Source organism: Gorilla gorilla, chromosome 1, assembly GCF_029281585.2.
Source record: "Gorilla gorilla gorilla isolate KB3781 chromosome 1, NHGRI_mGorGor1-v2.1_pri, whole genome shotgun sequence".
In the NCBI taxonomy this organism is placed as follows: domain Eukaryota; kingdom Metazoa; phylum Chordata; class Mammalia; order Primates; family Hominidae; genus Gorilla; species Gorilla gorilla.
The window spans coordinates 214,836,632-214,978,807 of record NC_073224.2 but is presented as its reverse complement, the minus strand read 5'-3'; the positions used below and the strand labels follow the sequence as shown (position 1 = coordinate 214,978,807).

Below are 142,176 nucleotides of genomic sequence, written 5' to 3'. Positions count from 1 at the left end.
TGAGGCACCTGCTCTGAGCCCCTTCTCCCTGGGCAGGAATGGGGCATGTGGGCAGAGCAGAGGGAAGCAGCGGTGCAGGAATGGCCCTGACCTGCACAGATGTGGGAGGAGGTCCACACGCCCAGAGAGGGGCTGAGATCATACCACCAGCGACCTGGTGTTGGTTCCAGAAGAGGCTCAGGGACACACTTCCAGAATTTTGAGAGCACCCCTAGCAGAGGCAGGGACTTGGACTGGTTGACCTGGCTTTCCACACCCTCAAAACCTCAAAATGTCCAACGTCCATCCACTGATCATGATGGGTCTTTCTAGAATGTCATTTTCTCCCCAGTGCAGTTGGTGAGAGGCATTCTCACCTCCTCCCTAGAGTGGGGTTCCTCCTTACCATTGCCTGGTGGTTGAGCTCTAGTCCTTCTGTCTGGCTGGCCGTGTAGCCTTGGGCAAGCCGCTCCATCTCTCTGTGTCTCTGTTGCCTGGGCTGTAAACAGAAGTGAGCTAAAGGCAGGCAGACCGAGGTCTGTGACCACGTAATAACTCATACTCAGTTCCAGAAATATTCACCCACAGAGGTGTCTGGGACAAGCCTGGAAGGCTGATCACACCAGCCCTCCAGGTGCTGCTCATGGCTGAGAGAACAGAAGGGAGCCCTGTCCACCATGGGAAGCTGCTGTTTCCATCACCAGCCTGGGCTGTGGTGCAGAAAGAAGGAAGGGGAGTCTGGGTGGGGCGAGGGAGGCAGCAAAGGGCCTGGACCTTCGTGGGAGCACGGACATGCAGGACAGCCATTGTCGAGCTTGGACTGACCCTACTTGGTGACGTTAAGTTCTCAAGCTCCAAGAAACAGCATCTGAGTTCTTGAGATCAATCTTCCCACCAAAGAAAATCATACACAAGTCCCGGCGCAGGGGCTTCACAGCTCAAAGCATGGTCTGTGTCCACATTTCCTGTGGTGGGTCAGGCCCCACTGCAGTCCTGAGCCAGCTCTGCATTCCCACCAGAGCCCCAGGAGATCAGATGCGGGGTGAACTCTGAGAAGCGCTGCTCTAGGGCACAGGTAGGCTCATTGCAGCCTTGTCCCCAGCGGGAAAACGCGGTGGACCTGCAGCAGTCAGAGGCAAGGCACACTGCGAGCTCCAGGAACAGGCAGGACCCGAGAAACGTAGGTGGGTGGAAGCAGGAAGAAGGAGAACCCAGCGCAAAACTGATGATGCATATTAAAAACATGCACATGGTGGCTGGGCGTGGTGGCTCACGCCTGTAATCCCAGGACTTTGGGAGGCCAAGATGGGTGGATCATGAGGTCAGGAGTTCGAGACCAGCCTGGCCAAGATGGTGAAACCCCATCTCTACTAAAAATTCAAACAAATTAGCCGGGCGCGGTGGTGGGCATAGGGAGACTGAGGCAGGAGAATCGCTTGAACCCAGGAGGCGGAGGTTGCAGTGAGCTGAGATTGCACCATTGTACTCCAGCCTGGGCGACAGAACAAGACTCAGTCTCAAACAAAACAAAACAAAACAAAACAAAACAAAACAAAACAAAAAAACATGCGCATGGCAAAATGACATAAAGGAGAGTGTTGGGATGGTGGGAGCCGTATTGTGTCAATGTGAACTCTCCTGAACGTGATTATTGTTCCTGGTTATGTAAGAGCAGCTCCTTGTTCTCAGGAGGCCCACGGGGAATGGTCCTGACATGTGTAGGTACTTCTATATGGCTCAGCAAACAAAATTTATGCAGATACTCAGAGAGAACCCCTGGAGCAAAATGTTGACAATCTGTGAGCCTAGGTAAAGGGGATATGGGAGGTTTGTTGTTGTTGTTGTTGTTGTTGTTTGTTTTTTGAGACGGAGTCTCGCTCTGTCACTGAGGCTGGAGTGCAGTGGTACAATCTCTGCTCGCTGCAACCTCTGCGTCTCAGGTTCAAGTAATTCTCGTGCCTCAACCTCCTGAGCATCTGGGACTACAGGTGCACGCCACTACACTTGGCTAATTTTTGTATTTTTAGTAGAGACGGGGTTTTGCTGTGTTGGCTAGGTTGGTCTTAAACTCCTGACCTCAAGTGATCCTCCTGCTTCGGCCTCCCAAAGTGCTGGGATTACAGGTGTGAGCCACTGTGCCTGGCTAATTTTTATATTTTTAGTAGAGATGGGGTTTTGCCATGTTGGCCAGAACTCCTGGCCTCAAGTGATCTGCCTGCCTCGGCCTCCCAAAATGCTGGGATTACAGGCATGAGCCACTGCACCCAGCCGGATATGGGAGTTTATTGCACTGTCCACAGAGTGAAGGTGTGGCTCCTGGACTTCCTCCCTCGTCCAGAGGAGAGTCAGGCTGAACCAGCCGTGTCCCAGGAGACCAAAGGAGACCCACCCCCCCACCACCAACAAACCACAGAGATTTTTACTGAAAATAAGTTTTCTTCCTCTCTTCTTGTAATTACAAAGATAAACCAAGTTTATTGTAAAAATGTGAAATGACTAAGAAGTGTATAAAGCAAAAAGCAAAGCCTTTTTTCACCTTTGCCCCACCCCAAATCTTAACCTCTGTGGACAGCTTGGCAGCCCCTTCTAGGCATTTTTCTTTCCAGGTGAAAGTTCTGTCAATCTTTTTTCCTCCCAGAGGGAGTCCTGCACAATTTATTGTTCATATATTGGGGACAGGTTTCCATGGCAAGACATACAAAACTCAATCTGATTCTTTTTTACTTTTTTTTTTTTTTTTTTTTTTGAGACAGAGTCTCGCTCTGTCACCCAGGTTGGAATGCAGTGGCATGATCTCGGCTCACTGCAACCTCCGCCTCCCAGGTTCAAGCAATTCTCCGGCCTCAGCCTCCTGAGTGGTTGGGATTACAGGCACCTGCCACCACGCCTGGCTATTTTTGTATTTTTAGTAGAGATGAGGTTTCACCATGTTGGTCAGGCTGGTCTAGAACTCCTGATCTCAAGCAATCCACTCACCTCGGTCTCCCAAAGTGTTGGGATTAAAGGCGTGAGCCACCGCCCCTGACCCTTTCTTACTTTTTAAATCAAGAACTGAAAACGACTTTATTTACTCTTCTTAGAACATGGCCACGCCCATGGAAGTCCCCAAAGTAGGCTGGACAGGCCACAGCAGCACCCGGAGCAGTGGTGGCAGCTCCTGTTGAGCTGCCCTCCAGAAGCCAGTTCTGATGCGTGGCCTCGCCAGGGGCCTGAGAACCCCTGTTTCCTGTGAGGCTGGGCCAGGGACAGGATAACAAGGGAGGCAAAAAAGAGTGCTGGCTGGGAGCCAGGAGGCCTGGGTTCCAGCCCCAGCCCTGCCGCTTGCCTGCTAGGAGCCCTTGAGAAAGTCAGTTCCCCTGCCTGAACCTCAGTCTCCTCACCTTCAGATGGAGATGCCGGCCCAGAGGGTACCAGAGGCCTTTCCTGGCTTGCAAACAGGGTGCCAGTCCACAAAGCCACAGGGTGAGGGCGCTTCCCAGTTCTCTGTGCTTCGGAACAGCGTGCTGCTCTGGGGGACCTTGGAAAGGTGACTGGGCTCTTCTGGCGGTTTGGGGTGGGGGTTGTAGTTTCTGCTACCGGATGTTTGCCCACGTGGGTGGAGCCTGCCTGTCTGTTGCTCCTTAGAGGGAAGTTGGCAGTAGGATGGGTTGGGGGGCCGTGGATGTTGGGAGGCCCTAAAGCTGAGCCCAGACTCTCAGGCTTGGGAAGGACCTTCCTGATCAGCCTTCTGTCCATGGCTTGAATTCCTGTCTTGTGGCATCAGTAAAGACTTATGTCTTTTAGGGTCCAACCAAGAAAGCAGAAAAACACTCAGGTGTTGCAGACAGAGGGCCTTCATACAGGGAGTTAGTCACACAGGTTATGGGAGAGCTGAGAAGCCGAAGAGCGTGTGATGAGTTAACCCAGAGATTAGCAAATGCGAGAAACCACCACCGCCCCAGGATGGAGGAGCCAGGGAGGTGGTGGGGTTAGCAGATCCTGGGATCGGGGTCACCCAGTACCAGCCAGGGACTTGTGGCAGAGAGCTGGAGCACAGAGGAGACATGGCTGCTGCCACTGAGCTCACCAAGGAAGACAGGGAAGGGGAGGGATACCCAGCTTCTCTCGTCACATGTGCCCCATCTCCAATCTCCCACAGTGCCTCGCTTTGGCAGAACCCGCTGAAAAACGCAGCCTGCAGGTATCAGCCCCCACCCTGCCCTGAACACAGAGAGGAACATATTTGAGGTCAGAGGCCCAGGACTGGCCCAGTGACTGTGTTTAAATGCTTCGGGCACTGGGGAGCTCACTCTCTAACTCTTAACTGTAGAGGTGGTGGCAACAGCCTGTTTTGCTGGCGGCTGAGCATAAGCGTTTGGTTCAGAATAAGGAAGAAACATTGGTTTCCTGTGACTCCCTACAGAAAGACGAGGGTTTTGTCTTGGGAGCAGAAGCCCCGTGTGTGTTGCTTTGTGCTGTCATGTCTGCCAGGAAGGCCCTTCCCACCCTCCCATTGCCCGAGACCCAATTCTCCCAGAAAACCTTCCGGCACCTCCATGTTGAGGGATAGTACCGTCATGTCCGTCCACAGCACCTGCGCTTCCTTCTCTGTTTAGCAGAATGTAGTGAACATTATGTTCAACGTGGACTTCTCTGTTTGTTCTGCCTCATTCATAGGGGGCATGGAGCTTGGAGAACCTGACTTTGCCTACCCAGAGCTGGCTCTAGGTTAAAGAGATGCTTGCTAAGGCACTATAGTGTGCCAGGTCTGCCAAGTGCTTGGCATGCATTATCTAATTTAATGCTCCCAACAACTCCGGAGGTTGGTATGATTAGCCCATGCCTGCTCAGCTGGAGAATCTGAGGCTCAGAAAGGAGGGTGTCCAAGGCCACTTGGCTAGTAGGGGCAGAGCTAGGATTCGAACACAGCCTCTTAAAGGCCGTGTTCCTTAGCCACGGGGCCACGTGGTCTTGCCACAGTGCAGCTGGGCCCAGGGTGGGATTGTGTGAAGTCTCTCACTGGGAATGTTTCCAGCTCAGCTCCTGGTGCCTCCTCCCCTGTCCTCTGTCCAAGACCTCATGTCAGCCCCTTGAAGGCAAGGCAGCCATTCCCACAGCCACTTCTCTATTCTGACATGACCAAGAGGCCTGGCTGGGACAGCAGGTCTGACCACAGATTGACAGATGTTTCCACATGTGGAAGTGAGGTTTGAGCCTCGATGTGCTGTTTCTGTGGTTCCCTTTTCATGCTTTCCTTGGGAGATGTGTCCAGACATGGTCTCATTGCCCTAATAGGTTTCCATGTCTGTTGTGCACAATCTTTAGACTGTTTAACAACCCTGTTCACTGGTAGAGCACCGCCCAGTTTGCACACAGCACTTTCTTATGCATTGGCTCAGTGGCTGTTCCCAACAATCCTGGGACTTGGGTTCATTTACTGGACGCAGGCTCAGAGAGGCTAAGTAACAACAGTGACAACCATTAGTTGCCTTTTGCAGATCTGTCAGCATGCCTCGCTCAAAGAGAGACAGAAACTGCCCGGTACACAGTGTCTCACTTGATCTTCACAATAGCCCTGCAAGGTAGATATTATTACAACCCCTCATTGGAAGTAGGGAAACTGAGGCTCAGAGAGAATAATTGACTTGCCCAAGGTCACACAGCAGCAAATCCACACCTAGAACCCATCTCTTGGTCTTGACTCCTGGTTCAGTGTTCCAACCAACTGTTGAGAACATCCATCAAACTTAAAAATACATATGACTATATTTCAACAAATCTATGACATCATTGAATATAGATACACCACTCTTTTATATACCCCAGGAAATAGAAATGCTGTCAGCTACCGTAAGACACAATACTTCTCATCACATAGAATTTTTTTATTTTAGACCAATTAAAAGAGCTCTTTCATATCGTATGCATCATATATATAAGCATTATATATATGCATATATATAAGCATTATATATATGCATATATATAAGCATTATATATATGCATATATATAAAGCATTATATATATGCATATATATAAGCATTATATATATGCATATATATAATGCATTATATATATGCATATATATAATGCATCATATATATGCATCATATATGCATATATAAGCATATATATGCATATATATATGTATCTCTCTCAGTTGTCTGTACATAAAAGGAAAATTTATCTGAAAATAAATTTACATGACATGAAATGGATTTATGTGAAAATAAACTTCTTCATATTCAAAATCTAACTGAGTAGCTGGGCGTGGTGGCTCATGCCTGTGTCCAGCACTTTGGGAGGTCAAGGCAGGTGGATCACTTGAGGCCAGGAGTTTGAGACCAGCTTGGGCAACATGGCGAAACTCTGTCTCTACAAAAAATACAAAAATTAGCCAGGTGTGGTGGCACAGGCTGTAGCCCCAGCTACTTGGGAGGCTGGGGCAGGAGAGTTGCTTGAACCCGGGAGGCGGAGGTTGCAGTGAGCCAAGATTGTGCCGCTGCACTCCAGTCTGGGTGACAGAGTGAGACTCTGTCTTAAGAAAAAAAAAAAAAAGACAAAATCTGAGTGAGCAGTAGAAGCCCAGCTCTTTCCCATAAGATTGTTCTCCGCGCCAGCAAATGCTGGCGATGAAGATTTCTCCCTCTCTCTTCAAAAATATGTTAGAGAGGAAAAGCATGTTTACATATAACAAAGTACATAAATTATAAGTACACTTGATGAATTTTTATCCACGTTAATATTCATCTAGACTCACCAGTGCGTTGGAGCTGGCTCACATCAGGATTGTTAAACACTCAGGAATTTTGCAAACTGGTTTTTAAATTGTTGGTCACTTAAAATCAGCTGCGGGCCAGGCGCAGTGGCTCACACCTGTAATTCCAACACTTTGGGAGGCCAAGGCAGGAGGACTGCTTGAGCCCAGGAGCTTGAGACCAGCCTGGGCAACATAGGGAGACCCTTTCTCTACAAAAATATATATATTTTTAAATTAGCCAGATGTGGTGGTGTGTGCCTGTTACGTTCCAGTTACTTGGGAGGATTGCTTGAGCCCAGGAGATTGAGGCTGCAGTAGGCTATGATGGAGCTGCTGCATTCCAGCCTGTGTGACAGAGCGAGATGCTGTCTCAAAAAACAAAAACAAAAACCAAACCCCAGCTGCAATGGGAGTATTTTACATCATGGAAATTGGCAAATGCTACATAATCCAGGGCTGTTTTTTTCCCTTCAGAGGTCTGGTTTATTGGCCCACCACTGAGTGTAGCTACTACCCAGATGGGGAGAGCTTCCCAGCATCCTAGAAGCCTCCTTTGTGGCTGTCCCAGCCCCTTTCCACCAAGGGAACAACTACTGGATGCGGCATTTCCTAGAGGTGGCTGAGGGCCACTGGCGCTGGGCTCCTGCGAGGGGTTTGCCATTGTGCGGGGCTGGCCCACTTTCGACGCCCATGGGAGGAATGCTGCTAAACACGTTCGATTTACCACCTCCTCCACCCCGTACCCACAGCCATTTGGTTCCTAGAGGTTAAAAGAACACTCCTCTATTGTCTCCAGGATTTCCTTCCAAGCCGCAGAATCCCATTGTCGATGTGACGGTGTAAGTGGGCTGTGACCACTCCCTGGAGAGGGCCTCCTGCCAACAATTACTGTAAGACACACCCCGATTTCAGAGACACTAAAATGTGAAAAATCAAGCCTCTTAGAGTCACCAAAATACAGTATATTGCCTTTTGAAGATCTTTACTGAAGCAGTTTCCTCTGAGAAGCAGCTTGTCTCCATCATTAAGCCCCGGAAAGCAGAGGAGACTGCAGTTCCTCTGGGCTAGCTGTCCCAGTGGTCACTTCGCCCCCAGACAGGTAGCGTCTGCCCACTTCTCTCATGGGGCAGCCAAGTGTTACTACCTCTGGCCCCGGCCTGGAATAAGAGGACCAGCAGGCCGTGGGAAACCTCAGCTCTAATACCAGGCTGCTTCTGGACAGTCCCTTCTGGGTGTGGATAAAGACCAGGCTTGTGCCCTCTGGGGACCGTTCAAAGCAGTCTTCAGGGTTGGACCTCAGACTCATCCCTGTGACGATTGTTTCAGGTCCTAGTGAGTTACTTTCCCAACCTGTGAGCTTCTGCAACTGTGTTTTTTTGTTTTTTGTTATTGTTGTTTGTTTGTTTTAATATTTTTTTCTTTTTTTGAGACAGAGTCTTGCTCTGTTGCCCAGGCTGGAGTGCAGTGGTGCGATCTCGGCTCACTGCAACCTCCACCTCCTAGGTTCAAGCGATTCTTCTGCCTCAGCCTCGCGAGCAGCTGGGATTACAGACGTGTGCCACCACACCAGCTAATCTTTGTATTTTTAGTAGAGGCAGGGTTTCGCCATGTGGCCCAGACTAGTCTCAAACTCCTGACCTCAAGTGATCCACCCACCTCGACCTCCCAAAGTGTTGGGACTACAGGGGTGAGCCACCGTGCCTGGCCATGCAACTGTGTTTTAATCACCTTTGTGTTCCCAAGGCCCTGACATGGAACAAGCACCCAGTAAGTATTTGAATGAATGAGCAAATGAAAAGCCAGGAAGGGAGAGCCTTTATTTTGAAGCCTGCCTGCCGGGCTGCCCTCGGGAAAGCCACTTTCTGCAAAAGTCACAGGAGCAAATGAGACAAAGATGCAAAATTGCTCTGCCTGAGCTGTGAGGGCTTAACTGTGAATGTCTTTAGGTGACCTTCTTGGAGACCTCAAGACCACCCCTCTGTGACTTGGTTCAGGCTGCCCTGCTGTGATGCCTGCTGGGGCCAAGGTCTGGGTCCCCGGGTGGGGTGGGGTGGGGTGGGGTGGGGTAGGGCGGGAGTGGCAGCAGGAAGGATCTGGCTGAGACTTGCCCTGGGGGACCAGGGAAGGAGGGTGGCAGGAGGCAGAATCCACAAATGAAGTAGATCTGGAGCCAGGCAGATCAGCCCTTAGATATAATCTCAGAAGGGGCTGGGAGAATGGAAGGATTTTGCTGAGGATGGAGTGAGAGGGTTGGAGGGTTGGGTATGTTCCTGAGCATATTTCCCTGTCTATGGGGCATTCAGAGAGAAGCCCACGTGCTCCAGGCCAGTGGTGGAGCCTTCAATGTGGAGCTGGAAGACCTGGGCTCGAGTCTCACCTCTGCCATGTCCCATCCTCCCTTATGACTCCCAGTAGTTCCGCCTTCTCTGGGCCTCAGTTTCCCCAACTGGAAATTAAAGAAAATTACCCTGTTCCTGCATCAGATGGTTGGTTGTGGATATCACTGAAATCTCCTCACGTGGTATTGAGCCGCTGCTCTTGGCCAGACACAGAGCAATTTACATGAAATGATTTTCGAAGTCTGGTCCGGGGACCAGTGTCAGCATCACTTGGGAACTTTGTCAGAAATGCAAATTATTGGGCTCCACCCCAACTACTCTAGACCCAAAAACAATTTTTATTTTTATTTTTATTTATTTTATTTTTATTTTTATTTACTTTTTAGGATGGAGTCTTGCTCTGTCACCCAGGCTGGACTGCAGTGGTGCAATCTCAGCTCACTGCAACCTCTGCCTCCTGGGTTCAAGCGATTCTCCTGCCTCAGCCTCCCGAGTAGCTGGGATTACAGGCATGCGCCACGACGCCCAGCTAAATTTTTTTATTTTTAGAAGAGGGGGTTTCACCATGTTGGCCAGGTGGTCTCGCACTCCTAACCTCAGGTGATCCACCTGTCTCGGCCTCCAAAAGTGCTGGGATTACAGGCGTGAGCCACAGCGCCCTGTCCCAAGGACAATTTTTAAATGATATAATTCATATCCCATGAAATTAACCCTTTAAAGTGTGCAGTGTGGTGGCTTTTAGTATTATCCACCAGGTCATACAACCTATTATCACTAATTCCAGAATATTTTCATTGCTCTCGAAACCTTGTACCATTTAGCAGTGACTCCCCACTCCCCTGTCCCTCAGCCCCTGCAATCACAAACCTACTTTTCATCTCTATGGATTTGCCTATTCTGGACACTTCATATAAATGGAATCATAGAATATGTGGTCTTTTGTTTCACTTAGCATAATGTCTTCAAGGTTCGTCCATATTGTAATATGTATTAGTACATGTACTGATGGAACATGTATGTTGTAGCGTGTTTCACCCTTTTAAAAAATCTTTTTAAATTGAAAACATTTTTTAAATACATTCAAAGATTTTTTTAGAGTCGTTTTAGTTTCACAGCAAAATTGGGAGGCAGGTATGGAGATTTCCCTATGTTCCCTGCCCCCACAACATACGCAGCCTCCCATCATTAACATCCCCCACCAGAATGGAACAATTTTAACAACCGATGAACTGACATTGACACATCATTATCACTGCAAATGCATAGTTTACTTTGGGGTTCACTGTTAATGTAGTACATTCTATGGGTTTGGACAAGTGTATAATGACATGTATCTGTCATGATGGTATCATACAAAGTATTTTCACTGCCATAAAAATCCTCTGTGTGCCACCTATTTCTTCCTCCCATCCCCCCAATCCCTGGCAACCACTGATCTTTCTACCATCTCCACAGTTTTGCCTTTTCCAGAATGTCATTCTCTTAGTCCATTTTCTGCTGCTATAACAGAATACCACAGACTGGGTAATTTATAAAGAAAAGAGACTTACTAGGCTCGTGGTTGGGGAAATCCAAGATTGAGGGGCTGCATCTGGTGAGGGCCTTCTTGCTGTGTCATAACACGGCAGAGGGCAAGCGAGCTCATGGAACAGAGAGAGGAACTCAGACTGAACTCATCTGTTTATCAGGAGCCCACTCCTGCGATAACTAACCCCCTCCCCTAATAATGGTATTAATCCATTCAAGAGAGCAGAGCTCTCATGGCCTAATCACCTCTTTTTTGTTTGTTTGTTTTTGTTTTCAGACAGGGTCTCACTCTGTTGCTTAGGCTGGAGTGCAGTGGCATAACCATAGCTCATTGCAGCCTTGACCTCGCAGGCTCAAGTGATCCTCCTACCTCAGGCTCCCAAGTAGCTGAAACTATAGGCATGTACCACCATGCTTGGCTAATTTTGAAATTTTTTTAGAGATGAGGGCTTGCTATGTTTCCTAGGCTAGTCTTGAACTCCTGGACTCAAGTGATCCTTCTGCCTCAGCCTCCCAAAGTGCTGGGATTACAGGTGTGAGGCATTGCGCCTGGCCCTAATCACATCCTAAAGGTCTTGTCTCTCCACAATGTTACAATGGCAATGAAATTTCAACATAAGTTTTGGAAAAAACATTCAAGCCATAGCATTCCACCTCTGGCCCACCAAAACTCTTGTCTTCCTTGCATACAAAATAACATTCATCCCATTCCAATAGCCCCAAAGTTTTAACTCATTCCAGCACCGACTCAAAAGACTGAAGTCCAGAGTCTCATCTAAATCAGATATGGATGAGACTCAAAGCATGACTCATGCTGTGGCAAATTCCTTCCAGTTGTGAGTCTGCAAAATCAAAACAAGTTATCTACTTCCAAAATACAATAGTGGGACAGGCATAGGATAGATGTTCCCATTCCGAAAGGGAGCAACAGGAAAGGAGAAAGGAGTAACAGGCCCCAAAGAAGTGCAAAACCCAAAAGGGAAAACAAGATTAAGTCTTAAAGCTGGAGAACAATCTCCTTTGACTCCACGACCCGCAACCTGGGCACACTGGGCAGCCCTGCCTCTACGGCTTTGCTAGGCTCAGCCCACGCAATTTTCACAGGTTGGGATCTCATGCCTGCAGCTTTCCCAGGCTGCCATCACTCACTGGCAGCTCAACAGTTCTGTGGTCTGGAGAGTGGCCCCACTTCCACGGCTGCAGTAGGCATTGCCCTAGTGAGGACTCTGTGCAGTGCCTCTGATCCCACATTTCCACTCGACATTTACCTAATAGGGCTTTCTGTTGTGGCTCTGCCCCTGTGGCAGGTTTCTGCCTGGGCCCCCTTTTAAATCTAGTTGAAGGTAGTCGTGCCCCCACAGCTCTTGCATTCTGTGAGCTTGCAGACCTAACACCATGTGGATGCTGCTAAAGTTTAAAGCTTGTACCTCCTGGAGCAGCAGGCTGAGCTGCGCCTGGGACCACTTAAGCCACAGCCAGGGAAGTCAAGAGGTGCTGCACTGGAATGATGGGGGCAGAGTCCTGAGATGGCTCTGGGCAGTGAGCCTGTGGAGGATGTCCCAGGCATGTTCCCTGAAACCATTCTGCTCTCCTAGAGCTCTGGGCCGGTGATAAGAGAAACAGCCTGGAAGAGCTCTGAAATGTCTTTGGAGTCTTTCCTCCAAAGGAATAACACCTGGCTTTCTTCTATCTAGCCTGATCTTTTAAGTAAATGGTTGCTTGGCCACACCCTTAGTATTCTCTTCCGAATGTTATTGCTTTTCACTCTTTAGGAGGCCAGGCTGTGAGTTTTCCTTTGCTTCTCTTTTAATTATAAATTCTGTCTTTAAGTCATTCCTTTCCTTTTGCATCTCACTGTATGTGGTTAAAAGGAGCCATGCAGCAACCTAAATGCTCTGCTGCTTAGCTGTTTCTTCCATCAGATATCTCCGTTCATTGCTCTTCAGTCCTGCACTCTATAAAGCCCTTGGCCATAAACACAGTTCAGCCAAAGTCTTTGCTACTTTGTAACAAAGATGGCCTTTCCCCTTAGTTTCCAATACCTTGTTCCTCATTTCTGTCTGAGACCTCATTAGAATGGCCTTTACTGTTCATATTTCTACGGACATTCTGGTCATGACCACTTAAATAATCTCCAAGAAGATTTAGGCTGTCCTTAGTTCTAGGGCCTTCTTTTGAGCCCTCAGCAAAATTGCCCTTAATGCTCCATTCACAGAAATCTAGGCTTTTTCTAGCCTGCTCCTACAAACTCTTCCAGCTTCTATCCATTACCCAGTTCCAAAGCAGCTTCTACATGTTCAAGTATTTGTCATGGCAACAGCTCCTCTTCTCTGCACCAATTTTCTGTTGCTATAACACAGTACCACAGGCTGGGTAATTTTACATATTTATAGAATATATATATAGAATATATAGAAAAAATATATATATATGTATGTATTTTATATAATAATACTGAGCGTTGACTCATGGTTCTACAGGCTGGGAAGTCCAAGGTTGAGGAACTGCATCTGGTGAGGACCTTCTTGCTGTGCCATAACATGGCGGAAGGGCCAAGAGAAAGAGAACAGAAATCAGGCTGAACTCATTCTTTTTATCAGGAGCCTACTTCCTAGATAACTAACCCACTGTCACAATAACAGCATTAATCCATTCATGAGGGCAGAGCTCTCATAACCTAATCACCTTTTAAAGGTCTCGCCTCTCAACAGTTACTATGGCAACTAAACTTCAACATCAGTTTTTTTGAGGGGACTTTCAAACAATAGCAGTCATATATTGGAATCACACAGTATGTAGCCTTTTCTGATTGGCTTCTTTCACTTAGTAATATGGATTTAAGTTTCCTCCATTCTTTTCATGGCTTGATAGCTCATTTCTTTTTAGTGCTGAATAATAGTTCATTGTCTGGATGTACCACAGTTCATCCATTTACCTGCTGAAGGACATCCTGGTTTCTTCTTTTGGCAACATGAAAAAAGCTGCTATAAACATCTGTGTGCAGATTTTTGTGTGAACATAAGTTTTCAACTCTTTTCTGTAAATACCATGGAGTGTGATTGCTCAATCATATGGTAAAAGTATGTTTAGCTTTATAGAATGACAATTTATCTTTCAAAGTGACTGTACTATGTGCTAAGTGGGTGTACTATTTTACATTTACGTTTACAACAATGAAGGAAAGTTCCTGTTACTCCATATCCACCTCAGTGTTTGGTGCTGTTCGTATTCTGTATTTTGGCCATTCTAATAGATATGTAGTATCTCGTTGTTTTAGTTTACATTTCCTTGATAACATGTGATGTAGAGTATCTTTTCTTATGCTTATTTGACATCTGTATATCTTTTTTGGTGAGGTGTCTATTAAGGTACATGGCCCATTTTTTAATTGGGTTGTTTTTTTTCTTATTGAGAGCTTTAAGAATTCTTTGTATATTTTGGACAACTGTCTCTTATCAAACATGTCTTTTGCAAATATTTTCTCCCAGTTTGTGGCATGTCTTCTCATTCCCTTGACATTGGCTTTCACAAAACAGAAGTTTAAAAAAATGTTTTAATGAATTCCAGCTCATTCATTATTTATTTCAGCAATAATGCTTTTGGTGTTATGCCTGACAAGTCATCATCATACCTAAGGTCATCTAGACTTTTTCCTATGTTGTCTTCTCAGAGTTTTACAGTTTTGCATTTTTAATTTAGATTTATGAGGTACTTTGAGTTAACTTTTGTGGAATATATAATGTCTGTGTCTAAATTCAGTTTTTTTGGTATATGGATGTCTAGTTATTCGTATTTTTTAAAAGACTGATTTTTGCATGATATTTTGAAAAGACTGTCTTTGCTCTATTGTATTGTCTTTGCTTCTTTGTCAAAGATTAGTTGACTATATTTATGTGGGCCTATTTTGGGCTCTCTATTCTGTTTATTAATCTACTTGTTTATTCTTTTGCCAATACCACACTGTCTTGATTAGTATAGCTTTAAGTCTTGAAGATTACTATAGCTTTAAGTCTTGAAGACTACTATAGCTAGTAAGTCTTGAAGTCAGGTAGTGTCTGTCCTCCAACTTTGTTCTTCTTCAGTATTGTGTTGATTATTTTGATCTTTCCCTCTTCATATAAACGTTAGAATCATTTTTCAATATCCACAAAATAACATGCTGGGATTTTGATTGGGATTGCACTGAATCTATAGATCAGGTTGGGAAAAACTTATATAATGACAATTTTGAATCTTCCTATCCGTGAATATGGAATAGCTCTTTATTTAGTTCTTCTTTGATTTTGTTCATCAGAGTTTTGTAGCTTTCCTCATATAAATCTTATATATATTTACTTAGATTTATACCTAAATACTTTCTTTTATTGGGTGCTAATGTAAATGGCATTGTGTTTTAAATTTCAAATTTCACTTGCCCATTGCTGGTATATAGGAAAGTGACAGACTTGTACAACAACCTTATATCCTACAATCTTACTATAATCACCTATTAGTTCCAGAAATTTTCGTGTTGATTTATTTGGATTTTTCTACATAGATAATCATGTCATCTACAAAGGCAGTTTTATTTCTTCCTTCCCAATCAGTATAACTTTTATTTCATTTTCTTGCCTTATTGAGTTAGCTTGGACTTCCAGTATGATGTTGAAAAGGAGTGGTGAGAGGAAACATCCTTGACTTGTTCCTGATTTTAGTGGGAAAGCTTCTAGTTTCTCACCATTAAGTATGATGTTTGCTGTAAGTTTTTTGTAGATATTTTTCATCAAATAGAGGAAGTTCTCCCCAATTCCTAGTTTACTGAGAGTTGTTATATGAATGGGTGTTGAATTTTGCAAAATTATTTTTCTTCATCTATTGATATAATCATGGGGTTTTTCTTTTTTAGCTTGTTCATGTGATGGTTATATTAATTTATTTTCAAACCTTGAACCAGCCTTATATACCCAGGATAAATCTCACTTGATAACGAGATATAATTCTTTTTATACATGGTTGGATTTGATTTGCTAGTACTTTGTTGAAGATTTTTGCATCTGTGTTTATGAGATATATTGGGCTGTAGTTTTGTTTTTGGGTAATGTTTTTTATCTGGTTTTGGTAGTGCTGGACTCATAGGATGAGTTAGAAAGTATTTGCTCTGCTTCTATCCTCTGAAAGTGATTGTAGAGAATTGGTATAATTTCTTCCTTAAATGTTTGGTTGAACTTACCAGTGAACTCTTCTCTGCCTGGTGCCTTCTGTTTTGGAAGGTTATTAACTATTGATTCAATAGATATAGGCCTATTCAGATTGTCTATTTCTTCTTTTATGAGTTTTGGCAAATTGTGTCTTTCACAGAGTTGGTCCATTTCACCCAGATTATCAAATTTCTGGGCATAGAGTTCATAGTATTCCTTTCTTATCCTTTCAATGTCCATAGGATCTGTAGTGATGTCCCTTCTTTAATTTCTGATATTAGTAATTTGTGTTCCCTCTCTTTTTTTCTTAGTCTGGCTATAGACTTATTGATTTAATTGATCTTTTCAAAGAATCAGCTTTTGATTTCATTGATTATTTGTTAATTTTCTTTTTTCAATTTCATTGATTTCTGCCCTAATTTTTACTATTCTTTTTTTTCTTCTACTTACTTTGGCCTTCTTTTCCTAGTCTGTTAAGGTGGAAACTTAGATTATTGATTTTAGATTTTTCTTCTTTCCTAATATATGCATTTGATGCTATAATCTTCCCTCAAACCACTGCTTTGGCTTATCTTACACATTTTAATAAGTTGTGTTTTAATTTTCATCAGGTAAAAATATTAAAATTCTTTTTGAGATTTCTTCTTTGACCCATGTATTATTTAGAAGTGTTTTGTTTAATCTCCACATGTTTTGGAATTTTCTAGTTATCTTTCTGTTATTGATTTCTAATTTAATTCCATTGTTGTCTGCGAGCAGAAGTTGTATGATTTCTACTCCTTTTAATTTGTTAAGGTGGGTTTTATGGCCCAAAATGTGGTCAAATTCATTCTGTTTTATGGCCCAATAATATTCCATTGTATAGATATACAACATTTTGTTTATCTACTCATGAGTTGGTGGACATTGGGGTTGTTTTCATTTTTTGTTAATTCCATTGTACACTGAATATACAATTCAGTGGTATTTTGTATGCTCACAATGTTGTGCAGCCATCACTTCTATCTAACTCCAAAACATTTCATCAACTCAAAGGAGATCTTGAATCCATTAAGCAGCCACTCCTCATGTCCCTGCTCTCAACCCCTGGCAACCACTAATCTGCTTTCTGTCTCCATGAACATAGCTATTTTCGATACTTCATTTAAATGGAATCATACAGTATGTGATCTTTTGTATCTGACTTATTTTACTTTTCATAATGTTTTCAATGTTCATCCATGTTGATAGCATTCCTTTTTAGGGCTGAATACTGTTGTGTTGCATGGATATGCTATGTTGTGTTAATCCATTCATCTACTGATGGACGTTTGAGTTGTTTCCACTTTTGCTGTGTGAATAGTGCTGCTATGTATTTGTACTCATTGTACACATTGTGTACAAACATTTGTTCGAATACCTGTTTTCAATTCTTTTGGAGAATTATTTTCAATTCTAGGAGCAGAACTGCTGGGTTATATGGTATCATTGTGAGGAACAGCCAAGCTGTTTCCCAAAGTGGCTGAACCATTTTCCATCCCCACCAGCAACATATGAGAGTTCCAATTTCTCCACATTCTCACCAGTGCTTGTTTTCCTTTCCTTTCCTTTCCTTTCCTTTCCTTTCCTTTCCTTTCCTTTCCTTTCCTTTCCTTTCCTTTCCTTTCCTCTCTCTCTCTTTCTGTCTTTTAAATTATAGCCATTCTAGTGGATATGAAAGAGTATCTCATTGTGGTTTTGATTTGGATTTTTCAAATGACTAATGATGTTGAGCATCTTTTCATGTGCTTCTTGGCCATTGTATATCTTCTTTGAAAAAATGTCTGTTCAAGCATTTTGACCATTTTTAAATTGGGTTATTTTGTCTTTCTGTTGCTGAATTGCAAGAGTTTTTTTATATGTCCTGGATTCTAGATGCTTATCAGATATATGATTTACAAACATTTTCTCCCATTATTCATTATTCGCTGTCATTTCATTTTCCTTTTTTTTTTTTTTTTTTTTTTTTTAGACAGATCTTATTCTGTCACCCAGGCTGGAGTGCAGTGGTGCAGTCTTGGCTCACTGCCACCTCCACCTCCCCAGCTCAAGCAATCCTCCCACCTCAGCCTCCCCAGTAGCTGGGACTACAGGTGCACACCACCATGCTCTGCTAATTTTTATATTTCTTGTAGAGATGAAGTTTCACTATGCTTCCCAGGCTGGTCTTGAACTCCTGAGCTCAAGTGATCCTCCTGCCTCAGCCTCTAAAAGTGTTGGGATTACAGGCATGAGCCACTGTGCCCAGCCTCATTTTATTTTCTTGATAGTGTCTTTTTTTTTTTTTGAGACAAGGTCTCACTCTGTCACCCAGGCTGGAGTACAGTGACATGATTATAGCTCACTGTAACCTTGAACTCTTGGGCTCAAGCAATCCTCCTGACTCAGCCTCTCGAGCAGCTAGTACAACAGGTGTGTGCCACCACGTCTGGCTAACTTTTACATTTTTTTGTAGAGGTGGTGTCTTGCTGTGTGGCCCAGGCTGGATTTTGATAGTGTTTTTTTTGTTTTGTTTTGTTTTTTTAGATGGAGTTTCGCTTTTGTTGCCCAGGCTGGAGTGCAATGTGCAATTGCGCGATCTCGGCTCACAGCAACCTCCATCTCCCAGGTTCAAGTGATTCTTCTGCCTCAGCCTCCCAAGTAGCTGTGATTACATTTATGCACCACCACGCCTAGCTAATTTTGCATTTTTAGTAGAGACGGGGTTTCACCATGTTGGCCAGGCTAGTCAGGTGATCCGCCTGCCTCAGCCTCCCAAAGTGCTAGGATTACAGGCGTGAGCCACTGTGCCTGGGTGCCTGGCCTTGATAGTGTTTTTTGATTAACTATCTACTTTTATTTTGATGAAATCCAAGTTACCCATCTGTGTATATACTGAGCTGACCCGGAGACATGGCAAAATGTGTGAAGATGGTACTTGAGTGAGTGAAGTTTGGGCAATGTTGTTTCTAGTGAATTCTTTCTCCTTGGTGGTTTCCTCTGGCCTGTGGATATACTTTATTCAGCAAAAGATGCCAGGGCTGAGGGGATATGGCCTCTGGTCTGCCACCCAGAGGGTAAACTTGGCAAGACCCCAGCCAGGCTCCCCCTCCTCTGCTGTTCCTAAACATGCTTTCATGGACAAGGGGTCTCTGGAGCAAAGGAGAGTGACTCCTTCCCTCTCCCGCAACCTTGCCCACTTACCTTGTAGCCAGCCACTCCCTCCTTTTTCTGTAACTGGGCATTGGTCCAGCTGCCAGGCCCAGGACCTCTCCCATTTAGCCAGACGTAGTTCCAAAAACAACTGCAGCAGTATTTGGATACATTTTCCAGCCTGGACTAGTGGTGTTCCTGTCCATAGCTGAGATCCAGGTTTGTTGCCTCTGGGTGGGGCTACAGCTCCTTACCTCCTGGAAGGTTATGGAAGTGTGGTTTTCTTTTTCTCCTTTCTCTTGTGGAACATAAGCATCTTTCCAAGTCCTTCTGGCCAGATGATGATGGTGTGAGCCTGTCAGTCTCCCATCAGTGCTGAGGGGCCTCAGATGCTGCCTCTTACCTATAACCCAGATGCTCCCAGGTGTGTTTATTTCCTAGAGCTGCTGTGACACAGAGCCACAAACTGGGAGGCTCAGAACAACAGGCATTGTTCCTTGCACAGTTCTGGAGGCTGGAAGTCCAAAATCAAGGTGTTGGCAGGGCTGGTTCCTATGGGAGGCTCTGAGGAAGAATCTATTCCAGGCTCTTTCCTGGCTCCTGGTGGTTGCTGGCAATCCTTGGAGCCCCTTGACTTGTAGATGCATCACTCCAGTCTCTGCCTTCATCTTCACATGGCGTTCTCCCTGTCCCTCTGTCTCTGTGTCTTCTTCTCCTCATCTTATTGTCATATTGGATTAAGGGCCTACCCTGCATCAATATGGCTTCGTCTTAGCTAATTTCATCTGCAGTTACCCTATTTCCAAATAAGGTCACATTCTCAGGTTCTAAGAAGGACATGAATTTTGAGTGAGATAATGTCCGGCCCAGTGCACCAGGCAATGCCAAGGGCATCACTAGGTAGGAGGCTGGAGATGACTCCATTTCTGTGAGCTCCTCCTTGGCTCCTCTGTGTCTTTGCTTCTAACAGCCTGTGCCTGCCACTCTCTCTCGAGGGCTCCCCTTGAGCTATTAGAGGGGCTTTGTGTGCACAAAATTCAGACACACACACACACACACACACACACACACATGCACATGCACACACACACACATACACACACACACAGAGCCAGAGTGCCTGGGTATTTGTGACCCCTGGAGCTGTCTTACCATGGTGATGACTGACAGGTGGGCAGGGCACGGTGGCTCACACCTGTAATTCCAGCACTTTGGGAGGCCAAGGCAGGTGGACCACCTGAGGTTAGGAGTTCAAGACCAGCCTAACCAACATGGTGAAACCTTGTCTCTACTAAAAATAGAAAAAAATTAGTTGGGCGTGGTGGCGCATGACTGTAACCCAGCTACTTGGGAGGCTGAGGCAGGAGAATCACTTCAACCTGGGAGGCGGAGGTTGCAATGAACCGAGATCGCGCCATTGCACTCGAGCTTGGGCAACAAGAGTGAAACTCCATCTCAAAAAAAAAAAAAAAAAAAAAAAAAAGGAATGACTGACAGGTGCACCTGCAGAAGCATAGAAGCCCAGATCCCTGGCCTGCAGTTGGGCACAAACTCTGAGGAGTAACTTATACTCCAGAGCCCCCCACAGGTCAGTTTCAACTGGCCTCACCCTCCATGTCTAGCTCCCCCTACTCTGACACTGGCTTGTCCTGGGAGTACTTTCTTAAGAAATCACTTTCATGTGAATTCTCTTCTCAAAGTCTGCTTCTGGGCAGCCCAAGCTGAAACAGATCCCCATACCTGGAGCCTGCTGCAGCCAGGACTGATATGCAGGAACCCAGCCCAGGGAGCCACAAAGGGATCCATCTCCCCGGATCCAGGGGTTCATGATTCATGGGCGATGGTGCTCTGTAAATGGGAAGGCCCTCTGTGAACACTGGGGTGTTTGCCACGCATTGGGCTCAATTGTCCCCTCTATGGGCGGGCCTTCCCCAACCACACCGTCCAAGATATTCTAATCTTGTCCTTTCAGGCTGCTGATCAACTAGCTCAGGAGTCAGTGTGGACATGTCACACTTCTTCCTCCATGAGATGGAGATGACCAAATCTATTCATAGTTCTGTGTGCCAACCTATGAACCAGACCTGAGCCCCTTACCCCTCTGACAGTCGGCTTCAGGAAATCGCCATGAGGCTACAGGTGTGTGTTGAGGGGTGGGTAGAGACACAACATAAGTGGGTGGCGTCGGGTCTGGCACACTTCTTCATGTAACCCACTTGTACCTGCTGCACCTGCCAGTCTCAATCCCAAATATCACTGTAGCATTTCTCTTTTTTTATATTATGACAAATACTTATTTATTTATTTATTTATTTATTTTTTAATTTTATTTTAAGTTCCAGGGTACATGTGCAGAATGTGCAGGTTTGTTACGTAGGTAAATGTGTGCCATGGTGGCTTGCTGCACCTATCAACCCATCATCTAAGTATTAAGCCCAGCATGCATTAGCTATTTATCCTGATGCTCTCCCTCCCCACGCACCTCCTGAAAGGCCCCAGTGTGTGTTGTTCCCCCACCGTGTCCATGTGTTCTCATTGTTCAGCTCCCACTTATGAGTGAAAACACGCGGTGTTTGGTTTTCTGTTCCTGCATTAGTTTGCTGAGAATAATGGTTCCCAGTTCCATCCATGTCCCTGCAAAGGACATAATCTCGTTCCTTTTTATGGTTGTATAGTATTCCATGGTGTATGTGTACCACATTTTCTTTATCCAGTCTATCATTGATGGGTATTTGGATTGATTTCATGTCTTTGCTATTGTGAATAGTGCATTGTAGCATTTCCATTGTACAGTGGGTTACTGCTGTGCCTGCCTCACATTAGGATTTGGTGGATCTGGTCATAGCCAGCTCACAGAGGGAAACTCAGCCAGCATAGTTGCTTGATGTCTCATGGTCAGGCTCTGAGTCTCTGTAGGGTTCAGTAGCATGCCAGCAATTGTTTTTCAAAAGGAGAGTAGTTCTCCACTGCAGAAAATGTTAGAGGTCTGTACTGGGACTCTTCTCCTGGGGTTTGTTAAAGGCTCCACCCAAGTTCTTTATCTAGCACTATAAATCTTCTCAGTCTCGTGGCTAGCAGAGCAGCTCACACTGCAGCTTGGACCTATGCAGCATTCTCTTTTGCTTTGTCTCAGAACTGAAAGCTTTCTGAATTGCCTAATAAATAGGTCAGAGTAGCATTCCCAAGTGTGGTATATGCTGCTTTGAAATTCAAGGAGAACAAAGAAGGTGGGCATAAAACAACAGAAGGACAGTTTCTCGCAGCTGGGGAGATCAGAAGTCTGAAACCAAGATGTTGGCAGGGCTGACACGGGCAATACACGAGGCCCGTGTATTGCCTCTTCCTGCTTCTCTTGGCTCCAGACATTCCTTGGCTTGTGGCTGCATCACTCCAATCTGCGTCTGTGGTCGCATGGCCTCCTCCTCTTCCCTATGTGCCTCTGTTCTGTATGTCTCTTATAAGGACATTTGCCATTACATTTAGGACCTGCCTGCATCATCCAAGATTACCTCCCCATCTTGAGATCCTTAACTGAATTACATCTGCAAAGATCCGTTTTCCAAATAAGGTAATATCCCCATAGGTTCTGGAAATTAGGACATGGACATATCTTCGTGGTGGGGTGGGGGGGCGCTTTTTCATCCTACTGTGTGGTAGAGGTGCAAATGCAGCAACTTGTCTTTTTTTCTGAGAGGGGATGGCTTGGCATGCCTCAGATCACAGGTTCCTTAAGATCTTCATCAATATGGGGGACCCTGAATTTTCAGAGGCTTTATCTTCCACTCTCTGGTGTGCATACATTTTTGTTTTGTTTTGTTTTGAGATGGAGTCTCACTCTGTCACCCAGGCTGGAGTGCAGTGGCACGATCTTGGCTCACTGAAACCTCCAACTCCTGGGTTCAAACCATTCTCCTGCCTCAGCCTCCCAAGTAGCTGGGATGACAGGTGCCTGCCACCATGCATGGCTAATTTTTGTATTTTTAGCAGAGACAGGGTTTCACCATGTTGACCAGGCTGGCCTCGAACGCCTCACCTCAGGTGATCCACCCACCTCAGCCTCCCAAAGTGCTGGGATTACAAGTGTAAGCCACAGTGCCCAGCCATATATTTTATTAAAGCATCTTGGGTTCTTGCCATTTTTCCTCCTTAGGTTTAGAGCAGCAGGAGCATGGGGGCAACTGTCCAGTGAAGGGGGTCTGTTGAGAGGCTCACCCACAGCATCCACTGCAGTGTCCTTGATCATCTTGACACCCCACGCTACCACCCAGGTCCATCATGTTAACATTGTGTGAACATTGGCTGCAAACTGCTCACATCTGCCCCCTTCTCTGGAGAATTGCTCTCTGCCAAACAGTAGACATCTCACCATGGAGGTTATGCTCCTTCGGGGGTGTGGCAAGTCTTGCCAACTGACTTACCTGAGGACACAAAAAGTCTGCTATCTGGAGGGGACAAGTCAGTGCTGTAATTAATGCTCCAAAGGTCCTCATGAGACCAGAATGAGGCTGGCCTCCAGCCCAGGGATGTCATAGATTAACTTTCTTTCTCTGCTGTGTCCTGCTTCCCTCTTTCCACTTCCCCTGAAAGTCCTCCCCACAAAAATCCCCACCTCTTGATCTGCTTCTAGGGAAACCTGACCTAAGAGATTCCTTGGGTGTATTAGTCTATTCTCACGCTGCTAATAAAGGCATACTCGAGACTGGGTAATTTATAAAGGAAAGAGGTTTAGTTGACTCACAGTTCCCATGGCAGGGGAGGCCTCACAATCATGGTGGAAGAGCAAGGAATGTCTTACATGGTGGCAGGCAAGAGAGGATGAGAGCTAAGTTAAAGGGGAAACTCCTTATAAAATCTCGTGAGATTTATTCAATATCACAAGAACAGTATGAGGGAAACCACCTCCATGATTCAATTAGCTCCCACTGGGTCCCTCCCACAACATATGGGAATTATGGGAGCTACAATTCAAGATGAGATTTGGGTGAGGATACAGCCAAAACATATCATTCCCTCCCTAGCCCCTCCCAAATCTTATGTCATCACATTTCAAAATCAATCATGCCATTCCAACAGTCCCTCAAAGTCTTAACTCATTTCAGCATGAACTCAAAAGTTCACAGTCCAAAGTCTCGTCTGAAACAAGGTAAATCCCTTCTGCCTATGCACCTGTAAAATCAAAAGCAAGTTAGTTACTTCCTAGATAAAATGGGGGTACAGGGATTGGGTAAATACAGCTGTTCCAAATGGGAGAAATTGGCCAAAACAAAGGGACTACAGGCCCCATGCAAGTCCAAAATCCAGTGGGGCAGTCAAATATTAAAGCTCCAAAATGATCTCCTTTGACTCCGTGTCTCACATGCAGGTCACACTGATGCAAGAGGTGGGTTCCCATGGTCTTGGGCAGCTCTGCCCCTGTGGCTTCATGGGGTACAGCCTCCCTCCTGGCTAATTTCACAGGCTGGTGTTGAGTATCTATGGCTTTTCCAGATGCACAGTGCAACCTGTTGGTGGGTCTACCTTTCTGAGGTCTGGAGGATGATGGCCCTTTCTCACAGCTCCACTAGGCAGCACCCCAGTGGGGACTCTATGTGGGGGCTTCAACCCCACATTTCTTTTCTGCACTGCCCTAGCAGAGGTTCTCCATGAGGGCCTCACCCCTGCAGCAAACTTCTGCCTAGACATCCAGTTACATCCTCTGAAATCTAAGCAGAGGTTCCCAAACCTCAATTCTTGACTTCTGTGCACCCGCAGGTACAATACCACATGGAAGCTGCCAAGGCTTGGGGCTTCCACCCTCTGAAGCCACAGCCTGAGCTGTACCTTGGCCCCTTTTAGACATGACTAGAGCAACTGGGATGCAGGGCACCAAGTCCCTAGGCTGCACAGAGCAGTGGGCCTCTGGACCCCAGCCCATGAAGTCATTTTGTCCTCCTAAGCCTCTGGGCCTGTGATGGGAGGGGCTGCCACAAAGTCTCTGATATGCCATGGAGACATTTTCCCCATTGTCTTGGCGATTAACATTTGGCTCCTCATTACTTATGCAAATTTCTGCAGCAGGCTTGAATTTCTCCTCAGAATATGGATTTTTCTTATCTATTGCATCATCAGGTTGCAACTTTTCCAAACTTTTATGCTCTGCTTCCCCATTAAACATAAGTTCCAATTCCAAACCATATCTTTGTGAATGAATAAAACTGAATGCTTTTAACAGTACCCAAGTCACCTCTTGAACACTTTGCTGCCTAGAAATTTCTCCCACCAGATGCCCTAAATCATCTCTCTCAAGTTCAAAATGCCACCAGTCTCTTTGGTAAAACATAGCAACAGTCATCTTTGCTCTTCCTTTGTCTTCTGCCATGACTGTGAGGCCTCCCCAGCCATGTGGAACAGAGAGTCAATTAAATGATACCACGATGGAGGATGGAGTGAGGGAGTCCTGAAGCTGGACCATGAAGGTGCTCTGCTGTCCCTGCCATGTAAACTGCTCTAGTGCCTCTCTGCTGTTGGATATCAGGAAGAAAGGATTTACCAAACTGGTAGCTGCATACCAAATTCCAGAGACAGTGTTGATCTGCTGTAGTCAAGATGCCACATCTGGCACAGTGGGTGAAACTGGACTATGCCTGGCTATGTTTATGTAGTCCACAGTCAGCTCCTCTGAGAGACCTTCCCTGACCACCTTATCTAATGATGCCTTCCAACTCCCAGTCTTCCTCCATCATATTCTCCTGTTTTATTTTTTTATGTCACTGATTACTGTCTGTAGGCATGTGATCTATTTATTCGTTTATGGCCTTTCTCCCCAATTAGGGTGTAGGCTCCAGGGGAATAAGGACATTGTGTGACTTGTTTGCAGCTGCATCCCAAGCACCCACCACTGTAGTAGATGCCTAACCAATGTGTGTTGAATGAATAAAAGAGCAGGCCAATGTTCTTTTGCTCAAAGTAGAGGGGAAGAAATAGGGTTTTCTGTGGAGATTCCAAGGCAGAGGCCATTTCTGGGGGTCACTGGAGTGGGAGAAGGCAGGTCAAGGTGGGTTGTCTTCCAGGCAGTGCAAACCCCCTGGCCTCTGCCAGCTGCTCACTGGCCAGTCTGCTTGTTGGGTCTGGCACAGGCCTCAAGGAAACATAACATTTTTAATAAAACCTCAGAGTCAATAAAGGCAAATGGTCCCGGGTGCCTCTCCTGCCGGCCCCAGCTGTTGACTTTAGAAGTCAAGAGAGTGGGGCGTTGCCCAATTCTCGTGTAGTACAGGGAGATATAAGCTGGAAGGGCCTAGCCCATTTTATATGAAAACAAAACAAAACAAAACAAAACTCACCAGGCCCTGGAAAGAGTCCACCACCAGCCAGAATCAAAGGTCCATTCAGAGCGACAGAGCTCCTCACATTCGCCACTAATGAAAACCAAATTTCTCATCCCTCTGAGCATTTCCAGGGGCTACAAATGGAAGGGGCTGCAGAGTCTTTGGCCACTGCTCCCACCATCGAAGGGGCCCCACTGTGTTAAAATAGTTTTATGATAATATAGGACTTGTATTTTCCTAACTTCAGGCGTCAGTGATTTAGGATGGAGTTGTTTTCATGGAAAAAGAAATAGAACCTGTTTGTGGCGGGGCAAGACTGATGCCTGAGCAGGTATTCCCACTGTGTGCATATTTGGGTAGGGGGGTGAGCCTGCCATGAAGAGGCTCGGACCTAGCTCCGGGGAGGCCTCGTTCATGAAGTTCCCCGCCTTCGGCGGGGAAGAATGGGCTGGGGGTTTCCAGACAGATTCAGAGACAGTCACAGTGACTTCTGTTTTTTGATTTCGTGCTTTGTGAAATCTTAGAATCACAACTCAGAAAGGTAGAGCATCCCTCTCAGACGCAGAGAAAGGGCCTCTGTTTTTTTAAAAAGACATTTTCTCATTTCTTTTTCTTTTTTTCCTCCCCCTTGATCAATCTTTATAAGCAAGTATGTGTAGAAATGTCACATTTTTTTTTTCTTAAAGTCAACTTGATTCTTACTTTGAGCCTCCAATACTTTTAGTTGGTAGGAAACTTAATATTTTCAGTGACTGCTCTGCCTTCGTCAGGATCAGGTGGAATTCTGTCCTTGTTTCTCAGTTTTGTTTTGTTTTGTTTTCAGATGGAATCTCACTCTGTTGTCCAGGCTGGAGTGCAGTGGCACAAACTCAGCTCACTGCAACCTCTGCCTCGTGGACTCAAGTGATTCTCCTGCCTCAGCCTCTTGAGTAGCTGGGATTACAGGCATGTGCCACCATGCCTGGCTAATTTTTGTATTTTTAGTAGAGATGGGGTTTCACTATGTTGGCCAGGCTGGTCTCGAACTCCTGACCTCAGGTGATCCTCCTGCCTCAGCCTCCCAAAGTGCTGGGATTACAGGCAGGAGCTACCGCACCCAACCTGTTTCTCAGCTTTTTTTCATCTGTAAGATGGGGAGAATGATAATACATACCTCAATGGGCTGGGTTAAAAAATGGTGAAATATTTAGAATAGTGACTGGCATAGAGTAAGTATTAACTATTATTATTATTTTTTTATTATTCCAGAGATAAAGAGAAGGCATCAAACCTAGTATGAGGGTATCAGGGAAGGCTACCTGGAAGAGGTGGTGTTTCAGCTAATGACAGATGAGGTAGTCCTTGCATGATTTTGAACTCCTCTGCTTGGACATTTATGTCTAGAATTTGATATGCTATACCCTGAACAAGTGTGCTAATTTTAGAAAACTGTAAAGAAGAAAACAGAAAACAGCCATAATCCCATCTTTGCATTGATTTCATTCTGGATTAATTTTATCTCTATTTTTAACTATTTTAATTGATAACCTGTTTACGCAGTGTGTGTCTGGCTAGAAAAATGTTTATTTCTAAAAAGTATTTATATATTTATAGGAAATAAAGATCTGAATGGGGGAGAAAAGTCTAAAAATATTAACAGTGGTTATCTTTGGGGGGGGGATTATGGGTCATTTTTCTTGTGTGTTTGTTGGTAATCCGGACTGTTTACTTTCCCTCTCATGATTATATATTAGTTTGTGTCATTTAAAAATGTCATTTAGTCTGGGCATCGTGGCTCATCCTGTAATCCCGACACTTTGGGAGGCTAAGGTGGAAGGTTTGCTTGAGGCCAAGAGTTTGAGGCCAGCCTGGGAAACGTAACGAGGCCCTGCCTCTAAAAAAAAAATTAGCCAGGTGTGGTGGTGCACACCTGTAGTTCTAGCTCCTTGAGAGGCCAAGGCAGGAGGGAGGATCGCTTGAGCCCAGGAGTTGGAGGCTGCAATGCACTCCAGTCTGGGTGACAGAGTGAGACCCTGTCTAAAAATAAAAACTAAAAATATTATTTAAAATGTAATGTATAGAACTCAGGAACCGCAGATGGAGAGTCTCATAACCTTTATATTTTCAGACCATGAAGGAGAGTGGGGTAGCTTGGCTGGACTCTGAGTGTCCTGGACCCACAAGTCTGAGAGGAGAGGCTGCATGTGGCCTCTGGTATGGTCACATGGTTCTATAAGGAAACTGAGGCAGAACATAAGGCTTCACTTGTGAAGCGGTGGAGAGGGAGGGGGCAATTGCCAACTGGGTGATAATAAAGACTATTGTTAAGACCTTGCCCCCAGTGGCACATGAAATGCCACTAACCCTGAGAGATTGAGAGACATTCAAACCTGAGGTTTGGGGCATGGTGCCCTTCCTGTGACTTTGGTGCTAATGATGTCTAAGATACCTCTTAGCTCCTCCCTCTGTCATTCTGCACAGGCTTCTCCTTTGCCCGGACTATTTTAGTAGCCTGTGAACAGGTCTCTGCACCCTCATCCCCAGTCCGCACCATCATGGTGCTCCCCTCCAACACATACGTCTCCGCTTGGCTCCCCCGTGCCACTGACCCCTGACATGGGTCCTCTCCCACCTCCCATCACCATTGCTCCACTTGCCCCACCATCCTCCCAGCTCAGCGACACCTGGTTCTCCAGGCCTTTGCACATGGGATTCCCTCCTGCCACATCTCTGCTTGATCCACTCCTACTCATCTTTCCATCTGATCTCGGGGGAGAGACATTTTCTCTGAGGAGCTTGGCTTGTTTGCCCTGATCCACACTGGGCTGGCACAACCTGCTTTCCTGTCTGTCTGCCCTGTGAGATCCCTGAGGCCATGGCTGTGACTTGTTCACCTTGTTCTTGGTGTCTGGCACCTGAGGGTGGGGTGGGGCTCTGTCTGGTGAATGAGTGAATGAATTCTGGCCAAGGCCTCAAAGACACCCAGCCCAACGAGCTGAGTGGGGTGGTGTGGCCCAAATGGTGTTTAGACACCAGAGAGCCCACATTGCTGCCAGCTGTCAGGGTGGGCACAAAGGAGGGTAGTCCAGGCCGGCTCCAGGGCTGCCGCACTCCCCTTCCCATGATAGGTCCCCTGGGCCGGGCCCAGGGCAGGCCCTTTCTGTGGGTGAATATAAATATATAAAACACACAGCGTACTCTTAGCTGCAGAACTAAAAATAGGAAGTGCGGGATCCGGCTCCCCAGGCTTCCCCAGCCACTGGACCACACAGGTGTGGCTGCGGATGTCGGGGCGATGTGGCCCCTCACCCCTCCCAGCTCTGGAGCCCTCATGGGGAGGAATGAGGGGCATTTTGGATTTCTGCCAGGAACAGTTCATTCTTTCACTCTGGCCTCCCTCCTGCCCCCGTCCCATTTGACAGCTCATTTCATTTACGACCCCAAAATGAACTGACCCACTGAGGTGTATTCTCTACTCACGTGGCCAGGCTGGGGTGTTTGGTGCAGCTGAGAGCTGCCCTCTGGGCCATGCTGGGGGGCTGCATTTATGGCGGGGTGCAGTGTGGGGCAGGGGAGAGGCTGGGGCTGAGGAGGGAGGCAGGGCTGGGTCTGCATCCAGCCCTGCCCTCCCCTACACACGGCACTGGCCCCACCCCGCGCCATCTCCTCAAGCCCTCACCAGGCCCCAACGTGGGAATGTGTCATCTCTGGCCTGTAGCCTCACTGCCAGGACATCCAATTCTCAGCGTAAAAGCCAAAGCCATCCCCATGGCCACAGCCCAACAGTGGCAGGGCTGCTCCTAGGGGCCGGCAAGGCGGGTCCATCTGGGCCACTTCACCCCACAGGAGGCCACTTCTGGGAGCCCCCAGGCCACAGCCAGCTCTCTGGGTCCATCATTGGGCCCATCTGGGCCAACCTCAAGCTGTGGGGGCTGAAGAAACTGGAGGGACTCAAAGTCCAGCCCAAATCAACAGGACTCCTAGAGCCTCCAAAGCGGAATTCTGGAGTCCAGGGGCTCCCAGGCTGTGGAACTAAATGGCTTCCTCAGTCTGGACTGGCTGCTACATGACCTAAGCTCTTGCTGGTGGCTCAGGGGACACGGGTGGGGCTGGGCCCAGGGTCCAGGATGCCAGGTTTGTAGGACTATGAAAGCCAACCCTGCCTTCAAGCCAGGTACACCCTGTCCCAAAGCAGACGATTATGGGGTGTGGGGTCCTACTCCACACCTGGCACACGGCCGGTGCTCATTCAGCGTATGACCAAAAAGGGAGACTCAGAGAGGGACAGGGACCTCCCACCACCACACGGCTCAGGAAGGGAAAACCTTCCCCACATCAAGACCTTTAGCAGGCTCTTTCGGGAATGAGTCACCTGAGGTTGGAAAGTTCTTCTTAATACCTTACCTGAATTCTTGCCGTAACCAAGGCAGCCTCTCCTCACCCTTGTCCAAAGGGGATGATGTCCACTCTCTCCACCTGCTGCCCAGGGATGCCGCCCCCTATTGCCACCTGTAGGCTGCTGTGGCTACTGCAGCGCTTCCTCCCGCAGCCCTGGGACGCGCTTCCTCCCGCAGCCCTGGGACCTCAGGCAGGCTGAGACTTCTCGGGACCTTGAGTTTCCCCTTGGCAAGCTGGGTGTGCTGGTTCGTGCCTGCTAGGGTGCAGGTGATGGAGATTTGAGTCAGGAACTCTGGAGGGCACAGCTCCTCTCCCATCTGCTGTGGCACCAAAGTGTGCCTGGTGAGGAGTGCTACCATCCCCTACAAAGTGACCCCAAATAAACATAAATAGAAACAGTTTTGGCCGTGTAGATGCCGTTTCAGGACCAACCCTGGCAGAGGCTGCCCAGAGCAGACCCACAGAGAAGTTCTGTAGCCACGGCTGAGATCCTGTCCAGAGATGGACCTGCTGTCTTTTGGGTAAAAGGGGATGCCGGGCTAGGGAAATGGAAGCATCTTGTTGGGAGCTGAGTTTCAGGCAGACCAACCAAACTGAGCAGGGCAAAGCTTTGGGAGTGGTTTTTGAAGTCGGTGGGCATCACTCAAAAATAAGGTCTGTTTTGTAAAAATTTCCCTTCACAAATCCCAACTGGCCAGGCTCTGGGCTGTGTGTTGGTACAAATCCCAAGTGGACCAGGCCTCCTTGCTGGCAAGGTGGGAGGGGGGCTGTCAAGCCAGGTCCCCACACCATCACACCCATGCTGCCATTGTTGGGCTGTGGTCCCAGTTCCGCCATGGACAACCCCAGGGAGACATGGACCTTGATGACACTCCTTCTCTGCACCTCAGTTGTCTCATCTGCAAAATGGGGGTACTGAAGTTGCCGCTTACTCCCAATCCCCACTGCTGCTAGCTTGCCACAGATCTTGAAACACGAGCCTCGGAGGGCGGTTCTCACCAAGGCACTTGGACTCGCCCTCTGCCTCTGCCCCCTCCCCAAATCTGAATCTGAGGAACAGGCATAGGAATTCCTCCCAACACGGCTGGGAAGACTCACAGCCCGCTCATGATTGGTGGAAGGGTTGTGGCACTTTGAAGACCTATTTGATGTTCTCCTGGGGTCCCAGCCATACAGGAGCAGGCCTCACCGGCTGTCCTGTGGCCAGGGTGGTCTCTGCGGCCATTCCTGAAGAAGTTGGAAGCAAGGAGATGAAGGTGCTGGGTGTCTCTGTTCCTGCTCCTCCTGGGCAACAGCAGGAGGTCTCCATCCGCTCCCCCACCCCACCCCACCTCCATGCATAGCCCTAGAAACCGGGCACTGGACTCCTTCCACACATCTCAGAGTTATATTATTGGAACAAATCAGTCAAAATTCCATTTTACAGTTAAATAGTACAGAAGACAGTTTACTGTACAAGCAAGTTGTGCGTTAAAAACAAACACCAAGCAAACGATAGTGCAAAGCAGTTTCCACCCAGCTCCATCCTCTCGCCAGCTCTGGGATGGTTTTACATCAGATGAGTGCAGCAGGTGTCACACCTCAGCATGACAATATGTCACAAAAGATTGGTACCCACTACTGACAGGCTCACAGTAACACTGTATCAAAACATCTTCCTTTCCTCGTGCTTCCTACATCAGTGTGTTTGCCTAGTACAACTTTAAAGCAGCCTTGTAAATAAGGACCTACTTTTACCAGCCCAGGCTGTCTGTACCCACTTTGGGCCTTACAGACTCAGTACGGCTGCCATCACTTTTTGTCAGGGGATGGGGGATGGGGTAGGAAGAGCAATTTATTTACTATCCCTGCCTCTCCAGGATCAGGAAGGGTTAGTAATCTGGGATGAGACTACAAAGTGCTGGGCACTGGGAACCCAAAGGTGCCTCCCACGCTGACCTGGGACCAGCTATAACCAGAGAACAGGAGGGAAGAAACTACAAGGACAACGGATTCATAGCTGCTTCCTGAGAAGGCATGGAGAGGCCCCTTGGGTGCAGGGAGTCAGCAACTATTTTGAAGAGATGGAGACTGTTTTTCCAGTGAGGACAGGCCAAGAGAAACCGCAGCAGGAGGGAATGCAATAGGATCACCAGAAGGACTGCCTAACCTGCCAGTGTGTCTCTGGTGTATGGTTCTGGCCGTTGTGACAGGTTGGGTGGGGACAGTGCTCTCACAGAGACAACCACTGAAGAGCATTTTGTAGGGCAGATTTCTGCATCCACAGAGGCCGAGGCAGAAAGTTAAAATACCGCATGCTGCTAGCCTTTATGAGTTGAGTTCCCTTACGCCTTTTCTAAGCTTTTCTAGGGCCAGAGAACTCTGATGTGAGAATCCATGCAGCCTGGCCCTTGGGCAAGCGCCCACTTTCCCATTTTGCAAAATTCAGGGGCAAGACTTCACCTCAGAACGCAGTGCAGCTGAGCTGTGGCTGGAGAGCCCTTTACAGTGCTTCTGTCCTGCCACGCACAGCCAGTACTCCCCACCTCTCACTTCCCGCCCACCTCCGCACAGCCTCCTGGACAGATGTCCTAGAGCCACAGAGGAGAGATGCCCAGCGTCTCATCAGCGTTTCCCTCATCCTCCCAGGGGAGCCTGTGGTGCAGGCTGGTGGGATGCTGCCTGACGGGGAGTGTAGCCCCTTGAGAAAGTATTGAGACCCTAATAACCCCACACCCTCAGGAGGCAGCTGGGGGTCCGCGGAGGGGAGAGGGGGTGGGGATGTTGCTTATAATCACAGAGCTATCATAATCACGGAACTATACCTGTAAGAGACCTTGTGTTTGAAAATGTTAGATTAAGCTTCTTTTTCTAAAATCAGTTTTAAAAACTGGTTTTTTGTTTTTCTTTTTTGCTCAGGACTATTTGCTTTCAGAGCACAAAACAGGTTACAGACAGGTGTGTGCCAGGAGTCGCAAGATTTGGCTGGATCCTCCCAGGAGGCTTGGGGGATGGGGCACAGCTTGGCTGGACCCAGGGGAGACAGGGACATTGATGTCTGACCCAAAATGATCCCTCACCTCAATGCCTTCTGCTAGGACCTATCTGGCCCTCCTGTTCTCTCCACAAATGGAATTATGAGACCACCTAAGGGAAAGGGGACCTCCTACCCCCCCTCCCCCGCCCTGCCAAGAGAACAGAGAGTGGATGCGTTGAGCTGGTAAAGTGCATGGAGGAGCCGGTCTGTAGGTGCTTTCCTGGGTTTAAGAACCTGATGCCATAGACTCATCTTCTCTGGGGCCTGGGACCCATGCGGCTGGGGGAAAGCCAACAGTTAGGAACAGAGGGGAAGCTGGGCTGGGGGGACTGGCTTGGATGTGTTCTCAAACCATCTCACCAGCAGCGTGCTGGGTCCTGCCCCATCTGTACAATGAGGGGAACCCCGCTCGAGGGTGGCGGGGGCGGGGGACACTTTCCAGTTCTGATTCAAATCTGTGTAAATGCAGAGGGGGCTGGACCCAGGGGATGCAGGGGCTCCAACGAAGGTGCAGGGGTCAGGATGTTTCCCAGGGCCTGAGGCTTATCCTGTGGGCCAATGCTGCCTCTCTCTGGAAGAGAGATGGCCTCTGTCCCAGGAGACATGGGTCCCATGCAGCACTGGGCATAGCTGGAGACAGTGAGATCCTTCCGGGGGGCTGGCAGCAGGCTGATTCCCCACAGAAGTATGGGATGAGACGGCCAGGATCTGGGCTGGGGGCAGTGTCCCGGGCCGGGGTGGGGGTGGTTCCCTACGCCTCTGTACAAGGATGTGGCTGCACAGATGCAGCCAGAGGCTCCCACCAGCTGGGACCACCCTGGGACTGAGACCACCCTGGAGCGCAGGTCCCATTCCTGCCCGGAGCCTCGGAGCCGGCCCATCACTGGTCTTGAAGGTTGTTAGGGTCCCCGCCTCCAGCGGGAGGAGTCCACCAGGGCGGTCAGTAGGGCCGCCACACGGCCTCATCCATGCGGCCTGGCGTGCTCAGGGCCGTGGGTGAGTTGCTGTGGCTGCCGTCGGCCTCCACTCCATCACTCTGGCCGCCCAGGCTGGGGTTCATGAGGTTGCCGGCGGCGACAGAGGCAGCGCTGCTGGTGCAAGAGGCCAGCATGCGGGTGGGCGAGCGGTCGCCCCCACTGCTGCTGCCGGCCACCATGGAGAACTGGTAGGAGCCAGAGGATGTCCCGTAGTAGAGGTGGTAGGGGGACGGGTTGGCCTGGAAGGGCCCGCTCTGGTTCTGCGGGGCCCCCGGGTAGGGTGGCGGGAGGTAGGTATGGTGGAAGCGGCTAGTGGCCGGCATGCCCGCCACGCTGAGGCTGCTGATGCTCGTGCCCGAGGGCGTGGCGCTGTAGGGGAAGGCAGCTGACATGGCCCCGGGGTAATGCATCCTGGGGTCTGGGAAGCGGCTCTCCGTGAGGGTTGGCAGCGTGGGGAAGGAGCGGTCAAACTGGCGGGGGTCGGAGAATGGGTTCAGTTCCGAGGTGCCTGGAGGACAGCAGGGAAGAGGTCAGTTCCAGCTCGAGACAACCCCAGGAGGCCTTCCTGAAGAATGACCTTGGGCTCTGGTTCCCAAGGCCCATCTGGGGGACCCGTAGTTCTAGACCTGGCTCTCCTCTTCCTGCCCTAGGCTGCCCGGGGCCTCCCCCGCCAAGACTCCGAACTCAGACCTGCCGGGAAGCTGGTTGGAGCGTGCCCTGGGCCAAGAGGGGCCATGGGAGCCCCCCCGCAGCAGCAACAGACAGAGGGGGTCTATTCTTTTTAAATCCTCCTTCCCAGCCTCGCAGAGGAGAGGCCTAGGATGCAGTGGTGGGGCTGAGGGCAGGGTCAGCACAGGCCTCCCAGCAGCCCTGCCCAGGCAGGTTCCTCTCCCCACCGGCCCATGTTAACAGCTGGGAAGGCCATGGATGTGTAAAGGGCTCCAATGACCGTGTGAGACTGGGAGTTGAAAGCCGCTTTTGAAGACAAGAAAATGGAGGCAGAGAGAGAGCAAGACTGAGTCTCTGTGGCAGAGAAAGGACTGGTTCTCATCACAAGGCCTCTGCTGGGGATACACGTGCCTCTCCTGCCCAGATGCAGCACGCGGAGGTTCTCTGCGCTCACACCTGGGTTGTGGGCACTGAGTTCACAGGAGCTCTGGCCTCCACCTCACCCTGGGCCTGTGTCTCTGGAGCCGACTCGTGGCCACACAGTGACTGGATGCCACCCTAACCTGCCTCGGCAGCAAAGTGAGACAGCAGTCAGACAAACTTGGGGACCCAGACCCCGACCTGGTCACAGTGTCCAGCCCAGACTCTGCCCCTGCTCCCCCAGGAATGTGGCTTCTCAATGGGCTCCAAGGCAAGGGTGTTCCATCCTCTGTCCCCAACTTTTGTCATCACAGACCCCCAAAACCTCAGCATTCAAAGGGGCTCAGGGATTGAGTCTAACACCCTTGATGGGGAAACTGAGGCCCAGACAGGGTGAGGCACTTCCCTCAGGGTCACACAGCACATTGGACCTGGCACACAATCCTAGGGCCTCTGGTCCTGAGCCCCAACACGTACTTGAAGGGGAGCTGTCCCATCTTTGAGGCAGCACAGGATCAAGGCTTACTGTGTGGCTTCTGGAGCCAGACAGTTATCCTGGTTTGGACACTTACTAGCTTTGTGTCCTTGGGCAAGTCACTTAACCTCTCTGCGCATCAGTTTCCCCATATAAAACATGAGACGATAACAGTTCATCAGGAATCAGTTAATTCACATCGAGTACTTAGAATGGTACTGGGCACAGAGCAGGGGTCCATGAGGCTTTGCAAGGCCACTGTAGCTGTGGTGTCTCTTACTCTGGGTACCCAGGAGAACTGGCTCATTCAGGGCCCTGCCAAGTTGAGGCCCTGGTGCAGGGCCTCCCTTCTACTCTGGCAGTGGGGGGAGGTGGATGAGCCCCCAGCAGTGGTCCAGAGGTGCAGTCTGTCCAGCCCAGCAACCCCTCTGTGTCACCCACCAAAGGATAAGGGCCGGTGCTAGCCGGAGTGGGCTCTGCCTGCCATGCCGAGGCTTGGCTGAGGACGGAGAGCTATGAGCCTGAGGTGCGTGTGACTTCAGCTGGGACTTGGAACTTCTCGGGGCTTTGGGGTCTTCCCAAGTCAGCTGGGGTATGTTTCCCTCAGCAGTGTACTCTGGCCCTGGGCGTGGATCCAAACAGAGTGATGCTCCTGGCTTAAGGTAAGAAGATGTGGGGACAGCAGTCTGGGTGGCGGGGGCCTTCTGGGACATCTGGGATGCTCCCTAGTAGGTCACTTGGCTGTCCCGGCCCCTTGAGGCCGAGAGCCTCTGAGGCACCTGGCTGCCAGTTTTCATCTGGGGAGCCCCTTGGGGGGAAAGGTCCTGTTGCAGGTGCTGGGCACGTCAGCACAGCTGAGATGGGTGGGGTGGAAGTGGGTGCTGGCCGCCTGATGGGAACCCCATTCTCAAGACAAAGGAAACAAATGGGGACCGCAGGATACAACGGCAGGACTGTGCCCCTCAGAGCTCACGCAGGCTGCAGGGCGCTGGGCTGGGCCTCCCTGGACCTGCCACCGTCCCCTCCAGCCTCTCTCCTCAGGGCCACCACCCCTCCTCCGGGGTGGTGGGGGAAGTACCTGCCCTCAGCACTCCCTCAGACCCCCCAGCAGCTTCCTTGGAGCTCCTGTACCCCCACCCTGCGGCCTCGCAGCCCCAGGAAACCCGAGCTGCCCGGGGCACTGTCGAGCGGCCAATCCCAACAGTGGAAGGAAATGTTTATTTTCTTCTCCAGATTGTCCCGGCTGCTGCATGGTGGCTGAATGAGCCCTTTCAGCTGTGAGAAGCCCCCATTGTGGGCGGCTGCGGCTGGGGGCTGGGGCTGGGGTATGGGAGGTGCTGGGGTCTCTGCACTGCTTGCCAGTGACCAAGGTTGGAGGGTCAAAGCAGTTAACAGCACCGAGGGAAGTGGTGGTGGGGTGTCCCAAGGGGGATCCCCAGGAGGGAGTCCGAGGGCAGAGGGAGGAGGGCCTGTGAGAGTGACTTCCCAAGCCTGGGTCTGCCAGCAACCCCTCTTTGTCAGGGACCTCCTTCTCCCCACTTCACAGATGAGAAAACTGAGGCTGAGTTTAAGTGACTTGTCTAAGATCATACAGCCAATGCCTGGCAGAGTCTGAATTCCTAGCCTGGTCCAGCTGACTGCAGAGTTCATGCTCGCCCTGTCCTGGTCATCCGAGGCCCTTTTTCTCACCCAAAGCAGATGGGCCTGAGGATGGAGATGCCTGGCTGCCTGTGGCCCAGTGCTGTGCGGGGCTAGCGAGGGACTGGGCCAGGCCTCAGGAGGAAGCAGGCAGAGAAGCAGAAGTCAGCCACTGCCCCACACAGGCTGGGCTCCTTTCCTCCCAGCCCAGGATGGAAGCAGCAGCTGTGCCTGCCGTGGGGCCAGGCACTGATTCCCAAGCTGTGCCCACCCAGCAGCGAATGGGCAGATGTGGGCTCTCCTTCCATGGGGGCTGGTGGACAGGAAGCCACTGTTCACCCCACCTCCTGGATTCTGGCTCCCCCGCTGGGCCCCGATCCCCTGGCCTGGCTCTGTCCATGGCAGGGAAAGGCTGGCTCTCAGGCTACTGCACCTCGACAGATGCTGGCCCATGGGTAGCAGAAGCAGAGGCAGCTACGCGGCAGGGGTGGGCGTGAGCACAGCGTGCAGGGCTCCTTCCGCTACCTCTTGAGAGCAGACCTCCAACTCGTGGGCTTGAGAGCTGAGAGTCTCAAATGCACTAGCTCCTGGGCTCAGAGAGGCTGGGCCTGGGGTTTCTCCCAACCTCGGCGTCTCAGCAGGACCAAGGCCAAAAGTCCTGAGCCCAGGCCAGAAGGGGAGGGGTCCTCTCTTCACACTGAAGGCCTGCATCAAGCCCCTGGCCGCAGCACTATGCCTGGAACAATGTCAGCAGAGAGACCCAGTCGGCCCCCACCTCAGCGTGGCACCGGAGAAGAGGGTGGGGCAGGCAGACCGGTTGGCAGCCCTGTTCCAGGCCCCTTTATCTGTCCCCTCAGAAGTACAGAAAGTTCTTGGGAGCAGGTACTATGCAGACTGTGGTGCTGGTCACAGATGGGCTGTATGACCCGAGGGTGGCTCTGAACCTCTTAGGCCTCTCAATTCATTCATCTGCCAAGGGGTTCTAACCAGGCTCTGGGGAATTGAGAAAGAATGGGCACAGTCCATGACGGCAGCCAGCTGCCTGCCTCTGTCCACCCGGCCACCAAGCACCCTTGGCACCCCACTTAGCCCAAGGGCCGGCTGTGCACACAGCCTCCCATGTACCCAGCTCACTGACTGAGAGAACAGAGGAGAGATGCAGCCGGCAGCCGTTTAGTGAGCGGCTACTACGCGCCAGGCACCTCGATACTCCAGAAGACCTGCCTGAGGCCTGGCTGCAACTGTGCTTGCTGTATCCATCTAGGCAGTGGAGATGGAGACCCCAGCTCGGTCTTCCCTTCCACCTCAGCTCCTCCTGTTTGGGAGGATGCTCTGGGCAGGGTGGGAGACCTTTCCCAGGAATGCTATGTGCCTCTCTAGGGCTGGGATGTCACTTAACAGTGTGCAAAGTTCGTGTGAGTACAGTAATGTCATTTGAATGTCATCCCAGCCCTGGGTGGAGGCATCCGCCCCAATCCACTTTCAGATGAAAAACTGCAGGCTGTGGGGCAGGGGTGGGGAAACTGTACATGGCAGGGGCGAGTCTGTCACGGCTCCTTGGACAAGTCATGCCCCAATTTTAATAGGGGCACTATGGGGTAACCCCATTTCCCCAGGCACAGTGAACTCCTGGTATGCAGATCCCTGGGGCCAGGCACCGGGCATGTGTCAGCAATGTCAGTAAGTGTTGGCTGAGTGAACGAATGATGGCTAGCACACAGAAAGCCCACAGGAACCGTCTGCAGGTGCCAATGAGCACCAGCAGCTCCTCTACAAAACAAGGGGGTGCAGTGACTGATCTTCGGACAGGCTTTTGGTCTGGGGCAGATTGGACCACATCCAGGACCTCCACCCCCACCTCACCCCGCTGCAGCCCTTCCCTCCGTGCCGTACCTTGGATTGGGGTCTGGGGCTGACTGCTGAAGTGGCTTGCGGTGCTGAGTGAGCCTCGGGGGCTGGGTGTGCTCGGTGTCACCCGCATGCGCAGCCGTTCCAGGTCCCCAAAGCGGTCAGGGAACGGCTTGGTCTGGTCCTCCAGCTTCTGCCGGTGCCCTGCAGAGCACAGGAAGCCCATCAGCCGTTGCTTCCCCAGAGTCTCAGTGGAGACAGAAATGCCTCACTCTGCTGGGAAGTTCTTCCTGGGGTCTGACCTTAGGCCTCTGCTGGGAGAACCCTGAGGTCACCACCAGCCTCTTCACAGAGGTTTTCAAAAGACTTTCTGAACAGAGAATGGTCGTTATGTGCCACCCCACATATCTAAACCTCTACAACACACGGTGATCTAAACCTCTACAACAGGCAGTGATGTAAACCTCTACAACACGCGGTGATCTAAACCTCTACAACACACTGTGATCTGAACCTCTACAACACGTGGTGATCTGAACCTCTACAACACGCAGTGATCCGAACCTCTACAACACGTGGTGATCTGAACCTCTACAACACGTGGTGATCTGAACCTCTACAACACGCGGTGATCCGAACCTCTACGACACGCGGTGATCTAAACCTCTACGACACGCGGTGATCTAAACCTCTACGACACACGGTGATCCGAACCTCTACAACACGCAGTGATCCGAACCTCTACAACACGCGGTGATCCGAACCTCTACGACACGCGGTGATCTAAACCTCTACGACACACGGTGATCCGAACCTCTACAACACGCGGTGATCCGAACCTCTACGACACGCGGTGATGTAAACCTCTACGACACGCGGTGATGTAAACCTCTACGACACGCGGTGATCCAAACCTCTACGACACGCGGTGATCCAAACCTCTACGACACGCGGTGATCCGAACCTCTACGACACGCGGTGATCCGAACCTCTACGACACGCGGTGATCCGAACCTCTACGACACGCGGTGATCTAAATCTCTACAACACGCGGTGATCTAAACCTCAACCACACGTGGTGATCTACACCTCAACCACACGCGGTGATCTAAACCTCTACAACACGCGGTGATCCAAACCTCTACGACACACGGTGATCCAAACCTCTACGACACGTGGTGACGTAAACCTCTACAACACGCAGTGATCCGAACCTCTACGACACGTGGTGATCTGAACCTCTACGACACGCGGTGATCTAAACCTCTACAATACACTGTGATCTAAACCTCTACAACACACTGTTTGGCATAAGAGGAAACTGAGGGCCAGGTGCAGTGGCTCACGCCTATAATCTCAGCACTTTGGGAGACTGAGATGGGAGGATCAGTTGAACCCAGGAGTTTGAGATCAGCCTGGGCAACTATCGAGACCCCTGTCTGTACAAAAATTAAAAAAAAAGAAAAACTTAGCCAGGTGGGGTGGCACAAGCCTGTAGTCCCAGCTACTGGGATGACTGAGGCAGGAGGATCACTTGAGCCCAGGAGGTGGAGGCTGCAGTGAGCTGATTGTACCACTGCATCCCAGTCTGGGCAACGGAACAAGGACCCTAGATCTAAAAAAAGGAAACTGAGGCAACAGACATGAGAAAGTGGCTCATGCCCCCAAGGGAGGCAGGGAGATAACCCAGGAGCACTGCCACCCTCTGCCTCCCAGCATCCCAGCCTGCCTTGCACACTGTCTCCCATGTCTACAAGAACAATGGGAGGTGGCCCCAGGATGGGACTGCAGGCTTTTCCAGCCCTAAGTCACTCTGGGATCCCCAGAACATGCCTTCTTCTCTCTGGGCCTCAGGCAGAAAAATAACTCCACCAGGATGCTGGGCAGAGGTGTAGGGGGCTTGCGTGAGGGACTAGACAGCCATCTCTGCCTGGAAGCTAGGGTCAGGGGATGAGATGTCACACCTGGAGAAAACTGCCAGCATTTTCCACTCCCTATCTGCCAGAGCCCACACAGGAAGAATCCCAGCCTCACATCCAAGGACTCAGAGGTGCTGGGAGGGTCAAGGTGGCCAGGCCCCGCCCTCCTGCGGCCTGCTGAGGCCGAGGGACACTTCTGGAGTTATCAAGCTTGCAGGGACCTCCCCCGCCACACACACTTTTTAAATTACTGATTTTACATTTCACAAGCAACATGTGAATATTTACAAAAATAAAAGCATTACAGATAAGGCTCTTTCCACCGCTCTAAGCTCCTCTCCAGAGTCCCCACTGTGACCAGTTTCTTTCCAGACATTTTTCGTCTTCCATGAATGGAAAATGCAAAGTAAGCTTCTCATGGAACTCTCTTGAATAGTCTCAGTCCGGGTGTGTCATTCTGTAACTTGCTTTTTTAGTAGCACACCTTGGAGCTCAAACTCAGTTTCCTTATCTGCAAAATGGGGAGAGTAATCCAGCCCCACAGAAATGACGGAGTTCCCATAAAACCCTGGGAATCCTCCCTGCTACGGAAGGGATTCAACAAGCATGGCGAGAATGACACTGATATCCCTCTTTCCTGCTGGCCACTGGAGGCACAGTTCACTCCGCAGTCCTCTCCACCCACACTTCAGTCCTTCCCAAGCTTCCCCTTTAGTTCCCTTACATGCAACACTCCCGGGAACGTCCCTGTTCACACCCCCTAGTGGCTGCGGCTTCTCCAGGGCTGACCCGAGGAAAGGACGGCTCCCTTGGAGGACTGTGCACTCCAGGGTTCGGCTGATCAACCCTAACACGGTCACGGCCATTCTACCTCACGTGACTTGGTGGGAGGCTGCCAGGCAGGCAGGGTGGCCAGGCCCTCTTTTACAAGAAAGAGAACTGCAACTGCGGAGAGGCGAGGAAGCTTGTTGGAGGCCACACGCCCAACAAGGGGTGGGATTTCCTGGACCTGGGACCCTTTAGAAAAGATGGAGGCTAGGCGTGGTGGCTACGCCTGTAATCCCAGCGCTTGGGAAGCCGAGGCGGGCAGATCACTTGAGTGAGGTCAGGAGTTTGAAACCAGCCTGACCAATATGGTGAAACCCCGTCTCTACTAAAAGTACAAAAATTAGCCGGGCGTGGTGGCGGGCGCCTATGATCCCAACTACTCTGGAGGCTGAGGCAGGAGAATCGCTTGAACCCGGGAGACGGAGGTTGCAGTGAGCCCAGATCACACCACTGCACTCCAGCCTGGGTGACAGAGCAAGACTCCATCTCAAAAAAAAAAAAAGATGTGGAAGGGGCTAAGGGGGAGGAGAAGGCTTGCCTAAGGCCTTGGGTCTAGAATGACATGTGCATTTTCTAGTTTGGCAGAGGGAGAAGAGGCAAGATGTAGGTGGGAGGTAAAACAGAACTCACTGCGCTTTTTGGGGCCTGAACAAGTGATTGCTGGGGACTCGAAAAGTGGGAAAAGCCTGTCGACCACTGTAGGGCATGAGGGGACAGAGCCCAAGGCCTCGCATGGGCCTGATTTCTGATTTTCAGAATGGGAACACAACGGATTCTGGTACTTGTAGGCCCCCAAGCTCCCTACGCATCCCTGTTGGAAGCTCAAACAGGTATCTGGGAGCCTCAGAAAGAAAGCAGGGGGCCTGGGAGCCACAGGGGCTCAGCCAGTCACCAAGAACCAGGGAGCCCCACCTTCTCCTCCAATGAGGCCCCAGACCAGGAATCCATGGGACACTTGGTGGCAGGAATAAGACCATTTGGTCTCTGGCCAGGCCCCCACTGCTGCCTCCCAGGGCCCTTGGCAACAAAGGGGAAAACATGGGCTGGGGGCGAGTTTAGCTGGAGCTGGGGCTGCAAACTCAGATGCCCACGGGGATGGGGCAAGTCACGTGAACGAGGCAAGTGGGATGGGTGGGTCCTGGAGTGGATGGGGAGGAGATGCCTTGTGGAAAGCACCTGACTGCTACCCTGAGGAGGGCAGGCCCAGTACGGCCAGAGCTTCCAATTCCAGACCGAGTCCTCAGCCCTAACAGGCCTTGGAGGAAATGTTGTCCTTGCTCCTGAGGCCACTGGAAATGGCAGGGAGATGTGGATGAGCTGGGGGACAAGTGAGCAGAAGAATCTTAACAGGCATGAAGCCTGCCGGGTGGACGTGGGGACCACAGACTGATCCGACAACAGCCTGAGTGCAAAGGATCTGGGTGTTTTAGTCAGCCACAAGCTTGAAGGGAGCCAATAGGGCTGGTGCAAAACCTCAGGCCTTGTTACTTTCGTCACAGGAGAATAAAGTCCCCTGTTTCTGAGTCACACCATGTACAAAGAGTGTTTACAGTTACTCCTGCGGCCTGGCGGAAGAGGGCGGGGTTCACAGCCAGCCTGGGTTCGAGGACGGGTCCTGTCACTTGCAGTCTGGTGGCCTCACTCAAGTCACACTCCTTTCCCCCACCCCGAGCTGCGGTGTCCCCATCACACTGTCATCGTGGGTTGAGGTGCTGGCCTAAGGTGTGGACACTTTCCAGTCACGTGGGTCACCACCATCATGACCATCACTTTTATCTCTGCTCATGCCCAAAGGAAGCAGAACTATCATCCCCATGCTGGAGACCGGGGTGTGGAGGCCGGGATGCTGAAGTCATGTGAGGAACACAGAGCCTGAGCAGCAAGGCAGGATTCACACCCGGATCCCCCGACTCCAAGCCCGGGACTCTTTTCCTGACACTTTCCCTTTTGTTCCCATTGTTTAGACGGGGCCACTGAGGCTTCACCATGAGACCGACGCTGAGCGCCTGTTCCAGGACCCAGGCTGTGGGTCAGGTAATCTGACCCCCGAACCCATGCTCCCACCACATGCTCCCTTGCCCTCCGTAGGGCAGATTTCCCGGAGGAGGGGAGTCCAACAGCACTTCGGAAATAGCTTCCTTGTTACTGTGGAACGCTGGAGCCACTGCCAGGGAGGGGAGAGGGGAGCCAAGGCGGCCCCACGTGGCCAGGGCGCCAGAGAGTCTCAGAGCCACAGGGCCAGGGCTCTCACACTGGGAATAGGACAGAAGTTCCAGTGCCTGAGGAGAGAAGATGTCTTCAGAAAAAGCCTCTTTCATTCAGTTACCCAGAGCGAGAGCTGGGTGGGGAGCTCTGGCTCTAACCCACTCCGTCACCTTGGGCCCAGTCCTGCTACGCCTCAGTTTCCCCTCTGCACAGTCTGCTCACTGAGGCCCCTTCCTTTTGAAAGTCACTGATTTAAGGTAGCAAAGATCAGCTGCTGGTCAGCGGGGCCCCAGAAAGAAAAGAAGGCAGGGCTGCTGGCCCCAGGGCCCACCCACTACCACTTCTTCCTGCTGCTGCTGTTCCCAGTATTTCTTGAATGTTCTCTGCCCCCCAATCTTCAGAGCCTCAGCTCAGGACAGCCTCTGCCAGCAATGCTTTCTGTCCTGTGAAGCCCAGTCCAGGAGCCCCTCCTCCAGGAAGCCCCCCTTCTCCCACAGTAGATCCCCATCACACCTCTGCAGGCTAGGACTGTCCTTTAAAGCAGTCGCCAGCAGGAGTGGAAATCATCAAAACGGCAGCAGATGCTTGCTGGGCGCTTCCTCCACGGCAGCGTCTAAGCAGCTGACAAGCACCATCTTGTTTCGCCTGGCAGCATCCCCTTGAGTAATGTCTGCCACCATCCTATCATATGGGTGAAAAAACTGAGGCTCTGGACAGCCAGTGAGCTCAAGGTCAAGCAGAAGACACACAGCCACCTGCTCTCCCTAGAGCCTGTGTTTTCACAATCGGGACTCCACAATAGATGTTAGGGCCCCGTCCAGCCCCAGGGCCCAGAGCTGCTATCTGCAGGCCCAGGAGGATAGGACTTGGGAGAGGAAGATGAGAAGGTCTCAGTGGACCCCACCAGCGGCCCTTCCCTGCTCTGAAGCTCAGGGTTGAGAGTGCAATTTCCAGTCATGCCCTGCTCTAGCCCACCAAGTCACTCTCTGCCTCTGGGCCACAGTTTCCACATCTGTAAAGTGGTTATCATACTGTCTAACCCCTGAGGGTGCCGATGAGCTGGAGGACAGGCCACATGTTTTTAAAAGCAGAGGACTGAGATGGCTGGGGAAAGCCCCGCGTTGGCCCTCAGGGCCTGTCCTGGCTGCTGTCAGCCTCCAGCTGCTGGGCTCAGATCAGACAGCTCCTCCAGCATGGCCTGGATTAGTGTCTATGACTCTTACTTATGGGAGGGCAGATCCCAGCCTGCCCCTCCCAAGGGCCCAGTGGCCCCAAGCTCATACCAGGCAACTCTCACCCACCAGTGGTCACGGTCTTGGGCAAGCCACTCTTGCCCTCTGGGCCTCAGCTGTCTTATCTGCAAAATGGGGATCACACCTCTAACCCCCGAGGGTCAGGAAAGGTTTCAAGAATTACACAGCCCACCAGGCCTTGGCCTTTGAGGAAGGTGTTCTGGGTTCCCATTCTGACTTGGCCATCTGCTCCTAGGCAAACAGCTCCTCTCTGATGCGTCTGTGCAGTGGGGGTGACCCACCTCACAGGCATATGATAAAAGCCAAAGTGGGAGCAGGAATGCTGGGCCCCAGCCAGTCTGGGGACTCACCAGGGTCACGCAGTGTGGGAGCTAGAGGACCAGGGCTGGATTCTGGGTTGGCAGCTCCTTTACCACTGTCCCCAGGGAATCCTTCCCCACCACCAGCCTGGCCAGCCTGGGGTCCTACCCCCGCCAGGTACCTGATGCTTCTGGGGGAACCAAGAGACCATCAGGGTTACCCCCCTGCCTCCATGCAGGCCCAACACAAGCCCCTGTCATAGGAGTGGCAACCATTTTAGCAGGCATCCATGATGTGCCAGGCACTGTGCAAGGGGGGCCATGCATGTCGTCTCCAAGGGTCATATCCCCTGATAGGCTGTGACTATCACCCCCGTTTTACACATGGAAAAGTGGAGGCACACGGTCAAGGTCACACGGTGTGTGGCACCCCTGAGATTCAAACCTGGAAAGGTCACACACTCTACGGAGCTCAGCTGCTAAGGTCATTGCTTCCCAAGACCTCCATGAGAGAAGAGCTGGGTCACCTGGCCGTAAGGTCCAGCTGGCAAGAGGCCAGCTCAGTGTTCAGCCTCTTGGGAAAAGCAGAGTCGGGCAGGGCCACAGGAACAGCGTCGTCTGCTGGGGACAGTGTGGGCTCCAATGACCAGGCCCGTCACCCATCTGAAGCCACTCGGCAGCCTTCTTGGCCGCCTGGTGCGGCTGTGACCCAGACACAGCAGCCACTGTCTGCCCAGCAGCAGGGTGGGGCGCCGGGCCCGAGGCCGGCTCTGCGGCCTGTCAGGAGATTTACACCCGACTCTTAACAGCCTCGCGGAATCGCAGGCGGGTGCCGGGCCTGGGGTGGTCTGCTGTGAATCGGCCCCCTGTGAGCAGATGAAAGCCGGGTCGGTGGCTGGGCAGGGAAACGGGCTGGCCGGGGGCCAGCGGGCAGGGAGGCGAGCGGTTCCCTCCCAGGGCTGCAAGTGGGGCTTCCAGCGGCCTGGGGTTGATTAGGAGAACCCGGGAGGTCTGTGGTTAACCCCTTCCCTCCTGCTGGGCAGACTCCGCTAGCCCTGCCCCTAGCGCAGGGGACACTCCTGGGGGTTGTGGGGATCTTGGGAGCCAGGGACCTGGAGCAGCTGCCTCTCCTCAGCCCAGGAAGAAACTGCAGAAACTCTAAGGCCTTCAAAGGCCCAACTGCAGGCTCAGGGTCACTTCTCCTGCCCACGCCAAACCCTCGGCAGCCACACTCTGCTGGCCGCTCACTTCAGGCCCCTGCTCAAAGGTCACCTCTTCAGGAGGCCTCCCCGCCCCATCCCTTGTCCCATCCCTTGCAAGCTCCACTCCTTCTCCCGGCTTTGTTTTTCTTCATAGGAATTCCTACTACCTGAAATGACATTAATGAATCATTTGCTTATTCATCAACGATTTATGGAGCAGCTCTGAAGGGCTCCTGCCCACATTCTCAGGGTCTAGCTATACCAGGGCCTGGCAAACCAGAGCAAAGAACTCTGTCCTTGTAGAGCATAAACAATAGGGGGCCAGGTGCGGTGGCCCACGCCTGTAGTCCCAGCACTTTGGGAGGCTGAGGTGGGCGGATCACTTGAGGTCGGGAGTTCAAGACTAGCCTGGCCAACACGGTGAAATCCTGTCTCTATTAAAAATACAAAAATTAGCTGGGTGTGGTGGCGTGTGCCTGTAATCCCAGCTACTAGGGAGGCTGAGGCAAGAGAATCTCCTGAACCTGGGAGGCGGAGGTTGCTGTGAGCCAAGATCTTGCCACTGCACTCCAGCCTGGGCAACAGAGCAAGACTCCATCTCAAAAAACAAAACAAAACAAAATGGGAGAAATGAATAACAAATGAAACAAACTATCAGACTAGATAGCACCTTAGAAGGTGGTAGTGGTAAGTGCTCGGGGTAACCTTAAAGCCAGGAAGGAAAAGGGGGAGAGGTGAGGAAGGCTGTGTGTGTGCCACTTGAAACAGGCGGGCTGCTGAGAAGTGCAGAGGCTTTAGGGTGTGAAGGAGTGTGCCATGCATCTGCAGGTGTCCGGGGAGGAGTGTTCCAGGTAGAAAAAAGAGCAGTGCAAAGGCCCCCGAGGCAGGAGTGTCCCTGGCAAGTTCAAAGACCAGCCAGGATACCAGGGTGGCCAGAGCAGGATGTGGGAGGGAGGGCAGGGGGTAACGGGCACAGGCTAGGGGGGCGTGAGGGCCGTTCCCCCACCGTGGTCCATGCCAGACTTGCCAGGTGTCGCAGCCCCTCCTGCTGGGATCCTGGACCCGGCTCAGCAACCTGCTTCTTAACCAGCCCCCAGTGACTCTGAGGGACACCAGCACTGAGAACCTCAGAAACCGAGGCCACACAGGCAGGAAGCCACCAAGCCAGCCTTCAAACCCAGCTGGCCACCTGGCTGCAGGCCGGGCACGCTCTGCAGGGCACCAGAGGGGAACGACCCGGCCACAGAACCCACAGCCGGCCTCAGGGATCTACAGATTCCCAGTCCTTGGCTCCCAGGACCAGCCCCTACTCCCACTTCACCCCACAGCGGGCTCAGATTTCAGAGGGTCGGAGGTGGCAAAACAGGAAAAAAGCCGGGAAAGGAAGTCCAGGAGCACAAAAGGCCTGTAACAACCCGTGAAGGTTGTGGGGGCACTTCCTGGGGCCAGGCTACGGTAAACTCAGTCAACCTTCACAGCGACTCCCCTAGGCAGACACCGATACCATCCATTTGACAGCTGAGCACACTGAGGCGAAAAGGCCCTTCCAAGTGGCCCTCACTTCCCGCAGCCCCCGGGTCGGAGCCCCCAGGGTGTGCTGACAGTCACCTTGGGCAAAAGGTTTTGCGCCCTGGCCTCTATCCTCTCCTGGGGTTGCCCAAGAGATCAGTTACTGGGGACTTTGCACAGGGCCTGACACAAGGGAGGGGGTTGCTCAGTGACCAGGAGCCGCTGAGCTGGTCCCTTCACTCTTACAGATGGGGACACTGAGGACCCGAAAGGCCAAGGATTTGTCCAAGGCCAAAGACAAAGGAGTGGGGCTGCAACCCAGGGTATGGGGGGGACCTGATCTCAGGGCCAGGATATGCCAGGGACAGGAGCAGGCAGGTCCTAAGGATGGGGGACCTAGTAGACTGCCCCCCGACTCCATCTCTGCTCTGTTCTGTAAATAAAACCACTGATCCAGCCCCTGCTGGGGCCCAGAGAGGGAGGTCACCTGTCTCAGGTGGTGCAGCAAGCCTGGCTTCTGACGCCGTGGGTCTCCAGGCCCAGCCTCTGTCCCTCCCTCTTGTTGCCTCGTCCAGAGCCACGCCTTTACCTTCCAGCTCACCCCAGAAGGGGCCATCTCAGGTCTGGGAGACCCAGGCAGAGAAGAGCATGCAGGGGATTCTGCTGGAATCTCCCACAGGCAGGGCTGAGTCTCCATGCTCATCCAGGGGCCCCAGCAGGGCAGAGTGGGCGGCTCTGGGGTGGGCTGGGCTGAGCATGGAGGGCTCTCAGAGGTGCCAACCTTGCCCGGTCCCTTGGATCTTCCCACCAAGTGTCAAGACCCCGTCCCGTGCCTCCCTCTTTCTGGAGTGGCTCCCCTCTTTCAGGAGTGGCTTCTGAGTGCCGCATCCCCACCCAGAGCCCAACTGAGGCTCCTGTCCATGCTGACCCTGCCCCTGGAGACGTAGGGCAGGGCTGCCACCTCCTTCAATGGAGACTTGATGCCTGCATCTCTATTACCAAGGCAGCCACCCAGCTGCTGCCCATGAGAGAGCTCACTGTTGACTAATGGTGGTGGTGGGAGTGCAGGAAGGGGGCTGGGTACTGAGGACGACAAAACGCTGCAGACCCAGTGACTCATGGGTCCCCTCTGTGCTATGGCCACGTGCTGTCCACACGTCACCCCTGATCTCCAGGCCCGCAGGGTGGGTGGCATCATCACACTTCATGGAGGAGGGAGCTGAGGCCCAGAGAGGTCAGTGACTTGCCCTAGGTCACACTGCAGATAACAGCCCTGGCTAAAGTGACGGATCCCTTGCTAACCCCCACCGCTAAGTGCTTTCTATAGATTAAGCCATTGTTTCCTCGCGATAGCATCATGAGGTAGCTGCTTGTGCGAATATCATTTTTCAGTTCAGGAAACTGAGGCACGGAGATGACTAGCCCAAGGACCCACAGCCAGGAAAGCTGGCTTGGAAACTGCTCTCTACACCATGGTGGTCTATGGCTCATGAGGGCTTCCCAGCCATCACCACCTTGAGACTCCTGGAGTCACTGATCCAGTTCTCAGATGACAAAACTGAGGCCACAAAGAAGACACGACTTGCCTAGGGTCACGAAGCCCAAGGCCAAGGGCATGGGCTGGTCTATGTCTGATCTCAGCAGGAGGGAACCAGCAGGAGTGTGGCCAGAGCGAGTGCTGGCTGGGAGCTGACGGTGCAGGCCTGAGGATGCGTGCAGGGGCTCAGGGCTGGCAGAGGTGACCCTGAGAGCCCTGGAGGGAAACTCTTCCAGGGCTGCTGGACTCAGCTCCAAGCCTTTCCCAAGTGGCCAGATGCTGGGATGGGCCCAGGAATTGGATGATGGGGTGTCAGGCCCAGCTGACTCCCAAGAAGGGAGAGGCCAGCCCAGGGCTAGGCCTCCTGCCCCAGGCCTCCTGCCCCAGGCCTGCTCAGCCTAGAATCTTGCCTCTGGGAAGACTGAAGCCTGGGGAGCCTTCCTGCACCTTGCACAGCATTAGGTCCTATTCAGGTACCCAACTCCCTCAGGCCTGGATTCTCTCCTCACTGGAACTTCGGTGACCCCTCTGGTTCTGCTGTCATGAAGATCCCATTCAATAGCGACTGCAAAAAGGTCTTCTAAACTGCAAAGGGTCACATTTCTGAGAAAGAGAGGGGTGGGCCAACCCTCAGTGCACCAAGCTGAAAATGCCTTGGGGAGGTGGGATGGAGCTCAGGAAGCTGGCTGGCTCTATTTCATTCATTCATTCATTCATTCATTCATTCATTCATTCATTCATTCTGTGGACACAGAGCCTCAGCCTACCCTCCCACTTCCCCAGCCTTAATCTGACCTTCAGCAAGCAGAGAGAATTAAACACAAACTCACTTTGATAGACCAGAACTCCCTGCTCATAGGGTCCGGGTGCCCGGACTCTGGGTGACCTGAGCAAGTCACATGCTAAGATTCAAAGACTCAGTTTCCAAGGAAGAGGCCTGGCCTCACAGCCAGACCAGCCCCTGACTTTTGATCACTCCTGCCCTCCATGCATCCCTCAGCCACCCGCACAGAAGCTGGGGGCAGAGTAAAGCAAGCCTGGCTCAACCTCCACCCAGAAACACACAAGCACCCCACAAATGCCACATCTGAAAGCTTTCTCCATCCTTTTCCTTTCCTTGACTTCCTCAGTAGTCTCCATGGACAGTCATCTCCACTCCCAGCCTCCTCGCTGGCCTCCCACAGTCTCAGGCTAAGCCCAGAGGGTTTAGGGGTTTGCCAGCAGGCACGCAGTGTGTGGGGGCACAGAGCCAAGGACTGCAACCCCCCCAGGAGGGCTCCATCTGTCTGACCTAGTTGCTGTCCTTCCCGCACTGGACCCTCCTTCCCCGCGCAGGGGCTCAGCGGGCTTGGTGGCACTTACGTCTGGGCTCCCGGGGTCCGTCCACGGTCACCTTGATGGCTCGGTGGTAGGTGGCCACTTGGGTGGGGTTGGTGAACACAGTGATGGTCAGGGTGAAACTCTTCCCTGGGGAGAGTGGGGAATAGAGGCAGGTGGTTGGCACCTGGAGCTTCCACAATGCCCTGCTCTCCCACCTGTATCTACCCCTGGAAGCCCCTAACTGTCAAGAAGGGGCACTCTGTCCTCTTTGAACCTGGGCAGAAGATAGGGCTCTGGGTGAAGTTCAAGCTCTTGGGCTTGGCATTCAAGGCCCCTGGGGGTCTGATGCCAACTTTGTCATCCCCCCGCCCCATGCCGTGGCCACCCTGGCTCATGTTCCCCTCTTCTTGGCCTTTCTGCTGTCTCTTCTATTCAGAAACCCACACGATTTTGTGGTGGGGAGCAGGATGGGTATATTCTATTTTCTGAAAGTAATTGGTGATCTTTGCAGAAAAATTCAAGAACATACAAAATATAAATAAAGAAGAAAAGACCCCCCCCACGGTTCCACTAGCTGGAGATAGACACCGTTACCATTCGGTGTTTTCTGTTTCAGCTCTTTTTGTACGGGTTTGTATATTTACACAGTCGCAGTGGTACTAAAATACAGATTTTCATACTGTTTTTTTTTTTTCATTTAACCTCACATCAGAAGCACTTTCCCACGTCATTAAAACTCCATAAACTTTGTTTTTAATGGCTGCAAAATATTTCAACTCAAGGAAGCCTCCTCATCTTTTATTTATCTACCTCCTTACTCTCGGGTATTTACATCGTTGCTAATTTCTTATTGATGTGTGCAGCTGGAGCTGAAAAAGGACTGATTTGGGAGCTGCAGACATTTCTTCTGTAGACACAACTGTTATTTCCAGAATGTTGTTCTATTTTTAGATAGACATTTGGCTCCAAAGTCTCCATTCAAAATTCCTGAGAGGGGAAAAAACTTTTAAAATACTATTTTTTTTTTTTTTTACCATTTAAAATAAAATGAAAGTGACCTTCTGTTTATAAAAATCTTTGTCTGCATCTCTGCCTATTTCCTTAGAAGAGATTCCAAGAAGCGGTGAGTGATTTCACGGCAGCAGAGGGTTGGGACATATTACGGGCGCGGATCCCTCTTGGAGTGAGATGACTCTCCGGAGAGATTTAGTCGTCACCCTCGCGTGTGAGGCTGCGTCACACCCCAGGGATGTGTCTATCAAGATGGAAGATCTTTTACACGCTCTTGATTTTGTTTGCCTTTTTTTCTATTACTAGTGAGAATGAAACTTTTTATATGATTATTATCCATCATAATCCAACACAAATTATTGCTTCACGTTCTTTTACTTTCCTGTGAAGGTTTTAGTGCCTTTTAAAAATCGCTATATATTAAGCTTGTTAATACTTTCCATGCTGTATTTGTGGCCATCAGTTTCCCCGGGCACAGGCCTGCACATTTTGCCTTCACACGCTGGGTGGTTTTTCATTTTCACTTCTATTTCTCGTTCTTCTATCGTTTTATGTTCAGACGGGTTTCTCCGTGTAGAAAGCAGTTTATGAAGATTTACTTTCGACAGTCTTCTCTCTACTTTCTACAGTGAATTCTCTGATGTGTCTGGGAGTTTGGGGGTCTGGGTAAGAGTCCTCCTCTCACCCTATTCTCTATTATGATCCACAGCCTCATGCTCTATGAGATTGGTGGCCGGGAGCGGAGGAGATCTGCGGATCCCCCAAGCCAGACTTTATCCCCCTATCCCTGCCTCTGGATCCCACGTACAGGCCTGGGAACTCCCTGTGGGTAGGGGCCAATGGTCTCGCACTCTCACCTGTACCCCAGGGCTGGCACAGGATGGTCACGGAGGGAGGCTACCCAAGCGCATCCCTCTGGTGTCCCCCTGACATGCCTCCAAAGTGAGCAGGTAGGTTTCAACAGCCCCACGTTGCAGGTGGGAGATGAAGCTCAGGGTGGAGACCAGTATCTCACAGTTCTCTTTGCATGGCCGGGTACTTGTTAGTCAACCAATCAAGTGAAAATTCTAGCCCCAGAGGCAGGAGAATCCGGAACAAAATTAAACCAGCCAGGCTGCCAGGAGCCATGCCACAGGACCCAAGGCCCTCTGAGACACCAGGGGGAATTTAAAGCTCAAGACCCACTGAGTGTGACTCCAGCTGGGAAACGAGGGGCTTCTCTGGAAGCCTTTTCCTAAGCCAGCCGGCTGAGGCAGGGATAGAAATTCTGACTGCACTTGCCCCCGGAGCCCCAGGTCAGAACAGACCCGGTCTCCCACTCTCAGGTCACAGGGGCCACTTTGCATGATTTCTGGAAGCAGAAGTGCAGATGGTCTAGGGAAGTGCCAGGCAGATGCCTCGGGCTCCCTGCCCGACCCCTCCCGCTGCCTTTCCTCACTCTGAGGTCATTTCTCTCCTGGACCTCTTTCTCCTCCGACCAGCCCAGCACTCTCCTGGGGTCCCTGAGCCTCTGACCCTGCCAGCATTGTCCAGCACCTTCTTGGTTATGACGGGGAGTTTAGGCAGACAGCCCAGAGCCCTAGGGGCCAGACTGGAGACACGGAGGACTAATGGGCCCCAGTGCCCTGCCACAGGGCCCCGGGCCCACAGCAGCATTTGAAAGTTTACTAAAACGCTCCTTCAGGTCGCCCACCTTCTCAGTCAGGCCTTCCCTGGTCACTTTATCTAAAGTAGGCATTTTTAATTTTAATTAATTTTTTTGAGACAAGGTCTTGCTCTGTCACCCAGGTTGGAGTGCAGTGGCATGATCATAGCTCACTGCAGCCTGGACCTCCCGGGCTCAAGTGATCCTCCTGTCTCAGCCTCCTGAGTAGCTGGGACAACAGGTGAGCGCCACCATGCCCGGCTATTTCTTTTTTTCCCTTCCTTCTTTTCCTTCCCTCCCTTCCTTCCTTCCTTTCCTTTCTTTTCTTTCTTTCCTTTCTTTCTTTCTTTTTTTTTTTTTTCAAGCTTTTACTATGTGCCCAGGCTGGTCTTGAACTCCTGGGCTCAAGTGATCCTCCCGCCTTGGCCTCCCAAAGTGTTGGGATTACAGTCTTAACCACTACACCTGGAAGGCATTTTTAACTTGGCTCCGTAGAGTTGAATGAGCCTGAGAACCAGGATAGGAAAAAATTACAATTGTATTGTCCCTAACCTCTAACTGAAATTTAGCATCACTCTCAACTACGATCGTAGGCAACAAACCACAGAGGTATTATCAGCCGTACCTGTGACCTTGTCACCAACAGACGTCACAGATACTTACATATCACATTACAGTTGCTGCAGATTGCTCTAAATATCTTTTATGCTCGTCACAACTTCAAAACCATGGTTGTCATTAGGCCCAATGCTAGATCTTATTTAATACATTGAATAAAGCATCACATTTACCACAATTTTTAAAGTATTTTGCTATGTTTTAATAGAAATGGTTTCTAGTGTAATACTTTGTATTTGATTTTATACCTTAAAAATATCATTGTTCTGAGAAAGGTGTGCGGGCTTCACCAGATATCAGAGGGGCCCACAGGGCAAAAAAAAAAAAAAAAAAAAAAAAAGCACTAAGCAGCTCAACCTGAAGTATCACAGGCCCTACCACTCCCTTTCTCTATTCCCTGCACCTGCTGGAATTTTCTCACAATGCATATGCTTTTAATAATCCATCTACTCATTTTGTCTCCTTCTACTAGATTATAACCTCCCCAGGGGCCCAAGTTTTTGTCTTGTTCATGCAGTGTCTCCAGCCCCTAGGACGGCATCCGGCACATAGTAGGTGCTCCACAACATTTGTTAAATAAATTAAGGGCAGAGATAATGGCTCCCATTTTGCACACAAGTACTAACGTCCCGCTCCTGAGAAGTGAGAAGCTCCCACCCATACCAGGTAGCAAACCACATGCCACCCCTGAGGTCACCAGCACTCCTCGGCCGCTTCCACCAGCTTCCTAGCCTGTCACCACCCCTCCCAGGTACGAAGGAGAGGAGTGTGGGGCCTAAGAGGAGGAGTGAGAGGGAGGGGCAGGAGTCCTGGACCTCGGGAGACAGGGAGCCTGGGGAGCAGGGGTGGGAGAAAGCTGTCTCCCTGAGTGCCCCTCAGCTACCCCGGCCCTGCCCAGCTCTCTCTCTGCCTGGCAGCGGCAAACCCATCCATCCCTCTCTCTCAGCCTCTAGATATAACTCCGTGCAGGAGCCCCAGGCAAACCTGCAATCCATCAGGAGCCCAGGAAGTGTAAACCCAGGCTCTCTGAGGGCTGGACCTGGTTGCAGGGGAGAAGTCTCGGTCTGGGAAATGGGTTTCCTTTAGGGCTCCAGAAACTCCTCCAGGACCCATCATCAACCAGCCGGGGTGGCAGCAGGGCCTCAGGCAAGTCCTTGAGCCTCTCTGCCTGGGTTCCTATGTGTATAAGGTCCCCGCCCCACCCACAGGAGCTGCATGGGCGGGGGAGGGGACGTGTCTCAGTCTCAGGGGACCTCGGGGTTTTCTCAACTTCAGCCAAGAAGCCATTCATCTCTCCCCCAACCCGCGGTTCCCCTCAGCCTGCACCGGCACACTGCACCCCGAATCTCTGTCGACACACGGTTGCTTTTTAACCAGTTGATCACAGCTCGAGAGCTCATGTGCTTTTCATTTTCACTTAGGCCAGTGGCCGCCTGCTAGAGGGGCATTTTTGGGATTTGTGGTGGCGTGTGGTCAACACAGTTTGGGGTGGCACTGCCAGCGTTAGGGGTGGGGTGCGTGTATGTGGTGGGGGATGCCAGCACCCAACGCTGCCCAGGGTGGTGAAGATTCATTCTTCCTGGGAGGGAAAAACTTGCTTATAAAAGTTCTCTGGCTGGTCGTGGTGGCTCATGCCTGTAATCCCAACACTTTGAGAGGCTGAGGCGGGAGGATCGCTTGAGTCCAGGAGTTCAAGACCAGCCTGAGCAACACAGTGAACAACACCCCCATCTCTACAAAAAATAATTTTAAAAAATCAGCTCAGCATGGTGGCGCATGCCTGTAGTCCCAGCTATTGAGGTGGGAGGACTGCTTGAGACCAGGAGGTTGAGGCTGTAGTGATTGCACCACTGCACCCTGGCCTGGGCGACAGAGCGAGACCTTGTCCCAACAAAAAGTAAAAGAAAAAAAAAATTATCTGAGTCATGAACCTAACTCAGTTTTACATAAAACAAGGGTTTTTTTGTACTTTTAATATCTACTGAATTTTCCAGAAGGAAAGACAGTTTTTTTTTTTTTAAATTTTGTTCAGTGCTTTGCCAACAGTTGTTGACAACTTCAGAAAGTCATGGTATTGGCAGCAAGGCCAGGTTCAGATTGAGCCCTGCCACCCTGCCTGTTCCCTCTGCTGTGGGCTTCTGCATGGAGGGCATTCGTCCACCTCATGGAGTCCTGTGGCCCCAATGTTTACATATTCAAATCAGTGTTTTATTATAAATTACTTTCCCTTTTTTTCTCCATCATAGCTATGGAATAACATAGTTTGCAACTGCATGTAAATAGGTAGGTTACATTATTTATACATTTCAACCTAGAATAGTAAGGCTTGATACAAAATATGTATTGTAAGAAAGGCTCCTCGTGTCTGGCAGGGCAGGGACCTCAGCCCTAATCACTGCAGGAGACAGCAATGACCTGGTTTTCTTCCCTTCCTTTTCTTGGTTCACACCTTCAGCCCTATTGTAAGAGCTCTGTGGTGTTACTGGGTGCATGTCTTTCATGGAAAGCCATCTTCCTGGAATTCAGACAGAATGTAGAACTAAAAACTGAGGAAACAAGCAGAGGTTTCCATCAGACTTCTTAGTTCTGGCAGAAGTCAAGAGACCCAGGCAAGGGTTCTGGGTCCCAACCCCTAATCTTAACTCCCAAAGTGTCCCATCTCCTAAAGTGGCCCAGATTGTCACTGTCAACCACTGACTGTTCTCTCAGGTGGGAATTTCCCAGTCAGCAGGATGGGCACCGCAGATGTGTGTCTGCATGCCAGCGGACCCGGCACCCTCCTTCCTCCCTGCCAACCGCCTCCACCTCTCCCACTCAGCAGTTCACACCTTCTGGGTTTCCCCCACCCCCGCCCAAACCACACAGTAATCAGAGAATCAGTGGCTGTCACCGCTCAAAGGGACCTCAAAGTCCTCCTCCAGTCCCAGGCATTTGAAGTAACAAAATCTCTAACATGTATCCAGCTCTCAATATGCGCCAGCTGATACACTTGTATCAATTTCCCTAACCTTCCCAAAATCTCATGAGGTAGGTACCATTATCATCCCCATCTCACAGATGAGGAAACTGAGGCACAGAGTGGTTAAGTCATTTGCCCAATGTCATCCAGCAAGACATTAGCAGAGCTGGGACTCAAACGCAGGGTGGCTGATACTAGAATGCAGGCTCTCAAAGACCTCGAGCCTCTGAAGGCTGAACGCCTTAGCCACAGTTCCTCAGACATCGGAACTCCTCCTCAGATCACTTCCTGCCTCCCAGGACCACTGAGACTGGTTATGGACCTCTGAGAGGAGATGGATGAGAGAATGGTTTATAAACCCAGCCTCTTGCATCTCCCAGAGCCACAGTCCCAGCCTCGGCCATTCCTGCTACAAGGACAAGCTCCCAACCAACGCTTTGGAAATCCATTTCCCTCCCTGCAGGCCTGGGGAGGGGGGCTCAAGGTCTGTGGGCATGAAAACCCCTAAAAAAATCATTCTCAGTGTGCAGAATGGCCAGACAAGGTCTCGGGAACTCAGAAAATCGTCGTCTCTTCTCTTTCTCTCGCCTCCCAGGAGAGAGAGTGGGAAGGGAGAATCAAGTTCCTGATGCCTTGCTGGGCTCCCAGATGGACAGCACCTTCTGCCCGCCTCGCAAAGGCAGCAGCTATACTGCTCCCGACACATACCTGGGCTAGCAGACCTGGCCACTGCCCTGCAGTCAGCAGAGCTCATCAGCCTTGTCTGCCACCGACCAAGGACCAGTGACTCTCCTCTCAGGGTTGGGATTAAGTCGCAAAGGGTTTGAGAGATTGGGGATGACAAAAGGGACTTGGAGACTAATTAGGAGCAGCAATGAAAGCTTAATTCATAAAAGCAAACATTTTCCATCCATCAACCTGCAACCAGTTAAGGGCACCGTTTGAAAGAAATCTGTGCGTGGGGAAGGGAGCCAACAGGAACAGGAAATGTTTGAAAGAATGTAAACTATTTCAGTTTCATAAAAAGTAACAAGTAAACAGTTATTACATGCAAATAATGTCCTGGTTTTAATTAATGCTGAAAAGTCAAAATATGGCTGACATTTGTATGTATACATCGAACGGCTGGAAAGGAAAAAATGGTGCCCAGATGCCTGTTTCAGAGCGGGGCTGGCAGCTCAGAGGGAACTAGAACCTTGAGAAGGTCCTGTTTATTGGTGATGAAAAGCACGGTTCTGCTTCAGCCACTTCAGCCTGCTGTGGAGTTGGGGAGCAGAGGGAACCCAGCTTACTTCTTAACAAAGCTGGAGGCGGGCCTGGTGCTTGGGAAGGGCGACTCCCACTTCAGCCACTTCTCGTAGGCAGGCTGGTCTTAAAGGGCCAGTGGACCCTCAGGCCTCCATTCCACAGGGGCACGGTTTCCAGGACTTTCCCATCCAGGAGTTAAGTGATGATGGGTTTCAGATCCCAGAAGCCTCCCATTCAACAGCCCCCCACCCCCGTCCCGCCTTCCTTCTGCTGCTCAAGGTCGGTCAGACAGGCAGGGTGGCACACCCGCCTTGACTCTGGGGCAGGAGATGGCAGCCTTCGAGCTGTGCTTTCCAACATTCAGCTGCGTTAGCTTCCGTTCTAGACCACCTAGGGCTCAAAGGCGCTGGGAAACTGGGTCTGGGAGACCACAGCTGGAGAGACAGCCTCAGAGTGTGGGGGAGATTCTGCCCCCTATGGAGAGAGTGGCTGGGGTGCTTGGGCCCCACAGATCAGGGACTTGTCCTGCAACCGCCTTGCTGAAAGACCTAGAAGCTCCCTTTTTGAGTTTGTTAATCCACCATCTCCTGCCAGCATTTTTTGTGAGACCAGGTGTGCTTAACCGGGAAAGAGAGGGTGGCATGAACGGTTTCAGGAGTTGGTAAACCCTAGAAACTGGGAGAAAATTGTGTCTTTTTCTGGCAAGAGACCATAACTTTCCTCACCTCCTCAAAGCGATCTGTAATATCCTACAGGATTACAAATTGCTGTTTTTAGACAGAGCTGCATCTGGAGACCTGTTTTTCGGGATTCTAAGGCCCCTCTTTCAACCTCCTTCCCTGCTGCCCCTGCCATTGCCAATGCTGAAATGGCGAGGCCTCCCTTCCACTTACCTCGCCCACTGCGGCCCACGAAGCGAAGGTCGTTGAACCTGGCCACCTGGTTCTTCATGACGGCCGAGGCATTGCGCAGCTCAGCGGAGTAGTTCTCGTCATTGCCTGCCATCACAGTCACCACCGTACCATCCGGCACGTCCCCCAATGCCACCACCTGAAGACACGGGGTGGGGGGATGCAGGGGGACAGCTTAGAAAGGAAGAGGGTGACCAGGGAAAGGAGAGGAGGGGCTGGGCTGGGCAGCTCCCCTAGGTCCCAGGCACACTTCGTATTTCTCCAATGCAGGGTGGAGAAGAGGCTTAAAAACAATAAAGACCTTCCCCCAAATATCACGAAAACAAGAAGATGGAATCTCGAGCTTTCACACCAAAATCCTAGATCAACTGCTTACATAAACTGTGTCCCAAGAAATCATCCTTTCAATGAAATCTAAGCCAGAGCTGTGAATCAGCTCAGTCACTATGATGTGGGGTGCAGTTCCCCTGTTGTCTTCGGCTGCAGCGAAAGAGGAATCAACTTGCTCCTAGCAACGAAGTCTCCAAACGAGAAAGAGTAACAACAATAATAACAACAGGGCTGCTACCCCCACTCAATTTATGCAAGAGCTGTTTAGGGCATGAAATTTGGCCCTGAAATGTGGACCAGGCCCAGTTTATTGGCCTCTGCAGAGCCTAAATTCGTTATGCAGAGAAAATGCAGAATGCAAAACTCACTGGTGTTTTGAAAAAGACCACCAGAAAACCCCTTTAAAGTGAGAGTGGGGCTTTTGATAATGGAAGGATGCACCTGCCGGGAATTGCAGGATGGGGGTGGCGATGTCCCCCTAAACACCATCTCCCCCAAATCCCCCACCCTCAGGAGCACGGAGAGGCGGATGCCTTTTGAAAAAGAATCAGACTTTAAACAGAGTCACAACTATTTAAACGTGGCCGCCGCGTGCAGGGACTGGGGATCCATATGGTAAAAATTTCAAGGAGAAAATGTTTGGGATCTGATTAAAAAGACCAGATTTCCTGTCAACATCCTGTCTTCTTTTAATTTCAAAGACTCCTTTTAAGCTCCAAGTGACAGTAAAACCTCCGATCTGACGATTAAAGTCACACGGGCCTCCCGCCCCTCCCGGCGAGATTTCCCCCACTGGTATTTTAAGATGTCACCCGGGAGACCTCAAAGAGCCACTCTTCCTTTTTTTCCCATTTAGAGTCGTCTTAATGGGAGCAGGGACGGCCTCAGCTTCCAGCCACCTCGGGCAGCACCACCCCCAGCCGCCGGCCCTTCCTGCCCTGCCCTTTTCTCACGGCAGCTGTGAGAGGTTTAGGGGAAAACCGAGGCGTTTTCGTTTCATCTCGCTGCCCCCTTAAAAAAATGAAAATGAAACAGTCGCCTACTCCCTGGCATAAAGAAAAAGGTCCTCTAAATGGCTGGGGGCTGCCAGGGTTAGGGGTCTCCCAATCTCAACTCGCCATTCGGGACGCATAATATCCCCGAGCAAACGTCTGGAGAGCAGTGCCCCGATCCCGGCCTAGCGCCGTCCGGTAAAATTTCGGAAGCCCGAGGGTGTGAGCAGGAAGCTTTTGCGAAGCGGCGCGGGAGGAGGGGTGCTGGAGGCGGAGGGTAGGCCCTTTCACCGTTCGCACCCCACCCGCGGTGTCCTTGCCCCTGTCCCGGGATCCTCTTCTCCGTTACCCGCAGGGCTGTATCTGAGCGATCCGGGTTAGGGGGGCGCAAAACCCCATCCGCCCATTTCCGCACCAACGTCTCTACGCAAGGCGCCCCAAAACCCAGGTGGAGCGGGGCAACCCCGTTAAAAGTCATTCCTGCAGGGCGCATCCAAAACGGAACGCCGAGGTCCCGGAGCCGAGCGCGCAGCGAGACTGAACCGGGTGCCCGGGTATCGCCGCGGCGTCTCGGGCACCTCCCATCCCCACTGCTCCCGAGGCTCTGGCTCCCGCAGCTCAGACGCCCGGAGCCCCAAGGCCGGCGCCCTCCCGCCCCGGGTCCCGCACTCACCTTGAAGGCGACGGGCAGCGTCTTGTTGCAGCGCCAGTGCGAGGGCAGCACGGAGCAGAGGAAGTTGGGGCTGTCGGTGCGCACGAGCTCGCCTGCGTGGTCCGCCAGCACGTCCACCATCGAGCGCACCTCGGGCCGGGCGCGCCCTCCGGGCCCCACGGCCGCCTGCGCGCTCAGCGCGCCGCTGTTCTCGCCCATCTTGCCGCCGCCGCCGCAGGGGAAGGCCGGGGAGGGAGGTGTGAAGCGGCGGCTGGTGCTTGGGTCTACGGGAATACGCATAACAGCGGCCGTCAGGGCGCCGGGCGGGCGGAGACGGCGCGGCTTCCCCCGGGGGCGGCCGGCGCGGGCGCCTCCTCGGCCGCCGCTGCCGCGAGAAGCGGGAAAGCAGAAGCGGCGGGGCCCGGGCCTCAGGGCGCAGGGGGCGGCGCCCGGCCACTACTCGCCAGGGCCCGCCCGCTGCGAAGCCTCGCTGGCCCGACGGCCGCCCGCAGCCTGCCCGGCTAGTCCCGCATCCTCGGCGCGCGGCCCTGCGTGCGGCCGCCCCTCGTGGCTGTCCCGGCTGCCTGGGCCGCGGCGGGGCTGTGCCGCTGCCGCCGCCTCCCGCCCCGAAGCTCGCCCGCGGCCGCCCCGACTCCGCGGCCGCAGCCCCAGAACAAATCCTCCAGAATCAAGTGGCGTGGCCGCGGCCGCCCGCGCGGGGTTAGTACCCCCGGGGCCCGCGGGGCGGGGCTGGCGGAGCGACGCGTCGCACAGCCAATCGGCGGAGCCCCCATCGCGGGCACCTCGGTGGCGTTCGCGGGGAGGAACGGGGCCTGCCGGAGGCCGCCCAACGGGGAGGGGCGGAAGGCGCCACCCCGCGGAGGAGGCCCCAGTGCCACAGCCCAGGGCCCCCGAGAGCTCTGGGAGCCCGGGGCAGATGCTAGAAATTTGCTTAGAACGTCCGGGTCCCACGGAAGGCGCCCTTGCCGCCCTCTCTCGGGTCGTAGCTCCCTGACGCTGGGGCGCAACCCCTTCGCTCCTCCTCCCCGCTGGCCGCGGCCGGGCTTCCCCAGCTTTTGCTGCTTCGGGCCTGTGACTTCTGCAACCCCGGGCTGGGGGCCGCGGGGTCTCAGGGCCGGTGACGCCGCACTGGGAGCCGCCCCAAAGAGGTTACTCACCTCCCTCGTCCCGCACATTATTCTGACCCAAGAGCCTCCACCCCACACGGGATTTTGCGCGTCGTCCACGCCCCGCCGGCGGCCTTTGCTGCTCCCAGCCCTGCGCGGCTTTGGTCCCAGCCTCGGTGGCCCCTGTGCCAAACCGGGGACAGGCGGAAGGGAGTCTCCTAGGGACCCTAAGTAGCCTGGGGCCAACAACCCCTTTCTTCTCTGCTCTCCCCTCAAAACAAGTTTCAGGATCTTGCAGGCCTCGCGGCGTCGTTCTTCGTTGTGGCGGCCTGTGGCTCTTTGAAAAACACGACGAGGCCTGCAAAATGCGTTTTTCTTTTTTTCCTTTACGCATGTAACCACGGTCCTGCATCGTGAAACGGTACGCGCGTCGGTGGCAAAAGAAAAACAGCAGTGGCTGCAAAGCTAAGGGCCCTCGCTTTCAGAGGAGAGAATTTTCTTTCTCCATGCGGGTGGAAAGTGGCCTCTGCGGGTCCAACCCCACTTCTTCTTGGGCCCGTGCGCTCCAGCTGCGCCGCAGGGACCGCGGACAGCTTCGCCAAGGCACTGCCTGCCCGCCCGGCTCCGGGTCCCCGCTCCCACTTCCAGCCGCGTGGCCCAACCTCTCCTGGGCTTCACTGCAAATCACCCCTTCCTCTCCCGCCTCCTAAGTCTGTCGAGCAGGCCTAGGGGCCGGCTACAGTTGGGAGGGCAACGGGAAAGATCAAGCCACAATCATTCCGAATTATCGCCCCAGACACCTCCCTAGACTCTGGGAAACGAACGCGTGCTGAGCCTCCCCGCCGCTTTGGAGACGGGGCTAGATTTTCGTTGCCCCAGGCTCTCGACAGGTGCAAAACAATGAATTCCAAGCCTCGGAAGCAAAGAAGCTTAGGATCCGACGGTGGCCGCAAGATCTCATCATGGATCTGACCCCTGCTCAGCGCGCGCCATTTCGTCGTTTCCAAACGAAATCAAGCCCCGTGTGCGCTCCAGGGGCGAAGGACTCTGGCCTCACCCCGACCACCGGGAGAGCTGGCCCCTACCCACCTCGGGACCTCCCATCACGCCCTCAGGCCGTGTCGAAAGGAAGGACGGCAAAGGTCCCTTACTGAACCTTTTAAGAGAGCCTGCGCCTGGCAGTTGTCGATTGCGGACCCAGGCCTGCGCGCCCTCGGACGCGCTGGCACGAGCAGCAGAACTAGAGGAAAGCGAGTGATCCAGCCTGGGCGCTCCCACCTCCGGGAACGTCTCCGAGAAGGCCCAGCGCGTCGTGGCCAGGTAGGGCCCTGGCCGGGGGCGGGCAACACGTGCTGCCCTCGAGCAGGTTGCGGGACCATGACCCGCTGTTTCAGGTGGTGGTAAATTCCATTTGTCGAATGGTTTCGGTTTGCACCGTGCCCTTTGCTTGTTCCTCCGCCTGATTTCTCCCTCTCCGCTTACGACGGGTTCACAGACAAGTTTCCAGAGAATGAGGGACTCTTGTGGGCCCTGGGCCCTGGCACCTGGCGCAGGGCCCGGCACGGCTCCGGCTCTCCGTAGGGCGCTGGCTCCCCGTGGGCACCAGATCCAAGGGACCAGGGCGGCGGGGGAAGAGGGGGCGGGTGCAGGCCCTTGGGTCCCCAGACCAAGGTCGCCGGGCCGCCTGGCAGGCACAGTAGCGGGAGCCGCCGCTAGTTGGCGCCCGCGCCCTGCCAGCCGCGGAGGTGCGGGCCCGGCCGGGCTACAGATGCGCGCCACCTGCGGCCCCGGGTGCAGGCGCGGCGACCGCCCCCGAGGAGCTGCCCTTTCCTTGCCATCCATGCGGCCAGGTCTCAGACAAACCGATGGCTTTGTGTCAAACCAAGGCCGCCTTCCTCACCTCTGGTAAGATGGACGCCTTCTGTCTTCGCGTCCAGGGAAGGGTGTCCAGGCACCCGGGGAAGACCCACAGAACAGGCTAGCTTGTTCCCAATTTCCACCTGCTTCCTCCCCATCCCGGACCGACAAAAATGGTCGTCTGTTTGATGGGAGGGAGAACTCCGACTCCCCCACCTGGGGCATGCAGACACCCTGGCCCTTCCCCAGTTGGCATGGACCGTCGTCTTTTCTCCCTCTTCCATCAGATCGATGGACAAACAGCCCAGTTTCTCCCCAGTGGCCCCCACCTAAGAGCACCCTCAGTTGTCCACAGCAGGGCTAGGAAGCAGAAGGTCAGGACACTCCCCTACCCTACCTTGACTTAGAGCTGGGTAAACCCAGAACCCATCCCCGGGCAAATAGAGCCAGCTCCTTTGCCCCAGGAAGGGGATTCGTCTCCCTCTGGCATTTAGGAGTGCGCTCTAAGTGCGTTCTTGGCAGTGAGGGTGCCGGCTTCCCAGGGCAGGCGTGATTCATGTGGACTCTGTGGCGCCTGGGCAGGGATCCCCAGGTGTACCAGACAAGGGGCAGGTGTGCCCTGGGACACCGCCTAAGAGGTCCGTGGGCTATGGAAGGAGCTGGGGTCCACATCCCTCTGCCTGAGCGTGTCTTTTTCCCTCACCCACAGCGCTCTAGGGAAAGTTGCCTAAACCTCTCTGAGCCTCATTTCTTTCATTTGTGAAGTGGGGCACTCATAGTGGCCCCTCATAGAATTGTGTGTAAAGTGCTTAGCACAGGCCTGGCACATGGAGGGTGCTCCAGCCTCGGGGAGCCATCACTGTCATTATGAAAAAATAAGACCTCTCAATCCTTGCTGGGGGCCTTTGACCCACCCCTCCCCTCTCTGGGCCTCACACTTCCATCTGTGAAATGTCCAGTTCTCATATTCAAAGCTTACCAGGAGTCCAAGCCAGTCCATGCTGTCCTGATCCCTCAATTCGCCCACGGGCTGCCTGGGGGAGGTAAGGACTGGCTGTGACCTACCTCCACGTGGAGTCAGCTCATAGCGGGGTTTCCAGCAACCATCACAGGGCGGCCAGAGCTGGGTCTTGATGATTGCCTGTCTGACCATTCCTCTCAGAACCTCACTTTCGCCCCCAGCCGGCCGCCCTCCTGTAGGCAGACCCTTTCCTGAGTAGCAACTGGGCCTCAGCGGACACTGCCAGGGACCCCGTTTCCTTCCCAGGAGGCCTCTGTTCCCCAAATCCCGAATCACACAGGAGCCTAGTCCAGCGAAGAGGGCAGAGGACTCTCTTCTAGAACTGAAAATTTCTCCCAGCCTGGCCCTAAATCCCCTGTCCAGAGGGACCCGTGGTGAAACCTATCTCCTGCCCAGTGCCCTAGAACTCAAAGGGGACATTCATGCCCCTCACTGAGCCTCAATTTCCTCTTCTGTCAATGGAGGTCATTCTAACCACTCCATTTCACGGGAGGGGGATTAAGGATTCCCTCTAGGAGGGGAGGGGCATCATTGTGATTGATGATCGATTGTTTGAAGAGACAGAAAGAAAATGCTGCTGAGTAAACTAGGACTCATCTGCATCCTGATTTCAGATAATGATCTCTGAATATATAAGCGAGAAATGTTAATGAAAAATGGCAATATATCTGGGTTGAGGGGTTGTCTCCTGTAGGCCGGGGGTCCAGCTCCAGAGAGTCCAGCTCTGGGGTCATCTCTCCTGGGCAGCCTCTCTGGAAGGATTCAGAATGTGTGGGAGCACAAATGTGCTTCTCAAATTACAGAGATCTTTCTTTCTTTTTGGAAAGTGCCAGACTTGGAGGGGAGGGAGAAGGAGCAAGGGAGAGCAGGGTGGTGAGGGTGTTAGGACCCAGATGCTGCCTGTGCGGTCTGAGACTTTTGCCTGGTGTCCACGCTCCCCTGAGCCTTGGTCCCCGAGGGTAAAATGGGAAGAACAGTAACAGTTGGGGGTGCTGAGGCTTTACCTTGTGCCAGGCGCCGCACGTGGGCATTGCTCGTGGTATTCAATCCCCACAGCGTCATATGTGGTAGGTGTTATGCCCATGTAAGCAAAGAGGAACGTTGTCCGAGGTCGGCCAGGCTAGAGAGGGCCAGACCCGGGTTAAAAGCCTGCTCTGGTTCAAAATGTGGGGCACGAAGGCATCACCTGGCCAAGCATGTCAGCACTCTCCTCCTAGTGGCTGAGTAATGTGAAGAGCTAGCATCTAGATACAGAGGAAAGAGTTATTGTGATGGGGAGAGGGAGCTGGGTTTGGTAAATCCTGCTAAGCAGCCCTGGGCTTGGAAATCAGCAAACTCTTCAAATCTGCAGGGAGTCAGGAAGGACTTGCCAGGGTCATTTGGGAGGGTCCTGTGATAGTCAAGGTGCACCCACCACCTGCTGTCCTTTGGCCTCAGAACCAGTCTGCGAGGAGGCAGGACTGGCAGTAGTCCCCAGTTTACAGATGGGAACACTGAGGCCCAGAAAGGGGAGAGGCGTGATCAGGAGCTGGAATGAACTCCAGCAAGGCCAGGAGCAAGCACCTCGAGGCAAAACGCGGTTGGACAGGACCTCTGCCTTGCAGGAGACTGCAGCCCAGTCCTGGGCCTCATACGCTAGTGCCCTGATGCCACATTCAGTGCCTCTCGCCCAGGGGAAGTGCTAGTCAGACGTGTTTCCCTCTGGGCCTCAGTGTTTGCATCTGAATGCGGGGGTACACTTTCAAGGCCCCTCTACAGGCCAGGCGGGTTCCATAGGACCCCAGGGTTTGGTTGTTACCCGAGGCCCCTCCTCCCCACCCACCTCCTCTCCACCTCCCGAGGGGCGCCAGCTCCCTTGCGTCCACATGACCTCGGATCCTTCCATGCCCATCCCTACCCTGTTCTGCAGGTGGGTGGTCAGAGGGTGCTCTGCTTTGAGGATGGGAGAGAGAAAGGGAGGCAAGGACGGAGAAAAGAGACTTCTCTTGCGGGAGTGCAGAGCAGAAAAACCGGCTCCATCGGTTACCAGGGAAGGGGTTTCTGGTTTCAGATCCCATCACTTGGTGGGGCCTTCCTACCACCCTCCCTGCTACTCACTCTTGTCATCTGTACATCAGGGAAATACTTCTAGAAGACAGTTATCTGGTCTGTGACTTTGATCATTGGTCGATGACTAATAATTGCCCTAATTTTTTGGACACCTGCCGCATGCTGGGAGTTTTCCGCCAATTGTCGCTCACCCTCAGGTGCCTCTGAAGGGCAGATATTTTATTCTTTCCATTTTACAGATGGGGAAACCCAGGCTCCGAAAGTAAAGAGCTTTTCCTCTGTGGGCCTCAGAATCTGAGAAGTTCAAACAGGTTCTCAGGAGCCCTTCCAGCACCCCACTCCTCGATCAGGGAGGGGCTGTCTGCACTCTGACCGCTGCTCTCAGCGCAGAGCTCTCCATCCAAAGCAGCAGGTGCGTGCAGAGCTACCTGCCAGCGGAGCCATCAAACACGGACTCTTCTACTGGGAGCCATGGAGTGGTGAGAGGGACCTGGGCAGCTTGGAGCCAAGGGGGCTTCTGGGAAACATGTGCCCTTCCCCCAGGGTGGGGTCAGCCCTGGCAGGCAGGGAGAGAAAGGGCTCTTCTGAGTGGCTGCTGCTTTACACACATTTTTGCTTCACAGTATTCTTAGGGAGTAGCGACAGTTATCACTCCCATTTTACAGGAAAGAAAACTGAGGCTTAGAGAGCTCAAGTAACTTGTCCAAGTTGGCACCACTGAGAAACCACAGGGGTAGGATTCCAATGAGGCAGCCTGGCCCCAGAGCCCACGTTGCTGCCCACTACACTCTATTCTTGTGGACTAAAACCAGATGCTCAAAGTTACAGTCATGGAATAGAATTAGAATCCTGGCAGAAGAACTGTGGGCAGGATTCGGAATTTTACAATGTCAGACTCGAAAGGGCTCTGAGATATCAAATCCAAATCCCCATTTCTCAAATGACAGAACTGAGGCCTAGGAAGGAAGAGTCTCACTCAAGGTCACAGCGTGTGCCAGGGACAGAGTCTGCACTCCCTCCCTCTCCAGCTACCTCCCGCTGACTCCGCACCTTCCTCTCTCTCAGGCCCTCCTCTCCCCACTGCCCACCCAGCAGCTTCTGGGCCCAGCCAGGCCCATTAGGGATTTTCCACCTCCCCAAAAAGGTCCTGATGACTGTCAGTCCTTGTGAAGCCTTAATTAATCTCAGAGGCCGATGGCTCGGAGGAGACTGGGGGCTTTGGCCTTACGCAGATGAAGATTGCGGCTCTATTTCATGTGGTGGTGAAGGAACGCCTCAGACATTCCTGCCAGCAATAAAAGCCACATGGCTTTCCAGCATCGCCCTTGGAAAAGAAAAAAAAGTGCAGCCCTTTGCGGAAACAAATCAACTATGTGCTGTACGCATGGCATGAGATACAAATGGGCATACGGAGGTGGGCAACAGTCGGTCTTTTATGCCGCCTCTGATGTCCACTGACAGTGGCAGGGCCAGCGGTCATGGTCCCAGCTGCAATCCTGGGGAGAGGGAGTGACCCCCAGTGTGGTGGGGGAAGCCTCAGCTTCTCCACCTGAACTGGATTTGAGCCACCCCAGATATCCCAGAGGCAGGGCCGGCTTTCTGGCCTGTGACCCACGCAGTTGCACAGGGCCCTGGTCTCAGAAGGGTCCTGAGCTTGTTTTAATGCCCTGCCACCACTGCCTTGAACTTCTGAATACTTGCTCAACAAAGGTCCTGCGTTTTCATTTTGTACTGGGCCCCCCAAATTATATAGCCAGTCCTGACCACAAATCCACCCCTCATCACCAATTGTCACGTCTCTCCTGGCCCCTGCCATGTACCCAATCCCGGGGAGTAGGGTTTCTTGAGTGCCTACTAGCCAGTTTGCTTATATCACCTGAGATGAACTTCAAAATGACTTTGTGAATTGGGCAGATGTGGAAAATTGAGGCTCAGAGAGGCTTCCCTATGGCAAGGAAGCCTAGACTTGAACTCAGGTCTCCCTGACTCCAAAGTGAGTGCTCTTAGCAGCTCTACATTCTGCATTATTTCATCTTCACCATGCCCAGGGGGATGGGGATACACACAGTTAGGCTGCTCTATTCCCAGATAACAGAAGGCATAACTGAGGCCAGAGAAGTGAAGGTTCTCAAGTCAGTGTCAAACCGAGGGCCTGGGCAACAGTGGACCTGGGCCTGGATCCATAGGGCTGGGGATGGAGTCTCAGTTTTATAGTTGTTTGTGCCACTTGTAAATTTATTAGCTCTTTCCATGCAGGTCACTGCCTTGAGCCTGGTCTGGAATGTGGCTGGAGCCCTACCCTGTTCCCCTCCCCCACAGCTCTCCATTCTAAACATCTGGAAGTCCTTCCTTGTGTCTTCTTCCACTCTTTCATGCTGCAGTTTTCCTCTGCCACCCTCACTGGTTGGGAAGCAGTTGGATCTGGCACCTTGATAAACTCAAAAGAGTCCAAATTCTTGATGAAAGTTGGGGCTGAACAGAGCCCATAGATTGCCATGTCCTATAACCAGGCCTGGGCCTAAGGCTCATAGAGCCAACAGCTAGGTCCAGGGGAGCCATTTCCTTGTTCCTTGCTGGGTAACCTTGAGCAAGTCCCTTCCCTCTCTGGCCCTCAGACTCCCCTTCAAGGAGATAAATGCATTGGACCACACCTGAGCCCCAGGAGGCCTCTCCGTCTTCAACATTCTAGAATTCCATATTAATCTACAACAGGTCTGTTCATTTCCCCATCTCATAGCTGGGGAAACTGAGGCCCAGGAAGGATCAGAGATTTGCCCAACCTCACAGAAGGTGCTTATTGACAAGTGGACTTGACTCTGAGGCTCCTGTCAGCTGGCCCGGCTGCCTCTGCACAAACTTTCGGAGGATCTGGCCTCAGCATCAGCTCAGCTTGCCCTTGTCCCGCCCCCTCTAGCCCAAGTGGCCTGTCAGGCACCCTCAGTGTCCAGGCCTGGAAATCACAGCTAAGAGTCCTTGGCAGGCAATAAAGTTCCTCTTCTATGGCTTGAATGTCTCCCAAAAGTCATACATTAAAACTTCACCCCCATTGTGATGGTATTAAGAGGCAGTGGGGGGCCTTTCGGGAAGTGATTAAGTGGTGAAGGCTCTGCCCTCATGAGTGGATTAGGCCCTCTTTGCCCTTCTGACTTCAGGACACAACGTTCTGTGTCCTCTGGAGGACACAGCCAGAAGACACTGCCTTGGAAACAGGGAGTCCAGGACCTCACCAGATGCGGAACCTGCCAGAGCCTTGATCTTGGACTTCCCAGTCTCCAGAACCATGTGTAGTAAGTTTCTATTTCTCTATTTATAAATTACCCAGTCTCAGGTATTTTGTTACAGCAACACAGAGTGAACTAAGACACTCTCTTTAGACAAAAGTGGGCCAGGGGATGGCAGCAACCCTTTTCTCCCCAATTGCACTTGGGCTGTGTCAGTGTTTCCGCAATAAAGGCCCCTTTTCCAGGGGTTATAATTTGGCTGGAAAATGGGGAGGAAAGACCAGACTCCAGGACTGGAGGGGCACATGAAGTAGGAGGCTAGGATGGGAAAGTCTCCACTGGACCCTGGGCACGCAGAGTGCACACACACACACACACTCATCTATACCCTACATGTGTGCACTCACACACAGCACCCACGTTCCTGGGCACAGTCTCTCACACATTCACTGGCAGCTCACACCCACATGGACAAGCCCTCATGGAGGACAGCATTGTTACAGTGCAGCCACAGGTGCAAACAGTTAAGTGCAGGTGTGTGCAAAGATACTCCTAGGAGATGCCTCTGTCTGCATCATCATGCATGGACCTATTGGTATAGATGCGCAGATAGATGCACAGATAGGCCCCATTATATGAGTGGTGTGGACACACACATGGGCAGAAACCCACATCACAGCTGTGTAAACAGCAGACCATTGTGTGGACAAATCTTTACACACAGAGGCAGGCATGGAATCAGGGCTCAGAGCTTTGGATTTGTTCTACAGATCAGCTCTGGGAGGAGTCGAACCCTGGCTCTGGAAGTTTCTGCTTCTCCTCAATTCAGAGGCATAGACTTTCTGGGTGGTTTGCCCCCTGGGGCTTCCAAACCATTCCCCAGCATCTGAGTTTAACCCGCTCCCTCATTGTTCGATGGGGACAAGGAGAGCCTGTCTTCCTGGTCCAGAGAAAGGCAGTGGGAGGGGAGAAGTTGGAGGGTTGCAGCTAGGGTACCCCACGGCGGCATGGGTGGAAGGGCAGGGCACTAGCCTAGGGGCCCAGAGACCTGAGTTTGGGTTTAGGTTGAGATGCCCTAGGCCAACACATGGCCTCTCTGGGCTTCATCCTGAGCCCCCTCTGTTAGGGCCATGTGACACCCCCAGGGACCTCAGCACGGGGAAGAGCACTGAAACTGTGTCACATGATGAACTATTAAAGCAACTGGAGACTTTGCCCTGGAGGAGAGCAGGCTTGGGGGGTAAGAGCTCCTCTGGCAGATCTATGAAGAGCTCCCAGGTGGCAGGGACCATATGGATGCTGGGGGCTCCATACCAGGAATAGAAATATTGAGAGCTGGCTTGGAATAGGGACACGTCCCCTCAGAGGTAGAGAGCAAGTTGAGACCAGGATATTGTGCAGGGAGTTCGAGTGTTAGATGGGGCAGGGGCCGGACCAGATACTAGTGTCTCAAACGCTCAGCTCATAGCAAACACGTATTGAACAAATGAGAGAGTGACTGCAGAGCTCCATTTCTGAGCCAATCATCCGTGATTCAGAGCATACCAGCTCTGGGTTCCCACCTTGCCATCTGCATGACCTTGGCCCTCTCCAAACCTCAGTTTCCTCATCTATGAAACGGGGAGAACAAATTATTTCCAAGAGCTCCAGCAAGTCACATCCCCTATTGTTGGTCTTTCAGGTCATCCCAGAATTTCTGCTCTTATAAATAGAAAATGACATTGAAGGTGAAAAGCAGACAGACAAGCAAGAGAATAGTTAATAGAAAAATCATAGCTAGGCGTGGTAACTTGTGTCTGTAATCTCAGCTACTTGGAAGGGTGAGGTGGGGGGATCTACTTGAGGCCTAGAGTTCAAGACTAGCCTGGGCAACAAAGTGAGACTCTGTATCTACCAAAAAAAAAAAAAAAAAATCAGGAGAGTGGTCCCCACCACTTGCCACCTGTGATGAGTAGGGAGAGGGATGCAGTCAGGGAAGGGACACTGGTGGGAGCCCTAAGGTCCCATTAGTGCTTTGTTTTTTAAAGCCAGGTGGTAGGTAGATAGATGTCTGCTTTATTCTTCTTCTTTAAACAATACTTATATTTTATACATTCTTCTGTACATGTATTTTACATGTTTAAAAATATTTTAAAGGAAAGCAAAAGATAAAATATAGAAAAAGTTCCCCTGCCCCAAACCTCTGAAAAAATGGACAATATGCTCAAATGTGCATAATATCGTACAATTATTCACGATGCAGCAAAGCTGTACTGTTTCATCCGGATGGTCCTGTGTACCATCACACTCTCAGTTGAATCTCTGCAGGCCCTTGCAGCTGTCCTTATCATGGCAACCCCCACCTAGGTAAGCACTTCTAGGTAACAGCCCCTGCTGAGCATGCTCCCCAAGCACTCCTCATGGCCAACCAGTAGCCCTTCAGGTATGTGTCAGTGGGCCCACTTTACAGGCAAGGAAGTCCCTTGCACCTACATAGGAAGGGGCAGAGCTGGGATTTGAACCAGCTCTGTCAATGCCAAAGTTGTGCAGCAACCTCACCCCAGGAGCCAGGCCCCTTGATTATAGTAACTAGTGTTATGTACACTCACACATGCCGTTGAATCCCCGGAGCCACTTTTGTATTAGGTACATTTATCATCACCCCCATTGTAACAGTAGGACAACGGAGGCATAGCAAGGTCAGGAACGTGTTCAAGTTCACACCCTAGGTGAGTATCAGAGCTGAGCCTTGAACCTCAGCAGCCTGATCCCAGATTGTGTTTCCTGGCCTGGCTGTGTGGGGAGCTCAGACTTCATGGAAACAAAAGACAGAACGGTGGCTCCAGGGTCCACAGCTGATCCCAAGGGACCAGAGGCCAGCAGGGGGTTTGGCTGGGGTTGGAGGATGCTGCCTAGGAGATCTGCTCCCAGAGTGATGCTAGCCCTGTGTGATGACCTGAGTCCCCGCCTCCTTACAGGGTCATGGCTGCTGGGGAGGTGCTGAGGCTGTGGGTACAGCCAAACGGAGCTAGAGCAGGCTTTGGACTCCCTGCCTGGCAAGTCCAGGTGACAGGCTCAGACACTGGGCACTCTGTCATTTGCTGTTGGCATAAGTTTCCACTGGCAGGAATGTGACATTTATCACCTGAGTGGGCTTCCAGAAGCCCACTGAATGTCCTCAGACCTGGGGTGGGGGGCCCTCTCACTGCCTCACCTCTGCGCCTTAATCAAATCCAGGGTGGCTGGATGATCTGAAGGCCCTTTTAGCTCACGGAGGCCTGGGCTTGCCCCTGCCCCCATCCGTGTCCTCAGGGGAAAAGGTTCCCAGTCCTGCCCTTAGCAGCTCTGAGCTTAGATGAGGGGGGAGATGAGATGGAAAGGAAAAGGAGAAGTAAGAAACAGACAGAGGAGAAGGAGTTGGCACTAGATTGAAGCAGTCAACACACACTTATTAGGCACCTAGGGCTATTTTAGGTGCTGGGGATACAAGCAATGGACCAGAAAGCCATGGAGCTCCTTGGGGGCTTTGATTCCAGCAGGGCAGACAGAATACAGACAAGGAGGCAAATAAATAAGCACGCCAATATTTGATAGTGTCTTGGGACACTCAAGAAAACAGATGGGGGTAAAGTCAGAGAGAGTGACTGGGTGGATGGGGAGAGAGGGGCTCTTGGCAATACTTTAGACAGGGTGGTCAGGGAAGGTCTGTCGGAGCAGGTGACATGCAAGCTGAGACCAGAGGGTTGAGAGGGACCCAGGAAGGGAGAAGGGGGCTGGTAGGAGGGCCCACTGCACAGTGGAACTGGCTTTACCCACCTGCCTTCTCCCCACTCCTCTGCACTGCCAGTATCCCCAGTTCCTAAAACTCTTACTGCCCTTTCTCTCTGTTGCTTCTTCCACAACAGCCCTGAGAGCCAGATGGGGTGAGCCTAAGTAGCCTGATATGCAGTGCAGGAAACTGAGGCTAGAGTGGGGAGGGTCAGCATCAGCGGTGCCCTAATGCCAGGACCTGACCCGGGCTCCCGCCTCCCAGCCTGGTGCCCCTCGGAGCCTGCCCATTGCCTGGCATGTTATTCAACCACCCTAGTCCAGGCAGGCTGCAGCCACTGTGGAGCCAGCCCGCGGGCACCGCTCCTGAGAGGTCACAGGCTGCAAATGTGGGCAGCTGGGTAGGGTCTAGGAGGGGGCAGCGGCTCAGGACTGGGCGGGGGTCTGGAGCGGAAGGCGCCCAGCCCTGATTGGAACAAGGTGGCAGCACCGGGAGCCGAGCCGGGCGTCATTGATCTTGCCCGGTGTTCCAGCCACCAGGCGGGGCCAGCACCGGGCAGACTGCCGGTTTTCCCAGGTGTGGGGACACCCTGAGGGAATAACCTTTCATGTGGTTGTGGGGCAGGCATGCCACCCAGCACGTGGGGGAGGCCAGGGCTTTGGGAGCATGCTGGCAGCGGGGTGGAGGGGGGTGTCTGGAGACTCAGAATCCCACAGCCAGCAAATGTGAGGCTCCTGGAGACAGGGTCATGGACTTGAGGCTCTGAGACCTTGAGGATGTTAGAATCTTCATCGCAGTAGCTCCCACTGATGGAGTGCTCACGGTGCCAGGCCCGGTTCTGAGAACTCACACAGCTTAACTCTTCATCCTTGCTCCATCCTAAGAGGGGGTTCTATGATCATCCCCACTTACAGTTGGGGAAACTGAGGCTCGGCAAGGTTAAGTAGCCTGCCAAACACACAGCTACCAGGTTTTTGTCTTAGGAAATAAGAGCCCTGGAACAGTTGGCCAGTGTGGAGAGGACCCCCGAAGATCTCTGAGGCTAGTCCCCTTGTGTCGGAAAAACAGGTCTGGAGAGGGGATGTGATGTGCTGGGGCCCAGGGGAGTCCAAAGTCAGGACTCATTCTTCCCCCAGGTCATCGTGGGACCTCCGCTGGTCCCTGAATGTCAGGCCCCCTGAGGGCAGGGTCCTCAGCCAGGACCTAGGCTCCCAGATGTTACCAACCTTAACTGACAGTTTTCTGCTAGCACACAGGAAGTTCTTTTAAACATCTAACCTAAATCTCTCGTTTGCAGGGAAAGCCTCTTCCTTCTCATCTTGCAATACTCTAAGAAGAGTTTGGCCTTTGATGTTAGGGAAGATCACCAATTCCCTGGTGTTGTGGGAGGTGAGACTGTGCCCCTCTCTGCCATAAAATATCTCTTTACTGTCCATCGCTGGGCCTAAACATTAGCGACTTAGCCCTTGGGGCCTTACAGAGTTTCTTATTAAAACGTGAGTACTCTTGGAATGGGTGTCAGCTTAGCAGGACAGGGTGGTACTTCAGGGGCAGGGCTTGGGGGCCATTGAGGGGCAGGAGAGAGCTGATTCTCCCCTTCTAGCCAGGCTTGATGGGGTTCTACATGACCTGCCACCCTCCACCTCTCTGACCTCATCTGCTTCCACTCTGCCCCTCCCTCACCCTGCTCCAGCAACCTTGCCTTCAAATATGCCCATCATACTCCCACCACAGGGCCTTTGCCTGTGCTGCCCTTTACCTGGAAAACCCTTCCCATTCTGTCTGCCTGGCTCAGCTACCCACTTCATTCAGGTCCCTGCTGCCTCCTCCAAGAGGCCTTCTCTGGTCTCCTGTGGTAGGCAGAATAATGGCCACAGAGATGTCCACATCCTAATCCCCAAACCTGTGGCTATGTTACCTTATATGGCAAAAGGGACTTTGCAGATGTGATGAAGGATAAAGACTTTAAGATGGGAGATTATCCTGGATTCCCCAGGTGGGCCCCATATGATCACAAGGATCCTCACACATGGAATAGGGAGGCAGAAAAGGACAGTCGGAGGGAGATGGGGTGCGGAAACTGATTAGGGAACCTGAGAGATGGCAGCATGGGAAAAACGTGGCTCAAAGCTGTGGGCTTTGAAGGTGGAGGAAGGGGCTATGAGCCATGGAAAGCAGACAGCCTTTAGGAGCTGGACAAGACAAGGAAACGAATTCTCCACCAGAGCCTCCAGCAAGGAAGACAGCCCTGCCCTGACCTTGATCTTGGCCAAGGGAGACTCATAGAGAATTTCTGATCCCTGGAACTGTAAGATTATAAATGCATGTTTTTTTTAAGGCACTAAAAGTGGGTTAATTTATGACGGCAGGCATAGGAAATGAATATATCTCCCTTCCTTGATTGACAGTTCCTCAGCACATTTATTAGTGCCTGATACACAATAGCTTGACTTATGAATTGTCTCTTTTCTCTCACAGAAGGTCAGCTGCAGGAGGGCAGGGATTTTTTGCTTGCTTGGTGTTACATTTGCAGATAGAGTTGTCACATTTAACAAATGGAAATATAAAACCCCCAGTTAAATTGAATTTCAGATAAATAATGAACACCTTTTTAGTATAAAGTTGCCCCAGATATTGCAATTATTTATCGTTTATCTGAAATTAAAATAATTTAGGAGTCTTGTATTTTATCTGGCAAATTCATCCCCAACACATAAAACCATTCCTGGGTATGTATTAGGATCTCAATAAATGTCTGTTGAATGAGTGAAATAGATAAGCAAATGAATTCACATTAACTTCTAGCGTAAAAACCCTCTTTGGCTCCCAGAATGCCTACAGGGTAAAGTGTAAATCATAGCAAATGATAAAAGCAGACAGTTTCATAGCCGCTTCAATATGCCAGACCCGGGCTGAGTGCTTTACACTTATTAACTCACTCGGTTCTTGCAATAACCCAATGAGGTGGTTAGCCCATTTTCCAGATGAGGAAACTGAGGCCCAGGAGGCTTAGTAACTTGTTCAAAGTCACATAACCATTGAGCAGCAGAGCCAGGCAATTCCAGGCCTTTGAAAACTTGGCTCATGGAATGTTCTAATGTTATCTCCCTACCCATTCCCCTGAACACTGTGGATCCTCTCTCTCTAACAGCCCCCGGTTCCTTTTCAGGGTATGTGCTTCCGCATTCTCTGACTGCTGAACTCCTCCTCATACATCAAAGCCCTGTCCTACTTTTCTCTCTTTGTGAGACCATCTCTAAAACTCCCAGGAGGACTTGGCCCCCTCTCTTTCCCCTCCCCACCATGGCCCCTTGTCTGAATGCGTTGTAAGGACTTGCTATTGTGTCCTTTACATTCCCTGACTGTGACCTCCCTGAGAACGGAGATGGGCCCCTTTCAGCTCTTTGGCATGGGGCTTCAAACTGAGTCTGGCTTTAGGGGGGTTCCCAGAAGCATTTGAGAATGAATGAATGAATGAACGAATGAGTGAGTGAATGAATGGCTGAGTGAATGAACGAATGCTGTTTGTTTCCACTCTGGGCCTCAGTTTCAGAGTCTATAAAAGGGGAAGAACAATCCCGAACCGCCCCCCATTCCTTAAAACAAAAAACATTTTTTTCTGATTATAAAAATAATACACATTCATTAAAGAAAAATTGGAAAATAATAAAATTATGAAGAAGAAAATTAAAACCATCCATAATCCTGCCACCCAGAACAATGGTTCCCACTGGGTATTCAGCCTTCTGCTCTTCTTACTGTATGTATAGATTTATTATCTTCTTCTCTTCCCCGCCCTCCCTCCCTTCGCTCCTTCCTTTTTTTTAGAGTGTTGGGAACATACAGTATGGGGTCCTTTAAACCTGCTTTTGAAATCCCCCAACATGTGTATATGTGTGTTCTCCTGTTTTCTTAAAGCCTCCCTGATGGCAGGGGACAAGTGGCTGCTAGTCAAGCCTGGTAGGGGCCAGGGTGTGGAAAGCCCATTCCCCCCGCTACTCATGGACCACCATAGTTCCCTTGTGATGGGCTGTTTAGGGGGTTTCCAGATTTCTGTCAGGGAACACCCTGCGTGGATGTCTTAGCTGCATCCCTGGTTCCTTCCTTAGGACAGATTCTGGGACTGGGGTTGCTGAGACCAGTATAGACACTGAGAGGCTCCGGACACCGTCCCACATCCTCCCCACAGCTGCTCTCCAGCCCCACTCCCACCGGCAGCCTGGACTTCTCAGCTTGGCAGAAAGCCAGGGGGCAGTATTCCACCTCCTCCAGAGAAAAGCCTTGTCTACACCCAAGGCCTCACTGATTCCATCCAACGCTGAAAATACCCATTTACTCAGCTATTTCTCCACGTTATGGTCTAAGGCCCAGATGCTTAGTTCCAACCAAAACAGCCACAGAGGTCACTGCGGTCTGAGGGTCCTCTGGACCTCAGGCCTGTGTAGACATCATACTTGTTAATAATTAACCCACGGAGCTCACCACATGCCAGACCCTCTGCGTCTCTGTGTGTCCTCATGGTAACCCTGAAGCTAGGGATGGCTGTCTCCCATCTTACAGGTGAGAACACTGAGGGTGCTCCAGAGAGCTGTGGGCCCTAGGCCTTGTCACCTGGGGGTGCAAAGGCGCTGCCCCAGTACGCCGGCTGCCTGCTACCCGGCTGCCTGCTACCCAATGGGGCAAAGTCCCAGCACTACCCAGAAACAAGGACAAGCTTTGGCCTAGAAGCTGGGCAGCCAGGTCCTGTCCCTGTTTTGGCTCCATATGTGCCCTGGGCAGCTCACCCTCTCCGTCTGTGAAATGGGAGAGCAGGGATTCAGAGACAGCCTCCTAGGCCTGAGGCGGCTCTGAGCACAGTGGGTGCAGATACTCAGTGCTGAGTCAAAGGGAGAGAGAGCCCTGCCAGATGGGCCAGCTCGCCACAAGCAGCCAAGCCCGGTCTTTGAGGGGTTGGAGTGGGCAGGTCTTTGCCCAAGGCTGAGCTAGGAGGGACCTGACAGCCCCAGATGGAGGCTGGCCCACCCCGCCCCAGCAGATGGGAGGCTATTTTTTAACCCCACAGGAAGAAGAGGACAGAAATGATTGCAGGGGGTTAACCTAGGCCCCTGGGGACGCTCCCTGTTTGCATCCTCCTTTCCCCACAACCCAGAGAGCTATGTGGGCTTCACCTGGAGTTCCCTGAATCCTTCTGGAGCTCCCCACAGATCACAGCCGGAGCTGGCAGGGCCTGAGTGGCCCCTGTCTGCCAGGCGAGGGACCCAGAGCCCAGAGAAGTTTGACCAGGACTGGCTTCCTCTGCCCTCTCTGCTGTGTGCTTCCACCGGGTGAGGCTGCCTTCTCCGCTTCTACCTTTCTTCCTGGGGTGACCTGGGGAGGCTCCACCTTCTCCCGGGCCAGTTTCCCCATCTGTCAGACAATGGGACCCTCCAGACATCACTGAGGCTTCTCCCAGCTGGGAAACTCCTTCTGAGCTGGGGCCCTGACTCTGTCACATCAGTCGTGGATTCCTGGAGGCCTCAGCCCTCCAGAAGCATCAACCCAGTGGACAGGAGCTCGTGGCAGGTGTCTGGGGACCCCCAGGAAGAGGAAGGATTTCCTGGTCAGAGATGAGAAGAGCAGCGTGGGTAGGGGTTAAGCATCCTCCCCCTGCAGCCTCCCTCAGACCACGCCACCAGGTGGCCCTTGGTCCCCCCAAAAGGAGTTCCTGAAAAGTCTGTGTCTGTTGCAGCAGGTGCGGCCTGTGAAGTGTGTGTATGCTTGTGTGAGGGTGGTGTGTGTTCACTTGCACATGGTGGGGGTGGGCACACAAGGCGGGAGGCCCAACATGGTGGCAGGGACAGACTTTGGTTGCTGAGCTGGGACAGCCTGTGACAGAGGCCCCAGCACACCCGCAGGTCTTACCAGAAACCCTCAGATGGTGCTGGTCTGACCTGAAGGTGGGCACATGCAGGGAAGGGGTACATGCAGTACAGGGGTGCATGTGGGGGAGGGCCATGTACAGGGCAGGGGTTCATGTGGGGGAGGGGTACATGCAGGACGGGTGCATGTGGGGGAGGGTCATGTGCAGGATGGGGTGCATGTGGGGGGTGCGTGCAAGACAGAGGTGCATGGGAGAGAAGGGTTTGTACATGGCAGGGGTGCATTGGGGTGCATGCAGGGCAGGTGTGCATGTGGGGGAGGGGCATATCCAGGACAAGGGTACATGTGGGGAGGCCACAGGGCTCAAATGCTGTCAGGGCCTCTGGGAAGCTGGGACCCCAGTGAATGCTTGAGGGGAGCCAACTCTGCCTGACCTCCTCTTATGATTGTCTATTTAAACAATACTGTCAATTAATCACATTAATCGAACCCACCTCCCTGCCTCCTGCTGCTTGCCCCTGTGATACAAATAATATGAGCACAATGAAAAATCTTGGAAAATACAGAAAACACATAAAAAATGTTAAAGCCTGAAGTCTTATAACCACAGTGAACACTGCGAGTGTCTTTGAGGGGATGGGGGTCTGCAGGTCTTCTTGATACAATCACATTCATTCCCACATACTGGAGCATTTCCCACGGGCGGCTGCGGAGCTGAGCACTTCAGGTTTGTCTTAGTGAATTCTCTAACAGCCTGAGAGGGAGGTACTGTTATTCTCCCCATTGTACGGCTGAAGAAACAGCAAACAGGAGGTTAAATATCCCCCTCAGGGTGTAAGAAGCAGAGCCAAGATTTGAATCCAAGTCTGGCTAAATGGAAAGTGCAAATCGTCGAGCGTCCAGGGCTGCACTCCAGCCATGCCCCGCCCCCCGCAAGCAGACCACTCATTTATTCATTCCTCCAGGAGCATTTACTGAGCACCTCCTGTGACTCAGACCCTGCCCAGCACCCACACCAAGGACTTGGCGGATGTGAACGAGACAGAGAGAGGCCCCAACCTGACTCCCCAAGCGGCCACAAACTGAGTCCCAACCTTGACCACAGCTTGATTTCTAGTCCAAGTTGTCACTGACCCCCACTGGCCTTCATCACTGACTGAACTGTGACCTGGCCTCCTGCACTCTGCAGTGGCCTCTGTGAGCTTTTCATTCCCCGTGATGTGTGTGAAAGCCAAGGCCAGGAGCCCACCTCACCCAGCCTATCATCCACGCGGCCTGGGCCAGGGAGGCCGTCAGGAGCCCACCCACCACCTCTGGCCTGACACTCTGGGCCAGGCCTCTCTGGAGTGGGGGTTTGGCCTTGGCCCTTGGCACCCTGCTTGGCAGAAGGGTGGGCCTTGGCTCAGAGCATGGGGCCACCCCAGGAGGGGTCAGCATAGCTGAGCTCAGGGTGCCTGTGGGCGGGGCTTCCATGTCCCAGGGTCTTTGCACTGCAGCCTCCTCTTTTCGCCTGGGCCCTGGAACCCCAGGAGACCCCAGGAGCCGTTGCTCCCTCCTCTCACTTGCAGAAACTCAACAGGGCAGGCCTCATCTGAGCTCCCCCGATGCCTGCACTGTATTTCTGGGGGTCCTGCATGTCTCTCCAATCCTCAGGCAGGGCCAGTTACCTACTTTATAGGACCCAGTGCAAAAAGAAAATACAGGAACCCTTTTCAAAATGCAGGAACAAAAGTTTTTCCTTTCTTCTGTGGACTCTCAACCCACGGTGGTGTTTTTTATTTGCTGTTCAATGTCACACGTACTTGGACCTGGGGAGACTTGTGCAGAAAGTGCAGACCCTCACAGATGCTCAGGGGCCACCCCAAAACTTGGTGTGCAGATTCCATCCCCCTCTCCTCCCCATGCCTGCCTCAGTGGAGGGCGGCAGTGCAGGTAGTGGGCTGCTGAGAACCCATCCCTGGAGGCAGCAGGAGGCAGACTGGACCCGGGCCCCAAGTCCCCAGGCATGCTGCACTAGCCCATCAGACTTCATTTACAACACACTAATTCAGAGCGAAAATGATCCAGCATTTCAATATGGCAACTGCTGAGCGTTAAATTCAAGCGCAGGAGGTGGGGGGGCCAGGTAGCCCTGGAACATAGCAGTCTCACAGGTGGCTGGGCGTGGGGTGGATCTCTGTTCTTGCAGTAGAGGGATGTGGAGTACCTCCCTCTGCTTGGAGTATCTGGGGTACCTGGAAAAGCACAGGGGGCCATGAACAGGGCCATGCCTGTGTGCCTGCCCCTCGCTCAGAAGAGGGCACCTGACAGGGGAATACCAGGGCATATCTGCACCATGCCCGGGCAGTAGGCCTGGGCATGACCCTGGATCAGGCAGACCTGCAGTAGGTGGAAGGGCCCCAGGAGAGCTGAGGAGCCTAGGGGAGAGGAACCCAGAGGTCCCTGCCAAAGTCCTTGATGTGCTACCGTAAGAAGGGCAGCATAGGCCGGGCGTGGTGGCTCACGCCTGTAATCCTAGCACCTTGGGAGGCTGAGGTGGGTGGATCACGAGGTCAGGAGATCGAGAGCCTCCTGGATAACATGGGGAAACCCTGTCTCTACTAAAAATACAAAAATTAGCCGGGTGTGGTGGTGCGTGCCTGTAATCCCAGCTACTAGGAAGGCTGAGGCAGAAGAATTGCTCGAACCAGGGAGTTGGAGGTTGCAGTGAGCCAAGATCATGCCACTGCACTCCAGTCTGGCAACAGAGAGAGACTCCATCTCAAAAAAAAAAAAAAAAAAAAAAATAAGGCAGCATGGGTGCCTGCTGAGAGAGAGAGAAAGAAGCTCTTTCCCTGCATGTGTTGCCATGGGATTCTGGCCCAGCTCCGTGGGGTGCTCTCTGAGCTCAGCTTTGACCCTGTCCCTCTCTCTCTGTGCCTCAATTTCTCTAACTATGCACTGAGCAAGGAGAAGACCACCACACCTCAAGTACCTTCTGCATGGGCCATACACTGAGTTTTATGAATCTCCCCTCTCTTGTTCCACAAATGATTACTGGCCCATTTCTCAGATGAGGAAACTGAAGCCCAGAGGAGGCAATGACTCACCCAGTAAGAAGGTGGTGGAGCTGGTTCTGCCTGGCTTCCCTTCACCCCTTGAGTCGCTCCAGCCTCTCTAGGTTTGGGTGGAGGACGTGGGAACCAAGCTCGTGGGGGCACCACCAGCTCTTGCCAGAAATGGGGCCAAGAGAAGACCAAAGATGCTCCTTGACCTGAGGAAACGTCCATTAATTCATAGCTACTGTGCTTTGGCGAGCCACACAGGCTCTGGATGCAGGCTGCCTGGGTGGGTGACCTGAGCAGATGCCTTAATCTCTCTGGGGTTCAGTTTTCTCATCTGTAAAATAGGCCTCATAATAGCTTTTGTCTTATAGGGTTGTGAGGATTAAATGAGCTAAGGTATGTCACTTGAGCCTGGGAGGCAGAGACTTTAGTGAGCCAAGATTATGCCACTGCACTCCAGCCTGGAAGACAGAGCCAGACCCTGTCTCAAATACATATATAAACAAAATGAGCAAAGATATGGAAAACACTTAGACAGTGGCTGACATAGAGTTAAGAGCTATGTAAATGTTTACTGCTAATGGAACTATTTAAGAGTTGAGTCATAATTTATATTTTCTAGACTGTCAATTACGAATTTATTCATTTCAATGTTGTGCTTTTCCCTTTTGTATTTAGGATCCAGCAAATTTTCCTTTGAAATCTCAATACAATTTCCTAGTTCCTTGAAAAGATAATTTCCCCGCCCCCACAGTGCTTATAGCCCATGGTGGATCCAATAGCTCTCTCTAGAGCAGCTTTTCCCAAAGTGGACTTTGCACACACCAGCCCCTTCCAGATGCATCATCTCACCCCAAGAGATAACTCAATAAACAGTTGAGCATACACTATTTTAGATCTCCATGGCCCAACAAGGTAGCCATTAGCATATCAAAGACTCTGACCAGTCCTGCAGCAAAACACCATTGAACATTGTTTGAAACAACCAATCCCAATCTTGTTTGACGACAGAGTTCCATTATTTCTGCTCAACAGCTGATAGCATCTGAACACACGTTGGGAGATGCCACCCTCATTTCCTGCTTTCTAGGAAATGGCAAGGGGAGTCAGAGCTGTGAGGAACACCCTCTCGCAGGGATGAGTGGCTCCACCCCTACAGAAATCCTCTCCAGTCATGTGCACCATCGCTAGGCCATTCCTCCTGTTCTCACCTTCCTTGCCTGATTCAGCCCCCACAGCGGCCTGGAGAGGTCACTAGCATCAATGTCCCCATCATACAGATGAGGAAATTGAGGTTCACAAAGGTTAAGTGGGCACATAGCCAGTAAGTGGCAGATCCGGTAGACAAACCCACAGCTTCTGATTCTAAACCCCACATTCGTTCTTCTGTACGTTGACTGGAAAAGTAAAAATAGATCCTATTCTAACAGGATCAATCTTCCCCCATCATAGGCTTTTAAAAAACTCAAGTATTTTTTTTTGCCGGTAGCATTGAATGCTTTAAAAACTTAAAATTTTTAGTATCTTTCTTTTGATTACTAAAGCAGTACGTGCTTGTTATGTATAAAACTTTTCAAACATTTTGAGTTGAAAAATGAAAAAAAGGCAGGGCTCGGTGGCTCAAGCCTGCAATCCCATCACTTTGGGAGGCCGAGGCGGGCGGATCACGAGGTCAGGAGATCGAGACCATCCTGGCTAACACAGTGAAACCCCGTCTCTACTAAAAATACAAAAATTAGCCAGGCGTAGTGGCGGGCGCCTGTAGTCCCAGCTACTTGGGAGGCTGAGGCAGGAGAATGGCGTGAACCCAGGAGGCGGAGCTTGCAGTGAGCGAGATTGCGCCACTGCACTCCAGCCTGGCGACAGAGCCAGACTCCGTCTCAAAAAAAAAAAAAAAAAAAAAGAAGAAAAGAAAAGAAAAATGAAAAAAAAAAAAACCAGATCTGCATAGCCCTACAAAGTAGCCATTAGCTTTTAAATGAAAATACTTAAATGATATCTAAATGAAAATAATTAAAATGAAATAAGATAAAAAATTCAGTTCCTCAGTTACAGTAGCCACGTTTCAAGCGCTCGGGATTCACGTGCACCTGGTGGCTACTGTGTTGGGCAGCACAGACATGGGACATCACTATCATCACAGAGAATCCTACGGGACGGTGCTGTTCTAGATTCTTCCTAGACATATCCTAACACCTATACAGGTTGATTATCCCTAATTCAAAAGTCTAAAATCTGAAATGCTCCAAAATCCAAAACTCTTTTAGGGCCAACATGGTACTCAAAGGAAATGCTCATTGGAGAATTTTGGATTTTGGACTGAAGTATCATCCAACTATTCCAAAATCTGACAAAATCAGAAGTCCTAAATTTGAATGCTTCTGGTCCCAGCCATCTGGGGTGAGGGATGTTCAACCTGTAATGACTGTTAATGTTGTTAATGTGGTTTTTTTTTTTTTTGGAGACCAGGTCTTGCTCTGTCACCCAAGCTAGAGTGCAGTGGCACGATCATAGTTCACTGCAGCCTTCACCTCTTGAGCTCAAGTTATCCTCCTGCCTCAGCCTCCCAAAGTGTTGGGATTACAGGCGGGAGCCGCCATGCCCAGCCTATTGATATTCTTGTTGAGGTTCTCAGACATATCGGCATGGCCTCACACATGGAGGAAAGAGACCCACAGAGGCAAAAACAAGACATGGCGTAAAAATAGACTGGAAGGAAACACACCGAATGATAGTGGTTTTTTCTGGGTGTTGAGCTTACCGAGCTTATTTTTAAATTTCTTAGATCCTTCAGGTGTTCTACAACATAAAATGCAGACAGGGTGGGGACGTTGGTTGGAGTCATGTTTTCCCTAATGTTCTTACTGGTTCTAAAATCTTCAAGCTATGCTCTCACCCAAGGCTTCACTTATTATTTTAACACTGTGGATTCATAAAGAATGGAAGCCCACACAAGTCCAGGGAAAGAAGGAAAGGCAGACAGAGGCTTATTTTCAGGCCTGGGCAGTTGCACAGGGTCCCTTGCTTAGAAGGGCCTCATGCTTGGTTTCGTGTTCTGTGGTCGCTGTCCTGAAATTCTTACTGATTTTTGAACAAGGGATCCTGTATTTTCATTTTGCACCGTGCCCTGAAAATCATGCCGCCGTCACTAGCCCTGGGATTCTCCCCAGGACAGGTTTCCCTTCAGCTGCTCTAAGCCTTCGCCCTTGTCCTTGTCCAACCACGGACGTGGCCATCCACGGAGCCCTCTACGTGCCTCAGAGCAAGTGCACTTCGGCTGCTCAGATGTGTGTCTAGAGACTGACAAAAATAGGGCTCGTGAGTGGGTGCGGGAGGCCCCTGTGGTCTCTGTTCACACACGTACCTACCCTCAAGGCCATTTCTACACTGGCCTATTTCAGAGAACCACGCTGTGCATCATGGGATGCTTCGTCCCACATCACGGCCCAGCTTGGTTCAGTCCTGGAGCCCTGTGTCCTGAAGCCATGACCAACCCTAGGCCTGGCCCACCTTCTTCCTCAGTCTCCTCTCCCTCAAGCCCTCCACAGGACCGATAAACCTTCCATCTCCATGTAATCCTTTTGTGTGATCCTTCTTCCATACCTTTGCCCATGCTGTTCACTCTGCTTGTACCAGCAAGGTTCCTTCCTTCCCAGATCTGCCCTTTCTAGACCCATCTCAGATTCCACCCTTTCTAGAAAGACTTCAGGAAGTATTTGAGAAGGGCCTGAAGATGCTGTGGTTGCATAGAGGAGGATATGAATCACCTCGCTTAGAGGTATCGGGGAGGGCTCCATGGAGGTGGTGCCCTCAGGCCAAGGAAGAGAAGACATCTTCCGGGCAGAAGGGAGAGTTTGACGGGCTGGTTTGATGTCAGACAGACCGCAGGATGACTCAAGGTCCTCTTTCCTCTTCTTAAACATTAGTTGCAGCAAGTCCCACCATCTGCCTGAGTCTGTTTTCATCTCCACAATGGAGGTGGTGATGCCCAGCACACAGAGCTGTGATGAGGATTTAATGGGGAATCCAGAGCATTTATGGAAGTCCCAGGAGGCCAAGATTCTGCACAGGTAGGAAGGACCTAAGCCAGAGGGGTGTGGGTGGCCAGAGGAGAGAGCCTACCTTAGTAGGGCTTGGTAGGCTAAGGTATGGGCTGAATCTCGAGGCTCTGGAGCTTAGAACAGCATCTGCAACTCCCTGGCTGTGGGGGTTCAGGCAAGGACTGCCTCCTCTCTGAGTGTCAGTTTCCCCATCTATAAATGGAAAGCTGGGACACTGAAAAACACTGGGGGGGGAGGGTGGTTCCTGAGGCAGTCTCTCTCCACACATCACAGGAATGTGGCGCCCCAGGGAGAAGGCATCTTTGTCCGTTGTGTTCACTTCTGCATCCCCAGTGCCCAGAACAGTGCTTGCATGCAGTAGATGCTCAATAAATGTTCATTGAATGAATCAGCAGCAACCAATTCGCCCACCTCACATCCTAAGTCCGCTGGGGACGTAGGCCCACCTCTCCAGGAAAACTGTCTGCAGATTGGGACCACACCTCAGGTCACAAGCATTTCCTGAGCACCTACTGTATGCATGGCTCTGCGCAGCCCGGGGCAGACCCTTGCTCCACAGCCCGACAGGGCAGAGCCAAGGAGGCAGGTGACAGACACAGTGATTTGGGAAGAAGAACAGAGAGCAGGGTGGCCAGCAGGGCCTTGCCTGGGTGGGAGCAGGCCGTTCCCAGGCTGGAGCTCAGGCTGATGGGAGCCCCAGCTTGCCTGTTCCTGGGAGGGTGGGACTGCCTCTTCCTCTTTCATTCTTTGAAAACAAAAATTGTTTTCCCTTAAATTTACAAGTATTAAAAGTTTGGAAAATACACAATAATCAAAAGAATATAAAATAAAGGTTACCTGCCATCATAGCGGACCACACAGTATTAACTACTATGGACTTTTCAGTGTTTCCCTCTAGTCTTTTTTCTGAGGTGGCTTTGCTCTCAGAGGTGGCTTCCTCTCTCCCTGGGAAGGGATATAGCTGCTCTGTAGGAGATGTGGGGGCACCAGGCTCTCTCCATGGGCTCTTTATCACTTCTGACTTCGAGGTCCTTTCTCCACCCCTCCTGGACCTAGCACCTCTTCCCGAGACACAGGGGTGCGAAGAGCTGGGGGAGGTATGTCAGTAGGCCTCCCCTCCTGCCCCTGCTTACCCCACGGAGGTGGGGTGGGACAGAGCTCAGGCTTGAGGAAGGAGCACTGGAGGCCAAGCCACAGGTGCTGGTCCTCAGCCCTGGTGCCCAGGCAAGTTGGGTTTGGGAATAGGGGCATGACCAAAATGGACCCCTCTTTTCCTCCCCACCCCTTTCCACTCCATCCACCTTTCCCTTTGCGCTCTCCAAGCGTTCCGTCCCCCAGATGCCCTCTGTTTCCTCTGCTCCAGCCTTTTAACTCCTCTCAACAAAGGCCAAGGAATCAGGCAGACTGTGGACACTCAGGTGTGCATGATGGGAAGGGACCTGCATTTACAAAAGCCCCCCCCCCCCCACAGGGACTGCATGTGCTGGTGGAATCTCAGTCACCATGTCCCACGTTGAAGGATGTTTGGAGGGGGCTGACTTTGGTCACCCTTCAAATCATAAGTTATATGCGTCTGCCCTTTCCGCCCACACGTAAGTCTGAACCTTTTGCCAAAAACACTTTTCCCAGACTCGAAAGAAAACCCCAAAGAGGAACCTAAACCTTCACGCTGCCTGCACCGATTGGACCGGAGTGCTCAGGCTCGCGCCAACAAGTGTTTCAAAGAAGAAGCCAGACAGTGAAGGGGGAAGTGAGGGAGAAGCTGGAAAACTCTCAAGCTGACCAATCGTCAGCCCATTCATTCATTCATTCATTCATTCATTCATTCATCCATCCATCCATCCATTCTTTCTTTCTTTCCTCTATCCATTCAGTGAGAAGGGCTGAATATCACCTGTGAGCCTGCCCCTGCTCCCAAGAACACCCTTTGGACACCTGTGCGGTGAGGAGTGAGGGGCAGCAGTGGCAGAGCACCCCCACCGCCTGGAGGGGAGAAAGGGAAGGGCTGGGAAGGCTCCCCAAGGGGGCGGCCATGAAGCTGGGCCTTGAGAAGACAGGCCAGGGTTTCTCACCTTCCACATCCTGCTTAGAGTCAGACAGAAGGCTTTTGCAGAGGAGGAGGAACATTAAATAGTAGTAATTTCTGGCATTCCGTGAGGGCTTGTCTGTGCCGGGCCCTGTGCTGTGCACGTGATACACACTACCTCATTAAACCTACCCAACATGCCTTGAGAGGGTGCTATTCGTTTTCTCCATTTTACAGGTAAGAAAATGAAACACAGAGAGGTGAGGCACCTCTCCCAACACCACACAGCGAGGAAGTGGCAGAGCCTGGCTGCAGCTGAGGCTTATAGCCGTAGCCGCATTTTACTTTGCTTTCTCTCCGAAGAGTGCCTTCCTTTATCCCTGGGAGCCATTGACAAGGGGTCTGACAGTCCCTCTAGTCTTGTGCCTGCTCAGCCCTCTCTAGCCCTGAAAAAACCAGGGCTTGGCGCTGGAGAAAGAGCAGGAGGGTGAGATGTGGAAACATCTGTTGAGTGGCAGGGCATCACGCTGGCGCAGAGGGGCCCGAGCCGATCAGGAGGCCGGCCTGTGCCAGGCCAGTGCTCCCTGTGTAGCAGGCGCCACATGCGGGGCTCAGGGCAGGGCCACAGTCACTTCTCCCAACCACCCTTTGAGGTCTGTGTTATTAGCCCATTTTACAGAGGAGGAAACTGAGACCTTAAGAGGTGAATTAACATGTCAGGTCACCCAGCTACCATGCAGTTTAAGCCTAGATTGTTCTGACTCCTAAACTGTGTGCAAGGCAGATGATTGGACCCCAGGCAGGCAAGGAAAGTCAGTTTTCCTGCTGCCGAATTCAGTGTTTTACAAGACCACACACCTCTTTAGACCTCAGTTTCGCCATCTATGAAGTGAGGAGGGGAACTCTCTGCCTCCGGGCTCTGATATGCTCCTGGACTCATTCACTGTTCCTTGTTCTTGTGACTTCTCAAAGCAAGACCAGAGTCCCACTCCCAGCCCTAGGCCTGAGATTCCCATCCCCACTGTGTCCAGGGGCTTCAGGAGGTGCTATTTTAGGGCAGATGGCAAAGGCCTGGGCTGTAGATCCACTGAGGGCTAAAGGCAATCTTTCTTCCCTCCATCCCTCCCTTCCTTCCTTCCTTCTCTTTACTTCCACTAAGCAAAGTAGGGAACTACTCGCTGAGTCTCAGGGCAGGCCCAGGGACTGAAGCTCAGGAGGACAGGGCTCCCCAGTGGCTGCAGGTGTCCCAGCAATGACTCCTAGCAGAGGGAGTGTTTGGGTTCAGTCTGGAAGATTGGGTGAGATTCCCCAACTACGGGGGATGGGGGCACACTCTGGGTGGCAGATTTGAGGAATGGTCTGCAGATAAGGGATCCCCAGGAGATGGCAATAAGAGCTGGTGTTGGGGCTGCCCCACTGAACCCAGAGCCCAGGCTTGTTTCCCCACCTACAGAGGAGTCCGGACTGGCTCAGTGGCAAGGCTGGGGTCAGAGGCTGCCACTCTCCTCCTGCCTCTCACAGCCCGCTGGAAGGTCAGGTTTTCAGGCTCTGCTTATCCATCTCCCGGCCTCCTCCCTCCAGGTAACCGAGGGAGCCTCCGCTTTGATGCGGCCACCTCCAGGCCCAGGCGTCAATGAGCCCTCTATATGACCAGTGGGGCTGCTGGGGGCCTCCAGCCGGCCAGAGTGGGTGCGGTAAGGCCTGGACACACAGTCCCACTGTGTGGGGTCGGCTCATGCCTGCCTAGACCCTGTGGGCAGTGGGGGGCTCCCAAGAATGCTTTTCCAGCCTGGGGGGCACTTTGGACAGGCAGGGTGGTCTGGGGAGACGGGTGTGTGCAGGGCAGCCTCAGAAGCCGCCGTCAAAGGGACCTAGCAGACGTGGCGCCAGGCAAGCGCCATAGTGGGCACGGAAGGGCTGGCGGTCAGTCTGTTCCTCTCCCAGGGATGGCGGGGAGGGGGAGGCCCCATAGACACATGTGCTCAGGGTGACCAGCCATCAGGGGTTGCCTGGGATGAAGGGGTTTCCTGGGACGTGGAGCTTTCAGTGCTAAAACAGAGAGTCCCCTGTTATTGGAACTTCCTGGATCTTCGGAAAGGATACAGTGACTGACCTCTCTGGTCTGGGCAGCCTCCTCCCTGTCCGGTGACCTCTGAGTCAGACCATCTCGGCCAGACCTGCCCAGGGCCATTTTGTCCACCCCCTGCCTCCACACAGGCCTGCCTCATACCCAAGAGTCCACTTTCCATTTCTCCCAGGCATCTTCAGGGGAGGAGCTGCCGGCCAACTCCAACCACTGCTAGGGGGACCTTGGCCAGACCCACACCACGCTCCCAGCCCTCCCTGTGGCTCCCGGGCCAGCTCATACTTTCCTGCTTCCACACCTTTGCCCAGGACGTTCTTTCTGCCTGGAACATCCTTTCCCTGTCTTTGTTACCTCTTTACCCTTAGGGACCCAGTTTCCAAGTCACTCCTCCAGAGGACTTGTTCTCTCTTTCCCAAGGCTGGGCTAGTACCCCTCTTTGAACTCACAGCCCTGGTTCTTCTCCCAAAAAACCTTTATCACGCCCCAGGGCAATTTTCTGTTGACCCATCTTTTTCTCCACCAGACGGTGAGCTCTTAGGATGGAGATCCTGACCCAGTTTCCCCCGGGCTCCCAGTACAAGGCCATGCTCATGGTGTTCATCAAATGGAAAATGCTTATTGAGCAACTACTCTGTGCCAGGCATCATGCTCCTTTAATTCTCTCCATAGCTCTGCAAGGTTGGTTAACCCCTACAGATGAGGAAACCAGAGACAGAGAAGTGAAGTAACTCACGCAGGTGACGGCAGAGGGCAGAGTCAGGACTTGAACCTGGAGAGCCTGGCTCTAAAGCCCGAGCTGGAATCTCGATACTCTACACCTCGATAAGTTTTTGGGAAATGACTGACTAAACAGATGAACGCGTTTGCCCCCCCCCCTCCTCCAGAGCCCCCTTAAAGCCTACATGTGGCAGTTTGGGCCCATTTCCTCGGCTTCCCTCCCTGGAGGGGCACCCACTGCCAGTGTCCCTGGTGAGCGTTTGCCTGTGGGGGTACAAGTGAGGGTTCAGCAAAGGTGACCTGGTGTGAGGGGGTGCCCCAGGGGGTGCAGAGGAGGGCCTCATGAGGCAGATTCAGAATGAAGGTGCTGGCCCCCAATGGAACCATGCATGGGCAAGGGGTCCTCAGGGCCATTGGCCCATAATTGTCAGATGGGGAAACTGAGGCCCAGAGAGAGGAAGGGACTTGGCCCTAGTTACACAGAGTGTCTAGATCACATCTCTTAGGTCTCAGCTTCCCCATTTGTCACACAAGGAGAATAAATCCCCCTTGTCCTGCCCGGGGGGTAGACCCCAGGGGGCCCCTGTGCCCTCTCACACCTTCCATTCCAGCTTCTAGAATTCCACCATCCGTGCACCAGCCCTGAGGGTAGGCGTTGCCCTCTTCTCACCTCCTGCTCATGCCTCTACTGCAGGATGGGAACCAAATGCCTCTCCACCCTTTTGCCACACCCCTTCTCTCCACAGTGAACTGAGGGGAGTTTCTGATCCCTTAGCTCAAAGTCAGAGAAACCGAGAGGAGAGGGCTCGGTGGGAGCCGTGGGAATGTCATGCACAAGCAGTCGGACTCTCCAGGGGTCTGGATCTCTCCCTTGCTGCCTCGAAGGCCCCTGCATAGGCTGTGGCACTGGCTGAGTACAGGTGCCTGAAGGCAGAGGCATGGATGGGATGCTTCATTCTCAGCCTGTTTTTGCCAGTGAAGACAAAAGGGAAGTCATCTTCCGTTGGTCTATGGGGACACTGAGGTAGTAGGAGCTCGGTGATAATTCTAGGGACCACCCTGGGTTGTCAGGTGGGGGAGACAGAGAAGCCCACATAGGAGGCACCAAATGCAACTCACTCGTGCCCTTTTACTCATGAGAGAACACGGATCCAGAGATGTCAAGTGACTCAGACACAGTCTCACAGCACACAGGCGGCAGAGGCAGGTAGGGGACTGGGCTCCCCTGGCAGCAGTCCCCAAGCCTGCCTGAGAGGCACATCAGAATCGCTTTGGGGGATTTTCAAAACCACACCTGCCCAGGCCCAAACCCTAGAGATTCTGATTCCACAGTCTGAGGTAGGAATGGAGAATCCTCCACAGCCTGAGGTAGGAACTGGGAATCCGGTGTTTAAAACTCTCTAGGGGCGGTGATTTCAGAAAAACTGCTGGCTCCATCACACTTTGCTCAGGGACTGAGGTGGGATGGCATTTGGAAGACACAGGTAGGAGGAAGAGGAGGCAGTGGGGGGCATAGGGAGACCCTTCCCCTTCTGGTAAAAGCCTATGGACGAGAGAACAGCCCGAGTAAGATTCTGAGAACCTGAGACCCGGATGGACCTGGAGTTTTTGTCTTGCGTATAATTTAGGGGGTCTGTGACACTGGGCTGGAGATAACCGTGTCTTTCCTTTCCCCGGCCTCTAGCTGAAATTTAGCATCATATTCCATGGCGATTTTCCACCAGTGGAAATCACAGGTGTTCTCTGGTATCACAGCGGGGTCAGGGATGACCTGAAATATTGTTCATGCTCATCACAACTGCATGGCCCACTGCGGGGTCTTGTCACTCAGTGAGTTCTTGAAGAGGCACAGACAAATGGAGTTCAACAAATGGAAAACGTGAGTCAATATGTCACCAGCTTGCTTTCTGAGTTTGACAACGGTATTTCCATCGATTTCTTTTCCTTTGTAATCCTTTGGATTTTGTCTTACGCGTTTAAAAATGCAACTCCAAGGAGGAACCTGAAGGTTCCCTAAGACTGCCAAGGGTCGGTGGGTTAGGGACCCTGTAGGGGGCAGCGTGGGGTTGGCACCCTGCAAATGGGACCCTGGGGCTGGGTCTCTTTGAGGAAGGAATTGGCAGCTGGAGCCCTGTGAGCCTCCAGGGATGGGATTTGGGAGACAGGCCCCCATGGCGAGCACGTGGTGAGCAGAAATGAACAGGAGAGAGAAGGCTGAAGAGGGGAGACAGGTCTCCACAAAAGTGGAGGGAAGGCCCTCGGGCCGCAGACCCCAGATCCAAACATCCCCACAGACCCTAGCCTATGAGGCGCCTTCTGTGCCGCTGTTGGCCAGGATCAGCCCGCTCTGCCCAGCAGCCTCCTGTCTCTGGGCGCATACATGACATGTTGGGCCAAAGCCACCTCTCCCTTTGTGCCCTTCGTGCTACTGCCAGCCACCTCTCAGGCTCCGAGGATCAGGACCCAGCCCAGGCCGACCGGGGCTCTAGCCCTGTCTCCCAAGATTCCTTTGTTTTAAACCCTACATTTCTCCATCTTGCGCACGGAAGGAGAAATACAGATTACAAAGACCCGGCAAATGGATTTTATAAACTCTTATTTTCTTGCCACAGAACTGCCTTAATTAGCTCTGAGGACTACAAAGGGAACAACGTTATAATAGCAGCAACTCCAAGGAAGCAGCCACAGCTCTCGGCTCTCAGACCTGGGGCTGCCGCTCATCATCAGCTACAGCTAGGTTTGATGGGAGTGCCCCCACTTCAGGGGACAGCAGGCCCCCTTCACTCCCCGACTCAGTCCCCATCTGCAGCAGCACAGCCTTCCTCGGCCTCACCAGGGAAGAAGAACAGGCCCCGCTCTCAGACAAGCCTTCCCAGAAGCCTGAGGACTCAAACACCCAAATGTGTCTGGGTCCCTGCCCCGAGCCGGCCGCCCAGGCACCAGCCCTGAATCACTCGGTCAGCCAGCGGCAGGGCAGGCCAATGGGCTGGAGGGTAGGCAGGCAGGCAGACCCACCTCTGCATCTCTGCTGACTGCCTCGGCTGAGGAAAGGCAGCACCAGCCCCCAACCCTGAAGTTCTAGATCTCATGCAGCCTCTCTGTTCTGGAACCATCCAGAGGCACTGCCCTTATACATGGTCCACCCCCAGGCTCAGACAATGAGAATTCCACAAGCAGAGGGGACTCTATTTGGGGCACAGAGAGGTTAAGTAACTCCCTTCCTAAGGTCTCTCAGCAAGGAAGCCACTGAGCCGTGGGACTTGAGCTCAGGGACTCTTGATCCCCAGTCTCAGGTGTCACAGCCCCATCTGGGCTCCTGCTAGGGAGGAGGAAGGCAGCAGGGGGTGTCTGAGGCCAGGGTGCATCAGCCCTAAATGCCAGACAGAGGCAGGAGAAGTCTCCCCATGAGTCCCAGCCCCATTAGAGGCTCCAGGTCGGGGATCCCAGACCCCCTATCCTTGCTGGGAGACACAACCCAGAACTCTGCATCCTTGCAGCCACCAGAAAAGGCAAAAGCTGCCCAGAAACACTTTCTCCTCTTCCGTGGCCAAATCCACGAACTTTCTCGAGGTCTCTCCCCCTGCCCCGTGCGGGTCCAGCTTCAGTGCAGCCCAGCTCTGTGCAGTTTTCCACAAAAGCCTGTGGCTTCCTTCTCCTCCCTCTGCTTCTGATACCCCAGGAGTTACACACAAAATGTCGGCGGTGGTCTCCAGGAAGACCCCTGGATCCCACAGCTCTCCCCAGAAGTTGCCAGCAGTGACCTCCTGAGCCCAGGTGGGGAGTCCCAGGCAGGACAGGGGCTGGGGCTGCAGGCCCTGGGGCCCCGTTAGTGAAGCAGGAAGCCGAGGGTCCCTGAGAGTTTCCCTTGGCCCCTCTGAGGGCTGCCCTTTGAGGTCTTGAGGTCTTGGAGTATCCATCGCCCCCACGGCTTACTGTCCCCACCAGCGGAGGATGAAAGTGCCACAGCGGTGTTCCACGCCAAGAGACCACAGAGACCACCAACCCCTCTTCCCACCTCAGGCTTTCAGAGGCCAGCAGATTTAGGCGGACAGGCTGTGCGCTTGAGGGCAGCCAGGGCGGTCAGTGGAAGGACGTGGTCCGGGGCCCGGCCACAGCTCCCCACCCAGGGCCGTGGGCAATTGTTACTCACCACGGATGAAGGTCGGAGAGTAGGTCGGGAAGGAGTCGAAGATGCTGTTCGATGCCATGCCCCGCTCTGAAGAAGGCGAGAATTTTCAGCCCTTCAGGGGGTTGGGTTGGGATTCACTTGGTTGGCTGTTGTGTTATTTTTTTTTCCTCTAGCTACTTTTGAAAATAAAAGGGGGGGGGGTGTTGCTTTTTGTTGTTTTTTGTTTTGTTTTTGTCTCTTTTTTCCCCCCTGCTGCTACGAAAAAGAAAAAAGGAAAGAACGCGAGAGTGTGTGTGAGTGAGAGAGAGAAAAAAATCCCCAAGGAAAGTAAGTTTCTGTTTGTACCCAAGAATTTGGATTCCTGGTCCCACAGGAATGTCTAGCCACAAATTCTCAACAGAAGCGTATGCAGAGTGTATCATTAGATGGCGGGAAGGGGCTTTCGGCAGCCAGGGTGGAGGAGCTCCGAAGCTGACAGAGCAGAGTGGGCCCCCTCCAGTGCCACAGGGAATGAATGAATGAGGCTTACCCTTGACAGAGCCCAGGCTCCGGTGGGTACGAGGGCGGCCGGGGGTGGGGAGCACCAGGAGCCAACCAGCTCCCGCGCAGGGCCCTGGAGGCGGCAAGGGCCTGGCCTTGTGGTTCTGTGGTTGAGGGACCAGGCCTTCCCAGTGTCAACCCAACCTCAGCTCACAGGATGCGAGAAGCCTGCTTGCGGCCTTGGCTCATTGGCTGGGCCGCGGTCACCTGGGCCGTGATGTCACAGCCTTTTAGAAGATCTTGTGGCTGCCTCTCTTTTTGGAAAAGAAAAAAAAAAAAAGAGAGAGAGAGAGAAATAGAAAAGTGATGGCTTTTATTTGTGGGGCTGGCCTCAGCACGCGGCCCAAGAAACAGAACTGAAAGCGGTTGCAGTGGGCGTGGCCAGGAGAGTGGTTTGGCTCCTGGGTGGGAGACTCCTTCTTAATTAAGGCCAGCATTGGCCTGGGCGGGCTAGGAGCCCCGCGGGCCCCTCACCGAGTGCCCGGAGCCCAGATCCACCAGCGGCCGGAGAGCTCCCTGCCATGCCACCTCGCCCCTGGGCTGCGGCTGACTCCCTGCCATTGTCCACCACCATTGTTGCCAGGGAGATGTGTCCACATGTGTGGCTGGGTGGCACCTCTGGGGCTTTTATGGGAGTTGGGACTAAGTACAACGGAAAACACATGAAGTGGCATTGCCAGCACTCACGCCTGGCCTCGGCCTGCCCACCGAGAAGGGCCTTCCTGGGGAAACCTGGTGGCCTGCCCGCACTGGGGGGCCCTCTGCAGGGCTGGGGGCTGAGTCCTCAGCATGTCATTCAGGGCCCTTTACTCCTCTTGTTGCCACCTGCGCATCCCCTTGGGGGTCTCTGCCCCAGCATGATGCTCGGGAGCTTCCCTGCCTCCGGGCCTTCGCTCGTGCTGTTCCCCTCACCAGAAGCGCCCTTTGTGTCTTCATGTCCTTGAGGAGTCAAGGCCCAGAGAGGCTCAAAAGTAGAAAAGTCGTGAAGACGATTGAACCCTATACTTGCATGTTCCCCAAAGTCATGTCAGGATGGGAGAGAAGGTGGACAGTGGGGGAAAGGTGGCGGCTTTTACCATTTCCCTTGCAAGCTCTACTCTCCCATTTCACAGGCCAGGCTGCGAGGCCCAGGGTGGTGACGCCAGCTTGTCTAAGGTCATGTGGTATTCTGGAATGGGATTGGAACTTCAGCCTCTGACTCACCAGCCCCGACCTTGGGCATGACACCAGAGTGCCCTTCCATGCCCTTTAAATGACTTCAGAAAGTCCCTCTGCAGCCTGGCCACCACCCCCTGGCCTCTCCCAGGGACCCCAGGCTTGGGGCTAGACCCTAGCACCAGCCTCTGACTCACAGTAGCCTCTGTAGGCCAACAAGGATGGGGTGGGGACATCCCTGGAAGAGGATGGGCTGGTCCAAGGTCCCAAAGAGACTTGTTTCTGCCCAAGGCACAGGTGCAGAAGATGGCCTTGGAAACGCTCACTCAGCCTCATCTCAAGCCTCATGAAGATTCAGTCTTCTGTCCCTGAATGGTGGGTCAATTGGTGCTGAGGGTGGGGGTGGTGGGGACAAGAGTTCTAATTTGGCCAGAGAGGAAGCAGGTTTATGGTGACAGCCACAGGGCTCTAGAGTCAGATTTGGCTTCCAGCCCCAGCTCTGCTGAATCTGAGTGGCCAGACCCTGGGGAAAGTCACTTCCTTTCTCTGGGCCTCAGTTTTCTTCCCTGTAAAATGGGGATAACACCTTCTTCGAAGGGACAGGCACGGGGTGAGGGCATCATAAACATTGGTTTCCTTGGCTGAGCCTCCATGACGCAATTTGGGCTCTGTTATGAGTCAGCTCAAGTAAGGAGCTATGACAGTCATGCAGGGGGAGAGGCTGCCCCGCCCCCACCCTGTGTTGTAAACTCATCAGCTGGCCAGCCTGCATGGGACCCTCAGGGGTCAATGGCACAGGGGGAACCTGCCAAGGGGCCTTGACCTCCTGGTTGAATTTGATGCCTTTTGGAGTCAGCCATCTGTGAAATAGATTGGAGAATGACACAGCTGGGAAGACCCCCCCTTATACAGAAGCCGAAACTGCGGCCCCCAGAGGAGCAGAGACTCATCCAAGTTCACCCAATGAGTCAGTGGAACCCAAGCCTCTGCTTCCCAGCCCAGGAGCTGTTTCCATTCCACCAACACCGCCTCCAGTTTTGAACATACCACCCTACGTGCTTTGCTGTTTTTTCCACACCTAAGAGTGGGCCCCCCCTAAGCCCCTATAACTTGATCACCCTGAGGGGCTTCCCCCTCCCTGGGAACCTGAGTCCAGGCCTAGGAATGGGAGGGAATTCAAGAAGCTGTGCACGGCCCAGTGATCCATCTGTGCACCGAGTAGTTCAATGCATTCTCGGGGCAATGTGGCGAATGAGAGCCAAGCTTGGTCCTTGCCGCTAAGGGGCTTATCATCTCTACATGCCCCCTCATAAGCGTGTGCTAAGCTTTAAACAGCCCTGGGGAAGCTGCCAAGGGAAGCAGAAAGGGCAAGGAGGCTGAAACCAGCCATACCTGAAGCCTGCTTTGTTTCTTATGAACTGTGAGATCCTGGGCAAGAGGTTTTACTCTTCTGAGCCTTGGTTTCCTCGCCTGTGAAATGGAGCCAACTGTAGTGCCCACCTCCCAAAATCATAAAGAGGATTCAATGAGAAAATAATTGTGAGTGTGCTTGGCACATAGTAGGTGCTCAATTTCCAGGGACTCCCTTCCCTTGAAATTCTGATTGTGCATTCCCCTGTCGTGCAGTGGGCAGTCAGGCTTCCTCTTGTTCTCCACTGAAAAAAACTTAAATCAGATTAATAAAAAAAGTGGTTGAAGTAGGGAATCATAAGAAATATTATATGAAAATAAAAGGGAATCATAAAAATAGTATCTTAAACCCTTCTTTTAGCTTTAAACTTATAAATATGCATTAAATAGCCTTCCTCTTATTCTTCTAGCTTAACAATTTCCAGTTTGGGTTTCTTTTTTCTTTTCTTTTCTCTTCTTTCTTTCTTTTTTTTTTTTTTTAGAAACAGGGTCTTGCTCTGTTGCCCAGGCTAGAGTGCAGTGGTGCAATCATAGCTCACTGTAACCTTGAGCTCCTGGGCTCAAGCAATCCTCTCGCTTCAGCCTCCCAAGTAGCTAGGATTACAGGTGTGCACTACCACGCCCAGCTAATTTAAATTTTTTTTTCTGTAGAGTCAGGGTCTCACTATATTGCCCAGGCTGGTCTCGAAATCCTGGCTTCAGATGATCCTCTTGCCTCGGCCGCTCAAAGTGCTGGGATTACAAGTGTGAGCCCCCATACCTGGCTTAGTTTTGATTTCTTTAAAGTGGAACATGAATGTAAAGATGCTAAGGAAGGAATGAGCATGTGGCATCATCTAGATTTTACTATTTCTTTCCATCCTTTACAATGTCCCACCCATACCAAATTCAATTTATTTTTTAGCAATTTGCCTTCATTGAATCTTCTCAATTTTCATAGAAGCAGAGGCTCCTGTTTGGCATCACACGATTGACCTCATGGCATTATCATCAGTCAGAGTCCAACCAGGAAAACAGGAGCCATATTGAGTCCTGGAAGTTAATTCAGGGAGTGTTAGCAACACAGGTGAGGGACAACCTGAGGAGCCAAACAGAGACAGTGAGGAGTCCCAGTGTGAGCATCAGTTCAGCCACTGACACCCTTTGGGTAAGAGGGACACGGAGAGAGGTGGGGTTACCAGGGCCCCCAGCAGAAGCAGGAACTTAGTGCCAGTCCGGCATTTGCTAGAGTCACAGAGGAGACTTAGCCACATGGAGACATCACCTGAGACAAAGAATAGAGGGGAGAAACACCCTGGCTTCTCCCTTGCTTTCGTTTTTCATCTTCTCTTGGTGCCTCCCATTGGTTGAATGTAGCGGGGACCAGCTGGCCAAGGAGCTCGGGGAATGCAGCCCGTGCCATCAAACCCTTGTGTGACAGAGCCAAACAGGGGAATGAGCAGAGCTGATCTGTGGGCAAACTGGCCCAGGACTGGCATAATCTCCAATGACGTTCTATAGCCATGCAAACCCAGCTGGCACCAACTGGTTGGGACACATTCCAACTCACGTCTGGTAAGCTGATGGTTCAGTGGCTGGTGGGAGGAGATGTGGCATTCCAGAGAAGGGCCTGCCAGCTGAGGGCATCCATTGGTATTTTATACGAGAAGTACAGGTGAATCCTGGGAGATACCCAGGGGTCAATTAAGAAGGTGTCTCCTGTGAATGGTGATGAAATTCATATCCCTAACCTGTGTGCAGGGCTGAGGTTATGTCACCACGATGAGTACTGGATGCAGACCCTGCCTCTGAACGTTATGATTTCGATGACAGCACACCCCAAACCACCAGATCCTCCCAACAACCTGCAGGACAGGGTGGCCCTCCTCACTTTTCAGAGGAGGAAAAAACTAATACAGGGATTAACCCCAAGATTTAGCCTCCAGGAGTCGCACTGCCAGCTTGGACTGGGCAGGTAGCAGATTCGAGGTGGACACTGGCCTTGGAGTTCAAATTCTGGCCTTTCATCAGCAGATCCTGGTGTCAGCCCAGGGAAGCTGCTGGAGCGATATCTGCCGTGGGCTGGGGGTGGGTGTGGGGGTGGGGCACTTCCCTTTCGAGGGCTAGCACAGAGACACTAAGATGCCGCCACTCAGCCAGATCAGCCCCTCTCCGGGGGTGGAGAATGGGGCCTGCAGAGCTGTGCAACCCACCCAGGACCAGAACACCCAGGCCAAGCCAAGGGATCATCAGCTGAGGACCTAGCACCTGGGGCGCACATGCTGAGAGCTTTAGGCATGGTCCTTCCAGGGGTGGGCTCTGAGGACGGCACCACGCGCCTAAGCAGTCTGATAGTCTCTGGGGGAGAGCCAGAGAGGTGAAGAGACCTGCCCAAGGTCCCCCAGCTTGCCGGTGGAGGAAGCAGGATTCAAACCCAGCCCGCCCTGCGCTTCTCTCTTTCCTGTTGTTTTGAAAAACTGCTCTCGGCTCCCCCTTCAGAACGAGAACCACCAGTCCTCACCTCCTGCCTCGGGCCCTGCTCTTGGCCGAGCCTCGAGCTGCCACCCCATACAGCTGCTTCAGTGTCTCTTGTACCACAGGGGTGGTGGCACCGAGGACAACCTAAGGACTGTCTCCACCCGCAGCGTCTGCCTTGCCAGGGACCCCGAGAGCTCCACCTGCTGCCTCTCCTCCTGCCTGAAGTTCCCTTAGTGCATGTTCGGGTTTGAATACGTTCCAGTGAGAAGTCCCGTGTTAAACAGGCAGATGGAATCGGGAGGAGGAGCAGCGTCGGCCTGGGGAGATTAGCTGATTGAGGGGGTAGAGTGCAGGCTGGGATGCGTCCTGTTTCCCCAGGAATGGGCTCGCTGCCCCCTTCTGCCCAGTGTCATCTTTGCTTAAATAATGATCAGCAATGCTCCTCTCACCCCACAGCCACCTACGCACAAATGCCTCCTATGGGAGTTTCCAGAGCAAGCTGTTCGGGAGGCAGACGGGGTGGAGACGGCTCTCCCCAGCGTCCAGCCCAGGAACTGAGGCTCACCGGGGGAAGGCCTCACGTACGGTCACACGGTGAGTCAGAAGGATTCACCCGCAGGTCTGCTGCAGCCACATCCCGTCGTGTCCCCAGGATACCCCTCCACTCCCCGTTTCTCCCTAAAGTCCCTTCCAAGGGGGTGAAGGTGCTGAGGCCATAGAGTTGGATGGATGAGCCAGATTCAGATCCCAGCTCTGGCACCACCTAAGGGTGTGCTAGTGTTCGGGGCTATCAGAACCTCACTGTTCTCACCTGCAAAGTGGGAAAAATAAGCACCTGTCATCTCCTCAGGGGTGAAGGTGAAGAGGGACCTCCTGGGAAGAGCATGTGGTGGGCACTCGGTCAGGGTGAGGTCGTGTCTGTGTGTGTGAGTGCGTGTAGGGGTGTGTGTGAGCTTGTGTGTGTGCATGTGTGTGGGTGTGTGTGTGTGTGAGTGTGTGTGTAGGGATGTGTATGAGCTTGTGTGTGCAAATGTGTGTGGGTGTGAGTTCGTGTCTGTGTGCACGCACGTAGGTGTGAGCATGCATGAATGTGAGTGTGTGTGTGAGTGTGCATGTGTATGAGTGTGTGAACTCATGTATGTGTGCATGTGTGTGGGTATGTGTGAGTGTGAGTTCGTGTCTGTGTGCGCGCGTGTGTGTGAGACTGCGTGTGTACTCATGCGTGTAGGGGAGTACAGGGCAGAGGTGCATGGTGGAAGGGGGTGTGTGTCTGACTCACCACTTTGCCAGGGCCTTAGTGCCCCCCAGCAGATTCCTGCCCTCCCACTCACTTCCTCCAAGGCCTGCTGTGAGAGGCACTGAGCTCCCGCGGTTTCTGGAGGCCGACCCCAGCCAAGGGCTGCCTGAACCTGGGTACCAGACTGCAGGATGGGGTGCTGGAGAAGTCACTCGGCGTGACCTCCCTGAGATGCTGTTCAGCTCAGGGGCCTCTCTTGTGTTCCTTTGAGACCTGGAGTCTTGCCCATAAGATGCTTCCCTCCCTCAGAGTTCCAGGCCCCTCAGAGGAAGAAGAAAAATCCCAAACGACAGCCCTTTTGGCTCATAAAATGATCTTTCTCTGGGTCTTTGGGTGGAATAATCTATTTTTAGCATCAAAGGGTTCTGCCATGGGCTTAGACCTAGTAAGGGAAGGGCTTTGTGTGACCACAGCGTGGCTCAGAGGCGGGCACTCCTCAGCTAGGATGGGGCAGGAGGGCGCAAGGAAGGGAGCCCCACCCTCAGGGCAGGCAGAGCAGGGAGAGAGCCACGGAGAGCCCCACTCCCTGGATGCCTGGCCCAGGGCTCCTTCCCATTCCATTCAGTGAGCATCTGTTTGGGGCCAGGCCTTGTGCCCTCACCATATCCTCTTAGTGCATTCTCGCTACAAACCTAGTAATACTAACAATAATCACAAGCTAGCACTTCTTTAGCACCTACCACGTGCTGGGGACTCTTCTAAGAACCTTGCATAAATCAACTTAATTCATTTAACAGATAAGAAGACTGAGGTTCAGAGAGGTCAAATCACTTGCCCAAGTCCAGCTCAGAAGGGACAGAGCTGAGATTTGAACCCAGACAGTCTCTATTATTATTATTGGTCCCATTGACAGCAGAGGAAGCAGAGGCTTGGAGAAGCTGAAAGATTTGCTCAAAATAACCTAAAACAAACGTCGAATCAGGATCTGTGACAGGGCTGTCTGAGCCAGAGCCCTCTGAGCTCTCTCCAATCTCCCAGAGCCCTCTGAGCTCACTCGGATCTCCCAGAGCCCTCTGAGCTCACTCGGATCTCCCAGAGCCCTCTGAGCTCTCTCCAGTCTCCAGGCTTCCATGGTGTGGTGCCTATGACCTCCATTGATTCTCCTAACAAATGATGCATATGTATGTGTGGAGGGGAAGTCCTCCTATCTTGCCCTTCCTCATATTACTGAGAAGGAAACAGGCTGAGAGAGGAAAAGGGACTTGCCTGGGCTTGCATAGGTAGGAAGTGGTAGATTCGGTGTCTGAATTCTGCTGGAATTCCCAAAGCCTTTGCTAGAAGCTGACATATCAACCCCCAGCTCCCACATCGCTCCCAGTCCCTGCTGCTTTCCTTGAGGGACTGGGTCCCAGGAAATGTCAGGATTGGGTTGTAATTTTAAAAAATAATTTGATCTTCAGGGTTTTTCCCCCCCTCTACCTCACTCTTTTTCTTTCTCTTTCAACAATAATGACCTTGTTTTCAGGGGTGTGCCGGCCAGCAAATTCGCTGACCCAGGCAAAAGGAGGGGGGATGTCATTATGTGGTTGGGAAATGGTGGGGCATTTTGTATGCCACCGACTTAGCATCCCAGGAATTTCAGCAGCCCTCAAGGAAATGACAGAATGAGTTCCCATCCGGGATTGTGGCTTCTCGTCTCTCTCTGTGTGCATTTTCCTGACATTAAACTAGGATGCTTTGAGCATCTGCACATAAGAGCGTGTGGGAAGAGGGTCTGCCTGGCGTGAGGAGAGAGCCCTGGCCAGTGAGGTTACAGGCCGAGGCTGACAGTTGGAGGACTCAGGCTCAGAGAGGGGCAGGAACTTGTCCTGGGCCACACAGCCAAGGCCAAGATCTGCATCACCCGACTCTTGGTCCAGTGCTCTTTCTGCAATGTCAGGTTCTGGGAGTAACCTGCTGTGTGCACACAGAAAAGTTCTTTTCTCTCTCTGCATCATTTTCCTCATCTGGGAAAGGAGGATTGAGATCGGTGTCTTAGTTTGGGTTCCCCCACAGGCAGACCCTGAGTCTAAACAGTTTATCTGGGGGGTGATCCCAGGAAGCAGGGGTGAGGGAGAGGGGCAAGTGATGAGTGACACAGGGAAGGGAAGGCAGCCCATACAGGGTGCAGGGTGGGGTGGCTTCCGTCCTGGATATCTGGAGCTCAACCCCACCAGGGACGCTCAGAGGGACTGTGTGGAGTGCAGTACAGAGCTGCTCCCCTGGGGCATGGGAGCTGGGGTATGTATCCACCGGCTCCCAGGTCTCATTGGTCGAGGGTTGCTCTGGCAATAATGACTCTCGGCAATTCTTGCAGCACCACTAAGCAAAGCTCACTCAAAGCCAGAAAACATCTTCAGGCCAACCTGTCCTTATGGGGAGGTGTCAGTTTAGGGCATATGATTTATCTTTTATTTTTTGAAATAAAAATTAAATAAATAAAAATTTAAAATAAATTATTATTTTTTTTAATTTTTAAAATTAAAAAAAGGAAAACTCTGGTTGCCCAGGCTGGAGTGCAGTCGTGCAATCTCACCTCACTGCAGCTTTGGCCCCCTGGGCTCAGGTGATTCTCCCACCTTATCTTCCAGAATAGCTAGGACTACAGGCATGAGCCACCACACCTGGCTATTTTTTTTTTTTTTTCTTTTTTTTGTATTTTTAGTAGAGACAGGGTTTCAACATGTTGTCCATGAACTCCTGGACTCAACTAATCTACCCTCCTCAGCCTCCCAAAGTGCTGGGATTACAGGTATGAGCCACTGTGCCCGGCCAGGGCATATGATTTCTAGGGTGTCTCCCAGCTCTGACAGGTGAGGACTCATCATTTCACGTGCATCTTCATTAACTCCTAACTCAACCCTTCTAAGCTGTCCTGCCATCAAGAAAGTGATGTGTTGGCACAGTAGATAGGGGACAAAATCACTCCCTCACCCCCGTGCCAGGGCCTGAAATTCCCCTACCCAAGCTTCAGCATGTGAGGCCTTGGTTTTTAAATAGCGTCCCCTGGAACCCTGGGAGGCAATGCCTCAGGGCCCCAGGGACTAGGCTGGATGGGGGAAAGGCATCTCTGTCCACTTCACCACTTTGACCAGAGAAACCTGCTTTGTCTATCTTTTCATTTTTATTTTAGCTTTCATTTTCTACCTCAAAGTTATACATGCTCATGGTTTAAAGAGTCAAATATATCTAGAAGGCTGTCCTTCCTAGCCCCAGAGAAAAATCACTTTCAGTTCTTTGAACTGTTTCTTCTAGTATTTCCTTGATTTCTCTAAATAGCATGTTTCCCAAGCTCATTATGATTTTTCCATTTTTGGCATTATCTAATGACTTTCCACCATGGAGGAGGACTGAGCTGCTTTTCACCTGGCTCCCTCCTTACCAAGCGCCTTTCCATCCTCACTGAATAGTTACAATTTTGTTTAGATTAACTGTTAGTATTTCCCTTTTTATAGCTGGGTAAATGCTTCCCACAGATGAGCCATGTAGTATGCTCTGATTTCATTTCCTTCCTTGCACAGCTTTGTTTTCCCTAGAGTTGTTATTTGTTTCGCTTTTAATTTGCATAATTTTCTGTGTACTTGTCACTAATACATCCCTACACTCTCTGCTAGCTGTCCAAATCTCCTATTAAGAAAGTCATGGCTGAGTACAGTGGCTCATGCCTATAATCCTAGCACTTTGGGAGGCTGAGGTGGGAGGATCACTTGAGTCCAGGAGTTCAAGACCAGCCTGGGCAACATGATGAAACCCTGTCTCTCAAAAAATAAATGAATAAAAATTAGCTGGGGATGGTGGCACACACCTGTAGTTCCAACTACCTAGGAGGCTGAGGTGGGAAAATTGCTTGAGCCCAGGAGATTGAGGTTGCAGTGAGTGTAATAGCACCACTGCCCTCCAGCCTGGGTGATAGAAGCAGATGGAAGGAAGGAAGGAAGGAAGGAAGGAAGGAAGGAAGGAAGGAAGGAAGGAAGGAAGGAAGAGGGAAAGGGAAAGGGAAGAAATTCAAAAACTTCAGGTATTCTCTCAGTTTCATCTTTTTTGAGCCCTCTCTCCTGGAATCCCCTAACTTGATCCAGTCTGTACCGATTGCTCTTAAGGAATGCTGCTATCTGTCAACTTTGGAACTCCCTTCACTGTCATCCTGGGGTTCTCTTTGCCTTCTCTTACACTGAGCCCTCTGTTTTCTGGATCCTTTCTCTTTCTTGGTTTACTCCCTTTTTTGATGGAGCATATCTTCCATTAGCTTCCTGAGAAAGCACACGTAAGAGGTAGATTTATTTGGGAGCTTGTTGCATTTGATGTCTTTGGTCATACGTCATAGATAGTTTGGCTGGGTATAGAAATTACGATTGAAATGATTTTTCTTCAGATTTTAAAGGTATTTCTCTATTGCTTTCTTGCTTCTTGTGCTGCTGTTGATAAGTCTAGAGATACTAATTCTTAATATCTGAAAATAGCCTCCTTTTTCTTTCTTGAAGTTTTGAAGATATTCTCTTTGTCTCAAGTGTTCTGAAATCCCATAGTGAGATGCCTTCATGTAATCCTGTCTTCTCTATTGTTCTGGACATTCAGTTCATCTTTTTGATCTGGACATTTATAGTGATCAATCCTGGGTCATTTTCATAATTATTTCTTTGATCATTTTCTCTCTTGCCTTTTCATTGTTCTTTTTTTAGATTCTAAAGAATTATAAAATTCTCATTCTTTCTTATTTTCTATCTCTTTGTATTTTTATAGTCTTTAGATGGGGAGGGGGATGATATCTTAATTTTTTTTCTTTGAATGCCTCTATCGAGTTTTTGATTTCTATTATAATAATTTGAATTTGTATTTTGTTTTCTAATTATTACATTTCATACTACTTTTTCTTACTGCATAGATGGAGTCCCTTCTCTTACTTTCTGAGGATTGTGTTGATATAATTTTTAAAAATATTTCATCTCCCTGCATAGTCTGTTTTTTCCAAGTTACTTTAAAAAAAATCTCTGTTTTGTCTTGTCTTTCTGGGTAGAGGTTTTCTTCTTATGGCTGACGATTCTTTTCTGTTTGACCTTATTTAATAACAAGGTACTAAACTCTGATCAGAAGCTCTGTGTAATTGTGTGGGACGGCCAGACTCTGGACTTTATAGAGGGGGTCTGGCTGGGTCATTTTCTTGGTCAGTATCTTTACATCTTTCATCTTATTCTGCTTGGATTCCCCAGGGTAGACCCTTCTGATCTGTTTGGAAGGTACTGGACTGGCTACCAATGTTCTGGAGTGAAAAGATCGTAAACGTATGTATGCCACATTCACTGGATCCTTCATTTCAGCAGAGTAGCCCTTGTCTTTTACATAGCTTGTCCCCTCCTATCCAGAGTCCCTCTGTTTTTCTCTTTTTAGAAAATAAACCTCGAATATTCAACTGGGGTGGGGAGAAGACCTGGGGGTCTAACTGCTTTCTAAGCAGACTTTTCCTGTTGTCAGCCCCATCTTTACCTCCATTTCCGGATATATCTCTTGTGCTGCCAATCCCTGAGTCTTCAGAGGTTTTGCAGGGTAAGAGGCTGAGTGGCTTTCTGGCTTTCCCCATTGCTGTCTGTAGGGATTCAGGTCTCTCAGATGTGCCAAGCCCGTGGCTTCTCATGCCATTGCTTTCCAGGTTCCTATGCTTTGTTGTTGTTATCTTTTCCCCTGTTCTCTTTGACTTTGTGGGTTTATGCCTAAAACAACACAAAACACCACCACCAACAACAGTACTTTATAGAGAGGAAGCAGAGGTGAATGCATGCATCCAAACCACACCTTTCTGTTTTCTACATTGCGGGGGAGATTTTGTTTGAGGTAAGAATTCCCAATGTATCTTATGTTTGGGAAGACTTAATTTTCAAAAGATGCTCATTCTTTCCAATTAATTTACAAATTATATTAGCAAGTCCAATGAAAGCCCCAACAAGATCTTTTATAGGGGTTGACAAATTGTTTTTAAAGTTCATATAGGAGGCCAGGTGTGGTGGCTCACACCTGTAATACCAGCACTTTGGGAGGCTGAGGAGGACAGATCACTTAAAGCCAAGAGTTCAAGACCAGCCTAGCCAACATAGTGAAACCCCGTCTCTACTAAAAATACAAAAATTAGCTGGCTGTGGTGGCAAACACCTGTAATTACAGCTACTTGGGAGGCTGAGGTGAGAATAACTTGAACCCGAGCCTGCAATGAGCTGAGATCGTGCCACTGCCCTCCAGCCTGGGTGACACAGTGAGACTCTATCTCAAAAAATAAAATAAAATAAAATAAAGTTCATATAGGAGAATAAATGGCCAAGGAAAGCCAAGACAGTTCTGTAAAAGAGGAGCAAGGAGGCCGGGCACAGTGGCTCATGCCTGTAATCCCAGCACTTTGGGAGGCTGAGGTGGGAGGATTGCTTGAGCTTAGGAGTTTGAGACCAGCCTGGGCAACATGGCAAAACCCCATCTCTACAAAAGATACAAAAATGAGCCAGGCATGGTGGTGCGCACCTGTAGTCCCAGCTACTTGGGAGGCTGAGGTGGGAGGATCACCTGAGCCCAAAAGGTCGAGATTGCCGCGAGCCAAAATTGTGCCACTGCACTCCAGCACAAGCAACAGAGTGAAACCCTGTCTCAAAAAATAAAATAATAATAATAATAATAATAATAATAAATATGGCACCTCCACATGCTGAACTGAAGAAGCAGCCTCGAGCTCTCTCTACCTTCCCTGCCCTTCCTGGCTGTCAAAGCCCAGGATAAAGCCATTCTCTGAAGTTCCCCCATCTCTCCAGAAACTGGACCCCCCCAAGAGAAACACAATTGCCTTCCATCCCTTCTCTGAAATTTTATTAACCAGAGAAGATTAAAACTGCAACCATAGAGAAAACCACTGAAAATTAAACGCCACATATACAGCCCAAACTGAACTTCAAATTTTGTCCCAAACCATTGCTTGCTTTCCTCTTCCATTCAGTTTCCAGAGATTCATTCACAAGATAATGTCTGCCTCCTGGGTCCATTCATTTCATTCCCCCTAAAAACCGTTTACTTCTATGCCCCCTATTCCCTCTTCTCTCATGAAGAAGGGCATATAAGCATCTGGACCTCACTGGGCTATTGGATAATGGTTCTCCTGTGATTGTCTCATGCTACGCATGTTAAATAAATCTGTATGCCTTTTTCCCCTGGTAATGTGCCTTTTGTCGGTTCATTTTCGGTGACCCTTCAGGGGGCGAAGGGGAAGGCTTACTGAATGCCACTCACTCCATCACCAAGCTACATCCTCCCTCACTGTCCACTCCCCATGTACCGCCTCTTGTCTGGTGGTGTGAGCAACTCATTCCCCACCTCTCATCCAGATAGGTGAACAATCGGTTAGCACCCTGCTGAAGCTTTCACAACTTCCACTTTCTGCAGGAAAACCCTGGTCTTTCCTCCATCCACCCCTCCCAGCCCCAGCCCTCCAGACCATGCGTGGGGCCTCCAGAGCTCCAGACTTCACATCTGCTGACTCGAGCCTTGCAGAGACCGGGCTCCTCCCTGCACTTGCTTCCCAACCATGGAGGAGCTACTGTCTCTAAACCTCATTCAGGCTCCTCACCCTCTCCAGGCTTGTGGGTTGTAGCAGCTTTTGTTCCCATGTCTGGCCCCCTCCACCAGTCTGTGAGTGTCCTAAGAACAGGAAGTGTGTCCCCAGCTCCCAGCACAGGGTTTCGTACAAAGCAGACATCCACAAATGTTTGTTGAATGAATATTTGATTGATTGACCCAATGGGGGATCGAGTGAATGCCCTGCTTTTCTGAAACATTGAAGAAGAGAGAGCTCAGATAGTTGGGCTTGGCATTCGTTTCATTTCTTTGATAGCTATGTACTGTATACACTTACTAGGTGTCAGGCCCTGTGCTTGGTGCTAAGGATAGGGCAATTAACAATGTGGAGAGGATCTCTCCCCTTGTGGGACTTAGAGTCTAACAGGGGAAACAGACTGATATGGTTTGGCTATGTCCCCACCCAAATCTTACCTTGAATTGTAATAATCCCCACATGTCCAGGGTGGGGCCAGGAGGAGATAATTGAATCATGGGGGCAGTTTCTCTCATACTGTTCTGGTGATAGTGAATAAGTCTCATGAGATCCGATGGTTTTATAAAAGGCAGTTCCTCTGCACATGCACTCTTGCCTGCTACCATGTAAGACGTGCCTTTGCTCCTCCTTCGCCTTCTGCCATAATTGTGAGGCCTCCCCAGCCAGGTGGAACTGTCAGTCCCTTAAACCTCTTTCCTTATAAATTATCCAGTCTCAGGTATGTCTTTGTTAGCAGCATGAAAACGAACTAATACACAGACATTCAACAAGTAGCTTCACAAATAATTATTTAATTTTAATCATGAAGGCTTCATGGATGACATGACATTTATACAGAGTCAGGACTGGAAAGTATGGGGAGGTGGGTGAGGTCTGGGAAAAGTGTGCTTGGTGGAGGGAACAGCATGGGCAAAGGCTCAGAGGAGGGCAAGAGTACAGCCTGGTTTAGAAACTGAACAAAGGGGTCAGGGGCAGTGAAGAGAGGACAGAAAGGCAGGCTGGGCTGGGCCAGCATGGTCAGGTGGTCAAGGTGGCCACAGGTAAGCAGAGCATTGATAAGCTCCTGATGGGTTTAATTTGATCTTGGGGTAGGTACATGACATGATCGGTTACATTCTTAAAGTTATCTCTGGATAACTAGTTGTAGGGGGCCTGGGAGGTGGGGTTGGGGGTGTCCACACATACACAGGGACAGCCTGCAGCCCCCTGTCACCAAGGGCAGAAGGCAGGTGACTCCCATCTCCACCCCTCCCCTGAGCCCCCGCTACTGTCTTCTAAGGATTTACTTTCGTTGTCTTTTTTTTTCCTTGTTGTGGAGAATGGGGTCTCGCTATATGGCTCAGGCAGATCTTGAATTCCTGAGCTCAAGCTACCCTCCTGCTTCTGCATCCCTAAATGCTGGGATTACAGGTGTGAGCCACCATGCCCCATGTAAGGGCTTACTTTTAAGGTAGCCCTGGGCTCCTGTCCCCACCACCTCTGAGGTAAATCTATATCTTCTGAACCCCCTGCCCCCATATACCCATCATAAGCTTCCCCAGGTACCCCACATCATTGGAGAAAGGGGTGGCCTTTCCCAACTTGAATGGTGACCCCAAAAATGATGCATTCACATGCTAAGCTCTGGGACCTGTGAATATTACTTTATATGGCAAAACAGTGAATATTACCTTACATGGTGGCATATGTGATTAAGTTAGGGATTTTGAGGTGAGATGATGTGGAATTATCTGGATGGGCTGTAAACACCATCAAAAGCATCTTTATATAAAGAGGCAAAGGAGAGTAACAGACAAGAGGAGGAGGTGATGGGGCTGTGGAGGCAGATATCAGACAGGTGCAGCCTCCAGTCAAAGGATTCTCCTCTCAAGCCTCCAGAGGGAGCGAGGCCCTGCCTACACCCTGATTTCAGACTTGAGGCCCCCAGAGCTGGGAAATAATAAACTGCTGCTGTCCCAAGCCACCCAGCTTGTGGTGTGGTGCCGTGGCAGCCCCAGAGAGGGAAGGTGCAGGCAGAGACCCCGCTCGCTGACTGGGATTTTTGTTAAATGGGTCTGATGTCCTGGACCTCACTGGCTGGGCCAGTGTCTGGAGTGCCCAGCCCAGGGCTTGCTGCACCTCCATTGCTCAATGTGCATTTGTTGAATCAAATTGAGGAGAGTTTGCAAGTGGACAAGGCTGGGCTTGTCAACCAAGCAACCTGTATTCAAGTCCTGGCTCTGCCAGTTACTTAAGCAATGTGACCCACAGCAAGTGACACAACCCCCACATCTGTAAAATGAGTGTGATGCCAGCACCCATCTCCTAGACAAGGCGGGGGATGGGAAGGGCCCAGGCCCTGAGGAGGGGATGTCTGCTGTGAGGGTTAGATCACCTTTGGTATCAGACGGCGCGGGGTTTGAATGTAGGTCTGCCGCATGCTGGCTGTGTATCTGAGGCCAATGTCTTACCCTCTCTGAAGCTGTATGGCCCTCTGAGGGTCTGGAAGGCATCAGGGAATTGGACTGGGAGCAGCTCTCAGCAGGTGGTTTCAACAGTGTCCTCTGGACCTCAGGGATCAGCCCACAGGCTTGGACGTGCCCATCGGCTCACCCCAGGCGTCTCCTCCCTTGACCTCAGCCCCTCACAGGGCCTAGAAGCCAGGGACCCCCAGAAAGTGGTCCTGTCACTCAGGGGGAGCTGCCCTCCAGGCTTCTTGTGGGGGGTGCTGAGGAGAAGTTGCTCCCCCTTCTCCCTGTTCCTAACTCCCCTCACCCCACCCCGCCCTGCCCCCTGCTCACAGAGGTTTGATTTCCCCCTTTCGAGGAAACAGATCAAAGAACCTGAAGTTGCCTCCCACAAAAAGGAAAAAAACTTGCCAGCTCTCTCCCCACCCCAGGCCTCAGAGAGGCAACTGTGTGCCTACATTTCCCCTTACGTCTCACCCCCACCCTCGTCCTCACACTCACCCTCACGTGATGACCGGGGCGTCACTATCAGTCCCCATTTACCAGGTGGGAAAACTGAGGCTTAGGCCAAGCACGGCACTGACCCCAGGGGCTAGGGCTGCTCCACAGGCCTGAGCCCAGCAGCTGGGCTCCGACCTTTGTGGCCTCCCCTAGGCCTGCCCCGCTGCACCCTCCACCGGCTTTTGTCCCCTCCCAATGGTGCTGTCTGCCTCTCCTCCCTGGTAACAAAAGTGACGCGTGGTTCATGCTGAACAGTTGAAAAGACTAAAAAAAATCTTAAAAATCACTCCTGTCCTGTTATCCAGAATGAAACACTGTCAACGTTTTGGGGTGTTTCTTCCTCTTGAGCTCAAGCTGTCTTTTCATCTTTCTTTCTTTCTCCAAATATCCCCCCCCCCATATTTCCAAATGTTCCCCCATACCTAAATTTTCCTGACTCCTCCCCCACAGAGACAGACTCTCTTTTAACACAACTGGCATTCTTACCCAGAGCACACAAGCTTCAGGGACCACTGAAATCCCAACACAAAAGTATATAAAACGTGTGGTCTCCAGCGAGAGAGTCTCTGGCTTTCATAAAGTTCCCAAAGGGTTCTGGAAACCGAATAAAGGTTAAGAACCCCTCCTCTGCCTGGGTTTTTTTTTTGGTGGGGGACGGGCCCCTGCTGGCCTAGGCCGCAGACAGGGGCTGTAACTGTGGAAGGGGCTCACCAACCGGGCCCGTTCACTCTAGGGAGGTGATTGCCACACAAACATGGTCATGGATGTGCCGGGGGTTCTCTGCAGTATGACCCCGAGGACAGGAGTGTGTTTTGGGGGGTGGTCCGTGGCTCCCCTACACTTGGCATTTGTGAAAATACAGCTTCCCGGAATGGCAGACTGGCTTCTGCCCACTCAAGTACGACCCGCACCCCTCCAGCCACTCCACTTTCCTGCACTTGGAAAAGTCAGAAACATGCCCTCTGGTTTCTGAGCTTTGCAGAGCCAAGGAGATGCACTGGCCCCTTTTGGAGTGGCTCCCCGGGGCAGTGTGCCAAAACAGAGGGACAGATGACTTTCTTCTGCTCGCAGGTATTTATTTTGCACCTGCTATGTTCTAGGCACAAATCAGGTCTAAGATTCACAGTGAACCAGATAAAGTCTCTGTCCCTCTGGAGCTGGGTCCTAGGCAGAGATGATAAAGAATGGAGGAGTAAGTGTGTGCCATGGCAGGTGGCATCCACATCTGGGGAAAATAAAGCAGGGAAAGGGATGGAGTGAGGGAGGGCCTATTTTAGGTGGGTGGTCAGGGACACTTCTCTCAGCAGCGGACATGTGAGCAGAGACCCAGAGGAAAGAAGGGGTGAGCCCCATACATGGGGTAGGCAGATGCCTTCCAGGCCGAGGGAACGGCAAACACAGCATGTGTGGAGGGACAGGAAGAAGCCCCCGTGTCGCTGTTTTCTCAGCTCCAGAACGCTGGGGGCTCATCTCACCAGCCCTCAGCTGAGGCCATGGTGGTGGTTTGGGAGCACAGCTCAAGATGACTTTGAACCTAGGGTTGGCTGATCTGGTGCATAAAAATGTGGGACATCAAATATTACCTGGGCCATACCAAATAGTTGTTGCCTTTCTGAAATTCTAATTTAACTGGACATTCTGTATTTTGTCTGGTGATGCTATCTGGACCTGGACCATGGACAGAGGTTGATTTAGAAGGGAAAGCTGCTGTTCCCTGACACAGCATTTGTACTTAGCCCTGGGCAGGCAGTAGGGAGCCACGGGAGGGTATTGAGCAGGGGAGAGGCAGGCTCCAATTTGCATTTCCGAAAAGTCACCTGGGTGACTGCAGGGTGGCATTGGAGGGGGAGTGGTGGGGAGAGAGGATTGGTGGCAGGAGATGTCCAGACTTCTGTGATGTCCAGGACTGGGGCTGAGGCCTGAGACGGGACAGTGGCTTTGTGGAAAGGGGAGAGATGGATTTAAGAAGTGTTTAGGAAGCTGAGTCAAATGAGTCAAGGCTGGTCCAGGTTTGTGGCCTGGAGACTGGACGGTGGTGAGGAGCATAGCAGGGCCTGTTGAGGTGTGGTGGGATGAGGGTGGAGCCTTTAGGAACATGGGGGCGGACTCTGTTAGGTCAGAGTGTGAGGGGTTCACACTGGCCCTGCCATGTCTGAGGTCTCTCCTACAGCTCTGGAGCCCACGAGAGAAGACAGGAGTTTGGGCATCCATCAGTTGTCCAGACGTGGCCATGGAAACGTTGTGCCTAAGGAGATGGGTCAGAGGGCAGGAAACTGGGATGTGTCAGGCTTTGAGGGTGGGGCGGGGTGAGCATAGAAGGTGACTGGGTGGGTTCAGGGATGAGGGGAGTCCAGGAAGGCCTGTAAGGAAGGGGTCATAAATAGGGTGCGGTGACCAGGATCAGCTGGCAAGTTATCAGGGGCAATTTCAGGTGGTGAGTGGGTCTTGCAGGAGAGGCCGGCAGAAGGCAGACAGCATGCGCTTATTCACTCATCCATTCACAGATTTGTTCTTTCTTTCAGCCTGGGGGGCAAAGAGGAACATGGCCCCCCAGGAGCCCAGGGCTGGAAGGGCTAAGGGGGTGTGGTCAGGGGCCTGGGGAGTAGGGATAGGAAGGGGATGGCCCTGAGGAACAGAGGGCTCAGTGGGAGATGAGAGGGAGAACTGTCTGGGGCAACGTCTGGAAGCCCTTGACAGTGGGGAGTGGATGGAGAGCAATGTCTCCTGGAGGGCTGCATGGAGGTGGTGTCTTTCGAGACAGCCAGGTTCAGGCAAGTGGGATGTGAAAAGAAACTCCCAGAAGACCTTGAATCTTCAGCACACTGGTGACCATGGCCTGGGGACCCAAGGTGCTCTGTGGCAAGGTTTGGTGTGATGAGGAGAGAGGATGTCAAGGTACAGGAAGCTCCAGTGATGAGCAGGGGAACTCTGGGCCAAAAGGGACAGGGTTTGGCTTCAGAAGTCCCAGGGCCCCCAGTCTGTCCCTTTCCCTGCCTGTTGCCTCCTGTTCCCACCCCCCAGAATCCCTATGCTTTTCTATCCATTTCCAGAAAGCAATGGAAATGCCTTCCCTGTGAGTCCTCCTGGACGGCAGAGCTCCCTGCCCAGGCCCACACTTGCATCCTAGTGAGGACCAAAGCAGGTCCTGGGCGAGGGGAGGCAGCTGTCCTGGTGGATTCCAGGCAGTGGGAAGCAGAGGACAGGGAGAGATCCTCCCAGCGGTGCAGAGCCTGCTCCTGCAATTGCATTAGGAGCCTGATCCCCCCATGTTATTCTGGGGTCCCACCACACCATGTGACCCAATAATGACAGCAGAGTACTTGCCCCCAACCCTCACCAAAGCTACAGTAGCATTTCCAAGGCAAAGCAGCCAGAGAAAGAGAGAAATCAAGACACTTCCCTCACGGCTCTGCAGACTCTGCACGTTAAAGCACATCAGATAAGCTTCTTTTCTTGTATGTGGTCAAAGTGTCAGACGAGCTGGCTGCTGTCTGCCTCCCTCCGTGGTTCTCACTGCTTGTCTGGGCCTCCAGGAAGCCTGGGGAGGATGTAGGCAGAGACCACTCACCATGGAGCCTGGGCTGGGGTGGAATCCTCAGCCCCATTAAAGCCCCAGGAAATGCAAAATACCTGGTCCTCTCCTGGTCTACAATCTTCCATGGCTCCCTAGGACCACAGCGTCACCACTATACTCCTCAGCCTGGTGTTGGGGTCCTTCTAGGTAACCCTCTTCCTGCTTCTCCCCATGCACCTTACACTGGCCAGGATGGAATATGCTCTGTGCCTTTCAGCCTCCAGGTCATTGCCCACAGGGCTCTCTCCTCTCAGAATTCCCTCCCTTCTTCTGCCATTGTCTAAATCCTGCTCATCCTTCATGACCCAGCTTGCATATGCCTCCTCCAGGAAGTCCCCAGCTGCCAGGCTCATCATCTATTCTTTGTAGCCAAGATGTCAGCTTCTAGGAATCTGTTTGCCCTTTAGTGCCCAGCACTGTGTGGTATGCGGCATGGGCACCCATAAATGCTTTTGTTGAATTTTTTACCCTGTTCAGCTTAAACTCACATATATTAGGAACCTACTCCAGGCAGGCCTCCCTAAAAACTTCACATACTGGGTTGGGCCTCCTTAAATTTCCATAATGATGTGGTGATGTCAGTATCACTGTCTCCATTCATATGTCAGGAAACAGGCTCAGAGATGCCAGGGGACATCCCCTAGTCACATTGCCAAAAAGTGTCAGAGTTGGGCCTATGCCGAGGCCTTTCTGGGTTCAGATTCTGGCTGTTTCTACTACCTGCTTTGTCTGTCCAGCTGGAACACCTTGTAGCTCTTCTATGTAACTGGGTCTTAGAAGAAGGAGAAGGGTGACCTGCTGTTTCCATGCTCACTTTGATTTCAACCACTCTTTATTATTTCTTTTCTTATAACGAAAGAAATGTATGCTCTGGTCTGACCCTTGATTCCAGTGCTCTTTCCAAGATACCCCAATGCCTCTGTTTCAGGTGGACTCCCTGAGTCAGAGAAGGCGGGAAGGTGACCTGGTCCACGCCCCCTGCCTCCAGGCAACCGACTGTATCAGGACCGATTTGGTTATTGCAAGTTACAAAACCCAGCTCTGATGGTAATTTTATGTGTCAACTTGCCTAGGCCACAGTGCCCCAATATATCATCAAGCACTAGTCTAAACACCTCTAGGAAGGTACTCTTTAGATAAGATTAACATTTAAATCAGTCAATTTTGAGTAAAGCAGGTGACCCTCCATAATGTGGGTGGGCCTCATCCTATCAGGTGACGATCTTCAGAGAAAAAGGACTGACTTCCCCAAGGAAGAGGGATTTCTGCCTGCAATCTGTCTTCAGACTCAAGCTGCAACATCAGCTTTTCCCTGGGTCTCCAGCCTGTCAGCCTACCCTGCAGATTTTGGACTTGTCAGCCTCCACAATTGCATGAGCCAATTCCTTAAAATAAATCCCTCCCCGACCCTGGCTCCTCTCCACCCCTTTTGTTCTGCTTTCCTCTGTGCTGGCTTCATTCTTGAGAAGACTCTTCTTACAAACTGCAAAGAAGGCAGCCAGCAGCTCTAACTTACTGCTGAAGCTTAGCAAACCAGATAAAGGGAGGGCCTGTTTTTCAATAATTCCAGCAAAAGTTCCGGGGCCGACACTCATTGGCTTGGCTCAGTTCACATGACCATTGATTCCTGAGCCAACTGCTGTGGCTCTGGCGGGCCAGGGGGCCAGGTAGCCCTCCATTCTGTGGTCTGACAATGATTCCTACATGTTTGCCTTAAAGTAGATCCCTGGACTTGGACCAGCCTGACGGGGGAACTGCAAATCTGAAGGAAAAAATCACTCGAATATAGTGGAGCCCTGGGGTTGGTGGAATGGGGTTGGGGGGAATCAAGCTTCAAATATTCCCCACCAGGGAGTTTGCTAAAACTGAAACATTCAGGGAACTCGCTCATGACTCCCCCTCCCCACCAACCCCCACGCTCCATGGACCTCAGGGCTTCTTTAGTTCCTGCCATCACTTAATGCTTGAACTTTCTCTACAGCATTCTGAAGTGGCCACATATTTCTGGTGATGGGGAGCTCGTTACCTGTCATGGCAGTCCATGCCATTTTGGGCTAGCTTGGACTGGGAGAAAGTTCTCCTTTGTGTCCAGCTGAAGTCAGCCTCTGTATCGCTACTCATCAGTCCCAGTTCTGCCCTCTACCCATCCCTGCTCCCTCGCCACTTCCTGCTTGCCTCAGCCCCAGTACCAGGCTAATCCCTCATCCACACTATCCAGGCCTCTAAGTCAGCTCTCCCATCAGGTGCTCTCCAGACGCCGAACTGAGGACATCGCTCATGTTATCTCATGTCCTCCTGCCTGAGGCAGGCACTGTTACTGTGCCTATTTTACAGAGGAGGAGACGGAGCATCAGCGACACAAAGCGACCTGCTTAAGATCACGCGACTAATACAAGGCTGAGCAGGAGGCCAGCTCTGACTCCAAAGCCCATGTTCTTTGCCATCAGGTACCCTGCCCCTCAACTGTTCCTCAAATGCCATGATTTTGAGAACATCCTGCTACCCTGAAACCCTTCTTCTGCTAATGGTCCAGTAGATCAAAGCTTCCCAAAGTGGGATACCCACAACTGAATTATAATGGTCAGGATTCCTGTAGTTCTGTATTATGGAAATTCCCTGCAAATTGGCTTAATCATTGGCTCATACAACTGAAAATTTCAGGGGCAGATGACTTCAGGCATGGCTGGATCCAGAAGCTCAAACAACACGATTAGGACTCAGATCCTCTTATTCTCCCTCGCAGCTCTCCACAGTGCTCTACTCTGTCTTAGCCTCACTTTCAGGCAGGCCTCTCCCCTTAGTGGCCCTCAGCAACTAAAGCTTTGTATTTTATCAGTTTAACAATTCCAAGGGAAGGAGCTTCCGCTCTCTATCCTTCTAGGCAAAGTCTCAGGACTGATTATCATTGGCTGGGCTTGGGTCATGTGCTCTCACTTAAACCGATGATTAGATATAGGATCCAGTGCTGATTGGCCAGGCCTGGGTCATGTGCTCATCTCTTGAGCTGCGGAGTGAGCTCAAGAGATGGTGGAGCTCAAGCTCGGGTGGAGCATCATTCTACCCGAATCACATGCATTGAAAGTATGTGTGTGTTTGCTGGGGGAGTTCCCCAAAGGAGAATAAAGGTGCTGTTCACAGAAGAAGTGAAAATGGACGGCAGACACACACACAGAAGTCTACTCCTGAGCCAAAATTTCTCTATTTCCCTATTGCTGGGCACTGGGTGCAGGTGTGTGAGCTAAAGGTAATGCTTACCTCCTTTCTCTGGGTGCCCTTCTTTTAGTAATGCAGTTGAGAATCCCAAAGTCAATTTTTGCAGCCGTGTCACCCAGTCGATGCCCCTCTAAGTGCTGACTCCTGCCCCACACACCACAGCTCAGCCCAGCCTCTTCCTGCTGTGCTTTGGACGCAAGTCCAGCACTTGTCCAGGTGTCCCTCTGACATCCTATCTTGTTACGCTCAAATGAAAGCCTCATGGCGGCCAGGGTCTTTGTCTGCCTTGTTCACTGCTGTGTCCTCTGCGACCTCGAACAACACTCAGTCCATATGCTCAGTGAATGTTTGTGGAATGAATGAATGAGACCAGCCTGTGGCACCTTAGCCAGCCCTGCTATGTAGCCACTTCGGGCACCTGTAGGCTTGGTGCCAAAAAGACCCTGCCTTCACAGAGCAACACTGGTGGGGGAGTCAGAGAAAGATAATAAACCACAAGACGCAAACAAAAATGGAGTATGTCAGATGGCAGAGAGCATTAAAAAGGAAACAATATTCAGGATAAGAGGATTGAAAGGCACAGAGGTGTCAGGAAAGGTCTCTTGGATGAAGGGACCCTTGAGCAGAGGCCTGAATGAAATGAGTGCATGGACTCTGCTGTCGTCTGGAGGAAGGACATTCCAGGCAGAGGAAGAGCACGTGCAAAGGCCCTGAGGTGGGAACAGGCTTGGCAAGTTCTGGGAATAGCAAGGAGGCAGCAGAGGGGAAGGGTGGGAGGAGAGGAGTTGGAGAGAAACAGAGGCCAGGGTGTGCAGGGACTGAATGAAGGCCACTGTGAGGAGTTTTTCTTGTTTTTTCCTTTTCTTTTCAAACAGGGTCTCACTCCCATTGCCCAGGCTGGAGTGCAGTGGCAGGATGTCGACTCGCTGCAGCCTCGACTTCCAAGGCTCAGAGCATCCTCCTGCCTCAGCCTCCGAGTAACTGGGACTACAGGCATGAGCCACCATGCCTGGCTAATTTTTTTTTTTTTTTAGTAGAGATGGGGTTTCACTGTGTTGCCCAGGCTGGTCTCGAACTTTTGGGCTCAAGTGATCCGCCTGCCTCAGCATCCCAAAGTGCTTGGATTACAGGCATGAGCAACTGTGCCCAGCCTGGTTTTTTTTCTTTTTTTTTTCCCATGGTAGTGGGAGCCATTGGAGGGTTTTTAGCAGAGGGGTGACCTCATCAGACTCCTGATCAGGTGATCCAGGTGGAGCACCTGGCTACTGTTGAGACTAGACTGTAGGGAACATGTGTGGAAGCAGGGAGATCCTAGGAGGCTCCCCCAGTAACACGAGCTGGAGGTGATGGGGGCTGGCCAGGGAGGAAGCACTGGAGGCGGGGAGAAATGGGAGTTGTACCTTGAAGGTGGAAGCAGCAGGACTTCCTGACTGCGGGGACCGGGGCAGAGCCTGGTGGGTGGCAAGGCTGTAGGGAGCTTTCAGTTTGAGCAAGGGGAAGGATGAAGTGCCCACTACCTGAGGAGGGAAGACTGTGGGAGGCAGAGTCGGGGGAGAACAGTCAAGAATTTTCTTTTGGGCATGAGGTGTTTGAGGTGCAAGTGGAGACACAGGGCACGGTTGGAGATGAGCCTGGAGGTCAAAGGAGGGGAGGTGGGCTAGAGACACAGAGGAGGGAGGGGTCAATGGTCGAAACCACTTAAACACAGGCTCCATTTCAAGTCCCAGCTCTGTGGAGTTGCCCAACTAACCCCCTCACCAGCACGGTCGCATCCGCTAGTTGGTGATCCTACGGGGTTGGTGGGGATGGTCACACCCACTTTACAGCTGAGAAACAGAGCCTCACAGAGGTTAAGCGGCTTTTTCAGGTCCACGCAGCGAGCCCAGGGCTGAGTCTGAAAGAGATGCTGGACATTAGCAAGGACTAGGGGAGCCGCTGTGTCAGGATAAGTGGCAAGTGACAGAAGAAGAGACTGTCAAGCTGGCTCTCACAAAACAAAGCAAAATAAACAGGCAATAGGAATATTATATTGGTTCATAGAACTGAAAATTCCAGGAGTAGGGCCTGCTTCAGGCACAGATGGATCCGGGAGCTCAAATGATACCGTCAGAAACTCCCTCTGCCCCTCATTCCAGTCTGATTTTCTCTGCTTTAGCTGCTTCTCGGGTAGGCTTTTCTGACCCTTTGTCATAAAGGGTCACCATCAACCTGGCTTTCATCCTGTCAGCTTCCACCCTCTGTGAAAGAGAACACCTCTTGGCTGACAATGCAGTCATGGCCCCAGGATTGACTGTCACTGGGCAGCCTGGGTCATGAGCCCTCCCCTGGAACTTGAGGCGGGGTCAGCTCTCTCCCACACCACAAGGAGGGAACACGGGGAGGGGCGGTTCCTCACAAGAAAATCCAGATGTTGTTTTTGAAGGAGGGAAGAGAGGGAGCTGGGGGTGTCCAAACCACAGACAGCCATTGCGGAGGGTGGCAGCTACCCAGCTCTGCGGAAGAGGGTGGGCATATAGACAAGCGGCTGCCCGAAGACAACTGTGGTGTCAGGGAGCACGGACTTCAGGATCCTCCTCCTCTATGTCCTCTCTCTCTTCTGCCAGTCCATGGAAGTCACCCTGCTGGGTGAGGTAACAATGTCCTGCCCCAGGCATTCAGGGATCTGACTTCCCTTTTCCAGCTTGGGCTCTGGATCCCGCCCTCCCCTCCAGCCGCTCTGCCTCCTCACTCCTTCTGAATATGCTCTGCCCAGTCCAACCCCTGGGCCCTTGCTCATGCCATCTCCTCTCCCTGGAATGCCCTCTTTAGCATCTCCATGTATTGCAATCCTGCCAGCCTGCAAAGGGGGCAGCCCTGCACTGGAATTGGCTGCTTGCGGGCCTGTGTCTCCTCTTACTGTGAGCTCCTAGAGGGCAGGGGAAACACATGTTCTGTGTCCTCATCTCTTAGTTTGGGCAGGTGAGCAGGAAATATTGGCTGAATGAATGAATGATGAATGAATACATTATAATTGAATGATGAAACAGAGAGGTGAGAGATGGAGGGAGGGGAGAGAAAGGCAGGGAGGACAATCCAGTTCGAATGTTACCTTCCTTGGGAGCGTCCCCTGAATCCCGTTTTCAAAGTCTGCTGTGATTTATTTCTCAGCACCAGTCATTTCTGGATGTGCCACCTCATCTCCCTGTCCTGTGATTCCAGGAAACATGTCTTAGTCGTCTCTTTTCCTCCTGCCTCCTCCTCCCCTCCTGTGCCCTCCCTGGCATGCTGTGCCTACAAGGGTTTAACGGCTGCTGACTTAAGAAGACTAAAGGCCTTGTAAACATACCAGTGTCCTCCACTCTCAGGATGATCAGCATTTTCCTACTGAAATAGTGCAAGGCTCAGCTCCATTATTCTCGAGCAGGAGAACCTCAGGCATAAAAAGGAAGTGAGAAGGGTGAAAGAGGACAGGCTTGTGAGTTCTCCAGAGAAGAAGGGAACAGTGGTTGAGTGCCTGCTGTGTGTGGATGCTCCGTACACACTCGGAGTTTATTTTCGCTAAAGCCCTGTGAGATGAGTATTGGTCTTCTAGTTGCACAGGTGAGGAAACTGAGGCTCAAAGAGGTGGAATGACAAGATCAAGGTCACACAGCTGTTCAGAGACATGGCTGGAATTGTACCCCAGGCCCTGGGCAATGAATGGTATGCTAGTGGTAAACTGGCTCTCAAAAACAAAACAAAACAAAAGCCCCAATTTGTAGTGTTTGCCAATTCCTGTGGTGTAAATCCTCCCCACAAAGTCCATTTTCAAGCTACCAACACGGGCCTGTAAAATTCCCAAATATTTCACAATTGCCTCGTGCAAGCTGGTAGCAGCCCAGGCCAGCCATGTCCAGCACGCCACTGATAGTCTGTCTGACCCCATAGCGAGGCTTCTTCCCACCGTCCTGGAAGAGGTGGGGGGTGGAAGGACTGGCCGATGTTGCTGCGACGTTGCTGCTGCTGGACAGAGGGAGGTGCCGGGGATGGAGGTGGGGTGGGGACGTCCACCAGCCTCAAGCGTTCCTGTGCTGCTCTGTATCTTGCTGGCTCCCCGTCCCTCTGCCTCTGCAGCAACTTCTCGGCTACTTCCGAAGCTTCCCTGCACCAGGTCTCCATCTTAGATGCCCTCTCTGCTAGGTCTCTCCTTCTTCTGGTTCTTCATCCTCATGCTGTGTTTTCCCTCCCGTTTCTATCTGCAGGTTTCTCTATCGTTCCTTTTCGTGAACTCTTCCTCCCTCTCAGGAAACATTTCAAAGTCTGTTTAAAAAACAACACAGAGACTGAATTTACAGGTTTTTTTCCCCTCTTCTTGAGAACAGGACGTGAGAAGGCCAGGTTGAATTTCCTGTGTGAAATGGTGTGTGGGCTTTCTGAGCAAAACAAGGGTCAGGCTGTGGTCCTAAAGGAGCCGATGCCAAGGTCACCTGGAATCCAGTCTCCGGCAGTGCAGCCCTCCGGGATGCCCAGGCCACTCCTGCCCTCCCTGGGGATGAGTTTTCCAGACGTGTGCTGGGGAGAGAGCTGGGACGGGCACAGAATGTTCTACCGCACACCACAGTCGCGCCCCATTTATCCAGGTCCTCACCGCAGGGCCAGAGGCCCCCCACCCCACTCCCAGCCCCTAAGTCTAGGCCGTGCTCCACCTCCTCCTGCTGTGGGTATGAGCTGGGGCAAGTCACTGTGCCTCTGTGAGCCTCAGTTTCCTCATCTGTGAAATGGGGATGATGAAGCCGACTTGGGGGTCTTGCCAGGGGGACTACATGTAGATAAGACACCTAGCAGAACGCCTGGTAAGTAGGCAGTATTGAGATAACCTTAGACCAGCGGGGAGCGGGTGGAGAGGCAGAAGAAAGGGAAGCGTTCCCTATAAATGCTAACTGAGGTCTTCTCCCATTATATGGCAAAACCGTGATGAATTGAATTTCTCTTGATGGAAACTTCCAATCATTAGCTGTGGGGTCTTAGATGAGTTAACCTATTTGTGCCTTAGTTTCCTAATCTATAAAACAGAGTTTATAATAGGACCTACCACATAGGAGTATTGCACGAATTAAATGAGTTAATAGATGAAACGTGCTTAGGACAATGCCTAGCACATAGTAAGTGCTTAATCAATGTCAGCTATTATTATTATCAGTTATTCAAATGATTCTAATAGCCATTCAGCAGGAGAACATGTAATAATTCTCAGTTAAATTCAAGGAGGCCTCTGATGGGGACACTTGCCATACATTTTGCTCCAAGACATCATGATTAAGGGGTTTTAACCTCCTATGCTGCCCTGGTGTTCTCACCGGTGACATGGGCTAGAACAGTCCCCGCTTGATAGTGAGCATCTCGGCATGGGCATCCCTAGGCAGTGCTTAGAAACCATGGCAGGGATTATGTACTTTCTTGTCCCAGGCTCGAATTCCACGGGCGGGGGATGCACAGGGCTTTGTCCCTCTGTGGGCATCAGGGCCTGGAGGTCAAGTCCCTGGGGCTCTGGGACCTGCTGCAGCCCCATCTCCGGGTGGCACCTAACCCAGATGGGACACTGCGTCTTCCCACCCCTTGGTCAAGGTGATTGGTTGATTGGTTTGTGAAGGGACATATGACCCAAGCTGGACCGAGGGGAGCCTGGCCTTCCTTGAACGTGAGTCGCATGCTGGGTGCTGTTGCAGACAAGCTTGTGCATGACTGTGGACCCTTCGCAGCATTGCTCTCCCCATGATATAGATGAGGAAACAGGAGTCAAGAAGCCTGATTCCAACTCCTGGTTCTGCCACCGACTCACCATGAACTTGAGGAAGCCCTTCCATTTACTCAACAGACCGTTGTTAAGCGTGGATGCTGGGGAGTCATCATGGCCCCAACATGGAAGCCTCACTGCGTCTCTCTGATCACATCTGAGATAAATGCTAACTCCCATCTCACAGGCAGGAAAACGGAGGCACCAAAAGTTCACAGGGCCAGTAAGTGCTGCAATTGGAACCCAGCCGTCTGCTTCACTGTCTATGCTCTTGAACTGCTGACCATCCCACCCCTCCTAGCAGGGATGGGGTGTCCTCACTGAGCAAGGGTGGTAAGGGTGCTGGCCTTGGCCCCACTCCCCAGCTTCCTGGTTGGCTCTGGTCTTAAGGAGGCACAATGGGAATCCCAGCTCTGAGCTCACTCACATGAGACCCTGGGCAGGTCAATGGTCCTCTCTGAGCCTCAGTTTTCCTAGTTATGGAGAGATGGGTTCTGGTGCTCCAAGCTTTTTGCACCTTCTGGGAGTGCGTGGGCTCTTAGCACCCCTCCACCCCCCACCCCTGACCCCAAGGTGTCCATTCCTCCCCCCTCCAAACTGTGACCCCTCCTCTGGCGACTCGCACTTAGAACCAGCAGGCTGCCTATCTCCTGGCCTCGCTCCTCTAATGGGGTAAGCAGGCAGTCTGGGTGGGCAGGATCTAGAGGTCCTGGGTTGGTGTAGATCCACTGCCCACCAGCCACACAAGGCTGTCTGGCAAGGGGCAGAGCTGTTTCTATTGATCTGCACTGTCAGCACAGGGAAAGCAGTTGTTTTCTTCCCAATCTGAAATCAATGAGACCCGGCCCAGCAGATGGGGGCAGAGGGTTTGGAGCCAGGAAATAGTTCACCTTGAGTTTTAGAAACACAGGCCAGGGCAGATCAGACTGGGCTTGCTTTGAGAGTCAGCTGGCAAGGTGGGGCTGCAGAGCATGCTGGGAAGAGGCCCAGGCCAGGGGCCCCTTCCCGGCTCAGGGGCCCCTTCCCGGCTCAGGGAGCACCGAGATGCTCCGTGCTTCAGCTCATGGCTGTCCCCCTCCAGCCCTGGACTCTGAACCTGATGCATGGTTGGTAGTACAGGCCTGACATCCCTGGGCTGGGTCATCAGTCTGGTTCTAGCCCCTCCTCGGACATTGATCTGCTGGGTAGATTAGGGAAAGTCTCTGTCCCCAGGTGTCAAAGGATGAGATCAGACCAATGGTCAGTAAGGACAGTCCAGCTCTGCCCTGAAGGGTGATGGTGACAATATTTCCTCCTGTCTGGGCATGTTGTGCCCCCATCCCCCAAGTGATGGCTCATGGGGTAGGCATGGCTCTTGGGGGGCCCATTTCACACCCTAGCCCCTGACATCCCAGTGTCAATTACTGCCCCTTCCCACACACATCTACCCTCTCCTGGCAAAGCTCTTTTCCAAAGACCTCATGATATGCCCACCCCATCCCACACAAATCCCCAGGGCCTGCCTGTCTTCCAAGGAGGCTGCAGCTCCCCACGGGGCCAAGAAAGGGGCCCTGCATCTTTGGCCTTCTCTGTGGGGGCAGGGCTGTCCACCAGGAGGAGACCTCATTTGCTGGGCCCACAGACAGGGGCCGTACAATGGCCCCTGGAGCTGGGCTCCAGTATTTGCTTCAGGAAGGAACACTGGGCTGGAGTTCTGCGCTGGGTCCTAAGCTCTGGGCATACCCTGATCTTTGGCCCTCAGTGTCTCCATCTGCAAAGGGGCACCCTATGCTGGGAAGGGTAGAAAGGCCCTTCCAGGCTGATATTCTCACATTCCCTCCTCTCTGTCTCTCTGCTCCCCCCATCCTCCCCCCTCCATGCTGCTCCTCCCTTCTTGGCCCCTCCTCCTGTGTCTCACCTGCTGCCTGGCCTCCTGGCCCAGGCTGGCCCTTCTCTCCCCTGTTCCACTCTCTCCTTTAAGATGAGCCATCAAAAGCGCATGTCTGATCAGCTCCTGCCCTGCTCAGCAACCTTCCTGGTTCCCTGGTGCCCAAGACACAGAGATCCAGTCCTTCAGGTAACATTCGAGGCCCCCCAGCCTCCTCCTAGTGGTCCTTCCTGGGCCTCCAGCTTCCAGCCCCAGCACACTGTTCCTGTTGTCAAGTGGGCCCAGGGCTTCCCCACCTGCAGGCCCAGTACCTGTCCTCCCCTCTGCCTACAGTGCTTTCCCATCCTTTTCCCTTGGTCAAAACAATGCTTCAAGACCCACACATGTGTCATGTCAGCCGTGGGACCAGGTGTGCCCCCTTTAGAGCTCCCACAGCACTGGCTACAGCCACTCCCGCTGCAGGCCTGGGTCAGATTCCAGGTGACCCCCACAAGGGAGGGTTTGCTCCATGGAGGCTGGCGTCCTCTCCCAAACTCTGAGAGACTGTGGGGTCCCTGAGGGCAGGGGCAGAGTTGTCCCCATCTTTCCCCAGGGGCTCTTTAATAAAGAAAGGTAGCAGCACAACAATAGTATGGGTGTTGGAACCTGCTGGGGTGCCCTTTGTAGGGAGAGCGGGGGTAGTTTGTTTGGGACTGGGTTGGGTTAAAAGGAGTGAGCTGGATTAGGAGGATTTATCCTAAATGTGGTGGATTTAAGTTGAGTTAGGCCCAACCATCCAGGATGGTTAGGCAGAGTTATCTGGTTTCAACTGGATTAAACTGAGCTAGTTAGATTGGGCTTGTTAGTAGAGTGGGGCTGGATTAGTTGGGTTGTCCTGGTTAGGTGAAATGACCTGTGTGGTTGAATTGGGTTGGGTTATTTGGACTGAGAGAGCCAGGTTGGTTTGAGCTGGGTAAATTGAGTTGGTTTGGCCTAGTTGAACTGGGTTTTGGGGTTGGCTTTGTTTGGGTTAGTTCAGTTGGGTTGGTTTGGGCTGGTTTAACTGGAGTTGTCTGGTTAGTTGCATTCAGCAAGTTAGTTGTGTTAGGCTGCTGAGTTGAGTTGGATTGGCCAGTTGGGCTGGCTCAGTTGAGTTGGGCTAATCAGTTGATTAGGCTGGATAGGTAGTGGGGCAGGGCTCCTTGGGTTGGGGTGGGTGGTTAGGTTTGGTTAGATGGGTTGAGCCCATTCCTTGGGTTGGGTTAGTTGCTTGGGTGACTGATTTGGGTTGGCTTGGGCAGGGTTAGTTGGGTAGAGCTAGTGGGATGAGATAGGTCACTTGGGTTTCTAGAACTGAACTGGCTTAGACAGATTGGGTTGGTTGGCTTGTCTGTTGGGGTAGGCTGGCTTGGTGGGCTGGGTTATGGCCTGGCTGGGTTCCGGGTTGGCGGGGGGATGGCCGCAGCCCTCTGAACTCTGCTCAGTCTCCAGCTCTAAGTCAGAGCAGGGGGTAGGGGGTGGGCGCGGTGGCCACAAATAGCTGTGGGGAACACAAACAGTTTGGTCTTCAAAGACCTCAGTGGTGGCGGCTGTAACTTTCCACACAGCCCCAGCAAGCACGTCTCTAGGCCTTGTGTTCGGGCCCAGCTGCTGCTTCCTCTGTGAGCAAACCACAGTGTGGGGGGCGGGAGAGGAGGGAGCTTGGGGGCTCCGAGTCTCCCCACAGGAACCAGGCAGGCCTTGCCAGGCATCCCCCAGCTTAGGTGCCAGCTGCTCTCTGCCAAGGGGAGAGATACTGACCCTGCATTAGGGGGAATATCCCCTCCCCTACGGCAGCCCTGGCATGGCCGATGTGCCAGGCCCAGCAGGGGCTTGAGAGGAGGAAGGGCTGTGGGGAGGCAGGAGCAGAGGTGGGGGTGATGGTTCAACTACAGGCCTGGGAGAGTCAAGAGTGTCTGAGAGCTTGGTTTCTGCACAGCTGTGGCAGGATCTGGGTGGACATTCATTCATTCATTCATTTATTCAAAAAACTATTTCTTGAGCATTCATTAAGTGCAAAGACCTGCAGACAAGGGTCAAAGGAAGGAGAGATGGGGATGGCCACAGAGACAGGCTGAGGCTTCCTGGAGGGCGGTGTCGCCACGCCATCCCCTGTATTCTTATTCCCTCTGTTCAGCCCCTTTCTGTTGCTCCTTTGAAGGGACCCACTGTGGGCAGCTCAGAACCTGCCTGTGCTCAGACAAGGTGTGCCCTGTGGGCAGGCGTGATGGTGGCACTTGCAGCCCAGCACCCTCCCTTCCCCCTGCCCAGCCCTCTAACTTCCCTGCCTCTGGTCTGTGCCACACCCTACCTCCCCACCCATACCAGCTGGGCTGACCCTGCCCTAGTCCCTGGGAAGGCAGAACAGTGAAACACAAGGGGCCTCAGAGTTTGTCAAATCTAAGCTCACGCTGTAGAGATGAAGAAATCAGGGCCTAGAGTCGGAGCATGGCTTGCCTAGGATACATGGGGCATTGGAGGCAGAGTGAGGGTTGCTGTCTGGATGCCCTGACTGCCCACGCCGGGAGCAGCCACCTGGCTCCGTGGGAAGTCCAGCAGTCCCAGCCTTGATATTTACATCTGTGTGGCCTTGGGCAAGTGTCTTCATCTCTCAGCCTCAGCTTCCTTCAGGGCAATGGTTCTCAACCCTAGGTGATTTTGTCTCTTAGGGGAACATTTGTCAATGTCTGGAGACATTTTCGGTTGTCACAACTCGGGGTGTGCAATGGCACCTGGTGGGTAGTAGCCAGGAATGCTGCTAACATCCAACAGTGCCCAGGGCAACCTCCTACAACAAAAAATTGTCTGGTCCTAAACGTCAGCAGTGGTGAAGCTCAGAAACTGTTCTACGCTGACCAGTTGTCCCAGTTAGCCTGGGACTGAAGGGTTTCCTGGGACATGGGACTTTCAGTACTAAAACTGGGACAGCCCAGGGCAACAAGGATCGTTGGTCACGCTAGCTTCTTCCTCTGTAAAATGAGACCATCGTTACCTTCCCCACAGCACTGTCACAGGCTGCGTGAGAGTCTGTGTGCTGACGGCTCAGGTCAGCACTGAGCAAACCCAGTGGCGATTATTCCCATGACACGGATGCTCACTAGGCTTCCTCCTCCTACAGGCCTTTCTCCTGGTGGCCACTCCTTTCCCCTCTTCTAAGCCTGGCCAACCTTCCTAAGGCTCACAGACCAAGCACCTCCAGGGAACTGTCTCCGACCAGCCCATCCACAGAGACCTCTCCCTCCTCTGACTTCCCACCACAACACTGTCTGTCCCGCTCAGCCAAGCTCTGGCCCATCATGGGTTCCTACTTAGCTACCAGGTGTTTTGAAGGTTAAGAGTCTTCTTCCCAGGTTGTTTAATTTATTCTCCAGGAATTCTGTGATTCCCTGTTCACGCCCCAACTAGACTGAGAGCTCCCTGAGGGCAGGGGCTATGGCGGGTGCATGTCTGTGCCCCAATGCCCAGCCCAGGGCCTGGTGTGGAGAATAGAAGAGCAAATGTCCACTGAAGAAAGTGAACCTGTGAGCCCTTGCCAGGGGCCAGGCTGCACCCTCTGAGAGTCCTGGACACACTGTCTTCCCTGCCTGTCACCCCCACTGCATGATACCTGGCTCGGTGTTGGTGCAGAGACCCGAAGGAGGCCTGGTCTTGCATCCTTGAGAAACATCAGGATCAAAATCAATAATGTGGCAAGAGGTTTGCTGTACACTGAGGGCCAAAGCTGATTACAACACAGTATGCAGGCGTGAGCATATGGGAAATTATATTCATATGAAGGACATGTTGGTTTTTTTTTTTTTTTTGAGATGGAGTCTCACTCTGTCGCCCAGGCTGGAGGCTGGAGTGCAGTGACATGATCTCAGCTCACTGCAACCTCCGCCTCCCAGGTTCAAGTGATTCTCCTGCCTCAGCCTCCCGAGTAGCTGGGACTACAGGTGCATGCCACCACGCCCAACTAATTTTTGTATTTTTAGTAGAGTGGGGTTTTCACCATGTTGGCCAGCTGGTCTTGAACTCTTGACCTCAAGTGATCCACCCACCTTGGCCTCCGAAAGTGCTGGGATTACAGGCATGAGCCACCGTGCCTGGCCGGAGAAGTTTTCTTGACTAGAAATGCACTTTGGCTCTCGAGGGCAGAGGGGACAGCCTGTCATTGGCCTCTACCACTTCCTTGCTGTGTAATGTTGAGCAAGTTTCTTAATTTTTCTGGGCCTCAGTTTCCATGTAAACGGCAGTATAACCATACCTCCTTCCCAGGGCTTTCGGGGAGGATCTGGTGAAAAGATGCTGCAGGGAGACTACATGGTCAGTGGTCAGCGGGTGTCAGCCACTCCAGTCATGAACGCTCCAGGAGACGCTCAGGCCGCGTGAATTTCTCTCCCTTTCCTTTTTCATCCTGCCTCTTGTTCCTCCCTCCAGGTCCCTCATCCCAGGCCCTCCCCAGTGATAGAGAGCCTCCAGAGACCCAGCTTGGAGCACCTGTGGTCCCTGGAACAGGCCGGGGCCTGTGGGCTTGTCCTTGGGCACCTGGAAGACATCACACCATGGCCTCACTACCATCTGCCTGGGCTCCCCCAAGCCGCCCCTCCTGTGCCCCCTGCTCTGGCTACTGCCAGCCATGCCCCCAGGAGACAAGCTTGGGCTGGGCAGGGCTGGATGTATTTACTCTTTGCCGAGGCTGGTTTCTCTGTTGCTGACGTGAAGGCCTGCTGGGTGCCCATGTTTCCTGCCTGGGTTTTCCCTGGCCGGTGCTGGGTTGCCATGTCTTCCAGCCACCCCACCCGGGGCCCCTCCACCTTGGCCACAAGCTCTCCCGCTACATACCCTCCCTGGCCACCGGAAATCAGACTCAGAAGCCTCCAGGGGCCCTTGGGTTCTCCCTCAGCAGGAAGTTGGCACCCAAGGGCAACTGGCCTGGGCCAGGTCGTTCTTTGGTCCAACTAGGAAGGCCGCAGACTACACACTGGTCAGCTGTTCCGGAACACAGGTAGCCACTGCCTTGCAGCCCCAGGTCTACAAAGAGATGCTTTCTGCCTCAGGCGCTTCTGACCATTGTTAGAGACCAGCATCCTGGATTGGGCTGGGGAGTTGGGGCTGGGGGCGGTGACCCATCTTAAAGACCCGTTTTAAACTCCTGCCTGTTGGCTTGATGACTCAGGAAGAAACAGCCACACCCCACAATCTTGGGCTCTGGGGCCACTCTGTGGTGAACTGTCTTCCCAAAGATGTTTTTTCCAAATTTTAATCATTCCAGTAACAACTTCATGGCTTTTCTTACCCCAAATTCATATTGTGCATATACATGTATTATATGAGTTATATTATAATATAGTAACATACATTATATTATATATTATAATAGAACATATATATAAAGGAAAACATATAATATATATTATATTTAATATATATGTTATGTATTATAATATATATTATAATTATATATAAATATATATAAAACATATATGTTATATATTTAATATATTTAATATAATATATGTTATATACTATATTATAACACACGTTATATACTATACATAACACACGTTATATACTATACATAACACACGTTATATACTATACATAACACACGTTATATACTATACATAACACACATGTTATATACTATACATAACACACATGTTATATACTATACATAACACACATGTTATATACTATACATAACACACATGTTATATATGTAACAACATATAGCATATGGTATATGTTATATATGTGACAATATATAACACATGGTATATGTTATAACATATCGTATAATATATAATATACTATATATTATATATTATATATTTTATATTGTCATATATTATAATAACATATATTATATAATGTGTTATATTATATATTATGTTATATTGATGTTAATTCACATCATGAATATTATATATTATAATATATTTATATATGTTATAGTATATATTATATATTATAACATCTATATTAATTAATTCATTCTTTCTACTTAAATAAATTTATCCTCATCCTAAAAAACCTTATTTGTCAAATCATAGTTTGGATTTCCTAGAGATGTTTTTCTCCTAAAGCATATTAGATAACCATGAAAATAGCAAATTCTGGTTGGTGAACCATCTATAATGGTGTCCTTGAAGAGTGATTCGAAGGGTTATTCGTATGAAGGTTCCCTGAGTCCATCTCTTCTCAGGCCTCTGAGATGTCACAGCCCAGTCCAGTCTGAGCCACCCCCAGCTACAAGAACACTGAAAGCTACTCCGTGTCATGAAGGTTGATGGGCTCTGCTCTGCTCAGCCTTTATGGGTACCCAGAGGAGACACTGAGTCCAGCTTGGCTTGGCTCAGGAGGCAGGACTGATGATAACAACCCCATATATTGGCACAGCACTTTACAGTTTGCAGAGCCCATTCTCACATCCTAGGCTTGCCACGATCAGCCTAAGACCACGTGACCGAAAAGAATGGAGCTGAGATTGATGGACAACGTCTCAGAATGTTATTGCTGGAAGGGCCTAGTGGTTATTTGGCCTTGTGCTTTCTGAAGCTGGTCTATGGGGTGCTTTGGGGCAGCTGCTGATGGGCACCGACCCACGGGGTGAGAGTGGAGTGCCCTTTTCCATTCTTGCTTATGTCTTTGATTAGCATCAGGGCAGAAGTTCCAGCTGGAGAGTCCTTGTACTCTTGGACTTGCTAACCTCCCACCTAAACAGAGCCTCCCAGGCAGGGCCTTCAACGGATGACAGTGTCTAGCTGGGGGCTCATAATGGCTGTGGTCAGCACCCCCTCCTCACTGCTGCTGGTGTACACAGCACGTATAATTCCTGTCCCTTGAGTGTGGGCAGAACCCATGAACCTCACTTTGAGTCAGTCACAGGGGAGTTTATTCTGGCTGGCCTGACCTCATCAGAGGAAAATTTTAAAAGGTGAAATGTCAGGAGGTGTGCTCTGCCAGCCTGGGAGACAACCAACAGCCTTGTTATGAACAGCCCACGAGGGGGCCACGTGGCAGGGAACTTTGAGTGGCTTTTAAGAGCTGGGGATGGTCCCTGGCTGACAGCTAGCAGGGAAATAGAGACACAGTCCTACAGCTATGATGAACTGAATTCTGTCCCCAGTGAGCTTGGAAGAGGACTCCAAGAGCAGGTGAGATTATAGCTCCATTGACACCTTAATTTCAGCCTAGTGTGACCCTTAGCAGAGGGCCCAGCTGACTCATGCCTGGACTCCAGGCCTATGGGAACTGTGGGAGAGTGCATTTGTGTTGATGTAAGCTGATAAATTCATACACAGCAGTAGGAAAGTAATAGTGCTTTTTGCTTTTAATCTCAGCTCACTGCAACCTCCGCCTCCCGGGTTCAAGCGATTCTCATGCCTCAGCCTCCTGAGTAGCTGGGATTACAGGCTGGTGACACCACACCCGGCTAATTTTTGTATTTTTAATAGAGACAGGGTTTAACCATGTTGGCTAGGCTGGTCTCAAACTCCTGGCCTCAAGTGATCCACCTGCCTTGGCCTCCCAAAGTGCTGGGATTACAGGCATGAGCCACCACACCCAGCCACTGATACTGATTTTCTATGTAGCGTGGAGATAAAAAGTTTCTTTAACATTTTAAAAAATTAATTAATCCAATTTTAAAAATCAGTGTGGTATATCCAAACATGGGCCAAATTTTTTGACACTCATCAAGAGGTGGGCTTTATGCCCCCTCCCATGAATCTGGGCAGGCTTGTGTCTGCTTCCACCAAGAGTGTCATGAAAGTGACATGATGTGGCTTCCGTGGTCAGCTTATAAAAGGCTGTGCAGCTTCTGGCTGGCTGTCTTGGGACACTCCTGCTTGAGAAGCCAGCTTCCACATAAGACACCTGAGTAGGCCCAAGACCACCATGCTGAGAGGCCACGGGTGGGTGCTCCAGCCACCAGCCAGCATCAACTGCCAGCAGTGTGACAAGTCAACTTGAACAGCCAGCTCAGCCAGGCCTTCAGATGAATGCAGCCCTGGCCAGCCTCTGATGACAACTGTAGGTGACCCCAAGCAAGAGAGACCCTGCTTTGCCTTTCTCGAATTCCTGACCGCGACATCACGAGCAAAATAAAATGTTTTAAGCCGTTATGTTTTAGAGTCACGTGTCTTGCAATAGCAACTGGATTAATGAGTGACACATTCATGTGGTTCAAAAACAAAAAAGTATAAGACTATCTGGGATCAGCCGTGGGTGAGGACCGCCCAGAGGTTGTGGCTTTGATGAGATGCCACAGCCTCCCCGTCCCTCCTCTCCAACTGTAGCCTCACCAGCAACAAACATTTGCTGAGCACCTACTGGATACTTTGCGTCACGGGCAATTTCGGCATTCCTAAAAGAGGCATCAAGGAGGCAAGTAGGGGAGGTCCCAGCCTAATTAGAGGAGAGGACACAGATGAAGCTAACGCATCCCAGCCAGGGTACACTGCAGGTGCTCAATCAATGTTTCTTGCAATGAACTGAGCCCCTCAGCAACCGTGCTGAGCACTCCTTCATTCATTCCCAAACACTGATGGAGCGCTGTGTTAGGCACTGTGTGGCCTGGGAATTGGAGAGGCGGTTCCTGCCATGGCAGCACTTGCATCCCAGTGTGGCATGAGTGCTGAGGGATGCAGGTGGGAGGCAGCAGCCTCGGGGGCTCAGCAGTCAGCAGAGGCATGCTGTCAGTGGAGCATTTATGGACCTTATAATTATTTAATAGCTAACATCTTAAAGTTACGCACTTAATATATACCAGGCACCATTCTCAGCATTTTAGAGCGTTTAAATCTCCTCAAAGCCAATGGATGATATTACTGTTATCTCTTCAGACAGGGAATTGAGGCTCAGAGAGGTGCAGTCAGTGGCACACAGGAGGCAGAGGCGCATCTGGGACCCAGGCCTTTCCAAGCCCAGAGACCTACCTTTAGCCACCACACTCTACTGCTTCCCCAAGGAACAAGATTGAGCCGACAGAAAGGACACTCCCGGTGAGGGAGGCTGTAGGAGCAAAGGCTTGGAGGCTGGAATTTGCTTCCCAGAGCATGGAGTTGGGAAGGAGGAGGAGCGGAAAGTGGAAAGAGCATGGAGTTCGGGAGAAGGAGGAGCGGGAAGTGGAACAGGGCTGGAAGGTTCAGTCAGGACACCTGCAAGTGGCTGAGATGCCTTTGGAGATGCCCAGATTGTCAGAGTCGGGTTCCCCTCTCTCTGTCTCTATTTGTTTGTCTCTGTTTCTCTGGAATGGAGCCTCCCTTTCTTTGCAGAACCTTTTTTTTTTTTATTTTTACAATGTAACTTACTCTAAATAAATAAATATATTAACAAAGTAAATAAATATATTAACAAAGTAAACGTCTTCAATGAGAGCTGGCCCCCTCAAAGGTATTTCCGTTTGCGAAATAGGTGGAGAACCCAGAGCTGTCTTCTGATCTTCCCTTCAGGCATTGCTCTGGCCCAGGAAGGTCCCTGTGACAGCTGAGGTTTAGGAGAAACAGCCTCCAAGGCAGCCTGAGACACTCAGCCCAGGAAGAGGGGGCTCAAGCACTAGGGCCAAGAGGCCAGGCCCTCAGAGCACGGCAGGGTAGGCCCCTTCACCCCCAGGAGACAGTCCCAGCCTGCCGCTCTCCTGGGAGGCATGGATGAGCCTTGTCTGTTAGTGCAGGAGGGATCCTTTGATCTCTTGTGCAGGTGAGCCCAGGGAGGGCAAGGGACTTGTCCGAGGCCATGCAGTCACAGCGTGTGACTTAGACGCCCCCAATCCAGGGCGCTTTCCCCAGCACTGGGTTCACTTGCCTAGAGATGAAGGATTAGTCAGAGCTCTGAGGTGTCCTCGTGTCCCCCCTCTACCCCACTGGAAGGATTGACATGTAAGTTCGTAAATGCTGGGGGCCAACGGGTTGCAGAGATGACAGTGGCAGGGTTTCAGTCATGGCTTTCCTTCCAGGCTTACTGTCTTCATTCTTGGGTTCCACAGCCAGGCAGTGGCCAGATCATGCTAGGAGGGGGATGGGAGAGAAGGAGAGAGGGTGAGAAGGGAGGTTTAGCTGGCCCTGGGAAGCCGTGAAAGAGCTGACGTGAATGAAAGTCAGACTTTCAGAGGAGAAGCTGGAGCTCCGGGAGGAGCACTAGCCAGGGAGTCAGAGACCCAGGGTCCAGCGTGAGGAGCTCCCTGCCTTCTGTGTGCTTCGACATTCATTTCATTGATGCAGTGAATACTGGCTAAGGAACTACATGCCTGGCCCTGTGCCAGGAAAGGGAGAGGGAAAAATCAAGCCGACTTAGTCAGTTACAGAAGCTCACTGTTCAGCCGGGGAGAGAACACGTGGGGATCTTGTTGAGATATAAAGTTTGATCACGACTGCAAGGGAAAATAGAGAGGGAGGGCTGCGGGGCTTTAGGGTGGGGGTGGTGGGAGAGGAAGCCCATCAGGTGAGATGTGGGAAGGGCATTTCAGGCACAGACACTGCAGGAGCAAACGTGGGGAAGAAGGGGTGGGCGTATGGCCCTGCTCAGCTGGAACCCCGTCCTAGGGAAGGAGGAAACATTTGGAACGTGTGCTTGGTACCAGATCAGAGTGGGTCTTGAATGACCAGCTAAAGATTTTGGACTTCATTCTGCAGGTGGCAGGAGCCACTGGAGGTTTTTGAGTGCAGACATGCCAATAAACGTGTGAAGCAGGAAGAGGCACATTTTGAAAGTTTAATGCCCCTTTCTTTCTTTTCCTTTTTTTTGAGACAGGGTCTCACTCTATCTCCCAGGCTAGAGTGCAGTGACACAATCACAGCTCGCTGCAGACTTGACCTCCTGGGCTGAGGCAAGCTTTGCGTTTCAGCTTCCTGAGTAGCTAGGACTACAGGCACGTGCCACCACACCCAGTTTGTTTTTTAGAGATGGTTTTTCGCCATGTTGCCCCGGCTGGTCTTGAACTCCTGGGCTCAAGGGATCCACTTGCCTCTTCCTCCCGAAGTGCTAGGATTCCAGGGGAGAGCCACTGCACCCGGCCACTCCTCTATTTCTTTCTTTCTTTCTTTTTTTTTCTTTTGAGACGGAGTCTTGCTCTGTTGCCAGGCTGGAGTGCAGAGGCACAATCTTGCACTGCAACCTCCGCCCCCCAGGTTCAAGCGATTTTCCTGCCTCAATCCCGCAAGCAGCTGGGACTACAGGCACCCGCCCCCACGCCCAGCTAATTTTTGTATTTTTAGTAGAGGCAGGGTTTCACCATATTGACCAAGATGGTCTCGATCTCTTGACCTCGTGATCTGCCCTCCTCGGCCTCCTAAAGTGCTGGAATTACAGGCGCATTACTTCCCAGTCTGCACCCATAACAGGCATCGCTAGTTGATCCTTGCACTTTCTCTCCCATCAAGCTCCAATTCAGCTCTAGAGTGTCCCAGCCAGTCTCTACCAATCACACGGAATTGGCCTGAAGGGTGTTAGTAAATGGCTCTCTCTTAACTAGATGATGATGGCAGTGGTGCTAATTGTAATGAAGCCTGCAGCACTCTTCACTTTTCATGTTGCCTTCTGTCTGACTCACCACTCAGGACACCCATTACTGGCTACTGTCTTCCAAGGAGGAAAACTGAGGCACAGAGAGGTTGCCAGGCTTACCCAAGGTCACTCAGCTTTCTGCAAAAGTTTCTCCTAAGTTTAAACCCCAGCACCAAGGGCCTGACCCCACTTTTCAGTTAAACTCCAAATGTCTGCCCAGCCCTGATGAAGGCAGCCGATGTTGGGGCATGCTCTTCAGCCTTGCCACTGTCCCCAGAGCTGCTGGGCTGTCTCCTGGCCCCAGCCACAGCCCTGGTGGTCCCAGATGCAGAGCACGAGGAGCTGCTGGAATTGTTGGCACAGGACAGACGCCCAGTTAGTTAGAAAAACATGTGGCTTACTCTTCCCTCTCCTGCCCCCTCCAGCCACCACCACCTTCTAATTCAATTTCCCTTGAAAAACAATGGCTTCAATGAAGGGGGAAACAAGATTTTCCGAAACTTCATAAAGTTTTGCAAAATAATTACCCCCCAAACTGGCAGACTTCCTCCTCCTTTCTTCTCAAATGAACGTCTCTGGGACATTTCCATAAGCTTTATATCCCAACTGGATGTGCCCCTGGGCTCGCCCTGAGGCTACCTACCCCAGATTAGACTCTGGGCATCTGTTGGGCATGGGGTCCCCTGGGGCCATTACCCTCTCTCCCGGTTGCCCACCTCCTCCTCCGATGAGGATTGGCCAAGAGGAGAGGACAGAGGAGGGAATGTTCCCTGAGCTGGCCATCGCAGTGCCCCGAGCTGCTCCACAGATGGGAGCTGGGAACCAGGGCGGGGAAGGAAGCCGTCTGATGGCTCAGCAGAGTGCGGTGGAGGACAGGGCCAGGTCTGCACCCTGGACCGCCGGCTCTTCTTTCCAGCTGCCTTGCCTGGAAGCTTTGGGTCAGCCTTGGGCCTGAAGCCTCGGGAGGCCTCTGGGAAATGCGTCTCTTGGTTGGTCACACTCCCAACCCTGGCTGTTGCCAGCCCGCATGGGCAAAGTGGGATCCTCCTTCCTTCCTCACTTCCCTGGGAGCCCAGGGTGGCCCAGCTGCTATGTCTGGCTCTGCTGGTCTGCAGACCACCCCTCAATCAGACACACCAGCAGGCAGCCAGGCATGTCCTGACGGGCAGCCAGGGTCAAACCACCGGGAACAGAAGCTTCTCCTTGCCATGCTCTGCCCTCTCCTGATGCCCTCACCTGGGTACTTGGTGATTCCCGTGACCCTCAGCAGTGGGCAGCCTCCTGGGTCCTCCTCTCCCCACTGGCTTTCAGGGAGTCTCCCATGTGCTGCCTGAGGTGTCCCCCTTTTAATGCTCCCTCCAAGACAGTCCCCTCTGCCACTCCCCAGAAAGGCTACTGCTCAACCCACCCTCCCTACAACCTTGACACCCCTCTGCCCCAGCTCCCATCCCAAATCCCACATTTTTTCTACTGCCAGAGGTGAAGGTTGATGAACTCATTCATACTAAGGTGTGAATGATTGACCGTCTGCACTCTCCCAGAGGCAGACTTTGTTGTGGGCTGAGATTCTGGGATGGGAAAGCTACTCAGAAGACACAACCAGGTGCTACAATGAGAGACTCTAAAGCAGAGCCATCTGTCCCAGGCCCTACACTGTGTAGCAGCTGCAAGCAGGTGAATAGGAAGGAGCCTGGGCAGTGATACAGCTGAAGGCAATCCCTGCTTGCTACCGGCACCAACTCCAGCCTCTGGCTTGAGGCACCCTGAAGGTGCCCAGTGCAGGAGCCAGTCTCCAAAACTGACAAGGCTCTTAACCACCTCCCTTAGGAAGTCCCCACCCACACTGAGCAGGGCTGACTTCTGTAGGCAATAGGCTAT

At 51.8% G+C, this 142,176-nt stretch overlaps 1 protein-coding gene across 2 annotated transcripts; it reads right to left on the bottom strand.

Moving 5' to 3' along the window:
- Nucleotides 1–31,969: 31,969 nt before the first annotated feature.
- Nucleotides 31,970–97,544, bottom strand: RUNX3 (RUNX family transcription factor 3). 2 transcript variants are annotated; one of them, XM_004025187.5, is made up of 6 exons: nucleotides 97,044–97,544; nucleotides 62,099–62,361; nucleotides 60,086–60,242; nucleotides 51,754–51,858; nucleotides 39,685–39,843; nucleotides 31,970–35,097 (listed from the first exon to the last, which is right to left on the bottom strand). In XM_004025187.5, exons 1-6 carry the CDS (start codon nucleotides 97,099–97,101, stop codon nucleotides 34,553–34,555), a joined length of 1,287 nt encoding a protein of 428 aa, XP_004025236.2. In that variant the 5' UTR covers nucleotides 97,102–97,544; the 3' UTR covers nucleotides 31,970–34,552. The 2 variants fall into 2 exon arrangements, with proteins under 2 accessions (XP_004025236.2, XP_063557712.1); XM_063701642.1 differs by lacking the exon at nucleotides 97,044–97,544 and adding an exon at nucleotides 63,256–64,479.
- Nucleotides 97,545–142,176: the final 44,632 nt, after the last annotated feature.

What these genes read in the sequence shown, in the direction of transcription:
- RUNX3 (XM_063701642.1), bottom strand. Translation starts at nt 63,616, where the DNA reads ATGCAGGACCGTGGTTACATGCGTAAAGGAAAAAAAGAAAAACGCATT. An exon ending in TAATGTGCGGGACGAGGGAG is followed by an intron (nt 62,362 to 63,255) that starts GTGAGTAACCTC and finishes GTATTCCCGTAG; the next exon opens with ACCCAAGCACCAGCCGCCGC. An exon ending in GCCCCAGACCCCAATCCAAG is followed by an intron (nt 35,098 to 39,684) that starts GTACGGCACGGA and finishes GCTGTCCTCCAG; the next exon opens with GCACCTCGGAACTGAACCCA.